At 42.0% G+C, this 144179-nt stretch overlaps 3 protein-coding genes across 5 annotated transcripts in view; 1 reads left to right on the forward strand and 2 right to left on the reverse strand.

The window, feature by feature from the left end:
• Positions 1-2473: 2473 nt before the first annotated feature.
• Positions 2474-103209, reverse strand: foxp2 (forkhead box P2). Of its 3 annotated transcripts, none has more exons than XM_030720267.1 (19): positions 102963-103209; positions 93691-93757; positions 92482-92548; positions 60340-60526; positions 41363-41452; positions 32434-32571; positions 30988-31077; positions 28855-29035; positions 27288-27573; positions 25421-25525; positions 19394-19481; positions 17652-17735; positions 13673-13883; positions 12676-12779; positions 12412-12513; positions 9907-10028; positions 9692-9761; positions 8534-8838; positions 2474-3986 (listed from the first exon to the last, which is right to left on the reverse strand). In XM_030720267.1, exons 4-19 carry the CDS (start codon positions 60514-60516, stop codon positions 3842-3844), a joined length of 2298 nt encoding a protein of 765 aa, XP_030576127.1. In that variant the 5' UTR covers positions 60517-60526; positions 92482-92548; positions 93691-93757; positions 102963-103209; the 3' UTR covers positions 2474-3841. The 3 variants fall into 3 exon arrangements, with proteins under 3 accessions (XP_030576127.1, XP_030576129.1, XP_030576128.1); XM_030720269.1 differs by having other exon boundaries at positions 12676-12752; positions 102963-103208; XM_030720268.1 differs by lacking the exons at positions 92482-92548; positions 93691-93757; positions 102963-103209 and adding an exon at positions 71095-71267.
• Positions 103210-106528: 3319 nt separating this feature from the next.
• Positions 106529-113775, forward strand: ppp1r3aa (protein phosphatase 1, regulatory subunit 3Aa). The gene is made up of 5 exons (XM_030720726.1): positions 106529-107387; positions 108196-108254; positions 108378-108475; positions 109225-111573; positions 113695-113775. Exons 1-5 carry the CDS (start codon positions 106612-106614, stop codon positions 113773-113775), a joined length of 3363 nt encoding a protein of 1120 aa, XP_030576586.1. The 5' UTR covers positions 106529-106611.
• A 26480-nt stretch (positions 113776-140255) lies between these two features.
• Positions 140256-144179, reverse strand: part of LOC115773811 (uncharacterized) — a 12930-nt gene continuing 9006 nt past the window's right edge. The window contains exon 5 of the mRNA XM_030720727.1: positions 140256-140288. Coding sequence (XP_030576587.1) covers positions 140256-140288 — 33 coding nt within the window. The remainder of the gene's footprint in view (positions 140289-144179) is intronic.

Genomic DNA, 144179 nt, shown 5'->3' on the forward strand with positions numbered 1-144179 from the left:
AAAAAAGGCTTGTAACACATACATTAAATTTTAATTGTTTTTCCACCCCCTTCCTTCACATCTCTGAAGTAGCAGCTCCTGAAACCTTAAAAGTGTAATGCCAGCTAGATTTTCATGGCTGTGCCTTTGTAGAATAAAAGATACAACAGTGGAGGGAAAATAATTTACTCTCTCATGCTGGAGGTAGACAGTTGCTTTTCAAATTCCAAGTTTTGGTCCTTTATTTTATTCAGCAGTGAAATGCCATGAATACAGAAAATAATGTCTGTTACAATTCTCAACCATGACCTTCTAATGTCAGAGAACTTTTAACGTATGGACACAGTACACAGTAATGAAAAGTATCAAAAAAAGTCATTGAATCGATCGATCAAAAGGAAATAAACAAACAAAAAAAAAGTTCTCACCAATTACATAAACATATGTTTGCTACAGTCCCAATTTACTGTATACATAGGGGGATCATATTCTCAATTATTAGAGAAGGATAGCAGTAGAAAGGATACATGACTCAACTGCCAGACATAATGCTTCATAAAGTATGCACAGAGGTACAAGCAATAAATACACACATTAGGTTAAGCCTTACAGCTACGCAAAGCAGATGCAGAAAAAGCAAGTTTGCTATTCTTAGCGAGCAATGAGAGAGAAACAGTAAAAATTCAGGTAAGTCAGAAAAGAAACACTGAGATTTTTTTTTTTCCTCTTAGAAAAAAGTCTGGTAAATTTATGGGTCCACCAACATTTTTTTTTTTTTTTTTTTTTACATAAGTATGCACAGTTATCAAAATACAGACAAAAATCAACCCAGAAAATCCAGACAATCCTAAAATCTAGTGGAGGAGCAGATCGCAGTTCTGGAGGTCTTTCTGGTATTATGTGCAAGCAACTATTTTAGACTTTTTTTACTTAATTTATACAAAACCCATGCAAATCTACAGGTAATATGCATTCTGTGGCTGACAGGTTTTATCCCTCCCAAAACAGTATATCTGAGGTAACGCACTCCTATGCATTGTACGTACAGTTAGGCCATCATCCCCGTGGTTTTTATTATATTCTTTTTATTAGTTCTTGTTTCCAGTCCACCAAATGATTTTTAGACATGCATTTTTTTAAAAACACAATATTCCCTTACAGATAATCTATACATTATCATTCTACAAATGTTTGAGGACAACCTATTACAATGCAAATCTTCCATATCTTGACGCAGGGAATGTAAACGTTGGGTTTGAGCCACGTCCTATGAGACAAGCGTAGTAAAGCGTAACAGCTCTTGTGGCATTCTCGTAACTCGTGCAATCCGTCGTTAATTGTTCTGAATTGGTTGTTGTGCAGAGGTAGGAGCTTTTAGAAAGCCTTTTTTGGGTAAGTGGGAGAACCCTTTTTTTCTTTTTTTTTTTTTTTTTTTTTTTTTTTTTTTGGAAAGACGCAGCGTCCTTTTTATTTGGTGTGATAAGATTATTAAGAACGTCGTCTTCAAGTCGTTTTGCTGACTCCAGCTAAGTATTGAAGGGATAAGCTTTGTTCCAGGGCCCAGTACCCTCTTGACGTGGAACTGGTACGTGTAAGTGTGTCTGAGCACTTTACAAGCTGTGTGTGTGTACAGTACTGCACGTGTCTTGTGTGTTAAGCTCTTACAGCCCTGTTCCTTGGCTTGGCACAACACTTGAAAACATACATATGCACAGTGTGTTTCCATTTTGGTCAAAACAGAGCAGACACGTAGCTCGTTGCAGCACGATACAAAGCCACGTCAGGTCTTCGACAGCATACGTTTTCTGCAGCTGGAGCTTTAACCAAAACAAGAAAGCTGGCAGACCACAAGCCTACGGTCTGTGTATGCTAGTCTCTGACAGGGTGCATGTGTGTGTGTGTGTGTGTGTGTGTGTGTGTGTGTGTGTGTGTGTAGTTTCAGGTTTTCTTTATCCCATACAAGAGGAGGCAGAATTTTGTGTAACTTTGGTTTACTGAAAACATAAATGACCATTAAAGCAACAACACTTTTCTAGATGACATTGGCTGTGAAATGATGGGACGTAGTTTCCACAGTAACTACTTCTCTTTAGTCACCATAAAGCGTGACGTAAAAAGCTGGCTAACCTACACAGAGCGTGACACCCGTCTGGAAGTGGCACAGACCCACACACAGATGAGGATTTGATAATGTTAAAGCAAATCTCACCTAGAAAAGGTAGACATCCTCTTCCGCAATGGCTATTACTATTTGTTTTTTCCATGGTAACCAAGCCACATCATTTCATATTCACTTGGAAATATGACTTATTTGGCTTCACTAGATATTTGTCATGTTTGGTTAGCGATGTTTTCAGTTTCGGTTTTGACGCGGCTCGGAACAAAGACCGCCACGGAATAAAGACATTATTTTGACAGTCCCACTTAGAACAACACATATTCACCAGGTTAGAAAAAAAAAAAAAAAAAAAAAACTATGTGTAATGCATAAGAAAAAGTTAAAAAAAAAAAAAAAAGGAAACAAAAACTTCACAACAACACAATGTTTCTGCACTTCCATTGAATACACAAATGTTTTGGTCATGATCCACTTTTACAGTTAGCTGCTCTCTACCAGTTACAGCACAAAATGCCTGCAGTTCAAACATCACATCACCTTCTACCTATAGTATGTCTGGCAGAAAATCTCCAAAGTGGACATTTTTTTTTTTTTGTTTTTTTTTTTTGTATGAGTTAGCAAATTTCACATCAAAACCAGCCTTTATTTTCCCTCTATCTTCCTCATGATCATCTTTGTATAGGGCTAAATGAAACAATCCCAGAGGTTATTCCAAGGTAGTTTGCGGAACAAAAGCTTCTCTTTGTACTAGTTTAAAGTCGCAGAAGGCGGACCAAGAGGAGTTTGGTGGCTTCTGTCTATAAGCTATTGGCCATTGCTAGTGTTGGCTTTGGTTTCTAGCTGTTGCCTGTGACTGTTTGAAGGTAGACAAAGCTTTCGAACGAGGAGGTAAAAGGAGAACAGCGAGAAGAAAATTATGCAGAAATGCATTTGTTTTGTAAATGGCGCTTTTAACAAACTTATTTCTTCCCCAACTTAATTTCCATTTTTTTTAATGTTTATTCACAAACAGATAACAGACTGGAAGCCAACTTTTTTCTTTTCTTTTTTTTTTCTCTCCTTTGTTTTTTCTGAACAGCTGCAACAACAGTCCTGGTACCGCAGTTCCGTTACTGGTGTGATTCGGGGAATGGCATTTACAGTTGGTGGTGTCTAAAAAAAATCATATTTGGAAATTAACAAATTAAAAAAAAGCTGAAATAATATACTGGGTTTCATAATAGTAGCAACATACAGGCAGTGACACAAATTTCTGAGACTACTCCTGTGCAAATGATAACAGAGCAACAACTTGAATTGAACCAGCAATTGTCTCTAGACATTAACAACTACTGTGGGTTGGATTATTCACAAACATAAAATGTCTTCCTTTTTGGCAGTATATGAGGCCGCTAGCTTTCAACGGAACATGTTTTTCCCCATCCATTAGTCTATCATCCTTATACGGTATGTGGCCACGCCATCCCTAATGAAACAGGTCTCAAAGAGTTCTTTTTTTTCCCCAAACAGACATCTCATGCCTGCTTGTGTTTAGGGGATGCCAAAGGGCTGCAACAAAGAGTTCCTTTGGACCAGTCTCTATCCGGATACATGCTCAATAAATAGTCCCAGTGGTGAGAGAGACAAAGAGAGTCAGCTGTGGTTGCTTGGACTGTGGAGTGGTATCTAGTCTTGCAGGAGGTCTGTGTGAGAAAAACAGTGCGGTTCGGTGAAGGGATACGTTAACCAAAAACTGTATCCTAGTCACTCCAGGTCTTCTGATAAGTTCCCTTCCTCCAGCTCCCGGTCCTCCTCCAGCTCTGGACTGTGATTGGCCGTCGTCACAAGCGACATCGGACAGTCGTCGTCGTCCATATTAAGTGGCTCCTCCTTTATGTGAATGGGTGGCCTATGACACAATCACACAGGCAACAAATGTTAGATTTGTTTGTTTTTTTAATAAGAAATTCCTGCAGCATCGCATTTAAAAGGACACTTTAACAGAAAAATAGATAGATAAATAGTGATACAGGCCAGAGGAAGAAATACATTTGATTCTAGGGCGAACTGTAAAGTGCAACATTTACAAGCAAAGAAAAAAGGTAACCTAATAATGTGACTTATTACTGCCATAAAGCAATATGTAAAAGAGGTGTGGAGGTGTAATTCCCGTCACTGCATGGACTGTTCAGCTAGCAGACAAATATTCAGTGGTATCAAAAAAGCAGGCATTACATGCATTATCTAGAAAGTAACATGTTGTTTGTGAGACACTAATTCGACATGATGCCTCACGTCAACTGTAAGTAAGTGCATGAAAATTGCATAAAAAACATGGCCTCTGTAAGGCCGATAAGCTGTGATGTTCCAGACATGTTTGGCATTTAAAAGTTTACTGATGACACCAGGTTGAAATACATGAAAAAGGGAAAAAGGAGGAGAAAAAAAAAAAAAAAAAAAAACAGGCCACATAATAAATAATGGAGAATTTCTCATCCCTGAGCCCCCTGGAGCAAAGGCAGAGGAGAGGCTTTTTTATCTAGTTAATAGAAAGCGCAGCCACTCGTTAATATGCAGGGGCTGTGCGTGTCGCTCCTCAAGAGGAAAAACCGGCAGCTAGGTTCTGCCATTAATCAACTTCAGCCCCGGCAGTTCGCTTGGACACCATGATACATGTTTTTAACTCTAAATGGATGAATATCTTTAGCCAGTGTCAATAAGCGCTGGGCAGGAAGCAGCAGCAGCAGCAGCGCTGCTCACAGGACGCCTTATGCTTCAGAACAACAGAGGAGTAGGCGGGGAAAAAAAGTGTTGGGCCACTAACAAGAATAATAATGCTGTCACACACAAACAAGGCATAACATGATCTGGGGCCCTAGTCAGGGAGAGGGGTTTGTGCCACGATGATAAATCTGACAAAAGCTAATTATTTTTGACACATCGGATGCATCAGAAAATCCCCCTAGACTTTGAAAGAGGAGAGCAGGGAGAGGGAGAGAGGGAGACTTATCAAGTGGTAGTATGTTAGGAAGCCTCTCTCCTGGGCTGCCTTCATCAGTGGATGAGGGGAGGGTGGGGTAAGGTGGGGGCTTTGAATCTGAAAAGAATTTTAAAAGGTACAGATGACTTTAATATTCAGATCCAAATACTGTAAATTAATATTCTGATGTGGTGGGATGAGAAAGGGAGGCTGATCTTAGCAGGATGCGAACAGGAGCGATGAATATTTCTCTTTCTGCCCCTCAGATTTATAGAGGGTGGGAGACGAGACAACAACGCCTCTGCCACATGTTACAGGACCAGGAACTACTTCCTCCTACCTGCCAATGCAGCAGCTAATGCAGGGAAAGACTGATTTCTGAAAAATTAAGACATTTATTCATGCTGCTGTTTTGTGAAATAAAGGAAAATCAGTGCTGAAAGGTGATAAACTGGCTCGCTGATAGACAGAAAATGAAAAAAAATTACTGCTGAAACATTTAATGTCCTACCAAAATGTCTGGACAAAAACACTTCCTTCTTTCTAATACACTAAACTGATACACCACTCTGCAGAATGTGCTGTAAACATTTAATACGTCCATTACTGCTGATCAGTGATTAATATTTGTATATTATCACCAGGTACAAACCATGTTTTAGTTGGTGCCCACAGAGAGGAAAGGAATGCATGCTTCATTTTGTCAAGCATTATAAAAAGTGTTTTAGAAAAAAAGATTTTCATTATCTTTTGAACGCCATTTCCCAAAAAATGACAATGAGTCTGTACTCGAATGCATCACGTGGATCACCTGGCAGACCGGAATGTGTTCTCATGCACCTCATTAGATGTTTGTGTGGCTCAGACGATAACATTCACAGGCTTTGTGACACTTTATTAAAATATGTGGATGAGCCATTTAGTACTTAACAGCTAGCTGCCATTATTGAGTCACTCAGCAGAACTTTTGCGGTGTAATAGATACGCGGTGCTCTGAGAGACTGTGTGTGTGTGTTCTCGAGATGCCTGGTTCTCACATCAATGGGAGATTAGCACCTGCAATCATGCAGAAGTATGTCGGGACAAATGCGGTCATTAGTACATGGGCCTAATGGTAGGTTGGGGGGGTGCAGGAGAAGTGGTGCAGTGAGGAAGACAGGATGAGAGGGGTGCTGGCAGGGAGGCATGTGGAGGGAGGAAGTGAGGGCAGAGGCAATAAAAGTTTGTAAAATCTCACAAAACACCAAAAAGAGTTGGACCTCAAACACCTGGATGTGATGACACAGCTCATAAAAATGGAATGAAATTAAATAGAATCAGTAGAGTGAACAATAACTAGATTACTCAGGTCTTATTGATCGTGTGCGAGGAAGTTTGCAGATGTTTGGACTGATATTAAAAGCACTACTTCTTTTTAGCCTGTGGCTACACTGAACATATGCAGAACACTTGGTAAAAGTTACAGTGGAACTGTAATCAATAGATTTGGTTACACCAAATTCATTTATACTTTGTGTGCAACATGTGCGCGGCTGTTTTGCACAGCAATAGCGGGAATGCAGAAACAACATAGATGCATCAATTCAAAGAACATGTGTTTACAGTCTTTAAACATTGCGCTGATAGTTGTTTTCATTATATACCTGCTCTGCCTGACTTGTTATCACTATTACTGCTAATAAATAAATATCTAACTCACTCAAAGTGAGATTCAAAGTGGACAGGCAACAGATGGTTACAACTTGAAATATTTTCTCAGAAATTAAATAATCAATAAAAAACGTGGGCCATACTTGTGTGAAGAGGCCAATAACTGACTTCAGGTGGTGTTCACGTACATTTCCTCAGAGAGAAAGCTGGTTTTTCCTATTTTTCTGACACTACATGAATGCACAATTAGTAACTGTATCCATTGCATATTCTATTATAATGTGTAGATGCTAAGCTAACCATATTACAAAAGCTGAAAAAGTCTCTGCTCTGCAAGCAAACTGCATACACGTTCAGAGCCAAAGCTACACAATATATACACACTCACACCAGTGCGCGCACAAACCCGGCATGGCCCTGGGCAACCTGCTTTGCGGTTAAGCAGATATCATTAACCTTTAGACATTTAGGAAAAGAAGAGGTTTGAATGGACTTGGTTGTGCTGAGGACTCCTCTCTTGAGAAAGGCCTTCAAGGTGATGTACTATTTAGTTTAGTGCTACAAGCCACTCTATTATTTAAACACATCTCGGAAAAGCCATTCATGAAAAACACATTTCTTCCATTTTGAGGTTGTTGTGGCTTTGTAAAGGCAGGCGGGATGGAGGGAGGAAGAGAGGGATGGATGGACGCATCTCATCTTCTCTAGCTACCCATGCAGTGTAGCCAGAGAGAAGAGAATGCAAGAAAATGGCAACGCTGTCCTGTTACTAAAAATTAAATGAGCTGAGGGAGTGGTAACACTGGATTCTGTCTGGAGCTGGGCAGATTTGCTCCACTTAATACCCCCTTTCAGTGAGGAGTAAATATGTCCAAACAGATTAATGTATTGATGTCTAATACTGAAGGACTAACCAAACACTCCTCTGTTCTCTCAGATACACTTAGACACATGAAGCAGAAGTGCATCCTTTATCCATTACAGAAGTGGCTAGCTGATAAGTTTCCAACATGGGCTTTGATGGACAGTGGATGAGAATCATTTAAGAATCCCTTCAGCCTGTTTGTTTCTGTGTGTGTTTCATTTCTCCACAGCGAGGGCCTACGCAGTTAGATCTGTGTGACATCAGCAGCCCAGACATTCCTGAAAGTCACATGAGATCAATTTTTAAAATCACTCTCGCTCTCTTTCTCTTAGCCACATTAAAACAGGGATGAGGACGGGAGAGATTTTGAAAGTAATTAATGCTACACTTGCTAAATATTAATAGGCACAGTCTTGCATAAAATATAGCAGCTAAACCCCTCTAATGCAGACAGTGGTGTAATTAAAGACAAATGTGTAATAGAGCCTATTTATAGATTAACTGTTGGCCAAACGTCAGGCTCACCTCAGGTATAAGCACAAAGACAATCAAATTACAAGAGAAGATAAAGGATGAGGAAAAAGTCTGCGTATGATATCATGCATACTGGAATCTGAACCCTGCCCTTGGGTCACAGCAAAGTGAAATAAATACTGATACCGAGGGTTAAATGTCAGGCGATTAAACTAACAAGGAATTCAACGCAGGTGTACAAAGGGGAGGGGTCAACATGTGCCTGCATACTTAGATAAGTACTCTTAAAAATGTGTGAGGTGTAATTTAGTGCGTTCCCACTGCATTTAACATTCTGAACATTAAGCACGCGTTAGCCATTCATATGAATGGGTGAGTGTGCAAATGCACAGATGAAAATTTTAACTCCTAGAAGTCTAAGTACTCCCAGCCCCACACAGTGTTAAATTACTTGCAGGAATATTTTCCTATATGTGCAGGAACTCACATGTGTACTGGAGGAGAGTATCTGGGGCTGCTGTGTCCGTTGGTGTCCAGGTGGTCGACTGAGCCGTTGAGTTCCTCATGGGCGGACTGCAACAGAGTGGGGGGGCTGCCACTCAGCGTAATTGGGGGGCTACCACCCAGCAACCCCGGTGGGCTCCCTCCCAATTGTCCAGGCGGGCTTCCCGCGGTCAGTCCGGATGGGTCTCCGCCGAGGAGGCCATGGCAGCCTACCATCGGGCCTGTGGCGCCGCTGCCCATGAGCCCGGGGGTTCCCAGCAAAGGCAAAGAGGTCTCTGCTAGGGCAGCCTGCAGGGGAAGGAGATAGGGAAAGGAATATTGGGAATTAGAACTTGAATAGATCAGGGAGAGACAGATCCAGGAACACTGAATATTAGTAGCGACTGGGTGCATAAGAGGGCATAATCATTTACTGTGACACAATTATTTGGTGGTTTAGAGGCAGAATGAAGAGTGAACAATATGATTTAACACAGTAATTATTTAAATACTGTGCCTTAGTGTTATTCTGCTGCAAACTATTTTTCCCCATGTGACACCTTGCTGACAACTAACTTCCCCTCACCTGCCATTCCTGTGCCCTTGTGTGGTGTGGCTATTAAAAAAAGTCCCCCAAAAACTTTACCGCCAAATAATAAAAACTCTTGACACTTTCGCCTGCTGCGCATTAAAGTTATATACAGTGATTAAATTTTTAAAGTTTTTGCCATGAGCACCTCGCCAGCGTACACTATGAAGGCAAATCATTTATGACAGCTTAGATAAATATTAATGCACATGCCCTTGCATTTGCACATGCCGCTATCAATCTAGGGTGGCTGCCACTGCTGAAAGCAGGAGAAAAAGAAGGGAAAGAAGGAGTGAGAGTCGCTCCTTGATTCAACCACAGGGTGGCCTTCTCAGTCTGATGGTGGACAGGAAGAGAGTAGGGTGAGAGGAGAGAAGCAGAAATTCACAAGCAAGGAACAAGGCAGTAATTCAAGTTAGAGAAGAAAAAAAAAACTTGCTCCCTCTTATGCAAAGTGGAAGAATGAATATGGGGCTCTATTGTGCACATTAGCTGCAATCATTCAGTCACTCAGGCAGCGGTCCTGTCTGTCAGTCAGCAACACAGCAGCCAGCTGAAGTTTTTGGTCCATACCTGTAAGCTGGCATTTAGTGCAGTTCCATATCCAAGACTGGAGGGCAGGTTCTTGACAAGTGATGGGCTCCTAGATAAGATGTAAGCAAAACACACAAACAAACAAAAAAGGGACAATCAATTCACAATACGACAGGGCAGAGAGTGTATTTAACGTTTTCTGGGATCCTTTCGATCTTTACAGAGCTTGATCTGTGAGACGGCAGAACACCTACCCTGTGATTTTCTGCGACCTGCGTTTCTGGTACTCCACCTCATCCACTGTCCACACTGCCCCCTTCACATTCTCCACGCGCACAAAGCACTTGTGCAGGCTGAGGTTGTGGCGAACAGCATTCTGCAGACAGAGAGCCATGACGCACGGGTCAGTGGGATGAGGTAAAAATGAGTCATAGTCATTCACTATCCATCAAGGAAAAAAAAAAAAAAGAGGAAGGCTTCGAAATTGATTTTTTTTCTTGCATTTTGAAGAAATTCTTAACATTCACGCACCATTGATTTAATTAGTAAAAAATTGAGTGAGAGCGAATGCTCTTACAAGTCCTGCACACAGTACATATCAATCAGAGTAAGTAGGCTAAAAGGAGGTAATCAGCATAGCGAATGGCTTATGGTGGTGACAGAAGTGGTAATGCCGGCCTTGATAATGTGATGTCAGTAACCCTTCCTGCTCCAGAAAAGCACTGCTCTTAATGGACACATCGCTTAAAAGATGACAGTACTGGCAGGAAAAAAAAAGTCAGTCATCAGGAGGCCCCTGTGTCTCTGTGTGTTGAGGAAGTGTGTTCATGCAGGAGTGTGGGGATTAAGCTGAACTGTATCTGACATCTATATGTCCAAATACTCTCTATATAGTGTTGAATACATGGTTAAATGATATGATCATCTTTTAGATATTATTATCAAAGCTGCTATTAAATTAAAACCCAAAAAGAAAACAGTAAGGTGATTTTATTAATTACTAAATAAGAAATACCTCCAGAAAGAAGCCCTCTTATATTAATATGACAATGCGTCCATAATTAAAACATGCATCAGACTCTACAAATAATAACCTTGGCTTTAATATCCCTGCCTCTCATATTTATCATCTCCCTTAGCTTGGTGTATACTGCTCAAGAAAAAGGGATTCAGAAAAAAAAAGAAGAAAAAAAAACTCATAAGCAGATCTCGCATCTGACCTGAAAATCCCAGGATTTGATTGATCTTAATGCCCATGGCTCTGAATATGATAATTTTAATATTAATGAGCAAATGAGCAGTTTTATTATGCATGCTATATAGTTAGAACTAATAAGCTTCTGGGTGAGAGAAAAGAGAGAGAAAGGAAAAGTGGGGTGTGGGGTGCAGATCCCTCTTTTGAGCTTATGAGACCAAGCTGAGATATTAAACTACCTTTCATTTCTCTCCTTTTCTTCTTTTTTTTTCCAAACAAATTCTCTTCGTTAATCAAATGACGGGCCCCATTGCTGATCATCTCCCTAATGCTTACAAAGGCAAACGCATGGCTGTGGATGTAAATAGATCACCTTGGCTTTTGTGCAGGGTGGGGACAGATTAGGATATTTCTAAAAGGGAACGGGAGAGATTTAAAACAGCTCCGACGCAGGTGGTCACGTTGTTTTGAGCCACCGAGAACGTATCACAACATCGCTGCACAGCAAAACACGGCACGTACTGTACAAACTGGAAAAGGACACCCATCTTACTGCGTGTCCTCTTGTATTGGTGATCACACACCCATGTGCTCATTTGCATCCCAAATCCAAATTAATTCACTTTGCTAAATCTAGTGCTGCGATGCGCCTTGCATGCTGATGAGCGGCTGGTCGGGTTTTCCCTCCAGTCCTCTGTGCAGCCACAAAGGCTAAAGGGAGCTAACAAATGACATGCAGGGGCCATGGATAAATATAAAAAAAGAAGCACTGAAGACACTGGTGCTCATGTGAGGCTTTCTTTATCAGCAGACGGGCATGCTTCTGGTTAAAACATGTGCTGCAGGAAAAACATTTTTTACCATCTTTGTGCAGCCAGACAGGACAATAAAGTTGTAGGGACAGATATACAAATGGGCCCTTTTGTGTGGGTAAATAAAGAGTGCTCTCTCCATGACAAGCCAATTCTCACTTTGCCCCCTTGCTTTAGTTCCACACTTTTAACCCCTCTCATGGGCACAATATATGTGCTTGTGCGTACATGTGAGTTCCTGTGTGCATGCATCTTTGGCCTCCACGCTGTGAAGAACTGGTTAACAGGCAAACAGCCATCTTTCTTCCTAATTAACCAATGATATGCGAGAGAAGGTGGTTTCAGGAATAGGAGGAGGGGTGTATCTCTTAACAAAAGGTGCTGATGATGGAGTGGCTGCTGTATAATTAGTGCGTCAGAACCCTCTCCTCTCCACGCCAAGCCTCCGCTATTAATTGCACCAAATTAGAAAACGATATCTGAGGGGAGAATAATTCTTTCAGCTGTCATTTCTAAACAGCAAAGGCAGAACGGTGGAAAAATAAATAAGAGGAAGAATGGGCTCTATTCAAGAGAGAGGTTGGAAGGAAAGGGGAGAGGAGTGCTAATCGCTCTGTGCTGAGTAAATATATGCTTTCTTAAGGTTTTGTGTTTGACTTGAGCGAGAAGGAAGGAACGGGCTTTGCTGTGAGGGGAGCGAGAGTGCACGGAAGGGTGAAGGGGGTTGCGTGGGGCGAGTTCATGAAGGTTACCTTCCAAGTTGCAGCATTGCGTCTGAAGTAGGCGAACGTGCGCGTGAACCAGCTGTAGATTTCATTAAGAGTTAACTGCATGTCAGCAGAGTCCATGATAGCCTGAAATGAGATGACATCAAATAATGGTTGACTAACGAGACCAGGTAACTGGCATTTATACAACAACAGACTGAGAGGAAGGAGAGAGCGAGAGAGCTGCTGCGATTCATGCAGCAATTAATTTTAATCTAATCAGGCAGAGTTAATTTATTTCCCACTCACCTGTCTTATGAGGGTTGCATAAGTAAATGGCGGTCTGACATCTGCGTTCTTATAAAACTCATAGTTTGGGGCAATCTCTGGAAAAATAAATACTGTGTCACCACCTGAAATAATTGGTACATTTTAATTCCTTTAGGTATTGAATTTACTCAAGGTTACATCAAATTAAAATGGGGTGGGGTAAGGGTGGGGGGGAGAGAGAGAGGTGACAGAAAAAGGGGGCACATCAAATCAGCATTTTCCATGTCTAACAAAATGCATTTTTAATTAATCTCTCTCATGAGAGATCTTAAACACTAATACATCCCATAAAATGAGATCCGTGTAGTTAGTTAGGCTCAAGTTGAATAATTTATGTTGCTCCACACTAAACACACAGAGAGTAAATATAAACATCAAAAGACACGTCCCATTTAAAATGCAAAGCTTAACACATGGAATGTCTTAATGTAATAAATATTGTATTTTTCCACCATTATTTGAACTTAATTAACATTCATGTAATATTTATGCACAGAGGAAGTTCTTGTCTATTTACATATAGACTGATTAAACTTGCTTTCATAAACCCACCACCAGACAGCTCACCATAGTAAGACCAACAAACTGCTGCGGTTTGTGTGAATGTGTTTATGTCAGTCACATGCGTGTGTGTTCACTTTCATGTCTGTGTGTGCGCTAAACTGCTAGAATGTGATTATGGGTTAAGGATATTATTAATTCTGAATACTATTAATAGCTCAGGGTTGGGCTATTTCAACGTTATTTTGCCATTACATTTAAACACAAGCGTACACTAAAAGAGACCAATGACTGGAGACTAATGCTATTCTATTTTATGTCAGATCACTTAAAAAAAAAAAAAATCTAAATCAGAATAAATCACAAACACAAACCATATTAAATTCAAACAATTCATAAAGTGAGTTTTCCTCAAAATCCACTGGAAATATTTTTGATGTCTGTGTTATGTGCTGTGCTGAGTAGTTGGTCCTACCTGACGACAAAGGCATGGAATATTTGTCCGAGTGGCGTCTGCGCATGGCTCCCATGCTGGGGACGTTTGCTCCTCCCAGCACCGATGGCACATGGGGCATGGCAGCCATGGGTGTGATAGGTGCTGTGGGTGTGGTCGGTGTCTGAGGTAAGTTGGGGGGCGACGCTGAGGGCAGGTTCTTGGACATGGTGACGCTGGACACCAAGTTGAGCTGTGGTGGAGGGAGACAGAGCGCAATTGGCAATTGGTGGAGAGCAGGAAGGAGAGAAATGAGTGGGGGGGCAGGAAGGAGGAGGAGGAGGAAGGCATTATTTTGTGGTTTCTCTGACAGAGCAGAGTGTCTGCTCTCTTCCTCTCTAACACAGCTGTGTTTCCACTAACAAGGCTCGTGGAGAGGAGCCAGCCCATCTCCACTAATTACAACCACCAAATTGTATCATAAGAATTCTAATTAGAGCACGCTGTTCAAGATTATCCAACGATCAGCCTCCGTGTTATCCTGGCCCCATCTCTCTTTATCTCTCTATTTATCACAGCCTCCCTCTCTCATTTCCTCCCTCCCTTTCCATCTACCCCACTGCAGCCACCCATAATTCTTATGCACTGAGGAAATGAGCATATCAAAACTCTTTTTATACACTGTTGGAGTGCTTTTGCCAACACGGGTTGTCTTGCCTCTCATCTCCAACCACAACTTTTCTTACAATATATTTGCACTATGTCACAAAAGGCTGAATTATTTAACCTTTAGTAGTGATAGTTGGGGGGGTGACAAGAAGCTACTATCAGCAAATCCAAGAGTGTCTGTGGACAAAGTACAGCATGCTGTGCACAGGGTCAAACTGCAAAGGACCATCCATTCAGCACCAGCTGATTATGTTGCCATTAACCAAAACTCTGTCTGCATTTGTGCACCTCAACACTGGGTGGTGCAGATGTGATTAACCAGCTGCTACAGTATAACTCATGGCATTATGTTTTCTTAAGATTGAACTAGTCAGCGTTTTGTTATTCAGGCCAGGAGTGCTCAAAGTCTGGAAAAACATACTGTAGCAGAGGAACTATATAGAACCTTCTTCATGACCAGGCTTGACACATTATGGTTGTGCCTTCGTTGTAAAAGCGGTATATGACACAGTATTCTGGAAACAACTACTCCTCTGGGAGAGATTACAAATGCAGTAGATTATTTGTCCCTAATTCAGTGTGACTTCCAGTGCACAAGGAAGTATAGAAAGTAGGAGTTTGAGTTCTTCTCTGGGTGACGATACAAAAGAGACTTAAATAAATGTGCATGGACAGTGATGGTCACTGCAGACACATGTGCGCTTGCCGTCTTTGTCTCCTTCACTCCTTTGACGTTAGAGACGAGGGAGCGCTGCTTACCTCTGGCTCCACTGCCAGCTCCGCTCGCTAATCGTCCAGTTTTTCCACCACTTTTGCATTTCCTTCCCAAATCTCATGTGAGAGGCTCTAACCGACTGGAAAATTCCTAACTGACCTTTTAGTCTCTGCTCTAATTTAGTCGGAATGGTAATGACATCGTTACATATTCAAACCAAATTGCCTTAATTGTGAGTCTACAAGTGGAATGCATCCGTTGCGAGAGTTTGAATTAAAAGCGACTTGAAAGATGGAAGGGAATGAGGGGCCAAAGGCATTGAGAGATGGAGGAAGGAAGGCTGAGGAGAAGGTACTGGCGGTCATTTGTGGAATGTGTTGATAAATATGATAAAATGTCAAGTTTGAGAGACTCCGGTGGATGTAGTGGTTTTCACATGATAATTATATGCCCACTTAGCTGTAATGAGCTGCTGCAGTGATGGGCTGGAACAAGGGCTGAGTACGGAGAATGAGAAGGAAACTTTAGAGGTTATGGAAGTAATGTACATATTAACCTGTTTTAATAGATGTGAGTACAGCTACTACTAATATTATCTACTTTAAAAAAATAAAGCATGTACTAGGTAATGTTCGAAGCATTACTTTATCTGAACACAAACCATTAATTACACTCCAAGTGCTCCCTGTTACATCTTCCTCTGTTAAACACTGTTTTACTATTTCTTTTGACAGACACACACTGCACAAACACACAACTGACGCCTTCAATAAAAACAGCAATTCATTTTTCCCTGCCGGCCGCGCAGTCATGAAAGTATGTAATGTGCAAATTTGTGTGTAATTCGAAATGTTGTTTATGATGTTCGCTCCCTGCATCCTATTCCATACGTGCTACCCAGACCCTGAACTGTGAAAAACTAAATGTATTATTTTAAAAAAAGAGCTTTTGATAAACACTCACGTTCTATACGGCAGAGAGAGACCACTAAACATGCAAACTAAATTCTAAATAAATGCCCTTGTATACGCATATGGGGATGTATTGTATATTTATAATGTTAAAACATAAACATCGCAGCCTCCTTGCCTCCAAGACTCAGGTGGCACAGAGTTCCATTTTTGCAAAGTGGAAGTGATTACAGCCAAACAGAAGGAGAAGTGAGCACTTTGTCACCTCTCACTCATTTGAATACACAAGGTTGGAGGAAGAGGAACACTAACTTTGATTCACATCCATCTATGGCATAGCCAAAAGGTAGCATTTAATGAAGTAGAATGGGGTCATATTGGAGACAGGGAACCAGTGTCTTGTATTCATCTGGCATTAGTTAGCCATGGGCTTCACTAATGAAAAAATAGGACTTATTTTCAGTCCTGATAGACCACCACGGACTGCTCATTTTTTTTATCCTGCATCTGCGGTTCTACTGGGTGCAAACTCAAGCTGCCATTTGAAACCCACCAATCAATCTCTCTTTTGTTCCATCTATTCGCATTTGCAGAGGAAACACGCCTGCGTGTGTTATTCCCCGCCAACAAACCTCCACATTACCTCCCCTTAAAAACCCGGGGAATCCTCAAAACTGAGGACTTAACTATTCGTTTAGGAATTCTGTCTGAATTGCCCCCACCATCAAATGCAATTAGCTGCTCTTTCATGTGTGCTTTATGTAATGCAATACTTCATTAGCATCATTCATTCATATTCAGGCATGGATTATAGGCTGCAAATTCTTTATTGGACAAGATGGAACCAAGCTGCTGGAGTTTTGAAGATTAAAAAAAAAAACTACAGAGAGGGAGAGGAAGAGAGACAGAGAGAGATTGAATAATAAAAAGGGAGTTTGATTCCTGATGGAATTATGGGATAATTATGCTATCTTGTGATTATCTACATTCTATGATGAGAGGTGATGAGGAAAATTATTCTATTGAAAATAGGCACTTACTAAGCAGCAGAAACACGCTAACAATGTTTTGCTCTGGAATATTTCAAAACGTCTGAAATTGGAAGGAAATAATGTTTGCAAAAAAATGTATCATCTTAATATCAAATTCAAACACTGGTTAGGAGAGATGCATTTATTACCATTCAATCGAAAAGTAAAAAGCGCGAGAAAGTAAATCTAGAATGGCACCATTTTCCTCCTTCAGTGACCCCGTTTACAATTTGGGATTTTCTCTTTCTGTAACCAATTTCAGCTTCGCTGTGGGTATTTATGTCAACATCGCATCATCTTCGGCACTCAGCTGTAATTTTCAGGTGTTTGTTGTTAAAATGACACGTCTTCTCCTCTCCCATTTCAGTTTTGAGTGCTACTGCAAGCCACTGAGCCAAACAGTCATCAGCAGCCAACAGGTTGTTTTGGCTATTATATCTATCACAAAGAAATGACCCTGCGTTTTAGCCAAGGACTCCACCGCTCCGCCATCTAATACACTTCCAAACTCCATTGTCCTCTCACGGTGCACAATAACCGATAAGAAGAAGATGTAACTCTGTATTACAAATCCCTCCACACCCCCCCTTTCATCTTCTGTCACTCACTCGCAACAACTGCCGCACGGTTAAACTGTTCATTTTCTGTGTCCATAGCCGAGCCTGTTTACACTATCCAGAGCAATATGCACTCACTGGTTTGGGAGATGACTTGGGTTCTGAGGGCCGCATGTGCAAGTGGGTCATCATCGCCTGAAGACGCTCACGTTCTTTAGAAAGCTGTTAAGAGAAGAAGAGAGTACATTAGAGGAGGGAATATACAGAAGAATGAAAATAAACAAAGGTGACTTGGCTGGTGGAGAGCAAAAGAATAGAAAAAATAAATAGAACGCAAGAAAGGTAAAAGAAGTAGGATATGAGAGGCTGAGGGAGACAGGGGGAGAAGGTGCAGACAGGTCAGGCAAAACAAATAGCATTTCATCTTTTTGTCAATAGCAGAATTTAGGTCAGAGAGGCTCTGACAGTAACAAGCTGGCGGGGCCATAAATTAGGTGGTCCTGAGTGTCTGCTCAAAGTCCTGTGGACACTGTTAGGGGGATGGAGCGCAGCCAGCAGCTGCTGAGAGGTGAAGGGGTCTTCCAAACAGGGTGCCAGGCGGCCCCGCCTCCCCAGTCCAGTTAGTGGCTCCAGCCATTGCCTATCATCAATCTAATTCACAGGGAGTGACAGGGACTGGACCATGTGAAAGGCTGAACCCCCTCACGCCCTTAATACACACACACACACGCGCGGATCAAATACACAGCAAGTAGGTGTGCACGCATACACAGAAGCCGGGCCTCATTACTAGTGACGGCTCTTGTGGAAAAAAAAGAGAAGTAGTGATGGTGGGAGTAAGGAATGAAAGAGAAGGCAAAGAAGACAAGAGACAGGCAACACAAGTGCATCACTGTAATTGGTCACACTGTAAAGAGCAAGCTTCAGTAGCTTTGTGGTACAATGAAAAACAAAAGACAGAAAATGAATAAAAATGTGATAAACAGCTTAGATCTTTTTTTTTTTATATTTTGCACAATTTATTTACTTCTCAGAAACTCCAAATACAGAACAACTACAGTAAAAACAGAATATTTATCAGACCAGAAAGAAAAGAACTGTGTGGGTGGAGAGATGCTTGTATTCAAAGCAGGCCCAGACTGGCTCAGGGGTTATAATTTGCACTGTACACCCTAAATCTTTTCCAACAAGGTCATAATCGTTTTTCCGAGCTGATTAATAAAACTAATGTTGTTTATTGAGGAGAACTGCTCAGCTCTTAACCAACCACTACAGGGAACTCGGGCCTGGTTGCACCTAGCAGCCTGAATGTTTCAGCTGGCACTGAGATCGTGCCCACTTTAAAATATTTGTTTCTAAAGGAGAAGCAACGCTTGTTGGCGGTGCTGAGTAATAACGTCGCTCAATCAGCACTCTCATTATCTAGCCAGCATGACTTCTTAATAAGGTCACGCTCCACCTACTGAAAATAGTTCCCTCCTTTTGAGCTTTCTTCAGGTGCAAAGTGCAGTTAATTAACACAGCAGACTAGGAGAGATGCGCTTGCTATTAATTGGAAAGAAAAAGAGGAGGAAAAAAAGAAAGGACGTGAAAATAAAGCATACGCTTAATTCAATTAAAACAGCCATAATGACTTTCGTTGTAAGGCCTGAGGATTCCTTTGTTTAGTGGCTTTGTTGAATTCAGCAGGTCCTGCTTGTCTGGAAGTATTAAGCAGACCACAGTATGGCCTTTCTCTTGCTCACGTAACTTTCAGAACATAAAGTTTTGAATGGCTGATTCATGAGTTAAATGTAAGTACAGTATTGTAAAATTTAACAATACGTGAGACTTTTTTTTCCTCCCCATTTCTGTGCTTTATTATCAGAAAGAAAAGGTACCTGTATTTCTAGCTGCTGTACGACCTGCATCTGGACTCGACACTGGGCCGTGCTCCGATCGTCGAGGGCGTGCTCGCTGTTTAGGTGCCTGGTGGCGGCAGGAGAGAGATGACACACCGACTTTAAAATCCATACAATATTTCAAGCTAGAAGAAGCAAGTGAAATTCATTTTTACCACGATCAGAATTTCAGAGGATGATAATTACAGTATCAACTTCAGCACTGTTTTATTTAGATGATAATATTTCTATACTGGGATAATTATCTATAGGATCCTGTACAGACCCATTGTTCCACTCTGAAATGAGGTAATTAGAAGTAACATGACAGTGTGCGGTGCCATGTTTAACATGACAATGGGCCTGCGCCAGTTTAGATGGCTAACTTCAGTGCCACCCCGAGCGCCGCTTTCTACAGAGAATAAAAGATGCTGGCCCAGCAGAATGGCTTTGTCTCCTTCGTTTACCGAAAACAATACTCACAATTTAACACCAGCAACATTTGACACACAAAAGCGGCTCTTTGCTTGAAGGTGCATTATCCAGCAGCAGACATATTAAATGTATCTGGTGTGTTCGCCTCATTAGAAGAAAAAGGCAGCCAGACAGCCATAACAGTCAATGAGGGTTTTTGTCTTGATTGGATTTCGTCTGTAGGACACAAAAGCTCCACCATTAGGATAGACCTTTATTCTTGGTAAAGCGCACATATGCAGACACACACACACACCCACAGAAACACCAATATGGGGCAAAACGGGGGTTTCTAAAGTGTTGTGATGCTGGGTAATGAGCCTCTATCTAAATGATCATTGGTGACAAACTCACAAAGCAAGCTTTGAGGAGACATGCTTATGAAATGCCAGAGCTGCCACTTTATCTCCAGTAATTATAGGTTAGCTTGCAGACCCTTCAATGATCATTTACAGCTCTGCCTCCAGTGCATTAGAGGGAGTACAAAATCTCTCTCGCCAGCTTTCACTTTATCTAAGAGCGCACACGCTTGCTTACATTATCATGAGCTTGCACAAACACTGATTAGCACGCGTAAAAAAATAAATAAAAAATAAAAAGATACACAAAAACATAGAAATACACACCCCCAACCCCATATTCCTTTATTCTCTCCCAAAACCCTCACTTCTTGTTTATCTGCCATGTGCAAAACAAGCCAACTCATTGAGCCGGTTTCTCCCGACCTGCCAATCAAAACCTGAATAGAACATTTGTAATCACAATAGCTCTGTACCTTTCAATTAGCCTGCGCACATTTAAAACCATTCCATCTTGTCCCTGCTTATACTTTTGTAACCGTTTCAGGTCTAATGCTCAGAAATTTTTCATTATAAATCAAGAATGAGGTAACATTAAAAAAGGGAGGGGTGGGGAGAGGGACGGATGAGGGATAGCAGCAGAAAGAGGAGGGATGAACTGGTGGATTTCTTCAGCCCTGTGCCTAATTGCTGTTTCAGAATGCGCATGCAAAAAGGGGGCATTTCATTAATCATTTAATCACGTCCCTCGCAGGATGAGGGAACTAATGTTGCAAATACCCTTTTCATTTCACTGCCCATAATGCTATCTTATGCACTTGATGTATGGCGTGTGTCATGAATTACAGCTGCTTCAAAAGCACGGAGCAGGCTGCTCGCTGTCCCTGAAGATACCGCCTTACAAAAAAAAAAAAAAAAAAAAAAAGAAAGAGAGCGAGAGGGGAAATCTTTATTAAGCTTGCCTCTCATCAACAAGAAGCTTGTTTATCATATGTTTCGCCGGTGTGCATGTGTTTGTGCTCGGGGGCCTTGTGAAAGTCCTCCAGACAGTTGCAGCTTGCTGCATATACTCCTCCTACTGCTGGCCAGTTAGCAAGACAATTACAGGAAGATTACTACATGCATTTATGAAATATTCAAATGGCTGTATGTCCTGCTGTGCATTAATAATGCCACACAAAGGCTGAGATGAAGGGAGGGGGCAGACACAGACGGGCAGACAGAAAACAATAATGAAAGAACACCTTATTTACTGAAATGTAGAAAAATAACAAGGCACCAGGTAAGTGTCTTTATCTCTCTGAACTATAAGCTCCTTTAATCTTATCTCTCATTTTATTTCCCTGTTGTTCATTTCCTTATTCCTTAGTTGTTAACTGATTTTGACTGCCTCGGTTATACCAGTATTACTGAAAGTATTTTGACGATGGAATTGTTCGTTTTGAGGCTAAACACGAGGAACTGTCTAAAATGTAGCATTCAGGTAGAACCATTCAAACTTTGAGATGAAGGATACAAGTCTCACTGTCAGGCCTGGCTATCTGCTGTTTTGCTTACTGAGCCCTTCTAGAAAAAAGAAAAAAAAAACCTGATTTCTCCTTTTGAAGAGATTAACCATATGATGAAAGATGTGAGGACAGTGAAGAGAACAGTGCTGGAGAGTGAAATATGTAACCAAGGTAGCGAAATCAAAGCAAATAAAGAGATAAAGAGACTGATAAACACAGGCTGTGGGAGGAGTGATGCACAACTGTTTTTATCTCTCACATAAAGCTTTATTTTTATTGCATTCTGCAGCTTCTCTTTTCTTTAAAAGAGAGGGGAACAAAACCTCTCAAAGGTTTTTCCCAGTAGCTGGTTGCATGAATATGTATAAGCCATCAGCGTCCACTAAGGGCCCGATAATAAATCTACTCAAGCCAGAATATATGGATGATCTGCTTTTGCTAATTGTCTGTGTGTATTATCAGGGGCTGTAAAGGCTCAGCAGAGAAAGTGTCCACAAATTCAGACAACCTGATATCCAGATTAACTCATAAGTATCACTATTGGATGGATATACACACACACACACACACACATTCTCTCACACTCTCATCTTGGTGTTGGTGCCCTCCGTTTTAAAGGTCTTGTCACAGTGCAGCAGACATGTGGAGTGGTAAAAGCGAGCTTAGCTATCCAAAGGGGCCGGGGGGCCTGCCTGACTGAGGTGGCTGCCTCTACAGGCTGTGTATGTGCACAATATATAGAGACAAAGACACTTGCCTGATGCCTTGTGGGTTTAATTAGTAGCAGGTTACAGACACTAGGTTAGCGGCTGAGCTTGCCATTTTAACATGGAGCCTGCCTTCCTGCCAGTAATAGGGAGAGCAGACTGGTGACAGAGTGTAACAGTTAAATGTGTGTGAGTGAGAGCAAGTATCCATTTGCAGGTATATTACTGAGGTGGAGAAAAAAGCCAAAGTAGGTGACATATGTGTACAGGAGAAGAAGCAAAACACTTAATGTGTTCAAGCTTTTAAAGCTCTACAAAAATCTGCAGTTAGCTAAGGGGATTTATTATATTGACACATTATACAAATAATGTATCTATATTTACAGGTATTAATTGCATTTTCTGTCTCTTCTGTTTACCAAAAAGGCTCCCACCAAGATAGCTCCAGCACATAACCTAAAAGCATTAATGTTTCTCCCTCTGTCTTTCTTGTGTAACTAACACAAACACACACACAAAGCAGCAACACCCACCACTCGGAGAAACATTCCCAGCAATATTATTTCATTTTGAACTTCACAGAGCTAATTCAGGGTGCCAGCCACCTCGCGGCTACCTTTTCCAGGTGAGAACACTTAAAAGCGCACAGAAGAGCTATTAAATGCTGATCTTGACAAGTTTCTTCATGGAACAAAACAATAGATGACTAAACGTGTCACCGCCGCTGAGCCGAGCTCCTACAGCGAGCTATGAGACGCCAGCTTGACTCGGGTCCCCCCCCCCACACACACACCCACCCCGCATATATATCCCACACCCAAGTACCAACATCTAAACTGTCATCTAAATCTGACACCCACTTTATGTAACCCCGTTTAAACTGCACTTGTGTGTGTGTGCATGTGTGTGTCGTCAACTGGCATCTCCGGAAACATAAAAGGACTCCCTCTGACACCTACAATCACTGCTCCGAGGCACGCCACCGAGCAGCCATCTTTGTTCTGATGACGAGTCTGCCTTCTTTGTTGGTGTCTGTTTTCATGTTCTGGCTGGGTTACAGTATAGAGCCAGCCTCTGACTTACAGGGATGCGTGTGTGTGTGTGTGTGTGTGTGTGTGTGTGTGTGTGTGTGTGTTCTGTCTTGTAGCAGCCAATGTTCTGGCAGTGTTCTTACAAAACCGTCTGCCAACCTGTGCACTCGCTTTCAAGTATGAAATCTACCCATTTCTCTCTCTGTCTGTCTGTCTCAGTTTATCTTTACAACCATGCATCCTTTTGCATTGGCTTACCAGCTTATTCGCAGGCACATGGCTGCATACACTGTATCTCTGCCCCTCACCTAAATAACCAGCTAAGCCACCTAGACACAGTATCCTTAGAGCACACAGACTTTTGTGTGTTTGAGTGTGAAAGGAGCATATAGTGCCAAGAAATAGGCTGATGTCTTCTTTAAGTAAGTGTACTAAGGTGATAGGACAAGATATCAGAAAACCTGCTAATCTGACAGAAGCTTGCCTTATCACGCACACATCAGTTCTCAAGCTGCAAGGCAAACTGCTCTACCTGGACTGGTGCACATGTATTCCATGGACAATGGATTGTACACATAAAACTGGCTTTTCATAAACATGACTAGATGACGCTCATAGCTATGCCATGCCTGCTCTAGAACACTGGTATTGGCATTGACATGTATGCGGCACATTTTCCACAGGGGATCAGCACACACACTTGTCAGACTATGATTCATTTAACTCCACTGCCGTCAATAATGAGGCCTTTAAGTGATTTTATACCTTGGCAGTGTGTGAAAATGCAGCCTAATGTACCGCCTGCCTGTATCTTTGAGAGACAAGTAAACACCATGTTTATTAGTGTCATTTCATTTCACTGATACACCTTTTACCTTTAATTCACAACCTGGCATAGAACTACCAAAGCCTGACCTAAATTCGACAGCCCCCCCCCCCCCCCCCCTTTTTTTTTCTTTATAGCCTTGTGCAACTTTACAGCCACCACAGTAGAAAAATGCATAATTTGGAAAATAAGCCAGAACAATGTCCTGATTTCAAGAGTTTGTGTGAATTCACATGGACATTTACAGCCCATGAAAAACACTCACCAGATCGTTATTTCACAGTTAATTACAAATCTAATTAGAATATTCAAATTAAAGCTTTCCCCTTTCTTTTCTTCTCTGTGTGAGAGCAGGGAGCTGGGGAAAGAGTGAGAGAGAGGGAGGCAGAGGGAGACTCTCAGTGAGTGGCAATGTGATAACCTGTAATCGGCAGTGCTGCAAACACCTTCTTCCTTTGATGTCCCCCCACTAACATCCTGGCAACAAAGCCGGCCAATTACAAATGAGCTAATTAACTAAATTGTTGATGGAGCATGAAGAGTCCATTCGCTCTGGCGCCTGCACCATGACAACAGTGAATGGGGGCCTTTGTTGTTGAGGTAAGTGTGCGGCCGTGCGAGTTGCCATTAGCTTTTGACGCTTTTTCACAAACCTATCAGGCCCCCCCACGCCAGGAAGGAAAATTTGTTATGGATCAGAGTTGGTTTGAATCCTGCACTGCTAGAGAAAAACCCTGTCAACTAGCTGTCTATAAGGTCAAAATAGGCTCTGTGAAAAGCAGTGATGTTTTCTTTGTTAGGCCCCCACAGAAAGAGGAGGTGCTGTACTGAAGGGGATGACTTTCAGAGATTGTTATTTCCATCTGCAGTCATTTTATGTGGTTTTATGACTCTGTTCTGGGACCTACCCACTCTTACTCATGCACATGTTGGAAAGTAGAAGGCAGGAAAAAGAAATAGCATTACCTCCTGGTATAAAGGTGGGTTGCAAAGCGACTTGCAGAGGGACAGCAGGCTAAAGGGAATTGTATCAACTGAATCATCGGCTGATGTGGGCTGGCACTGGGATTAGCTGATGATTTGCCCAAACTAATGCTATGCTCAATATATTAGTGGTGTTAACAGGGACACTTGAGCACGTTATTTCCCGTTTTACATATTTGACTTAGAACATGTCCTTACTTCAAAAACTGTCCAAAGTCTTCACAGATGTTCTCACAGCCGGGCCACTTGCACACACCGTGACCATACAGGGGGTGGGTCCCTCCACTTTCTTCATGTAGTGAACTAGAGGCAGACCCCCCACAAAAAAAAAAAAAAAAAAAGGCACAGAGAAGAAAAAAAACAAATGAGCAAACAAGAAACAGGAAATCAAAGGTTAAAGCCAAGCTGGAAGGGGTCAAAGCACTAATTCAGCAATTCAACTGGTGAATAACCAAGGCTAAAAGAAGAGACAGAGAGAAAGCGAGACATACGACAAAACGAGACAAAAGCTTTATGAGAGGGAAAACTGGGATGCTGATCACTGATAGCCATTCAATCTAAATAATCACTACACGATATCTACATTAAAATAGTAAAGACTAATGTGTGAGAAATATAGGTTGAACTACCATCCCCAGTGGAAATCTAGAGCGAGCTGTAGCTTTGTCTCCACCATATTCACCATTCCATATTGTAAAGCCATTATGGGGAGGAGGGGTGGAGGCTTTCAAGTAAACATTAAAAATCCAGACAGCCATATAATTTTCATCAGGAGATTAATACTCTGTGTAACTTATGTTCTTTGAGGACAAGGGGAGCAGGGGTGTTCTGGCGTTTTTCAAATGGCACCCAAATAAGTTACGACCCTTCCTAGACAGCACATCCTATTAAAGATGACAGTTTAACCTTTTAGGCCAGGCGCTAGTGTGTGTGTGTGTGTGTGTGTGTCTGTCTGTCTGTGTGAAAACGTGAATGAGAGTGTGTTGTGTACAGTCTGTGTCTCAGCGTGTGTTTGTCTGCCTATAGGTTACGCCTGTGCGTGTACGTGTGTGGTCGATGGCTACATGCATGCATGCCTGTGTGTGTTGGCCCTGGCAGAGCTCACACTGCGTTTTACAGAGGGGCTTTCCCCACATCGATCCACTGCATGTTAGTAAGCAGTGCTCCTGACAATACTCCTTGTTCGATCATTATGAGACACCACACACCCCTCGGGACACAAGCAGATAACGTCTTTTTTTCCCCTTCCTTCTCTTCCTTCTCTTCTCATTCATTCCCTACCTCTCTCTTTCCCTCTGTCTTCGTTCTAAAGATATCTTTTTCAAGCCTCCTTTTAGTGGTACTGGAGAGATACCATCTACTTTAAACCAATTACACAGCACTTCCACCTCCAGTGTGAGTCTGTACCGAGCATCTACACAGACACACACACACACACACTGCTACACCCTAAGTCCTTATTATAATATCGCCCAAGAAAAGCCTTTGAATAATGCATGGGCCAGATAGGCAGATATGTGAACAGTCAGTGTTTCTGTGCTGGGTGCATTTATAAAAGACGCCATCACAAGGATAAACATCCTGGAAACGCCACTCAAGGCATCACGTATTCTGTTTACATGACAAGCAAGCAAGGAAGGTAATTTTCAAAAGAGAAAAAAGAGAGAAAGCACTAAATACTTAATGTACAAGGGGGTTACCTTGTCTCCTCTGCCAGAGAGGCTTGTTGTAAGTGTGCCTGGCTGCATGGCGTCGTCTCCCTGCTTTTGATATGTGCGTGCAAGCTAAGTGTGTTCAATTGAACGCACGGTCCCGTGGGGGAACAAGGCTCTTATTTTTTTTAAAGACACTAATAAACTATTGAATAAATAAACAAAACACCCAGCTTCCCCTGAAGTAACGACACTGGAGATTGTTGTTGAGTGCGAGTTCTGATGTGTTCATTCGTGGCACGGCAACAAACAAGCTCGTGTGAAGAGTACGCTGCTGCAAACTTTTCATCTTCTCTTGCTTTTTCCTCAGTGATGCATCAAAAAGGTGGTGGATGACATTTCGGTTGTTTTACCTCTCTCGCTCCCGTTCCCGTTCCCTTTCCCTCTCTCTTCTGTGGTTGAGGGCGGGAGACTGTCCGTTGGCGATGGAATGGTGGGAGATGGGCGGCGATGCTTTGGCGGGATTGGAGGAGGAGGTAGTTGAAGAAGAGTTGTTAGTGGAGAGGTCTAAACCGCCGCCACCCACGCCGGTGCCGGCTCCGCCGCCGCTGTGTTTGATGCCGTTGTCCTCCATTCCGTGACCACCGCCTCCGGTAACGTCCTTCCACAACTGCTGGAGCTCAGCGGGGCTCAAGCCAGCTAGAGACATCAAGAGGATGACAGAGAGAGAAACAGATAAGGGAACAGAGAGGAGAGTATAAAGCATATTGCGTTAATAAAGCTGCTCAACTTAATACTTAATGCAAATACAAGACATTTTCTTAGTGACATTTTCTTAGCTCTTGCTTGCATATTGTGAGGCATCTGTTTTACCCTCAAGCAGTTGTGGTTTTCAGTTTATGAGGCACTGCACTCTGTGTCTGCAGGACAAAAGCTCAACTCTGTATGGATTATTCAACAGCCAGAGAGGTTCCATACAGCTGCATGACTGAAGGCCCAGCTCTCAGCAAGTGCACACTTGAATTTGAAATCACAGTTTCCTGTTTATTGAAGCCATGTGTGGTCTTCTCCGCCCAGTTAAATACCAGTTTTAACCTGGTTATGAATCACTTGTGTAGCTCTGATGCCCAACGACTCGTGTGCTTTCAATGAGTAAAATGAAAAAACAAAAACAAAAAAAAAAAACGCTGATTGTACTGAATGTGCGCATGTTCCACCTAAAAACAACAAGCTTTGTCAACTGCTTCTTTTGAGCTTGGCAATTTTCACTCCTTTTATTTCCTTCTAACGTCTCCCTGCCTGTTGTCTTCGTCTGCGCCATTTTGGTGGTAAACAACAAACATAGGTGTTTACTTGGCTCAGGAGGAAAAAAAAACAAACAAAAAATGGAGCCTGCTCTCCTCTCTCTCGCTTGTCTTTTTTATTCTTCTCTTTTGCCTCTCCCTGGTTCTCGGTAAAGGCAGTAAACAACAACAACAACAACAACCTCTGAAAGAAGGAGGGGGAGTTGGGGAGTGAGGGAATAGAAACAGAGATGGAAAAACAACAAACAGAGGCAGGGCACAGCTGAGGGAGGAACAGAGAAAGACAGAGAAAGCCATAATCAGATGAGAAAAGAGAGGAAGAGAAAGGAAGACTAAAAACAATCACGAGGAGAGTTAAGGACAAAGTGGATGGTAGAAGAGCATACCAATGAAGGGAAGGCAGACAGACAGACATACTTAAAGATAGCGTAAGAGGGACACAAAGGCAAACCAATTAGAATTAGAACAGATGAGTAGTTGGACACATATGCTTGGAGACACTAGACAGCAGGAAGGAACAATAAAATACATCCAGACAGTGACAAACACCAGCAGACAAAATACAGGAAGTATGTGACTACTGCTGCGAGTCACGTGCTTATTATCAATGCAACTACCTCCCCTGCTCCCTCTTCTTCCCGCTACTTCTCCTCTGTTCCCCTCCTCCTCCTCTTACCTTGTGGGGGTAGGGTCTGTCCGGGCAGGGCGGCTTGGCCTGGAGCGGGACCAGGCAGCGTGAGCAGGCCCTGCCGCTGCATGTTGAGCAGGTGCTGCTGCTGCTGGAGCTGCTGCATCTGCAGGAGCTGCTGCTGGAAGACGAGCTGCTGGGCGGCCAGCTGCTGCTGCTGCTGCTGTTGCTATAGAGAGAGAGAGGAGGAGGAAGAGGAGAGGAGCAAGAGAGGAGCGAAGAGGAGACGAGAGGAGAGGAGGGAGGGAAAAAAATTACAGACAGATTAACAACTGAGAGGAGAGAGAAGACGGAGCAGTGTTTGTGCATGAAGAGTGTGCACTCCGTCGCCTCAGCTGTGACCTTAGCTACACCTCTCTGCTTCTTCTTCTGCCTCTCTACACGCTCTCCCCCTCTCTGTCTATGCTCACTTAGTATTTTCTCTTGTTTTCTGGGCTGTACCACATTGCTGTTGTGCCTTCTCCTGTCTTTGTGTATGTTCATGTCTTTGAGCACACACACACACACAAACAATGCTATGCTGATATACCAGCTCTCAAGCCTGTCAGTGTATGTGGCTTGTGATTGTGTATGATACTAAGCCTCTGGTATAATCCCCCCTCCACCACCCCTGATAGTTAATTGTCTCGCCTTCACTGATGGTCTGTTACAGCTTATGTGACCAGAGGGAACTAGCAGAGAGAGATTTAAAGCTGCATGTGAATGCATAGACACAAACACACATACACACACACGTGCGCTGCACTACCCCCCCCCCCCCCCCCCCAGCCCTCCTTGTTGGCTCACAGAGTTGTTTATCGCTGGGCCAGACAGGCAATTGCGTAAGCCTCGTGCAAAAAAAAGAAAAACAACACAAAAACAACAAAATGAAAAACATCAAACTCGGCCACTGCTGCAAAAGGGTGTGAATTTTAGAAGGAGACAAAAGCAGTTGGCTCTGAGCTGTGAGACAGAAACAGCTATTAGGACAAACTCAGGTAATGATGGGTTGCGAGTGCACATTCAGTTACACTTAATGGGGTATACTTTTCTATATTTCTAGTTAGCTGCGCATATGTAATGTTGCAATTGTAAAGTCCAGTTTTTGTTGCCACACTTCTGTACGCCAGTTATGATGTACCTGGAATAGTATGGAGATTGAGGAAGGGAGAGTGGGTGGGTAGTTGGGTGGGTTGGAGTGGAGGGTGGGGTGGGGGCGGGTAGGGGGTAAAACCTGTGATGCGCTCACTGGAAAACAGGCTGCATAATGGAGTGGTGGAGGGAGGCGGTTTGTCCCCCCACAAACCTCTCCCCTGCCTCAAGAGAAATAAGGGAGCAATTTCTATTCCATATTTGATGGCGAGGCTCCTGAAAAACTCTATTCACAAATCCAAACAGAAACAAAGCCGCCGGGAGGTCAGTTGTGACTTCCTGTAGGGGCAGCGTAATGGGCTGCTTGAGGAGACACAGAGAGAGAGGGAGAGGGAGAAGAAAAAGAAAGACGGAACGTGTGTGTTTATGCGATACCCATTTCTGAATCAATTTAGCTGCTCCCAAAGAACTGTCCGACTGCGGCTCTAGACCTGGACCGACGCTGTTACGCAAACGTGGCTGAGGCTGTCACGCTCGTCTACTCTTCCGCGATAGCCAAAGAGAACAAGACAGAGCCATGTCTGTCGACGGGCCGCCTGTCACTGTGATTTATGAGCTTTGTACGTTGCAACTTTAGAGGTGCAGCATGTGTTTGTGTGCCTGCAGAAACACTTCATTAACGTGGTGGCTGTAGCACCCTTTGACTTGCATCTATATACATGCGAGCACGTGTGCATACAGAGAGCGCATGAAACAGTTTGTAAACGCAGTCACTATCCGGGTCTCCGTACTATATAATGCTAGCAGGAATCAGTTACCAGAGTATAGCCTTCACTGCATGCTTATGCTATGGGGTTATTCTAATATTACCCCTCTTGAATTAACCAGTTTAATTACTTTATTTCAAAACGAGAAATCTTTCTGTTTTCTCTTCTTCATTACATCCTTTTTCCGATTCATACTGAATCTACATGCGTACATTCAAATGGATTCACCTTCATTTCCTCATGAGTCCACATTTCTACATCTACAGTCTTGTGGTGCACCTACCTCTTTAGCTTGCTTGCCAGGGTGTTGCTGTTGGAGAAGTTGCAGATGAAGCTGTTCCTGTTGTTTCTTGTAAAACTCCTGCAAGTGTTGCTGTACATACACGCAGACACACACAAGGGAAGGTAGAAGTTCAGATTGAGTTAATACATAAAAATCCTGAGGTATTCTATTACATAGGCCTGGTGAGGCTGATCTATGACATCTTTTCAGTGTCAGACTCAGATCTTTGCTGTCTTTCACAATTTATATCCTATGGAATGTTAATGGTCCCACAGTGCTGCAGGGATAACAATCCATCATATTAACTATGCATCTAGCTGCCAGAAGGTACTGGCTTCCTTTGGAGTGGTTGAAATAAACAAAATAAGCTCTCTTAGGATCAAGCCATGTACTTTAAACTGATTCTATTAACACACGTATTCAGACCGCTATTTAAACTTTCATATTTTTTTTTCCATGTGGTTGTTTGGCCTAAAAAAGACAAGCCAATGAAGCAGGCCACTGGAATGCATGGTCCAATTCTGTGGACACTGCCATTGAAATATACATGATTTAACAGACTGTATGCCACAATCAATTGAAAAATACTTTTTAACTGCATAAATCAACAATAGAATGTAGTATTTGTGACCGATATTGCATATGATCAAATTTTCTACAAATTGTAACAAATCTCAAAAGAAACTAAAAATGCTGAGTCAGATTTTAAGAGGAACGCCTTTCCTTGCAGTGAGCAGGCAGTGTGAAGGCATGCGACCACACTGAGTTGGGGCGCTCTTAATGAAGAAGAATAATCAGAATGACTGACATTCTTAATTAAACTATTCTCTTTTCCTTAATCAAATCTATGAATGAGAAATGCATTTCAACTCCGCCGTGAAACTGTGCCGAGTGTGCTTTCTCTAGTTGACTCCAAATATTACATCATCCATCACCTATCATTCAGCCTCTGGTGTTCAGCCCAACTATGCCCTACTCTCATAGTCCCTGATGGATGCTTGTCAGGGAATTGAACCAGCGACACACTAGAGACGGTTAATTAGAGGTGACATGAAGGAGTACGTCAATTTCCGATTCCCCTTGGTAAGCGTGTCAAGGACACAGGGCTGTGGTGAGTTGGCGTGAGTGACTGGTGGCTCGGCACGCTGTTATGTGGAGGGGTTATGTGTGCATTTTTGTGTATGCCTGCAGAAACACAAGAATGCCATTCCAGATGAAAGTGTTTTGTAGCTAAAACGAACACAACCATCGATTTAGGTACGTGTTGTATATGGATTTGAATGCGTCTCTCAAGTTCAGTGTAATCATCTGGATGTGGGGGGAATACAGCAAACCAGCCTGCTGATGACAGGACACGGCTTGCATCAAAGCGCACGTGTCTCTGCATACGCCACAGCACGGGTGTCAGAATGTTTGCTCAGTGCATTCACTTGTTAGTGCGTGTACCTGCTGCAGCATTACAGCCTGCTGCTGCTGGAGCAGGGCCTGGAGCTGCTGGGGGGAAAGCACCTGCTGCTGGAGGATCTGCTGCATCTGCTGCGGCGTCATCACCTGGGGACTCATCATGGCCACTGACACTGGAACCTACACACAGAGGATAAGGAAGTAAAAACATTAAGAAGGGAGGAGTTGAAAAAGTTTGGAAAAATAGAGCACGGGGATGTGCATCAGGCATAGACTCATGGTTCTACTGGGAGTGTGGTAATTGGTGGTTGGAGAGAGCAGGCCTCTCATGGCCGTGATGCTTGGCAGCCTAGAGGAGATGCTGAAGGACAGATGGGTGCTGTGCCTTTGTGTTGCTCATCTTATTTTCCTTCCTTTACTCTGCTGGGAAAAGTAAAGGATTTAAATAGACACAGACCTTAATTAGCAGGACCCTTGAACTCCCCCACTTTAGCGTGCCTATCAGCACCGCTATTATGAAACAGCGTGAAAATGCACAACTCTAAAATTGATTGAAACTACGCCTGATGAAGTGGACACATGGCAGGCACAATCAGCATGATGTCATTGAAGTTTTGGGTTTACCTGAAGTATTGTTGGAATGCTGGGAAATATGGAAAAGCAACTCTTAAAGGCAGAAAGTCTAGATAGCTTTATAATTTTGAAAAATGTATTCTGTTTTTAGGTAATATTCACTGCAGTAGAAGAACTTCACCAAAACAAAACCGAGACACATATGCTGCTTATGCCACTTTCTTCTAACGAGGCAGCGGAGCCACTTCTGAGGCGGCAGATCAGTCGAATGATGATATTTTTCTCTTCAGTCTTTGATTGTGTGCACACGTTCTAACAGGGGAGTGCAGGCTTGCACTTATATTGTGGAATTTCTGCTCCTTGTAGCTGCTTAAATATTGAATGACTTTTGCGGGGATGGTTTTTTTTTTTTTTGTTTACTCCTCAGTTATGGAAAAAATAAGCCAACATGAGTGAATGATTTAGTGTTCAGTTCAACAACACAACAGCTCAACACTTCTTTACTGAATAAGAAGTTAAACTGTAACACAATTAAAATATCAACATGTAGTAACACCTTTACTGAACTGCGACAATGCTTAGCATAGAGGTGCCGTGACAGTAGCTAGCCTATATGGAGTGTCAAGGGGCCAATAAGACGTCCCTGTCCTCATCGCCAGCTAATCAAGCGGGCTTGATTACTTTCCATGTGCGTCTCTCCTCCCTCCCTCTTCCTCTCTCTCCCTCTCTCTCACTCTGTCAGGCCTTGACACGTCCTTGTTTAGCTCTCCTCTCCTCGACGCCTACCCCCCACCCCAGGTTTTCCCCCCTCTTTGATTAGCCGAGACATTTGCATGGTCACTACACATTTTTCATTTTAGAAGTCATTATGCATTAGTGGCTCCTGATCGCCCGCCTTGACTAATCCTGATGAACTGAAAATCACAGCTGAAGGTCAACTTCCAGCCGGCCCCGCTGCACATTCATATTCATATTCAAACAAATCCTGCCTCCATTGTTCATTAGGGTCTTAGAGAGAAGGGACTCCATCTAAGGTGGAAGAGATGGAGGAGGAGGAGGAGGAGGAGGATGCTGTTGTGGTACATCTCTTTTCTTCTCTGGACTCCTCGATGCAAGAGTACAAGAGAAATTGCATTCACAATACGCGAGGTGCGGAACAAAAGCCGTCAAAAGTTGCAAATTAAACAGTCCATGTGTAATTATGCAAATGCTGTGCTTACACCTTCAATGTTATTAACCCTTAAAGGTACATTTGCAAGGTAAGTAATTACCCCTGCAGTCACTCCTGTTTTTGTGTTGGATGCCATTACAATGGGATGTGTGCAGCTGAGAAACAACATGAGAGATGCACTCATTAAGACTATTAATTGGATGCTGGCTCAGAGATGTTTTAGTTCACAAAAAAAAAAAAAGAAAGAAAAAGAAAAGATATAGGTGTAGATATGCAGGATTTAACACAATGTGCAAACATACGTATCATTTCTGCATCCTATTTCTAACTCGTTTTTAGTTTATAAGTGATGAAATATAAGCATTTGGTCAGGGATTTTAGCAGCAATGAACAGGACCAAACAAAACACGAAAAACAAATGAATAAAAACAGAAAACAGTCAGATTACGACAAAAGGGAAGTTCTCTTTACACTTTCATTAACTTTTTAGAGACATAATGGGCGATAATCATCTTCATTTCACTGCTCCAAACAGAAAAAAAAAAAAAAAATAGGAAGGAGGACCAAAAAGAGAGAAAAGGCAGAAGGAAGAAAGAAAGGGGAGAAAAGGCACTGGCCCACGTCCATTGTGAAGTGCAGCACAATGCTAATTCCAGCATTTAACTGCATGCTTTTCTGCTTGACGTATCAGAGGCTCCAAGATGAAAGCAGATAAGTAATTGCTCTCCTGGTTCTTATTCTTCACTGACAACCCATAAATTTAATTTTACACACACGTTCATTTACATTTTCGAGTATATGACATGATAATTGTAGGAATATAACACCTCCATTCTGCAGGATACTGCAGGAGGGCTTGATTGACATGAGCGGTGAATTGAAAGGAACAGGAGGCTGAATTGCCTCTCCTTGAAATGATTTTGCCACGAAGGGATAAAATTAATGAGCATTTAGAAGACGCTGGCAGTGGCGTAAACATCCGTGCACTGTGAATAGACTCTCTTTCGTAGAAGCGGAGCCGTGATATCCAATTGGTTTGTGCCTCTGTTTCTCTGTAATCCAAAAGGATACATTTCCAGTACTGCTGCACCAAAAAAAAAGTATTAATGGGATTTATTAAATTGTCTCAAATTAGCTGCAGCTGATGTAGCCACTGGGGACCTTAAAAACAGAAAAGGTTAGGCTCCTGGTTTTAATAGTGCAAATTTAGATGGAGAGTAGCAAGCTAATGACTTTTTAAAAAGGCATTTGAATGTACGAGCAGCTTTATGGACATTTGTTTAAAAAAAAAAAAGACATGCTTGTTTAGAATTGCATATTTTGAAACATTTGAGCTGCTATGTATTTCCGTCCCGCATCTTAATAAGCATGATGAGCTACACTGACATGAACTTCATGGCTTCAAAAGGTGAAGAGCAAAACAAAAGCCATTTAAATTGGCTCATGATGAGAAAACGTTGGTGGGGCCCTCACCAGAACGAGCAGATCATTACACCACACTTGTCACACCTGCACCCTATATCCAGCCTCTCTAATGCTCTGCGAAAGGTCAAGCTCTTCCACAGAGAGCTCAGGTATCTCTCCCTGACATGGCTCACGCGGTTGTCTATCCTGACCAATGGACACTTGCAGCAATTACACCCACTCCACTGTGTGGCGCTTTATCTACGCAGATACGTTTTTACGAGAGAACTCAAATTAGCTAAAGCAGAGATAAAACGTATCAGAGTTCAAGCTCGAACAATTAGTCTAGCAGAGGGGAATTCCTTTTATTTGATTTCCTTCCATGCTTAGCACTAATAAGCTGGGGGAAGCAGCGAATAAATGGCAGTCAGAAACATTGAGGGGGTTGGAACATGTGGCAGTTATCAACGACATAAGTTGCTGTAGTACTGTAGCACGGGGAACTGTGTGGAGCTTCACACACAGCTGAGATAAACGCAGTGAGAAATGGAAGGGTCCTAGTCGGTAATTATTGTGGATCCTTGGCAGGAGAGTCAATGCTAATTAAGCCACTAGATTCATTTTACACACAGAAAAAAAAAGATTAAGAAATCTAGAGAGAAAAGAGACAACACCCCCTCCTTCACCACCACCACCACCACCACTTCCACCACCTCACATCCTTATTTCATCTCAATCTCCTGAGCATCCCAGGGGGCACGGGCCAAAATGCAGACCTCCACCATAGTTTGTGGACTTCTGACCTCTCGACTCCATTTCAGTTGACACTGCTCATTTACTAGCCAATTACTGCCAAATGTGGCCAGGCGATTATTGATAGCTGCGACTCTCCGCCAGAGGACCACCAAGGCAACAGGGCAAGCTGGTGTGTCTAGCACCTGACTGAGAAGTTTGTAGGAGGCACAGCTGTGTTTCCTATGCAAAATAACATGCGTGCATGTGACTGATTACACTCAAATGCATGACGTGTGTTCAGCTTAGGGAGATCAATACTGCAGATTGTCAGGACTGAAGCTAAGTAGATTACTGAATGTTTTCCTAAATCAATTTCCATAGCAGTTTGGCAGCAGTGCATGGGAAGTGCAATTTATCATAACATAAAGACCCATCATGTAAAAGCCTCTAATAAAAAAGCCCAAGGAGATTGGAATGGGCTTAGCACAATTTCCATATTGATTTATCTCTACACGTAGAAAGTCACTGATTAAGCTTCTGTAATGTAGCGACATTGCACACATTGTTTGTGTCACTATCGGTACAAATTGTCACACCTTTATCATTAAACTGGCACAATTCACTCCCGACTGATGCCTCCCTGCAGGTGCACACAGTTCAAGAGTAAATGGGAGCGACAGAAAGAGCGAGCGGGAGGGAATTATAAAAGAAAGTGCAGAGACAGAACTGAAATAGAAAGAAAGTGAGAGAGCACAAGTGAGAGCAGGTGGGGTGGGGAGGGGGTTAGTGGGGGGGGGGGGGGGTTACTTTCCTCTGATGTTGCAGGTAATATGGCCTCCACTGGATCAGCCTCTTCATCAGTGACACACAGTAAATTACAAGTGCTTCAAGCAGCTCAGTGAATTATAGTTCATCACTTGGAAAGGCTTTCCCCCTCACCACCAGGGCCCGGGCGTATCAGATCTGCCGGTTAGGATCCAATTAACACCCTGGCCAGAATCATCTGATTGCATGTGTAAGGGCTGGTATAACTCGTTTATTGCACCCATGTATCTTCTGTCACAAGGTAAATTTGTTGCTGCTACATCAAAGGTCTGAGCTACTTTTTTTTTTTTATCCCTCCCTCTCACTTTCTCTTGATCCCCCAAACTCAGCTACCTCGCCTTGGGGTTGCATTTCAACTTCTTTTGCATCACAATGATGAACCTGCTCTGTCCTCGCAATTTAGCAATCTTGTCCTGTAGGTGTTGTAAATGCAGGGGGAGGAAAAAAAAAAGGAGAAGTAGGGAGGGAGATGGGGAAAAAAAAAATCTTGTTTTCTGGTTACAAAAGCAGTAACCAAGGGTGTTTGACTTAAAATGTGCTGACATTTTTTTCTCTTTCTCTCTCAGAGTCAACAGAAGTTTTTCTCATGAATAACATAATGCCCCCACACACACACTTTTTTCCTTTTTGCTGTGATAATTTTACTCTATTTTGAGATCCAACCAGAGGGGATGCAGAGAGAAGATATATTCATAAATGTAAATGTGAACTAGCATCCTTTAGCCACGCACACTGGAGTCTGCTAACCTATGCTCGAGCCTAGCGTCACAGCCCTTTTCCTTGCGCGCGCGCGTGTGCGTGTGTGTGTGTGTGTGTGTGTGTGTGTGTTCCGGATGAAAGCCAATAAGCAGATGAGTGCTGCTATTGAAATGATATTGGTTCAGTGGTGAAATGTGTGGACCTGACCTTTAAAAAGTGTGACACTTCCTAGGATGGCCCAGTGCCCACAGCCGGTGTGACTGGTCTAGGCTGGAAGCTGCAAATTTTCAGAAAACACGGCTAAACCAACATCTCTCCCAATCCATAACCCAACCATAAAACCTTAAATATTTTCATTCATAGTTAGAGCTCAGCTTTGCAGAGATTAAACTGAGGTTATTAGTCTTGTAGAAAAAGGTATTCACAACTTGATAGCATGAAAGCTAGCAGAGCAGCAGTCTTTCAGGTTTTGCATGATTTAGAACTGGACATTAAGTAGAAGAAGAAGGCGGAAGCACCATCCAACAGGGTCAAAGTGCAAGGGTTGGGGGTCATTCTGGCTATTTTATATGTGCCCCCAGACGCAATCACAATAGGAGCCTTGGAGTGGCAAATAGGCTGTTGAATGCTGGTTCATTTATCTGGGATGTCTAGCGGATGGTGAGCCATTTCTCCAAACTTGGAGCACAAAACCTGCACCCAGCAGGTGTTACGTTAACAGAGCTGTTAGGTCCAGCTCTGCTCTGTTCCTTATCAATAACGATCAATAGGGCCACTAACAAACACGACTTGAACAAAGTCACTTTGAGCAATGTAAAACTTTAAGTAACTGTCACTGTGCTTGTGTTTGTGCAGGCTGTGTGTAGATGCATGGTGTGAGTGAAACAACTGTCAGATTCATAGGCCTCTGTAATCCTCTCCGCCTCTCCTTGTCCGCGTTTCTTTATTTGTATTCCAAATGTCAGTGTATGAATGCCTTTCGGGGGGGGGTATTGCCATAGAGAAGAGGAGAGCGAGGGGAGACAGAAGCAGAGACGAGAGGGTGTTGTGTGCCTTAGGAGAGCCGTGTAAGCAGAGGCAGGGGGATTTACAGGAAGAAATAGGTGTTTATTGAGTGCTCCCGTGGGCTTACTGTGTAATAATAGACCTGTCACATTACGCAAATGTGCAGAAGCAGCTTGTGCCGGCGTGTTTGTGTGTGTGCGTGTGTGTGGGGCTGACTTTTTTTTTATTATTATTATTATTTTTTTTTCCATACATGCGAATTTGTGTGCATGCAAGTGCTAGAGCTGCCTGCCTCCGCATCATCAACTCCTGAGAAGCAGCGACAAGGAAGCAGATAGAATTAGTCAGGCGAGAGCCTTTAGCCGCTAATACGAGTAATTAAAACTGCAAGCTGAGGCACTTAGATGCTTGTGTACTAAATAATTTACATGCCATGATCTATGGATCATTTCTCGCTCTTAAATACCAAAGATGGTGAACAAGAAGCAGAGGATTTACCAGTATCTCCGCCATAAGCAGGATGTCATGGTAATATTAATCCTTTTCCCACTTTCTGCTGTGCTAATCATACAAGGGGATCAATCTGCGTGATTCCTCTAGTGGAAAACATGTAGCTTGATTGCCATTGACTCTTATCTAGCTGCGAAGCTAATAAAATATTGCACTGTAACACCCGTTGTGGCCTCATAATCCAGGTAAATAATGCAGCTTTATTGCATAAACTCCCTCAAGATATGAACAAAAAAAATAAATGTGGTACGAGACATGAGACAGTAAAAGAAAAGAAGGAGAAAAAAAGCATTTTAATCAAGTAAATGTTTCTGCTGCTTTATACTGATATTTGCACAAAGGAGTATTACAGTTAAAATGTCATTTGAAATGACTGGATTCAAGGCGTGCACAACAAAAGCACATTCACCACTGTTAAAAAAAAAAAGAAAAAAAATCTAGGGCCAGAATGCGCTGAGCCCTGTTTGTGCATCACTGGGTGAGTTGGCAGCGGCGCCTCTCCTGTGACACTCTGCTGAATGGAAACTTTTCAGAACAAAGAGGTGAGGATGTTAATAAAAGCTGGATCAACAAATGGATTAGCCGAGAGCCGAGGACAGGCCGATCGGCAGGGCCCTCTGATTCATATTGATTCATATCGTCAACGAGTCAAGAATGGAGTAAGCAAATGTAAATATTCAATATTTACCATCTGCTGGTGTTATTAGAGGCAGGGGCTTGGACGTAGGCTGACGGTTATCATGCACCCACACAGCTCTCGTTCAATATTGTTCTTCATGCCATGTATTGTACTTGGTGACTACGCAGGCATTTGTAGATCAAGATCCCATTTGTTTCAGTCTATTCAGTTTGGCATACAGATGCTCAGAGAAACCCAACAATAAGCTTATTCTTGATTAACTTTGATTCCCTTCTCCACAGCTAAATATAGAAATATACAGTAGAATAAATAAACATGCCACTGCAGGAGAATATACTGATAATATTAACACTCTTGATGAGTCCCAGTCACATTATTTCAAGGAAAGGAAGACTTAGTCCTTGCCAACCTTATCTCTCAGCCAGTGCGTAATTAGGCACACAGGGGTGTGACTCCAATTGAAGGTGTTGCCATTGTTAGACTCTGTGAAAATATCAACGGGTGAGGTTAACGCCAATTTCCCTGTTATTAATGAAATGCACAGAGCTCCTAATGAGGTAAACCATTGCTCCTTGATAGTACTTATTAGCCGAGTAGAGGGCACAAACTCCCACACTTCAATTTCAAACGGCTAAAAATAAATTAAATAATAAAAAAAAAATCTTCTAATAAAAACACGGAGCAGATGTCAAGGGGCCTTACATAATTTCAAGCAGGAACTGTCTAGTTGACTGAATAAAACAAGTCACTGGTGTGAGAAAAATGTTAACAGCTAGAATACGGAGGATTGACGGGACTTTGTTAATGCGTATGTGTGAGGGTGGCGTCAGCCTTAAACTGCATGCACACGCGTGTGTGTGTGTGTGTGTGTGTGCATCTGTGTACACGTGTGACCTTTTTCAAATCACTGACAACAGATATAGACAGCTCTACAAATCAATAAGGTAAATTAGCGTTGAAAAGTGGATGAGAGGCAGTTAAAATTAGCTGTCTGTGTAACCCACCATTCAGGCTGACTTGTCTTTCAAATAATAACTAGCCTCTGGATTTTCTTGTGTCAACAACACTATGGATCCAATGTAGAAAAGCCAATTTGTCATTGTACCACATAACCTTTGGATATACTTGTGGCATTATTGTACAGTTTCATGCATCACATACTTGGAAACAGGCAAGTGGCCTACACATGAAACAATGCTCCTTGAGATCTGCCTCCGGTGTGTTTTTCCTCACGTCTATGTGACGCTTCAGCTTCCTGGGACCTGCTCGTCCAGACTTTAAGATTCCAATGACAAGTCCAAGGATTGCGTTGGCAAATCAAACACACTTTGTGCAACAGAGGAAATCTTCTTTTCGGGGGAGCATGTATTATGGATGGACTTAAGAGATTAGACAGGGAGCTGCTTTACCTGCAGTGGACGCTGCTTGTCCTGACTCTTTGGAGATTTCAGGCCACTGCCTGGTTGCTGCAAGAGTAATTGCCTTGCTGCTTGTAGGGCCTGGGAAGAAAAGAACACAAGACAAAAGACAGTGTTAAAAAAAAAGAGTGCGAGAAAGAATGAAGAAAATAAACTATTAGATTTCCTACAGTTGACAATAGAGATAATTCAAATTTTCGCGGACAAAAACAGTCATCTCTGAGTGAAGAGCCTGTCAAATATCACCTCTTTCATTGCGATGCGGTTAACACTACGCTGGAGATATGTTTTAGTAACAATTCACAGAGCTGTGAGCAAGGATAAACACAGTTTGTCTAAAGCACCCCTGAAGAAGAGGGTGGGGAAGAGGGTGAGGCAGTGGCCAGGAAAAAAAAAAGGCAGAGCAGAATTGACCTGTCTAGTGTGTGCTCAACTGAAATACCCACTTCTCTCTGCAAATTACTGCCACATTTGCATATTCATAATATCAATTTGAAGTAGAGGCAGCACCATGTGAAGTGTCCCTGGGAGCTGTAATTAAAGTTGACAAAATCAACATCAGATTACATTTAGAGTGAATTAACTAGCAGCCCAGGTTTTACACTATGCATTAAGGGTGCTTATGCGCAGCGGATGGGTGATAGATAGAAAGATGAATAGACCAGTAGAGGCCTTTCCCTGCCCGATGAAATGAGTTCCCAGCTGTTTACGCGTCACATGAAAAATGACAGAAATCTTATTTGTAAATTGCAAAATTTGTCATCAACACCCTTTGATGTGTTTGCCACATATCAATATGATAAGAATCAGAGAGGCTGGGATGTGGCGTAATTTATGTCTCTAGGGTTTGATGGGATTACAGACACCCCCCCCCCCCCCCCCCCTTGCCGCCTGCCTGTGTGCACTGAACGCATGTGACGAGCGAGCTCCAGCTTCACAGGTAACGGCAGCAGCTGGGCTAGCAGCTTCACTCAAATTCTTCAAGAGCAGATGGATGAAAGAGCCTAGCAGAAAAGAACATTGTGCACAGCTGCTGCTGCTACTACTGCCGCTGCTCCACACAGGCGTGTACCTTGTATTGTTGAGGCCCATGAGCATCAAGTGGGAACGGAGGAAGGGGGGAAAGAAAGGGGGGGGGGGGAAGCGCATGCACACAACACAACAACTTCACAGGTGTGTGGTTTTTTGATGAAAAAAGAAAGGGACGAGTAGGAGGAGAAGCAAGAAATGGGGGGGGGGGGGGGGGGGGATAATACTCAGATGGAGAGTGACACTTCCTCAGGAATCAGGGATGCTCATTTTATTTTCTGGTGCTTGCCAGTATCCATGACAACAGCTGCCTTGACAGGGCGTGCATATGGCGCCGCTCTGCCAGCTGGTGGGAACAATGTTTGAACTAGTACATTGAGATCCCAAGCAAACAAGAGGAGAAGGCAGGAGAGAGAGGAAGGGGAAAAAAAGTTGGCCTGTCTTAACCCCTCTGGGATTGCAGACCCCCCACCCCCACCCCCCTGATCAATTATGAAAAGACAGAACTGGGGGGGTGATTGTAAAGGCGGGGGTGGTGCTGGTGGTGGTGGTTGTGGGGGGGGTCTGTCTGGCTGCTCAGGAGGAGCCAGGCTTTCTGGACTGAAGTAAACAAACACATTACACTGGCACTGGGTCCTAACTGCATTGATCTGTCTCCTTGGTAAGAGGAGCCTAGTTGCCATTGGTTTGTGTGTGTGTGTGTGTGTGTGTGTGTGTGTGTGTGTGTGTGTGTGTGTGTGTGTGTGTGTGTGTGTGTGTGCGCGCGCGCATGTGACATCTCTGTGCTGAGCCTTGGTCTTTCTTCAGAGCACTAAAATACACATTACTGCAGCAGGCAGCCGCACACATAAAGTTTTGTTGACAAACTGGATGGGAAATCAAACATTGCTCGACTCCCTTTTAGTAAAAGACAACACAAATACTCTGAATGCAGCCAATCACGTCGCTAATTAAAAACACAGGGCCTAATTAATCTCGCCATGATTGGTGAATCAAAGTAATTATCAGGCTTATTGAGTCCTGCACACAGTAGTTAGAGGGAAGGCTGCTTGATGAGTGCAGCTCAAGGTATCTGTCAGGGGGAAATGTTTATCCGTGTGTGAATCAATAATGACTTGCTGTGTTATATCCAAAGTCAAGAGAGCCACTCAATATATTTCACACGGTCATGAGTACAAAGAAAGAGATGTTTTTAACTGCACTTCCAATATCCACGCCGAGTAAATACCGAGGGAGGTGCAGGCGTAAGAGGTGACGCGTTGGGGTGAAGCGGAGAGATCAACCACACCAGGCTTATTAAAAAAGAACTCTGCTCAGACTGCATAAAGCGTCCCTCTCCAAACATAACACAGACCTTATCAACACCGGCCAAACTTTTCCAGAGTGGTTTGTCATGTCTCAAACTGTCTGTCACCTCTTTCGTGGAAGTGGGGTTAGCTATTTTTCAGAGAGTCTGTGATGGTGTGGAAGGCAAGGGAGGAATAAAAGTCCTGTCCCCTCACTTTCACTGGCTCTGAGTATTCTGCCATTACAGTAAAAAGCACCAATTTGTGCCACCCACTTCCCACTCCACAGTGATGGTAAGCTGAAGCCCATCTCGAAGCACAAAAAAGCACCAAATGCCAAGGAAAGTCATCAAAAGTTTGCTGAAGAGCTGCTGGAGCGGACAAAAACACGGACGAGTGCAGACGCACCGTCTATTTAACCTGGGTTGCTATGCACAAAAAAATGGCATCCCCAGTCTATTAATGCACACATTGTATAAACAGCACAATGTGACACATTCTTCAGAATGAGAGCGCTAGCCAGACAGAGAGAGAGAGAGAGAGAGAGAGAGAGAGAGAGAGAGAGAGAGAGAGCCTGCTATATAAATAACAAGGCACTCAGAGGCATATTTGATGTTGATATCCATCACTGAGGTTGGAAAAAAAATAAGGAGGAGGGAAAATAACACAGAGCAACCGAGACCGCGACACGGGGATCCTTATGAAAATAAGATTCAGCCCAAATGGATCTGGTGTAATTGGTTTCAGATAGTGAGGTCAGGAGAAAGGCGATACAGGCAACTATTATGCGAAATGAACAGAGAAACAAGAATGTTTACACAGGCATTCCTCCTCTACATTAATAGGCATGCAGAGATCACCGGAGAGGAAGAAAAGGAGAGAGTGAGAAGGGGTTGACAGAAGGAGGGAGAGAGAGAGAGAACTGAAAAAAACCCCCACATCCATTCACCCCTCACCCACCACTATCCCCCCAGTCTCACAGCTCTATACAGAACTATAGTTCTATACAGAGCAGGGTAATAAGCTACACCCATCATAACACACCTTTGTAAGGACCATGCAAAGATCTCAAACAAGCATGAAATACATTAGGAGGCCCTGTAATACTGGGCCAAACCATTACGAATCTCCAGATTGCTTATTGCATGTGATGGTGGAGAAGGGTGGGCAGGGGGGAAAGAAATAAAGCATCCACTAAGAATGTCACTTTTTCAAATCCACCTGGAGACTGCATGATACACAGCCGTGACATTGGAATTGGATATATTTGAAGGGCTGTGACATTGTGTTTGGACAGTGTAGATCACTTTCTGGCTCGAGTCACATTGGGAGTTGTTGTTATTGGGAGGGGGGTGGATATAGCCGATATTGGAATGATGACACAGGGATGAAATAAGCTGCCCTCAACAGGTGCTTATTTACAGCACTTGTCAGGATGTTTGCATGTTCCAGAAAGTAGCTGTAAATATTGCGCATCAGTTGTTGATCAGTAAGAAAAAGGATTGCACCATAATAACACAGTCTTTCGGTGGTGTGCGGAACAGATGTTTCGTGTGTATGCATATGTGTGTGTGTGTGTGTGTGTGTGTGTGTGTGTGTGTGTGTGTGTGTGTGTGTGTGTGTGTGTGTGTGTGTGTGTGTTGTAGGGAGTAAAAGGGCTGCTGTTCAACACTAGACTGTCGGCCAGAACAACTCCAGTCACGCTGACAGCTTTGACAACTCTCACACATACACTGTTGATGCATACGAACACACAGAACTGCACCAGCACGCTTATCTATCTTTGCTTCCAGGAAACACAGACACAGAAGGAGGTGGGGGGTGGGAGTGGGTGTGGGTGTAGGGTTGGGGGTGTGTGCAGAAAAGAAAAAGTGTGACTCTTTATCAAGCGAGAGGGAGTCGCATGCCATGGAAAACAAGGCACAAACAGTTTAAGCTGAACAAACAAACATGGTTGATTGGACTGAGGCTGCTGGCCCGCTGGCAGCGAAGATATGCGCTGACACTCCATACCAAAATATTTACACCCTATCTCCTTATATAAGTGGATTCAGGGCAGATGGATGGATGGATATGGATTTGGAGGGGCTGGCTGGAGAGGATAGACAAATGAGAGGAGAAGGGAAGCAGGATAAGATGTCCCATGCAATGTCTGAATGCAAAAGTGGGGCCCAGAGTTTGTGAAAACAAGCGACCAGAGAACAGCATAGGGTTTTCATGCAAGAATAGGCATGGCTTTGAGATTACAGAAACCCTCTTGAAGCTGAAGCTGAATTAAACAAACTGAGCGTGAGTTTATTCAGGCAGGTCACAAAGTCAAGCTCAGCTGCAGCCCTGGCAGCTGATCGGCATGCAGGGATTGCTGAAGATCTCATCAGCTGATTTCAGTGCTACCCCAAATTGACTGACGCAGATGGATCAGCTGATGTTGTTTTGTGCATTCAAATGGCAAATCTTAAAAAGACGGGTGGGGGGTTCTAATTAGTTGATTTAGCCTGCATACAGCTGTTCCACATCTGCAGGCCACTTTGCAACTCACTTCCACCCAAACTCCTCCTTTTCATCATGTCTGTTGTCAATGATGCCTGTTCTCCTCTGCTACTTTCCACCTCTGTCTTTCCGTGCATGCATTTAGGGACAAGGACATCCCAGAACACATAACAAGAATCTTCTTTTGGAGGTATGCCCAAACCTATAATTGTGTTCACAACAGCAAAAAATCTGAGATTAGTGTTACTCCAAATCTCTGCTTATTTTGTATAAAGTGCTCCTGGTGGAGCACAAGGCAACAGCGATTCCTCAAGCAAGGGTGAGAATGCTGTAAAACTTTCACTCCTATATTAATGCATTTGCTATCAATTTTATGCCTGGTGCATGCAAGCGCACAGTACACAGATGCTACTGATACCACTCGCCTTAAGTAACTCAGCCACAGGAGTAGAAAGACTCTCTTCGTAAAAGGTCAGAATTGATGATGATGCTTCAGTGCCTCAACAATGGCCCCAGATTCTGCTCTCTTATCACCTCCACAAAAAGCCCAAACAGAGCAAAAAAAATACACAGCTGGTTTCAGTCAACTCTGCTTGGTTGAATGCTTTTATAGAAAATAAAAATGACTTCTTTTGACTGCAGATAGCAGCATGGGGAGTTAATGCAGGTGAGGGGGGGGGGGGGGGGGGGGGGGCAAAGAAAACAAAGCACGGTCAAAGCTTTTGCTCCCTTTCTACTGGATTTAATGTGTTTGGATCTGCAAACTGCTGGGTTCAAGGTAAATGTTTAATTAAAGTGCAATTTTCAGAAAGTTATAGAAATCTATGGGCACTTTCTTAGAAAGAAAGAAGGACAGAAAGAAAGAAACTAGAGGAAAAGGAAGAATGGAGAAAGTAAAAATTTGGAAAGTATGTAGGAGTAATGAGCATTTTAATGTATGACCCAATAAATCAACAGTCTGAAGTGAAAAAGGGACTGGGAGAGAGAAAGGGAGGGAGCGGTCCGTGGAGAATCTGCTTGGGCCTCAGGACAGAGGTAAAGCTATCCAACAGAACAATGGGCTTCTGTGTCCCACTCTGCTACTTCTATCTCCATATTTTCAGCTACTTCAGCTTCTTCTGTCTCCATACAGCGGCCTTTAGCCGAAAATCGAAATTAGATCCGTCTTATGCTCATTTGTTGTGTTACTTATGTCTAAAACTTCCATATTGATTGCTTGCTCTGTTCAACTCCTTACCACCTCTTTGCTGCACTTTGAATTCAACTCAAACTTCTTTCTCTCCCCTCCTCCCTCCCTCCCTCCCTCTCTCCACGCGCTCATATCACATTGTTCATTTCTTCCTCTCATCTTTTCCTTCTCCACCCTCTCTCACCTCTTGTTTATTGATTCTCTAGATTAAGAATTCTTAGGATGGAGGATTGTAACACACAAGCATCAAATTATTTTTGGGTGTGCTTATTTGCCTTTCCCTTGCATCTATTTGGCCTGTGTCTGTAGACAATTATGCCTACCCAGCCCCAGACTCAGGTGCTAATAATGAAGGACAAATAGAATCGTATGTGTAAACTTCTCCCACTGATGAAAATTTATATTAACTTTCTACCACAGTAAACAGAGCTGCATAGCTACACCGTCCCGAGAGGATTGACGAGATGAATTTGCTCGCTCCTACCCCAGCAAGGAGAGCTCGTATTGGAGAGAAGAGCGCAAGTGGTAGGAGGGGTGTGGGGGTGTCTAAAGCTCCATTGTGTAACCTTGCGCTTATTTTTCCACTAACAAAGACAAAATGCGGGTCTGTTTTGCCCATCACAGATAAAGTGTGCGTGTTTATGTCTGAGAGTTCAAGAGTGCATGTGCACCGATGTGTCTGCTGAGACACTCGGAGGCCGTGCCAGCAATAACAAGAGAGCGCAGCCTGCTGTCGCTCACTGCAACCGCTAACAGTCGCTAACGTCGTACCTCCTGCTGGTGTCACTGTAGATATTCTTTGCAAATACAGTTGTATATCTGTTCTAGCGAGGGATGCTGGTAGCTTTTTTTTTTTATACTATATTAATCTATTTTAAAACTTGGACCCTAAAAGCTGCCACAATAAGTGCAGATGTGCCACGACTTTCCTTACAACATAATTGCTTACTTCCTCCTAATCATACAGATATAATAACTGCTTCTCTCCATTGTCTCAGTACATCTCTTCCATGCTCCATCGCCATCGAAACACAATTTACCCACACAATGTACCTGCTTTCCTTGCGCTGTTTCTCTGCCGGTGGCTTGTCTTTAGTGTGACCTGTGTTGTACCGCTCCATTTAGATAAGATGACAGCAGGACCATTCAGCAAAGGTCTTTATCTACTGCTGTTCCAAGGGAAGTCCTTTAGAGCCTGACAACAGCAAACCTCCACAATACACTATCACAAAGAGGAAGAAAAATAGAGACAGACACAGAAGAGGAGAAACTGGGAAAGGTATTTGTGTGGCTTGAGCAAGACAGAGGTGTGTGTTTGTGTGTGTGTCTCTGTGTGTGTGTGTGTGTGTGTGTGTGTGTGTGTGTTTGAGAAAGACAGTGTTTGTGCGAGGTCAAATCTTCTCTTTGCAAACACTAACCTGGAATTAGGTTTAGCTCTTATCACCCCCCACATTAACATTACAAAACACCGCGTTTATATACTGTGAATATTTAAAGGTCAGGAACAAATTGGGGGTCACAGCAAATCAATATAAAGTTGTTCTGAGTGACCACTTTTTTCCTGTGATAAAACATTTCAATCCTGATGGGAGTGGCCTCGTCCTGGATGGTAATACCTCTATACAAGGGCACGAGGGATCACTCAGTGGTTTGAGGAGGATGAAAATAATATGAATCACAGGCTATGGCCTTTGTGGTCATTAAATCTTACTGTCACCATCATCAAAAACATCAAAACGAGGTCAAGATCATTTGGAAGAATGGTGTTCCAGTAATTCCTGCAACTCAGTGCATCAGTGCCAAGTTGCTTTGAAGCTGTTCTGGCATTATGATGATTTTTCCTTTAATTTGTCACCCGCCTGTACATGGAATACTTCTTTGCTCTTTTTTTGCGCCTGATTTCCTTTTCAGGTGATTATGGCTCATCTACTGTTCACAGTTCCCGGCAAGTAGAGTTCACGCAGCTGGATGAATAACTGATATGTAATGTGGCATTCAGGCCAGCCATAGTTCATTTGGAAAAGGTGCTGAGCCTGGTGAAAAAAACTGGAACTATGGGAAAAAAAAAAAAAAAAAAACCTCAATTGCTTAGACCCAGTTTCTTATAAGTAGTATGCTGATTATCTGGAACATGTTGTATATACACTATATTAAAAATAGAGTTATTTGCCTTTTGCTTACTGTATCTATTAAGGAAGCAAAGGCACCCGCCATCATATACAGTAAATAAATAAACAGCCAGAGGTGATCAGTAAATAATCAGTGCCCTGCAAAATGTGGACAAAAGAAAAGATCAATGTGTTGACACAAATGTGTGAGTCTGTGCACTGTACATAAGATGCATGCACACAAACAAAGTCCATGACCATAAGAGTGAACGAAAGGTTAGATAAACCTCAGCTGGAGCATCCCTGCTTGGTAAACTGCATTCACATCCCATTACATCACTGATAAAAACACCAACTCAGAGCTCGCACAAAACAATCGTTAGAGAAAACAGGAAAGCTGGGAAAGTATCCTTCACCCTTCATGCTGAGCAAAACTCATTTAAAAAGTAGGTGATCTCATTTAGAATCCTCAGTGTTTGTTTGTGAGTGTGCACAAGCAACTCAAGCCTTAAGTGCATCTGTATAAGACCCTGTCTTAGGGGCTCTGCTGTTGCAGGTCAATAGTATGAGTGTCTGCCTGTCCCATCCTGCAGAGCTCAGGTTAAGTGTTGAGTCTAAGTGTTACTCTCTCCTGGCGTCGTCAAGAGAGCGCCCCGACCTTAGTAAATGAACTCACCTCACCCACACGTACAGCAAATTTTCCAGGCAATTCAAGCTATTATTCTCCTTACAGATACCGATCACAAAACAGTTTATAAATTATAATGCATGTGTTGCTTTAGATAATCCGTTTCAATGATTGCTCTTTTTTCCTTCGCTATTCCTTATTCAATCCAATTTTCCTTCCACTAAAGCAAAGCAGGACAGACTTTTAATAGCCATTTGTACATGTTTATGTGACTACTTGGTCTTGCCATTAGCCCCCAGTCTCCTCAGTGAGGCTTGCTGTCCACTGAGGACGATGTATCTTTTACTTAATACCTCGCTTCCCCTAAAGATCAGCTCAATAAATAGCCACTGCATCTGCCTGTGGAAGGGCAATGGATCACCTTCACTCCCCCTGTTCTTTCTCTCAATCTCTTTTCTTATGTAACACCTATCTTGTCCTGTGCTCCTCCTCCTCCTCTCTTTCTTCCCCCAGATCTGCATTGTACCTCGCTCGTTGTCTTGTGAATATTCCAATTACAGCAATGTGTGTTTGACCTTTAAGTGAGCAGCAGAAGATATAGTTATCTGCCTTCCACTCAGACACCCAGCGTCTATCAATCAGTAATCCACCCTCCAGCCCCCACCACCCTCACTAGAACAGGCTACTAGACTCAGCTGGGTCTGGAGAAATGTGTGTGCACTCATGGGTGTGTGCGTCTGTGTGTGTGTGCGTCTGTGTGTGAAAACTGAGAAAGAGATGGAGAGAGGGAGCTATCATGGGCACAAACTGTGACCGGGGTGAGGTAGACAAAGAGGCTTGGAGAGTTTTACAGATTAAAAAAAAAAGAAATGCACAAGGTTTGTGCTTGAGTACATAAATGTATACCACACAAACAGACTCACACAAGAAAGAAAGAAAAAGAAAGAGATGTTAAACACTTTTTTTTCCCCCCTTTAATCTGCCAAAAGCCTGACTGGGCCTTACTTCCATAAACAAAGACTTTTCCTGCATCCTATATCACGCTTCTAAGAACAAGCAAGCGTGAGCAGAATCATACTTCTTTAGTTTTATTCTTGTGCCCACCCTTTTTTCCAAAGGGCTAATCTACATCTTTCATTGAATCAAGAATGGAAATTCACAAGAAATGCTTCTTTTTCAATTTCATGCTGAAGTAGCTCAAGTTAGTGGATGTAATTTCTCCTAACAAGAAAATTTATCACTCTGTCGCACACTTAGTCTGGCTATGTGAGAACAGGGCCTCAGTTTTGCTTTTTTTTTTCTTCCCTGAGCTTTTGATAAATGTGCCAAAAGCATGATCATTCCCTTCATAGCACTCCATACAAGGACAGAACAATTACAGTGGGTATTAAATAAATAAAACCTATGGCTGAAATTTGTATGAAAGATAAATGACATAATTTAAGACTTTGATAAAAACATTACAAAATTAAGTAAGGATGGAGCCAATGGGCAGATGGGGGTTATTTTATACAAATGGCAGAGACCTCAACTTCTGAGTCTAAATTATGCAGGGAAAAAAAAAAGAAGAAGAAAAAGACGAAGAAAAAAGAAAGTTGCAGTTATTTTCAGAGGAATTTTCTCCTCACACATTTAAAACCTGTGCCAACAAAGAAGTATTTCCTTGCTGCAGGACTAACGATGCAAGAAGACTCCTACAAATCCATTTGTAGTTTTTGTGCAAATTAGGATTATCTGGTTCACACCGAATTGGATGATGAAGTCCAAACAGGTGAAAAGGAATGCACGAAGAATAGTATCGCAGAAACAATACCACGCATGGCCAAGCCACCAGGCTAATGTATATTTATCATGTAAACTTCTGATAAATGCATATGCAGAAACAATCAAATCTCTGGCTTTCCATTGGAAGATTTTGCACTACAGACTCAAGCGTGAAACCAATATCAGCTTAGTGTCTACTCAAGCTTGAAGTGCTGCGCCTAGCCCACAAAGCATGTTCTGCATATGCTCATGGGCGTCATTTTTATTAGGGTGGAACAAGCAGCTTTCCACTGCTATCACTGATCAATTCGTGTGAGTTAAGTCCCCAGTGTGGGTAAATAAGCAGTGGTTAGGTCTTGATGAGGAATGGCAGGCTGTTTGAGCATGAACACAGGCTGGAGAAAGGTGGGCCTGTCTATCTCTGCTGCAGTGGATCCCCAGTGTGACTTTCATTATTATCCTCTGTACATCCTATTCATTGTATTTATGCAAAAATGATACATTTCAACTAGTCTTTGTCTCATAAATGACCTGTTCTGACTGAATTTATAATTGTTATATTTGTCCTAATTTAAAAATACAGCAAGTACTATTAAGCGGTAAATGATACAGATGACACTCCACCTTGACTGCAAAGTAAGGCCCTGACCTTGGCTGATACACTTTAAAACCCACCAGCTTCAGTGCTAAAGCCCGCAGTGAAGAGAGCCAAAGCCAGCGCTAAGTGACATGTCAGTTTGTCTGTTTGGAGCTTTCAGATTCCCCACGGCCTGAGCTTATTTACTGCATTTGTATGAAAAGCTGTGAAGAGGAGAGGGCTGAGAGCCCGGCTGGCTCTCTTACATATGTATACAGTGTTTGGAGGCAATGTGTAAAGAGCATCCCCCCCCCTCCCACCCCGCCGCCTCCCCTGGCAGGCTGGTGGTGTTACGACTACAAACAACTTGGGAGAAGCATAGAGCCATTTATATATTCAAAAATGGGTCAGGGATGAAGGTAATCGGAGTAGCAGAGAGTGTTAACAAGTGCAACAAAAAAAAAAAAGAAAGAAAGAAAAAAAAACTGACGATACCTGGAATCTGTGCAGATTGGGGCGCTTTAGCGAATGAGAGCACCAGTGACATTAAAGATGCTGCTTCTTCTTACTAGTCATCGTCTTAACCAGATTTGAAGTCATTTTAATATTAGTTAGAGGAGGGGAGGGGGTGATACACAACAAACCATCGGGCATGCGTTTCAGAGTCTGATTTGTTACTATTCATGACTAAAGCAGAGAGGAACTGTAATACTAGACATGCTTGTTAAATTCACAACACTCCAAAGCTGCCTTCTAGCAAATCCTGTCTTTTGGTTGTCAGCTTAAGACACCCCGGCATATGCATATGTAGGATTTTTAAGCTCTGTTAAATGGATAGCGGTGTCGTGGCCTATCAAATGACTATAAGCCACTTGCCTTTTTTTTTTTTTGAGGGGGGGGGGCATTTAAAGAAAATGCAGTCAGCAATGCGATACGTTGTATGCATCAGAAAGCACCCCCCAACACACACACACACACACACACACACACACACACACACTTGCACATGTTTTCTTCATCCTCCCGTTAACTCCGCATTAGGAAAAAACAGAGGCATTTAAATGTATGTATTCAGGCTGCGCATGACACTAACACTCCACCCCACCATATTAATGACTGGTACGCTGTTTAAGCCGACGACAGGGGAGTGGCAATAAACAATGACAGAATGCCCGTTTTCAATTGTGAGGCTACAAAAGATGATACACTATTCAACACCGAGCCAGTTTGCAAATAAATTATTGTGAAGGGTATTGAGCTGAAGGAATTGCTCAGTCCCCTCAGAGTATGTGAAAGTGGGTGTGTGTGTTTGTATGTGTGTATGTGGGGCTGTATATGTTTGTGCCTGCGTGAGTGGACTTATAGATCCAGTGCCATTTATTTCCCTGAGTTGGACCAGGGCAGTTAGGGAGGCGTAAAAGGAAATGAGTTGTGAAGTGGCCATTGATCCTGGCCTGCACGAGGTTAGCTAGAGACAGGAGGACTATTGGCCACAGTGTGTGCTGCTGAATGACTGCCTCTTATTTACACGAAGGAGGTTAACCCTGGCTCAGTCATTTATCACTGGGCTACTGCACTATATAAGAAAAAAGGAAAAGACAAAAGTGTGTCAGGTCAAACATAAGGTTTAATTTAAACTGAATGAACTAGATTCCATTTAATGTACTTCTATATAATTGCATGGTAACATGTTTTCTCTTTCCTTTTATATTTCAAGACCATTATAGTCAAAAGGGCATCATTATTTACACTGTAGTTATCTGGACTAAGAGAGCTGGGCTTGATTCAGGGCATGCACACACATGGAAACCATAAGGTGGGGAGAGCAGCAGCAAGGCATCAATGACAACAGACATGAAATTAAGTCACACACAGCATGGAAGGAGTTAGAGTGGAAGTGGGTTGCGAAGTGGCTTGCAGATGTGCAACAACTTTAGGCAGGTTAAAAGCAACTTAACGAGGGATTGTGGGATCTGCCAGTTGGATGTGTTAAAGGGTATCATCAGATATGACCTGGCACTGAAATCAGATGATCTGACATGAATGCTGCTGAACTGGAAGTAAAAATGAACTGTTAGACTAAAGTAAACTTTTAGTGGTGAAGGGTAACACACACACACACACACACACACACACACACACACACATACACACACACACACACACACACACACACACACACACACACACACACACACACACACGGGGAATGATCTGCTTCCTTCTGCTTGTGCCACCTTTAACCTGTATACTCAACTGACCTCACCGCAACTGCTTGAGGATAAGATGCCCATAAGTGTTTATTTCCAGCAGATTGCCACTATCTCTCTCATCCTCTCTTCTCAATTCCTCCATCGCTTGCTCTCCCACTCTCTTACTGTCCCTTTCTCCTTGTCTCTCTTTCAAGCTTTGCAGCTTGACATTTCGCCATGCTCTCAAGGGACACCCGGACGAAATGGAGTTACTGGGAGAGCGCCACTGTAAATTCCAGAAGGCCACATGTAATGTGTCTTAAACATAGATGGACAGGCCAGGTTTCTGGGAGCTGAAGAATAGGGAGGAAGGGGGGGGAAGGCAGAGAACGGGAGACACAGGGAGTGTTGGAGGAAGAGGTGGTGTCTAGATAGATAATAGAATAATACTGTGTTTTGTCTGGGGAAGGGTGAGCAAACAGCAGCTATGCTGTCATTCACATCCTATATCTTTAGTGTCATCGCAAAGGGGGAAACTACAGGCCTATATGTCACAGGCCTGTATGTACTATTCTGTGGGGACTGTCTGCTGATAGCCAGGCTTGAAATAAAAAGAAGGATGACTTTCATTGTAAATAAGTCAGACACAAGGGTTGCCAAAGAGGAAGCGCCTTTTCGCTGAAAGGGGAAATAATTTTACAAAGACATATAGTACACGCTGCTTTCCTAATGCTCCTCCTGGCTTTACAGAAAAACCTTATCTTCGCACAGATGATGATGGTTAACAAAAGGCTCCTTTATGAAATCGTTCATATTTCAGTGGAGGTCTTTCTCCTGTCCTGAGAGGTGATTGATGCGTCAGGCCAGGACCGGTGTCTTATTTACACAGTTGAGTGGGGCAATCTCAGGCCTGAAAGATAAACCTAATGAGCTTCTTTGTGTAAGGGTGCAAATGAGAGACACCATCCTCCCCTCCCTCCTTCCCTGTTCCATCCAAAGGGACAGTCTGGGTGATTAGGCCTTTAAATTATGCTCAAGGGCAAAGCCCAGATTTGCATCTTCGGTATGTGCGTGTTTGTGTGTGTGTGTGTGTGTGTGGTTTCTCAAATACAGTACAAGGAGACAGACAGAGAGGCAGGTGAAGGGCACAGAGAGAAAGATGCTTGAGGCTTGTTTGTGGGAAGTGATGGTAGGTGAAGACTGTGTGTCAGTACCTAGTTTATACTAAACAACAAACTTGAGTTGTTATAAGAGGAAGATGAGCTCACACGTCTGTCAAATGAGAGCGCACACACGCGCGCGCGCACACACACACACACACACACACACTGTCATTTTGTCCTTTGTCTGTGGGGTAACTTTCTCCCTAATGACTTTCATTTTGGGGAGAATTTAATTTGCCCCTAAACCCTAAATACTACCCATCACTTGCTGTCAGATTTCTCATCCCTTCCATTTCCTCCAGCTAAACAGCTAGGAAGGCAGGTTAATTGCTGTCACTCTCAAGTTGGACCACTGCCTAGCTCTCGTGTAGCGACAGGGGTAGCCTAGAAGTAAGATGGCACCTTGGCGCACTTATTGTAATTTATGTCAAAATGCTGCACTCATTTAAATGGGGTTGGATAGTTTGCATTTTGCTGCATCATGTGCCTCAAGAAAACAGTAAAACGCATACCTAACCAGTTTACCAACATGTAGAACTCTGCCTCTGTCAGCCAAAAGTGCCACCTTTTGCACAAAATAAATATTTGGCCAGCAAGCAAGCAGAGAGCACATTTCAGGAAAAAAAAAAAAAAAGTTTTATGAAAATATAAGAATACGAAGCCAGCATTTCCTAATTATGTTCAAGTTTAAGGAGTGAAGTCTTTAGACTAGCAGCAGGTTCTACTGGTTGTTCACACAGCTGTCTTTGGTTAAAGCAGCTGACCCAAGCATAATACATTAGCCTCCCAGGCCTCCATCTTGCTCTGAATATCAATATACTTCCTACTGTAGGGAGCCCATTTAGAGGAGGGCAGTGGTTCTGAGTATTGGCTCATCAATCCCACTGATAACCCTGGCAGGATTAAGTCTACAGACCACTGTAATCAACTAACAGGCTCATTATAGGGCATTATGTTATGGACCCAAAGATCGATGCGCAGCTTCCATGTACATACTTAGCGGCATATAGTATTAAAACATAATGCTAACTCTGGTCAATGACAAATAGATTGCTACTATGAGCTCAGCACATTTTTTTTTTTTTTTGCTATACAAGAGAGCTTTTATAGTGATCATTTCACATAGCAATTAGAGCTGTGTAACATTCATCATTTGCTCTGATACATATCTGCAGCTGGCAAATTGCAATCAGATACAGTGGGTATCTAATCTGTGATCTCAAATCAAATTAGGTCTATTTAGACAACCTTGGGAACGGGGTGATGAAACCCCGACAGAAATTGGGGACTGGAAATTTAATTGTGACAATGGTTATTATTCAGATAGCTGGATAACAGAGTGCATGGCTTTAACACTGAACACAGTGACCTGCATAAAAAAGAAAGACACTTAAATTAGTAAAAGATATATACTATACCTGAACCAAATAAAAAAAAAGTGTATTATTATTAGAGACAAACCTCAACTATTGATAGCTGGATGAGGAAAAACTGCGTGCTTAACTTCATCTTGATCTTGAAGACTTTGGCCGAATCTAAGGCGACGAGACCTTAAGATGCTGCTTTTCTAATTATAGCTGCAGGTGGTATTTTGGAGCAGCTAGGTAATGGCAGAACCCATAGGAACAGTGGAGAATTCATCAGTGCTTATTATTAATCATCCCCCCAGCAGCGTGATGAGAGGCTGCAGCTTCTATACCCACCGGACCACTCAATGTCATTCCAAATGTGGGTGGAAAATTACATTCAACTGCATTCCTTCAAAATGGACTCAGAGCAAATGTGGATAGATTTTTTTTTTTAATGCTGTAGTAAAGTGTAAAAAAAGTGCAAGCATAGATGGATGCATGCATATATGACCACACAAGGTCCATGCTTCATATATGCCCGACATATATGCTCAACAATCTTCAGATTAACATATTTAAAACAGCACTAATACATTTATTTTAAAAAATCTAACCTAATCCCTTTTTGTTGATCTGTGCTTGCCGTGTGAGCACACCACAGGAAGTGTGTGAAGTTAACAGCACAGGGCCCCTGTTTTAAAAAGCCTCCAGAGACCTGTTAGCCGGACCGCTCATTTCAATGTGTCTATCTCTGAGTTGGGAGAAGGCTTTGGCTGGCCTCTTTACGAGGCACATACTGTCATAGCCCCCCCACCCCCACCCCCACATCATCACGGCTCTCAGCCGTATGTCCATCTCACAGACTTCACTAGACACTTTATGCTTATATTGCTTTTTTCCCCACCTCTCAGTGCTGTGGCCTTTTTAAACATTTTAACAGTCCATTTTTTTTTCTATTTTCACTTACAGACACACTTTTCATCCACTCTTTTCAATTACAGTTTGAGTACAAAGTCTTATGTCTCTAAATCTACTGCTCAGATCCACAGATCTTAATAAAATAGAACATATAATATGAAATGTATAGCAATTCAAAGTTTTCCCAGGGATCAGCTTTATCTTATGATTTCTCTCCTGATGGGAACGGTCTCCTCCAGTGCCCCGCTCCAAAGGATGCTAGGAGTCAGTGAATGATTTGAGTATGAAGCTGAAGTGAATCACATGGTACAGCCTTCAAAGCCACTAGATCTCAACCCGATTAAACACCTATGAGAGATTTGGGACGGACATGTTAGACAGTGTTCTCCACCGCAGTCATCAAAACACAAAAAAGGAGAATATCTTTTCAAAAAACGGTGTTCCATCACTCCACTAGAGTTTCAGAAATTTGAAGGATCAGTGTCAAGGTGCCTTAGAGGTGTTCTGGTCACACATGGGAGCTCAACGCCTTACTAAGACAGTGTATTGCTTTTCACATTAATATGTCAGCGGTCCTGGAATGCCTGTTTTTTTTTTTGTTTGTTTCTTTTAAGGAAAAAAAAAAAAAGAATTACACCAAAACCTACACAACATCTTCAAATGCACGAGCGATGCCTGAGAGAAGGAGAGGTCTGACCCCAATCACACACATGTGTGTGTAGGAAGAGTGGCGGAGTGGTGATAAAGCGGGGGGGGGGGATGAGGCACAGTGCTATATTGCCGCTGAAGCCACCGGCAGGGGTGACTGAGGTTGTGGAAGACGGGTGTTTGGATGGGATGGGCTTATGGGGAACAGAAGAGGTGATGGTGGACGGGGTGCTCCGGGGCAAGCTTTATTTTGCTACACTGAATAGCCCATATACACACACGGATGCGGAAAAACTCATCGGCATCTATTGTACTGCCCTTGCCAAATTGACCACAGGGCTTCAGCTGCCACAAAAAAGAAAAAAAAATTACATAAATACAAATACACACTTGCATGAAAATTTCTCGTTACCCCAAAGGATAGCACACATCATTACAAAACCCGCAGTGCTATCCTCCATCTACCCCAAAGCATGGCCCTCTGACCTAATCTCCCACTGCTCTTTTGGCAAACTGTCAAAGCCATCATTCACCGTGAAAAGACACGGGAGACACTTGACTCCTTTACTCTGCTGGCGACTGACTTTCACAACTCCTGCCCCCCCCCCTTGCACCCTGCAGTTAATTCACCCTCAACTTGCTGTGACTGAGATGAATACCAGCAGTACAATGAAACATGTGTTAGAGGGAAAAAAGTGAAGGGATCAAATATTTGTGATCAGTAGTGCTTCAATAAAATCAATACAATAAATAACCAAAGGAGGAAAGCTGTCAAATTAAATGGAATGGAATGATCTTAAGGTGTGGTTCAAAAATATCTAAAGTATTTCTTAGTTGAAGGGAAGTGAAGATGGGAAACTGCGAGTTAAAAAATCAAAAGTATCCCGGTCAAAGGTTCCTCTCCCGCTGGTTGGTCTGTGGTTAGAGTTTCTGCATCTGTGTGAGAGCCTCCAACTAGTGGCGAGTTAGGAGGCCCTCTGGTGGATACAGCGCTGCCATGACATACACACCCATGCACACGCACGCACACACACACACACACACACACACCCTGTCCAAACCAGTCCGTATGATGCTCCAACACATATTCTCTCTCTTTCTGTCATGCACTTTCTCTCTCTCTCTCTCACACACACACACACACACACACACACACACACACACACACACACACACACACACACACACTGCATTTCTCACATGGCCTCACGTGGCTGCAACAACCCCAATATATTCACAAATTCAAATGCCAGTGCAATAAATAAATAAATAGATACATAACAGCAAAATTTCTAAAGTAAAGCAGTCACAGCAAAACACTCCGAGCATCATCTGGAGGCAGCAGCTTTAAGCACAGCACGCCGACAGCACAACAAACTGCTGAGAACATTTACCAACAACTTGAACAGCCTCTTATATAAACAATGTGTTTTCTACATGCCTAAAAAAAACACACACACACACATGCAAAACAACACAATTCATTGTGCCTCCTGCCTATGTAGAACACCCCAGCGCTGCCAGAGAGGAGAGCACAGCAGAGCAGTGAGGGAGAGCGAGGGGAAAACAGAGTGTGTGAGAGAGAGAGCGGCAGAGAGAGACGAGACGGGGGAGAAACACAACTTACCTGCTGTTGTTGCAGATGCAGCAGCTCGACTGTGCTTACTTCGCTGCTTGTGTCACCAGCGCTTGATCTCCCATCTCTACTGCCAGCCTCTAATTGGCTGCTGCTTAGGGTGCTCATTCCATTTTGACTCATTGAACTGTTGCTTATTGTCTCTGTGGCCGACTCCTGCATCATCATGATTTAAAACCTAGAAGTGATTAAGAGGCACCGGTTAGGGCTCTTCTTGTTACAATTCCCCCCTTTTTTCCCTCCTTTTTTTTTTTTTTTTACGCTTCCATTATCAAGCCCTCAGTCCCCCTCTGCAAATTAAAGCATTTAAAGAAGAGGGAGGGGGAAAAGGAGAAGGGGGGATGCAGGAGGTGCAATTATGCATTCATTGTGTAAATGAAGCAATACAAAGAGATGCATGTCCTGGTGCTTTCTGAAATGGGAAGAATATCTAAATCTGGTTTTATGCCACTAAAATCTGCTTATAAATTAGAGCACCTGTATTGTTTTATTAGTATTTTCATTATTAAAGCACATAATACATTGCATGGAATTAAAGGCAAAAAAAAAATGGGATTTTTAAATAACATATGCTTAATTCTTAATATCTCCATTGCACGTTAAGGACGGCCAGGCACCACAGATGGAAAACACAGAAGCGAGGGCACTCTTAAAATATTTGCCGTCTGGAAGCTGTCCAATTTTTCGTGTGTTTCGCATCTGAATGAAGTTGCCTAATGACGCAAGGCTAATCATGCAAAATTAAAATTTGGTGGCAGGGAAGAGGAGGAGGAGGAGGAGGCACCAAATCACATGGTGCAGGGCTGGTGATGAACACTATAATGGGTTTGTCATCCTTGCTGTGGCTAAAGAAAATCTGCCTTGCAGGCTTCCATAGAGTAAGAATGCTCATATGTCATTTTATTGGTTTGAATTCTGCTTTTCCCCACTCTCTTCTTTAATCAAACCTTATATATTCATTTATTTTACCACATTAAAAAAAAAATCTGCTATGGATGAAATGCAATTAAACCAAATGTCGGGCTACAATCAAAGTTTCTGGAGGGAGATTTACAAGTCAAAATAAAAATTTTAACAAGTGTAAATAAATATAGGAAATTGAATTAATTCTGCCAGCATCTTTAGATATGGAAAAACTTGGTGAAGGATTGAGGGGGGAAAAAAAGGAAAGAAGAAAGAATTCTATCATGAATATCACTAATGATTGTGCTAAAAACAGCATAAATTATGCATATTACCTCCTCTCTTTCCAGTAATAAATGTTTTATCATTATCCCCTGCATTTAATGCTCTGTACCTTTGCTGGGGCAAAGAGGAGCAGCGCCAACATCAGTTCTCACAATAAATAAAAGACACTCCAAACCACAAAAAAAAAAGACAACTCAAAATGAACTCCACACTCATGAATTCTGCACTGGAGAAAGACATTTTTGAATGGTTAAAATTATAATGTGAAAAAAAAAAACAATATTTTGAATTTTTTTTTTAATATAGCGAATCTCCTATGGAGGAACTTTGCTTCAAAAAGCTGTCAATATTTTGAATCCTATTTCAACAGCAGTTTCGCTGTTTTCACATTTAAAAACAAATATTTTTACGGCTTTTTTTTTTTCCTCCCACCACCACTGAATCCATGTACATGCAACCAGAGAGGCACAAACAACCATAATGATTGTGTGTGAATGTGTTTTTGTGTGCATTTGTGCCCAGCCCACATGGGTATTGTGTGTATTCTTTGGCCTGTAAATACCATTTTAATAGAAATGTGTACACATCCTTCACTGTGTTTGTGTGCGTGCTTGTGTGTGTGAGTGTGAGTGTTTGACGAGGGGCAGATACAGGACAGGCCTTAAAGGATGTCCACAGCCAGGATAAACAGGATCTAGGCAGGGAGAACAAATAGGGCTGAGCTATTACACAGAGCAGGGCGACAGCTGCCCGGGACACAAGTAAATAGGGAAGAGGCCAGGACAAGGCGTGCTTGTGAACAAACAGGCCCCTGTTTAACACCGCAGCGCTCACTACTGATGGAGAGAGATGCAGTGAAAGAAGGCAGAAAGAGAGAGAGAGACAGAGGGGCAGAAAAGGGTGGGAGATGACGAAGAAAGGCAGAGGAGAAGAATGAAAGTGAAAGAGAGAGAGAGAGAGACGAAGAGAATGAGTGGGAGGGAGAGAGAGAGAGAAAGAAGGAGGAAGGTGGTGATGGTTTTCAGGGGGGAGGCAGAGAGAGACTGGCACAATGTGACATCCAATCCGGTGATGAATCTCAGCATAAGAAACTCAAGGCTGCAGCCGAGATCAGCCGGCTAATAAGTATTCAAATTAGGCATAAATTTTACATGCCCAATGTTTAAAATATTCAGAGAAAGACTGTCTGATTGCCTTTACTATGATTTTATGAACATTCTAATGGAGCTTGGATCTCTCTTTTTTTTCCTGCTTTCTTTCTTGGACCGGCGATAGATGTTCGGAAAACTTGAAGATATACGAGACAAGGAAATAAGGATTTTTAATAACATCAGAATGCAATGCAAACTGGGGTGAAAATCCAAGAAAAAATTGCTACTTTGATATTAACAAAGCAATGCCAGTTTTTTTTTTAAAAAAAGGTGTTTACATCAGATTACTATTTATAAAAAGTTAATATCAAAGAAAGAAAAATCATGAAAAAAAGGACAACAATCAGTTAGAAAAATCTGAATCTGAATATATAAATAATAAGATGCCCAGCTTAATCTCAAAGCTATAATCTTTCTTACCTCCTCAAAAATAAAATCTGCGCAATATGTCTAGCTGCAACATAATGATAATGCAGATATATGCAAAGTATATTCGCAGAGATCAGATGGTGCTTTAACCTTAATGACAGCAGTGAGATAAATTAATTAGCCATCTAAAGGCGGCATTCAAATCTGCCAATTAGAATGTCAATTAGAAACACAGCCAGGCTGCAATGATGAGCGGGCTACCGAGCTGTGGATCTGACTGTGGGGGTGATGGAACTGTCACAGATAGAGACACACACACACACACACACACATATATATATATATATATATATATATACACACACACACACACACACACACGCACATGCACACATGCACAATGCTCAAGAGTGACAATGCTCTGCACCTGGGGGCGTGACTGTATGAAGCACGCATCTGCAATTGTGTCTGTATATGTGTACGAGCCCACCACAGGTCCTCCCCTCTCCCCGAGGGGTACCAGCCCTGACCCCGGCTCAGCCTGTCCTGAACCAACTGGGTTGGAAGGAGCCACGCCACCTCCAGCTACAATATCCACCAAGGCCCTCGTACTGATGTGGTTTAATGCTGCATGAGTGAGGTTGCCGGCTTGCCTGCACGTGTGTTTGACATCCATAAATTGCCGATGTCCTGCATTTCAACACACCCGCTATTTGATGCCATTTCCTCAAGCCATAATCTTCCAATGAGGGAGAACCTAGACCACTTATTATCATGATCGGAAGCAAAGAGGAAGGCTGTTATTACCTGGTAATATGCTGGTAATTCTGCAGACATATAGCTTTGGGAAGGAAGATGACAGTGATACTCGGCATTTGGGTTATAAGAGATGAAGACAGCTTTGAGCTCTCTAAATTTACTGTCGCTGAAGGCACCAACATTTCTATTAAGATGGAGGTTCAACGGAAAGAAAAGACACTTCATTTGCAAAGCTTCAGACCAACTCCAGCTTTTGTCTCATTTCTTGTGCAGCTGTACAGTCACTCGATTGCTTGCTTCCTCTTCAGCTTGAGCAAATATTTACTCTTCAATCTTGAATCATCGGGAATCTGAGAAAGCGTCCTGACGGTGCATTTGGCCCGGACATTTGGAGAAATTCTCCCATTTCTTCTGAGAAGTGACACAACAAAGGTGTAAGGAAAATTGAGCCTTTCATTGCCTCATTCTCACACACACACACACACACACACACACACACACACACACACACACACACACACACACACACACACACAGGTGCACTCCCAGTTTTGCACGTACACAACAAACACACACCTATCATTAAAGGGGAAAGAAGCAGCCCTCCATCTTTGTTTGCGAGCTCTAAAAGCCCTTAATGTAGCCTCATTACCTGGCCTGTCTCCCGCTCTATCATGTGCAGTAAACACACACTATGACACTGGCAATCCATCTAGTGGGAATACACAGCTGTCTCCTGTGCTCCAACACAGTCTGGGAAACACTGAGGAATTTTTGTTCGGAGTCTCTAGGCTATCCATTCCCAGCGTGAGGATGTTCTCCCTCTGAGCGTCTATCTAAAACACTGATCCATTTTCACATTTTATATGCATGAGTTGCAAAAAATATTTTCATTAGGACGACACAAAAGAAAAGTAGGGGGGAAAAAAAAGTGACCGGCAAATCTGTGATCCCAGACGTCCGTTCATTATCAGTTCACATTTCAGGTGGCTGGATGGAATTCTCTTGGTTTGTGATTTTAGAATAAAAAAAATAATAATAATAGAAATTACATTTCACAGTCTGCTGACTCCTCACAGCTCTCTGATCAAGTCTAGATATGGTTACCATTTAAAATAATCACAGATTCTGTGCTTGAGTGAAATTAATTCATCATTGCCATAAGTTACTATGCATACAAAATAAAGAAGTAACTGGGCAAGGGCAAGAGCTCACATATTCAATACTTCAGATTGCTTAATAAATCAAAATGCCATGTATGTGCTGACTACAAAAAAAAAAAAATCGCAGAATTTTAAATAATGAATGGCAAAAAAGTTTAATAACTTAATCCACAAATTTATGCCTTGAACAAATCTTTGATTATGATCATATAACTGTTTGTACCTTTTTTTTTTTTTCTGGCAGTGAGCTGTCACAGCACGGGGGGGGGGGGGCATCACAAGCAATTCATTACAGCCCACAGCTTCTTGCAGCGAGTCTGGAGTTTGAGATGGAAAAACGACCACTTGGAAAGCTACGTTCGACACAACCCAGTCCTCCGGATTAAGTAAGGAGAGCCAGGCTGCCGTGCCTCAGAATTAAAAGCTTCCTTTTTGGCACTAAAAGGCCACCATAAAAGAGCATTAATGACTACTTCTTATAAACCTGTGTATGGTAATGGTTTCTGCTCTCAGATAGAGGAATTTCAAAAGTGCTTCACTGGTGAATAAAGATTGCTTTGGCAAAAAAAAGAAAAAAAAAAGGGCGGGGGGGGGGGGTAGCTGAAGAAATCATATTTACAAAATCAGGAGTGGGGCCAAATGAAAAGAGATGAATATGAATAATGGACTTTGCTTTTTTCCGGATTAACATTATTCAAAGCAACAGAATCAAATGTGGTTATCTCCTGTCCAATGAGCCTACACTGAGAAAACCTCAGTCATATTTCAATTCTTCATTTGAGCTGACAATAAATTGTAGTTCTGTGATAGGAGACATTCAGTCAAGAATGTTCAGAACTTAATTCTCTTCTATTTACAATAAAGAGATGAGAAAGAATAAGATAAAAGCCAGACTATTTGCCACAGTATGCAAGTGTCCTTGAATGGATGTGTGAGTGTGTGTCAGAGTGGAGAACAGAAAAAGGGGGGGGGGGGGGGGGGGTGACAAAGAAAACTGTAGGAAAGAGTGTAAAGTGCATGTTCAATTGTACAATCTGCACAATGTCTCTTTAGAATCAAACGCAGAAGGCACTCATGAATAGTGGGAATGATACTACGTTAATACAAATTAATGTTTTGTGAATGCAACCAGCTCTGAAATATAACAATAGAAAAATAGTTATTGTACATGAGCTATCCAGTTACTAATAAAAATGGATATTACAGAGAAGCTTCAATATTACTCAAAAGAAAATCCACTAGTAGCTCATTAAAAATTTTGGAAGAAAAAAAAAACAGAATACACTAAATATTTGATTATTAATCATTTTATGTGATAAAGTAATAAATGTGCACTTCTTTAATATATTGGTACAGAACAGCTTATCCACTCAGAAAAAAGAGGAGGAGAGAAACTAGTCCTCTCCTGCATTTGGGCTCGACCCATATCATTTACATGTTACCTATCAGACACCTCGTTCTGCTGAGGCTGTAGACAGCCCCGCTGCTGTGGGCGAGCGAGACAGTGACGAAAGCCCGATCAGTCCACTCTCATTTGCATATTTGCCAATTTCATTAATTAACTCAGCCCACCTAATCAGGGCTAATTGACCTATAAAGAGGGGAGGCCTCATTGTCTCGTCCAATCATCTTTACCACGAGGAGAGGAGGTGTGCAGTGAATACAGGGTACTCCCGACTTAACTGTATTTATAGACCTCGTGCCTGGAAGTGTTTCACTCAGAAAATTCTGTAAGTGATCAAAACTGAGCCGCTGTGACACGCGGCAAGAGCTGGATAACAAAAAGAAGTAAATGGACAAAATTCTTCACGCTGGTCTGGTGTTCTTATTGAGGAAAAATCAGAGGGGTTAATGACAGTTGGATGGCTCTGACTCTCCACTCCTCTCCACAGATCCAGCGGACGGGCGCAGGGAGCCGGCCGCGTCCGACACAGCCACAGAGACACAGCTACAGAGACATAGCTCATTGTGACGTTTCCAGTTATTTCTGGTTGATTAGGGCCATTATGTCTCAAGCTCTGATTTATGTTGTCATTCCCGCTCAGCAGTCCTGCATCGATAGATCTTAATGAATTGGTAAATAAGGGTGAAGATTGCAGTTGACAACACCGCAACATTCCTCATTCATACCAAGACAAGATTTATGTAACCAATTAGAAGCATAAAAAGGTGGGTTTGGTAAGGAGGGAAAAAAAAAATCATCTCTTCAGAGGAAAATTACTAAAGTCTAGCCAACAACAAAATAGATAATGAGAAGTCCTTAACTTTGGCTTAGTTGTACTTTCTCCACTGAAGGTTGTGGGCGAAGAAAAAAAGAAATGATCATGTTCCTCTTGGGATTAAAAATAATAATATATACTGAGACCGTCTGAGTGCGTGTGTGTGTGTGTGTGTGTATTGTCTGACTGCTTGACTGCACCTCTGCTTTTTAAAAAAAACAAAAAAACACACACACCCGAGTGTCCAAATCACATCAGAATAATGCCCAATCCAAAAAAAATCCTGATGGAATCAACAGATTAAAAATTAAGCCAGAGCACCAACAAAGAACCACTTTGATATGGAAATGTTAAATTTCAAGAAGCACCCCCCTCACACACCTCCTACGCCCCCAACAGCCAAAACAGAGACACTGAAAATGAAAAGTACGGCATCCATGCAGGTGTGTGAACACAAATCAACTGTTACTTTAATGTTTAATACAATCAGCAGCAAAATTTGCATCCGCGTTTTGTAAACGCTCATATTTCGATGGCTTAATTTCCCCAGATTGTAGTTATAGAAGTCTGTTAGCAGGCAAATAAAAGGCCACTTTGTCATTAAAAAAAAAAAAAAAAAAAAATCATCAGATAAAAGTGCTGATCATCAATAGCCAGTGACAGGCCAGGAAGACCCAAAAGGCAGGAGTGAACAGAGGTGGAAAATTAAAGCAGCGCGATACGGGAGCCGGCTCCTTTCAGCCTCTCTCCCTTCAAGCACATGCAAATGAGCCCGTGCTGCTTAACTGCATCATTTATGTGGATAATAGCAGCATCATCATTACGGGAACTCAAATTAAATTACATCACAATTAGCATAACAAAGTGATTGGTTAAACTTTCAAAACAAATAACGCAGCTCTGCTAATGAACAGTGTTAATTGGCAAGTGTGCATTCTAAATAAAAAATGTAGGTAAACATGTGTTTCAGTTTAGCCATTTCAAAATTTACTTCCCCCACTTTTTTTTTTTTTTTTGGATAGGAGAAAACAGAAAAAGAAGACTTAAAACTGAATACTGCCAGGGGGATTTGTAAGCTGAAATATAAAATGTATAGCATTTAATTTTATTGCGCTAAAGAACCTATTATATTGGCAGACTCTGGAGAACAATGTAAATTATCTGCCTTCAAAATGGAGTTTGGCCAATTCTACATGTGAGCTAATCACATAGCTCATTATGCATTAGGGTATTAAATTATGAAGAAGAGTCCCTTTCACATTCCTGCACAAAGCCCTATAAAATGTTAATAATATGCCCACAATAGCCCAATACCATGCCTTGCTCACCCTCATCAATATTTAAGTAAACAAATGATCCCACTCGCCTTTGATAAAGATAATTAGTGCTTCACCAATTATCAGTCTTGTGACCTCTCTCCTCTTCAAACTAAACATCTGCTCCAAAGAGTTTGGGATTTTTTTTTTTCTCCACATGCAAAGAGAAGGAAGAAAAACAAATAAGTCAAACTTCAAGTAAAATCTTTGCCCTCTCAGAACACATATCTGCAGCTGATTAATATTTGATTGTTATTAGCTTATGAAAGGTTATTGAGTGGCTGTGCCCTTTTATTCAGTTTAATCATAGTGGTGCATCACTGTCCTCTTGATTTTAATGATCAATGATTAGCTTAGCAAGCGAGTAGCAACATCTGAAACACACACACACATGCACGCACACACACACACACACACATACACACGCACACACACATGCACACGCACACACACATGCACACGCACACACACATGAACACGCACGCTATCCAAATAGCACAAGAGCAGAAAATACCACAGTAAGTTCATGCACACACACACACACACACACACTGATTCACACAAAGCCACACCAGTACACACGCGCTCACTTGTACGCACGCACACACACACACACGCAGACATACACACTGAGCCATTCATCAACACTAATTAAGCAGCAGATTAACAGAGCCCGCAGACCAAGGCTGAACGGTTACACAGTGGGACGACCAACGGGGAAGGCAGGAGACACAGCCCGGCAATAAAATACAACCATTAAACACAGCCAAGAGCCTGGACTCGACTATGGGTGACAGAGGATTGATGGGTGGATGGATGATGGATGGCTGGATTGATGGATACATAGATGGATGGATGGACAAAGTCTGTCTGACTTTTCATTCTTTTTTTTTTTTTTACCTGAAGGTGAGAAGTGCCAGAGAGCTTGACCAGGGAACAGAGTGCTTGGCTCTGCCACCGCCGAGGGTGTCTAGCAGCAACGGCCCCAAGTCGACTGGTGTCACCGTGTGAAGAGGCAACACTATCTGTGTCATCACTTCAGCCGTGTTTATGGGGGATGGCATCATAAACAAGCCACCCCCCCCCCTTGCCACCCGCCACACAGCCCCCGCCCCAGTTCCCCCCTGCTCCCTTCCTCTCCTCTCCCTCTCTCGCCACCTCACCACCACTGTACCATTCATGCATACTTAAATCACACTCGCCCCATTAAAAAAAAAAAAAAGAAAAAAGAAAAAAAAAAAAGAAAGCCCAGACGCCTCTCCTGACAATTATTCTATCATTTCCAGTTGTCACCGGGGCAATTACCGATCGGGGGCCCTTGTGCAGGTCGGACATGCAGGCCCGAAAGAGGAGGCTTGAGTTGGGGGAGAGAAGGAAAAGAATGGGAGAGGCACAGCAGAGGGTGTGTGTGTGTGTGTGTGTGTGTGTGTGTGAGTGCGTGTGTATGTGAGAGAGAGAGAGAGAGAGAGAGAGAGAGAGAGAGAGAGAGAGAGAGAGAGAGAGCATGTATGTGTATGGAAGGAGGGAGGTGTGGGGGGGAAAGGGGGTAGTGTACAAAATGGAAATTTATGACAGAGAGACGGTAGCTTCATTCTCTCTCCGCACTGGATATAATTAGACCATCATTTCTTATGTCTAAAGCTGATGAAATTTCACAATTACAGGAAAACACTACTTATCATTTCATTCAGCAGTTTACTGGAAATGAGAGGTGCTGCAATTACTGCTTAATTCTCCACTTCTGGTGCATTTTTAGAAAATAAACCTCAGATAAGATTTTATTTATTTATCTCAGCTACTTCTAAAAAGTACTTATAAAGCATGTGTATCCATGCATTTGCTTGCAAACGTGTGTGTGTGTGTGTGTGTGTGTGTGTGTGGGTGTGTGTGTGTGCAGGTACTCTGCGTGTGGGTGGGTCCTGTATGAGACTGCGAGAGTGTGTGTATCTGAGAGTGTGTGGGGATCTTCACACTGCTGTGACTCGTCACAGGATGCTCGCCGGCTCTCCCCTTGCATCTCGCCTGCATGCTTACCAGGGAGGCTTGCGCTGCTCTCGCTCTAATCGCACATCTGCTTCTCTGAGCACTCTCTCTCTCTCTTTCTCTCTCTCGTGCAAGTGCACACGCACACACACACACACACACACACACACACACACACACACACACACACACACACACACACACACATTCACTCTTCCACACAACCTGCCGGACCTGCTCTCTACTTTGCTCTGTGTAGTCGGCATTGCTGAGACGAGAGGGAGACAGAGGTCCGCCGCTAAAGAGATGTGCACTCGCCGCAAAGGTATGTGTGTCTGGCTTTATACAAGTGCTTTTCCTTTCAGCTCCGATTGTGTGCATGTCAAAGTGTGTGTGTGTAGATGCAAAGAGTCTGAATGGGATTAGCGAAGGGCTGAGCGGCAGTCGGTAGCCTCCATACCGTGCATGGGGCACTTAAAAACAATTAAGCCGTAACACATCCACGCATCACCAAGTTACACGCTATCACCAAGCACTGCTATGTTATCACAAAACTAAGTCATAAATAGTCCAAAAGAGCCAGATAAAAATGACCTACCTTTTAAACAATGACTGCGAAATCCACTCTCCCTGGTAAGAAGCATTTGAAGAAGTATTCTCAGAAACCTGAAAGCATTACGGTGCATCAAAAATGAAGAGAAGGGGAAAATGCCACGGGCAGAAAAGTGGAGGCAAAAAAGGAAGAAAAAAAAAAAGTAGAGTAACTAGCTGACGCTTACTGTCAAAGACATCACCAGAGAAGTATTTACAGCGGTATTTACAGTAGTGCGAGGGGAGAGCACCTCTGCCTGGTCACGTCTGAGAGACAGTTGCCGTTTCAGTGCTGCCTAATTAAAACAAGTCAGGCAGCCCCGCTGGATTGTTTTGACGCCTGAGGACCAATAGTACACAAAAACCAGTGGCTTGATCGGCGGGGTAGGGGGGCTGGTCGTGGGGAGCAGAGAGGAGGGGGCGGAGGGTGGCGAGAGTTGGCAAAGAAATGCGGGGGGGGGGGGGGGGGGGGGGTACTGGAGGAATCTGAGATGGGAGGGAGACGACAAAAGGTTGAAAACTGGCGAGACCACCACATGCCGAATGCTTGCTTACTTTTTTAAAAAAAGATGATTATTAAAACTCTTATAAATACCTTTATAAAAGGTAAGTTTAAACATAAATGGCTGGTTAAACTAAAACTTAGTCTCAACACAGTTTAGGGAAAAGAAAGGATGAAATATAAAAACATATATAGGAGCAAAAAAAAAATAAAAATTTTAACACAAGCTGACAAACATTTCACAGCTTTTCTCCATCAGCCAGAATGTTTAAAGGCTTACTTTACCACTTGATAAAAGGGGAAAATGTGCTTGTATAAATGTTACATTCAGATATTTGAAGTCTAATGAATTAGGTCAGTATCTATTACTAGAAGTGCAAAAGCTGCCAATCCTTATCGCCTGCTGAAGAAGCTGGCAAAAGCTGAAACGAGCTGAACGAACCTCGGCTGGGATCAGATGTGCCGCATGTGATGCATTGACACGTCCCCCCCCCCCCCACACCCCATTGTAAACAATGCACAACAGGCAATGAGACGGAACATTTAGGGCTAATGGTGTTTGCCAATCTTTTTGTCAATTTTTTTTCCTCTCTCTCCCTTTTTCTCCCTCCCTCTCCCTTGCATGCCACAGATGTTTTTCTTAGTCGCTCCAACAGACAGGAATCTACTGGCAAGAAGAAAGGCTCGGTCTTCCCCAGGAGAGAGGAGTACAAAGCCCCCAGTCTGCACACAACAGATGCGGAAAGCTAGTCCATCTGCCACCAGCTTGCAGTGCCACATGGGCCTGAGAGATTTAATACAGGAGGGGACTTTTATTCATTTCGCTGCCTGTGTAAGTTTGTGCCACATAATCAAATACAAATACACATCTAAATCTGGCAGAGATGCAACTTTAAAATTAAATTCACACTAACGGACGCACACATGCGCAAGCATACAGACAGCCGCAAGAGGTTATAGGGAGTGCAAGATTCTTCTGTTTTAAAGAGAGGCACCCAGGGCAGCTATGACAGATTTATTTAGGAAAAGATGTAGCCCCCGACGCGGGGTAAAAGACCACTTGAACTCACAGCTCTGAGCAGCACACTGGTATAATTTAACAGCCTCTGAATAGCGCATTATCTCCCCGGTTCTACTGGAGCATATTTTAGCTGTATGATATCATTATTAAGAGACAAACACAGACCAAAAAAATGTAGCATTTTCATTAGTGTCAACTGTCTGAGCTCCGAGGCAGGGAAGGTAAACACCAAACATTCATGACAAGCTGAAAGAGACCGTGGGAGCTGAAGCAGGCGAGAGAAAGAGAGATGACAAGAGTGTAAAAGCAAGCAAGAGAGGGGAAAAAAAGAGACAGCGACGGAGAGAGTCAAAAGGGGCTAACATTAAACAACTGCTGTTAATTGCTCTAAGCATCCACATTACGCCAGTAATTTCTCCCATTTCTCTTTCAGCGGTAAGGGCTTCAGGCTAGAAAGCTCCTTCAGCCCCTTTAATAAACTACTCAGAGTGCCCCACTGGAAAAGACAAACACGAGGCCCCTGGCCTTAGAAACATTTGCCTCACTAGGGGGAATGCTATGCCTGTTTCTACACTTCTGTGACAATTGTGTGCCTTCTCCCTTCAGGTATTTGTTCCCCACATCTCTTCTTCCAGTGCTTTCTGCTGCCAAGGTCAACAGAGACAAACAGGCCCACCAGCGTCTTGATGTAGTGGCAGCAGAACAGTGAGAGGAGAAAGAGGGAGAAAATGGGGGAGATAGACATGTGTAGTGGGTACAGTGGGGAGGGGTGATGATGGCAGCAGCTGGTTACCAACCTCGACAAAAGCGACAGCAGTGGAGGAGCAGTGGATCTGAAATGCAGTCAAACTGCATGTTGATGATGGCAATGGATGCTTTCCATCTCCCAGCACTGCTATAATTTCCATAGGTTATACACACACAAACACACCACTACTATTTCAATTAAAGCCACACCGCCTCTGGGGAATTAGACAAAGTCAAGTTTCCTTCATTTCTGCCTTGACAAGTACATGCACTGCTGTAAGGTCAGGCAGCGGTAGCCGAGCTTCAGCTGTGTTTTTTAATAACACATTTTAGCCTAAATGTCTGGAATAAAATAATGCATGTGCCTTTAAAGAAAATTTGAATCTTCTCAGGGATTACAGGTGTAACATATTTATAATCCCCCCGCCCCTTTGAGTACATCTGTTGTCGTCTTATTTACTAAATGTTCAGCACCACTTGGAACATTTGGCAGAGCACCCGTCATTGTTCATCATCTTAACATGCTAGCACAGCTACCCTTACCACTGCACAAATTGGTGGCTAAAAAAAACAACTTTTGAGTTCTGCAAAAACCCAATATTAAATAAAAACCAAGGTCATCACATGTTAGGGGACGAGACAATTCAGTGTTCTGAAAAGGTTTCTAAATAGAGAGTTAACCTGACTTGTTTGTTTTAAATACTAGCTGTTCATTTTGGTCTTTTTATAGCAGATTCTTTCAACTTAATCAACACTCAAAGTGTTTGGCCATCCAAGAATGACAAGCAGGGATGAGCTGTGTCCTCAGTGTTGACAAAAGGAGGGAAAGGCCCAGATTCCCTCATTTCTGGCTTTATGGTTAATTCAAGTAAATTATACATTATACTTTTCTTGAAAAAACATATATATATATATATGAAACATCAATAATGTTGACTTTTCATGGTAAGGTTTGAAACTGCCTCTGCTATTCTCACATTTAAAAGCTATTTCTACAAAATATGTTACACATGAAAAAGAGTGCACACACACACACACACGTGCACACACACCATCACCTTTCACAAGTTGTCATACAAATGTTCCACAAGCACAATTCCTGTTCCACTAAGTCCTGCCTGCAAAGAATAAATGAATAAGCCAAATAAGGCATAATGAGGGGGTAGGGCTCTTTCTAGTCCTGGTCAATGCTGATCACACGATATGTTGCTTACGGCCACAGACCAAAGACTATTACGGCCCGGTGATTATATAAGTGGTTGGAAGGCAGCACCATTTTAATATACTGTACTTAAGTACTGGGGTATCCATGGCAACTTGCCCAGCACCATGCATTCAGAAAATCCCTCATGAAATGCCTATTAAGTGAATGATAATGACAGTTTCCAAATATATTTGCATATGTATTTGACAGCCAAAAAAAAAAAAAAAAAAAAAACAGAAGTCAATGGGGGTAGAGGGGTGCCTGATTGTTTCAATCATAGTAATAATTATAATCAATATGTTGACTTTATTTTGTTTGCTGCTATTGTGGGAAATATAACATTTTTAAATGAGCGATTAATGAAAGGCTTTGTCATCTGCACTGCTTTCAGTAAAACCAATGCTGGTACAGTTGATTATTATTGGTAATGTGTGTGAATTTAGGCCTCCTTGCCGTCCTCTGGGAGTCTCCACATGTGACTTTCATTTGCAACTCTGGCTGAGTGCCCAACAGGACATCCCTGAGAGAGTGTTTGCTTGACTCAATATCAACAGCCCGAATAAGCAGCTGGAGGGGACACTTCGGCCAAAACCATCCATCGGCTCTATTGAAAATAAACTAGGCTGTGCATTCACTGAGCCCAAAAATATCAACACACGCTGCAAGGAGCCACGTATAGCACTCCGCACTGTTCCGCTGGTGCCTCTCAAAGGCTTAATGATACCTGCGCCTCCCCTCCAGCTGCTTCTGCCGACGCCGTAGCTGCACACAGACGGCAGGTGGGCGGGAATTAAAGTATACATTACAGCAGAAAAATAAAAAGAGATCAAAATGACAGAAGTCAGACAGTTCAAGCTAACCGGGCCTCTTGAAGCGAAGGAGCTGGTAAACTAGCGACAGACACTCCAGGTTAAATTGGCCCTCCAGTGCCTCCTCTTATTTTCCCCACCACCCCAGCTGCCTCCAATGCCCACCCCCCAGTCCTAAAAAAAAAAAAAAAGCTTTTCTTCAAAAGCGTATTTGAATTAAACGAGTTGCTGAAATCAAAGGTTCGGCTGAGATGGATAAATTTAAACAAGCAAGTGCAGCTCACAGCAGTTTACCTGTTATACAGCAGATTGGAATGAGATGAAAGAATAGAGCATGGAAGACAACTTGCCTTTTTTCACAGTAGTAGATATTATCATATAGTAAAGGCAGCTCCACTTTAATTAGATTCTTACTAGGAGAAAAGTACATGCTACTGAGTTGTTGTGTTTTTTTTTTAATGTTCTTGGCCACTGAGATGTCATCGAGACGAAGAAGCAGCCAAAAAAAAAAAAAAAAGAGAGAGATTCAATAGTCGTCTCATGCATTCAGATTTCCTGTTGGGGGATGAATCTGAAACCCATTTATGACAGTGATCTGTAGTGTCTGAGGATCCCACAGGTCCAGCTCTGCCAAAGAGATTATCATTCCCAGAACCACGGCTACACAGTTGAATGGCAAAGAGACAAGCTTCACTGGCAGTCAAAAGAGCACAACACCTGTATATGCTATGCAACAACTGCTATCTAACATCCAAGGAATCCCATCAATGCACTCACAAGCAGCAATAAAAAGTGCTTTTACGGTGGATGAAAATTTAGACGCTGACCATGAATTAGATAATAGGGAAAGTTTGGGAATATTCCCCAGAAGCTGTTGTGACGTGGAGCTTTTAGTGGACTTCGCAGACCTCCCGATTACCTCAGCCTTCTGGCTCAATGCTGACATCGTGGCTATCCATTCATGACTAAAACACCATTCGACTTGATACCAATTACACCTTTAAAAAAAAGACCTGATCAAATTAATTGAGGAAAATGGCATTCTAGCAAAGAATAATAAACTCATTATATGGAAAATTCAAACTCACATATTCTCCACACCACAGCTAATTCAAACCTAATTTTTACTAGCCACTAATTTGAGAGTGAAGGGTTGGGGTGGGGTGGAGGGTCGGTGGTGTAGGAATTACATCTGGAGGTAATTCAATGTGTGGAACTGAGCCCAGTGGAGGCTGCAATACCCCCCCCGGTCCCACTCGCCCACACAGCACCAACAGGAAAAAAAAAAAAAGTCAGACAAGACATAGAGAAGGAACTATTTAGGTGAGTGGGACTTCCGGAGCACTGAAACGACACTTCTCACAAAAATGTTTTCATTATGCTGTCACCAGACACAGGCTGGAGAGGATATAGGTGCTGCAGGCACACACAGAGAGACAGACTGAAACACTGATAAATGAGGGGGGGGGGGGGGGGGGGGGTAGTTTTTTTTTTAGGAAATATGTGTATAAGGTGCAGGCTTCTCCAGACAGCTGCAATGGCTCAGGATTTAGCCAAGTATGTGGAGTTGAGGGAAGGTTGTGGGTTAATTTTTGACTCCACTGTTGGGTGTTGTGCCCACTGTAAAGGCTCAAGGTTTATGAGGAAGTCTCCCTCTCAAGTGACCAGCTACATCTGGGCTGCCTAAGTGGGCTGCCTAATAAATGGCACACTTTTTCAATGATCTGCCATTTCAAAGCTCTGAGTAAAGGGTATCCAGCTGTATCAATTTCACTGTATGGATGCAAACCTAACAGCTATTTGCGGGGAAGTATTTGTGTGGAGACTAGAAGTGGTAATGTTTGAAAGATTGTGCTTGATGACGCTGAAAGCAGTCACACTGACAGAAACGGTGGGGAACAAAATATAAAGTTTGGCTCCCAACAATCCCTGCAGGAGAACATTAACATGTGATAGAGAAACTCGCCTCAGTCCCTTCCACACCAGAACCCCCTGCTCTTCACTTAAATCCTTTGCCATCCCTTCAACGCTAAATGTGTTTTCCAAATGAAAATAAACGGAGTCCGACTGGTTTGAGGCAGTCATACTCTGGAATATGAGATCAAATAAAGGCTTCTGTGGAGGCTGAAAGGAGAAATGAAATGGCTTCTGAGGGGGAGATGTACCGAGTAATAAAATTACTCCTTTATATCTTCCTAAACAGCACATGTTCCCCCTGGAGTGGGTGAGGGCTTCACTTCGGTCAAAGACAAGTATGCAAGTGGTAATTTTTCCTTCAGGAAGATTCCCTGATACACTTCTGGAGACTTGGCGCACTGCAATTTTCTTGAAAACGAGAAACTATTTCAGCAACAAGTTAAGCGGAACTTTGGAAGTTTCACTTTGATGATGTGCCGGTACACGCTGTCATTGAAAGGTATGTTCCATTAAATTGGAACAGCAAGATGATTCATAAGCCTATTGCTTTTCAATGTGTTCAAACTAGGCCGAAATGTTCAACTGTATTTTATACTAACACATACAGTTGACTTAGTGCTGACCATGATGTACCACAAACACAGTAAATCATTTTTGGGATGAAAAATGTCTCTGCTTGGAAATTGGTTAGCTATTCCAATTATACAAGCACCACTCCATTTGGCATTGGGGGGAAATTTACAACAAAAGTATGAGTCTAACTACTTAAAATCATGCAATTGATTTGTATTATTAAAAAGCTGGTCACAATAATATTCAGATGGACTTTTTCCTCTACAGCAGAAGGGCTATATTAGAGGAAATTTGCAATCGGAGAGAATACATTATAATTCATTATACAGTAGCTATTAAACCTTCAGTAAAAATGCTTTAGTACAAGGATTGAGCCACTTATCAGACCTACTCACTACCTTTAAAAGCCGTCCATGTTCAGTGCTCTGAGTGGCAAAAACGCAATCGCTGATGACTTTGAAAATAGGACGAGATGTACAATTTATCAAAACAGAAACCGATGGCAGGGATTTCAAAGAATCAAAAGGTTGTAACTGTTTGTTCAAAAATCACAAGAGAAAGGAAGACTGCAATTTATGGAATTAGAAAAAGAAATTCAGAAAACCATTTTTAGAAGTTATCAACAGAGTACCTTGGATTATGCCATCTGCAAAAAAAAATGACTAAAAAAGGAATAAGTGTAAATAAGAAAAGTGTATTGTTTGCTGGATGCTTTTCATCTTGTGAGGCATTCACGGAGGGATGCACGGATGAAAACGTTTCATCTAAAAATCTCTTCATCTTTCCAGCATCATACATACTGTGTTCTTTTAATGAGATTAATCCAAGAAAGTTACGCATCAAATTACTATAGAGTTTCAGTTTGGCATGTAATTAAGTGGTTTACTGTAATAAATGTTAGTGCTGTGACTATGAATGAACTTCTTCTTTATACCCAGTGACAACCAGCAAACCTGTACTGGTTACAAACATATACGAGGAGACGGCAGACTGATTAGAAATCTCATGACACCAGGCTCCAAAAATAGTGAGCAGATCATGCACGAGTGGCTTATAACACTTGTCAAGCTATCATTGTGCACGACTCTTAATTTACACAAAGACACCCAATTATACTTGCAGGCAACATTCTCAACACTGTGCAAACTTAGGAGACAATAACTTTCTCTCTTTATTGTCATTTGCCCCTGTCGAAGCCTGCTGCCATCTATTCAAGAAGACAAATGGCAAATGGGATGTTTCTGACAACTTAAAAGTACCCATCAGCTGCCTGTTAGACATCTCCCTGCACATCCATCTCCTGAACCTCCCCCAAACAAACAGCAGGCTCCACTTCAAATACATAGCAGGACTATTAGGTAATCTTCTCCTTTGTTCATTCTCCCTGAGACTTGGTGACTAACCTCAATCTCTCCCTTTTCCACCTCCTGCCTTCGAGCTGACAGAACTAGAGGAGTGCACCGCAGTGAATGCCTTGAAATTATCTTATATTTTCAGAGACATTTTATTTATTGTTGTGATGATGATGGTATGGTTATAAAGGGAGAGGGGGGAGAGAAGAGCATGGCGGGAGCACAGGGGCTCTTTGTTTTAGGAGAGGACAAGGAGGTTTCCTTTGGATTTTCAATATCCTGCAAGGTACCAAACAGTTACAGTAGTCTAGTGTCTGAACTTTTTTTTTTTTTCATGGAGGGGAGGGGGGTACAGAGGCTTGCTACGTGTGTCTGTGAATTGTTGCATGCTTCTTAGTAAAATGCCGTGTGGCTTCCAACAAAGCCTGGGAAATCAATCAATCTGCAAAGAAATACTCCATACGCCAGATGTGGCACTTGGAAAAAATAAAGACTTAAAAAAAAGGCTCGCCTGTCCAAAATCATGTTGAAATCAAATATTTATTACAGATGAATCGAGCTGTCAAAGTGCTACCTATTCCACTTTGAATTTCTGCTTGTTATTTTAGGTGGCTTCACGAAGGCATAGCCTGTCACATCTTTAAGTGTGTAAACATCTCACTCTGAAATATATTGCCACTATTTACAAGTTGCCGAGCAGAATGAAAGACAAATGTTTCATTAGCAGGTGACTTTTTTTTTTTTCTTGGTTTCTTTTACAAGTCTTCAGTAGTCCCGCTTCTTGACACACATACATGCCTACACTGAGCATAATTATAAATGCAAGGCTTGCTATAGGGAGCTGAACTTTTCACACCTTTCAAAGCCACAAAATTGGATGGTTTTGTGGTTGTGCAGCTGCCGCTTCGCGCTAATGCAAGGCGGTGTCATATGAAAAATATTCCTCTCCCCAAACCACAGGGCTGGTCATTAATGAAACACAGGCCACGCAGTGAGGTCATACAGAGTCTAGATTTCAGCAGCCACACTTAAAAACCGCTCAGAGAGAATAGAGAAACATGAACACAAATCAGATTCCAGCTCCAAGGACGGGAAAAATAAATAAATAGAGAAAGGCACTGGCCCCTCTCACATTTTCCCCCAGCGCTCTGCAAACAACCGTCAACTGCAGCTCAGAAACAGCTCACAATGAGAGCAGACTAAACAATCTGGTCCCGGCCAAGGAAAATGCTAAGCAACTCTGCACACAGGATGTCTCACCCTAATTGCCAACTATCAAATCTCACAATGGAATCTATCCATTTGGCAAAATCTTTACAGCAAACTTGGCAATATGGCTTTGCTTTTAAAAGTGTCAACTTTTTTGATGAAAAGGCTGGACACATAAAGATGGGGAAATACTGCTGTCAAGAATTTCATTTCCATCTTGGATTCGACCGGGTTTGTAGAGCTTACAGGAAAACTACCAATAATGTGTACTGAGAGGGAGAAAAACCTTTTATTGGACAAAGGTGCTAGGGGTCTTGTTAACGAGTGATTAAAATCCTCAGTATTAAGATAAACAGACTAAATGGGTCCCCAAAGACGTGCAGACTCAGGAAGGAGAGGGAGCGAGGGCAAGCCCGAGTCAGCAAGAGGGTCTGACAGACTGTGTAAGGGAGTTGGGCATGCATGGGAGCGTAACTGGATCCTTGGGACTGGTATAAGGCACAGTGTGACCAGGAGGGACAGCGCTCTAAACAGGAAGCTAATGGGACGGTCTCCACCATCTACCATGTGGCATTGAATTTTCCAGCCAGTCAAAGCCACACTCACAGAGACCCCATGACTTCAAACAGCCAAAATAGCAGCACATTCATGAAACAGAACAGAACTACTGGGAATTAAAGAAGGCAGGAAAAAAGAAAACACACACACACACACACACACACACACACACACACACACACACACACACACACACACACACACACACACACACACACACACACACACACACACACACAAAGGTAGCAGACCTCAACAGCAGATGGTAAAATTAACATTTCAACAGTTCCTTCCTTTCATGTAGGTCTCAGCAGAACTTTTTCTTAAAAAAAAACAAAAAAAAAAAACAATAATAATAATCCAAAAGTAAGAGGGGCTTGGGTTTTTGGTAAGATACAGTGGTGTAGAAGGCATCTGGAAAAGGTGAAGAGGAATATTGGCTTATTGCTCCTGATGGTCCACCTCTATGAAAAATTAAATAGGTCTGTTTTGCAGGTTTCCCCTCTCTAGAGTGCCCTAAGCTGTGTTATGGAAACATCATCTTGGTAATTTATACGCCAAAGAACACCTGTGATGAAAGAAAATAAACTATTCCTCCCTTTCTTTCTCCATTTAAAACCTAACACTTTGACTTTGCGTTCTCCTCCTTTGATGTTTCCCTTTTTCCACCTTTTTAATGTCCATGCAGTTGGCTTATTTTGCAAGAAGTTGGCATCTATTGTCGAGTTAAGTCCTTCACAAAATGCTTGTCAGATTTCATTTTGAAGTCTTGATATAAACTTCAAAAGGTGCTGTAAAGATGTTATCATGGAGAGACGGAAAGACGGAGGCATCTCTAATAAAGACCCAAACAATGGACAGCCTCTCTCATTTCCAACCCTGTCCAATGGAGCGTCTCAGTAGTACCCATTAATTTGGACACAGTTCTGGCTAAATTACATGTGTTCCACCTCTGTGACATTTTAAATGCAATTAAAAGCTGGTTATGGAAGTGTGCACGGACTTCCCTGTGATGAAGGGAAATCACTGACGTGATTAACATGCAAACGAGCTCATGCTGGCAGACTAGATTGGGGTTTGAAAACCTCAATTACTTTTGTGTGATTATCTATTTACCAGTACACAGATTTCCATTTCTCATCTCCAGCCGAGTTCCCCATGCACGAGCTTCAATTATACGTGGCACACCTTTATTTATGATGCGCACGATGCTGAAATACAAGCTGTAGTTATTTTTTACTGTGATATATTGCGTCTTTACAGGCTGCTCATGAAGCAGGACCACCGGTTCAAGACTTCTTAATGTTGAGCCATTTGCTTTGTGAGCACTTTACATGATCTTGACCCCCACCGACCTCCACACCTCCAATCCATCCACCCAAGCCCTATTTAAACTCAGTTTAAGTCTCACTCTGTTACACAACAGGAAAACTAATTGACAAATGGTGGCCATAGTGGAGGACTTAGCTACATTTTTAGACTTGAATACTTTCTGTTTATTTCAACTCATAACTACAGTGTAAGAAATATCCCCGTTAAATAACAGTAAAGAAATGGAAGCTAGATGTGCCAGCATTTAAATCTTGTTTACAATTCACAGTAAAATCTAAAATTTACAATCTAATACTGAGAGATATTTGGTTGCCAACACACTGTGATATCTTCTCTTACTGTTATCTCTTTAAAAATTACTCTAAAATATATTTAAATACTGTAGATCCATATGCATAAACACATCAATCAGCATGCAAAAGAGGTTCTCGGTTTGCATGACCTTACACATGAACCCTAAACTCAGCGTCTTGTCACTCTTGAACTGTGACAGTCTTGCTCCACCTCTACTGCTCCTCACACCGCAGTTACAGGAGTGCTGCTGTTATCAACGTTATAACAACCTCAAATAGTGGAAACCACATCACACATCCAAAATATTAATAACAGAAAGTCTAAACACTAAATAACTAAAACGGCCACAATAACATTGGAAAATTATTGATTTTTGACTTAAATATTTACATTCCCACAGGTGAACTGTCTCCGGACCCATTTAAAACTTACTTATTAATTTCTTTCTGCTGAGATTGTGACAAATGACGCAGCAGAATTTGATGCAACATGATTTTGCTTTTACGACTTTTGGGCAGACTCTAGCAATAGACTGAGAAAAGTGCTTGAGTGGTCAGTGAGACTAGAAAAGCGCTATATAAATATTAGTATATTATATGAAAAAAAGGAAAAAAATATATTGTATTAGTCCATAAGATTGTAAGTAGCTTGTTAATAATAATTTTTTGGCATTTTCTGTAATAAACCACAGTCAAGAAGAACTGTAGATTATCATAAAAATTTTCCATTTTTTTTAAATCAGCAGTTTCATGCAGTAAATCACACTGCCTAAAATGAAAGTCTTAAAAAGAGTGTCTATTAGTAAAATGGTCTAATATGCAGTCTAGGAGAGTGTGTGGTGACTAATTGCAGATAAAGATAAAACTACATCAAGGAAGGAAATTAACTGAAGGAATATCTAACAGTGTGCATCCTCTTCCTTGGAATGAGGAGAAGAATTCCTAGCAAAACAAGAGGAATACACGCGGATTCGTTTAAACAGTCAAACAATCACAGAAACTCTACATATTCAACTTGTTTTGCAACTTTAAGAAAAACAAGCATGAAACGAAACAACAATAACAGAAAATGAGAACTTTAATGAACTCTCTTAGTAACTGTATCAATGTGTACTTACATTCAAACCATTTTATCTGTAGGATATTTTTCTTTTAAAATAATATAGTGCACTTTTTTTTTTTGCCAGTCTTCTGCCGGTTTCTCTGTGCCCAGGGACAGAAGGAGAGAGGAAGACACACATATCTGTGGCACAGCCAGGCTTTTCACATTGTGCCCAGCATACATAAAACATGCCCTGTTGCTTCAGCTGGAGCAAAAAGGAAAACAGTGCCATCAAGTGAAATATTTGAGGATTCCTCAAACACCTTTGCAGATAGATCTATCATGTCATCAAAGAGAAACCAGTAGAAGAAGCTGGTTTCCTTTGATAAACCTTAATTAAATGGATTTATTTATCCAGAATAAGAGATTGTTTCTCTTGTCAAAACGATGGCTCGTCACTGTTAATCACACTGAACTTATGTATTAATTTTATACTTTAAAAAAGAAGTATAATTCAAATGTATTCCATTCCTCTATATGTTGTTAAGAATAAATAATCCACACATCTGTACTCTGAATGAGAATGTTCAGCACCTCCCACTCAACTAGTGAGATGATAAGACAAGGATTAAACATGGTTCTTTGCTGACTTCATGTTCAGAATCCTGTTCAAGGTACCTCAGGAACAAAGGGAATCATTATTGCTATTTGAACTCAGTTGCCAGGACTTGGCTACACCATTGGTATAAGGTTGCTAGAGCAGCGAGGAAAAAAAAGAAGCAGTGGATATAGCATGTTGAGTGAGTGAAACTGGTGGTGATGGCTAGAATCATGAGTGAGAGAAAATAAAAGAGAAAGGGAGAGGGAGAGCTTAGATAATAGCAGATAATGGACAATTAACTCAGGCTAGTAGTGCTTGCTGCAGTGAATAGCAGCTTCTGGTGCAGCAAGTCCCCGATCACCACTCAGCCATATTCACACTGGGAATACAGGCAGTATCAAGCTGCAGGCTACTGGGCCTCAGAGGTGTACACGCTGCATTAGCAATCTCCACAATGCCTTCAAACAAAGCACGATACCAACAAAGTGTCCCAAAGTGCAAACGCAAGCACTCTGCTGATGGGAAGTCTGTGGTGCCATAACCTTATTCATTGTTTCTTGTCCTTTCACCACCAAATAAACCCAGGAGCTGTAAATCCATTTAAAAAAAAAGTGACATACCATTCCTGTCTGCAGACATGGAAATTAGCATAATTAAGCCTATATAAAAGCTAATTGCATAAATAAATGAGTGAATGTCACCACTGTGCATCACAGGAACAATGCATGTGTTCATATCAGGGGCCTCAGAAGTGTTTTAACTTCCCAATCAGCCCCCTACTCCCTTCAAACTCCATCTAAATCTATTGATCTGTGAAACACAGGGACTCAGGGGAGGCAATTCACTTAATATCATACATCTAATGATGAGATGAATAACGATTATACCATTTGGTAATTAAACGTCTTACAAACCATTTAACTGACTGTGTGTCTGCAGGGGTCGCTGGAGGTCATAACGATTGTTTTTCATTTCTTGCTTGGTACGAAAGCAGGAGACACACGGGAGGTAGGGCTGGGGGTCGATGGTGGTGGAAAACAGTGCATGACACAATGGTGAAAACACACTAATGATTGTTAGCAGCTATGGCACTAATCTCTAAAGCTGTCAAGCCTCCAAAAGGCAAGTAGTATGGCAGAGCAAAGGAAATGAGGAAAATAAAAACAGTAAAAGGTCTGGCTTTCCATTATTTGATGTTTTTTATATTTTTAGAAATATTATTACCTTTCTTGCTTTTTTTTTTTTTTTAGAAAACAAGAGATATTTACAATATTTATGGCCAATCCTTAAATAAGGGTGATCTAAAAAGGAAAAAAAAAAGTTCCTCCTTCTATTTTTGCAAGAAAATAGGAGGTGTCTGTACATAAAGGTGTGTTTAACACATGCTCTGAGAGCCAATTTACTGTCAACATCCACAACCCTAATCCCTACTTACAGGCAATAATTACCCATCATTGCTATCTCTGTGTGTTGTTGTATGGTTAAGCCCTGTACTGAGCTTATATTTTCAAATGTACTCCAAGTCCAAAGATGACAAGAGGGTCAAATAAAAGAAAAGTTCTCAAATGGTTTTTAAAGGCTGTACAAACCTGCACAGAAAATGTCTAATCACTTTGTAGAGTCAGCCTCTCATTTATCCTCAGGGGGGCTCACAATATGTTCCTGTAGCTGGCTGAAGTACATTCGCACAGCATTTAGTCATAGAGGGATGTGTCTCGTGCTCCTGGCTCCTTATTGAATGATAGCTAGTAAACATTGTCATTCCAAAGAGAGACAGGATTAAAGCCTGCTTTGCCCATTGAGGGGAACAGTATGCGGAAAAAGAGAAAGGGAACAATAGCCAAATGGAGGACGGTATCACAAGGGTCCAATGTCTGCTGTGATGAATATGTGGGAGATTATAACCCATTCCATCATTTCCATAATGTAAAATTCTTTCTTTTTCACCCGCCAACTATTCACTAAATAAATGAGAAAACTATCACCCGCACAGCAATATTTGACAAAAGGCAGAAGGGAGGGAGACTGAGTTTTGAATGACCCCCGTGCCTTTGACAATATAGGCGCTGTCCGGACACATTCGGAAGCAGCGGAGTGAGTAAGACCTGGTAGAGTATTTATCATTGGGCACAATGCAAATGTATTACCATGTCACCAATACCACTTTACAGCATAGAATGGAACTATACTGAATACAGGAGAGTTTTAAATAATACCAGGCGAAAATATGAATGGAGGGCTTTATTGGTGTGTGGCTTTAATACCTCACAAGTATTCTAAACTGAGGGATCATTCAGTGGGCATTGGTTTAAAACCCTGCAGCCACAAAGAGTCAGCCCTCACTTTTAACCAATATGCTAACTAGCCTAGCTATTAAGTCTATCCAACAAAAATAATTTGAATTGGACTGACTGAAGTCAGAAGTGTCTTTCAAAAGGCTAGATTAAAAAAAAAAAAAAAACTTCTGGAAAGAAAAGTATAATTACAAAGTTCAGACTAAAGAGAGTGCTAATAAATGAAGCTGAAATGTAACTTTTAGCCAAGCAGCAACCTCCAGGGCTAAAAAAGAAAGTCAAAACCTGCAGTTCCTCAGAAAGGCATTTGAGACTGGCTCCAAAGGTAAAAGAATGAACATAGACTCCCACATGAAAATGCCACGCTTTAAATGTTTTAATGGTTAAAGTTGTGCTTTATAAGCGGTTAGACAGCTTTGACTGGTAGGTGAATTCACACAGATAGCTGTAGGTGCTAGTAGCATCATCTCTGCTGGTTTGAATCACTGAAACTCTTGATTGTGTTTGTGATGTGGGGACTTTTGGGAGAATTTCTAATGCAGTTAAAAAATACTATGCTTTCTTTGTGGTACAACCCATATAACAAATCTATGCTATTTTACTTTGCATTAAATAAGCATAATTTATGTCTGTATAATGCAACTACTCTATTCATGGCTGCACCTCGCTAACCAAACTTACTAAAATTAGCTGATAACTTCACCTTAAACCTTCTCTCTAATACAGTCACTTCTAGCCCCCCAAAAAAACAAATACAGTGATGGCTAAAAGCTAAATTTGAGACTTCAAAACTGGGCATCACGAACTCCATGGATGACAACATAGTAGCTACATCCATCTTTTATATACAGTCTAAGCGTTTGGCTGTGAGTAAGCTGTGAAATATGTGAAAGCTATCTGGTTAAGCATGACTTACTTACCTGCTAGGAAATTCAACAAGCAAAGAATAAAATGTCTTTTTTATTAGATCTTAAAATAGATACTAACAATACATTCTGTGCTTGCTATATAATCGACCACTTGACTGCAGATCCTTGAGTCCAACTGTTATTTTTCTAGAGAGCTCCTCAAAAAACATTAAACTTGTGAAATTCCTGAGCCATAGAAAATATCTCCCCACCCTAGCTCTGCTCACACCTCAACCTCGCTGACATCTCTTCAGCCATTCACTTCATATGTGTGTGTGTCTGTGTGTGTGTGTCTTTGTGTATGTGAAAGAAAGAAAGACTCTGCAAGGTTACATGCATGCGAATGGGTGTGTGTCATCTGCAAGATCTCAGCAGCCTATTCCAGAGATTTCTCCCATGGTAACCCAGTTTATTTACTTTATCTGCAATATAATGCTTCAGTGAACATTAGCAACTTTGAGACACAAGTTTCAATCAGTCATCCAGCGGTGGTGCAAGCAGGCTCGTGCGTGTGTTCATCCAGGTGCGGAGAAAAGATGAACACCACCTCTTTGGCTTTAAACTCAAAGGACTGACAAAAGAGGTCCCGAAATAATACAAAATCAAAATGGACAGCGGGAAAGGAGAGAGAAGGGAAACAAAAGAATAGTAGAAAAGCAAAAACAGAGAAGAAAGCCAGAAAAATATACTGTGCAGGACAGTGGGTAGAAGAGCTGGGGAGGGGAGGTAGAGGTGAATTTTTAAAAAATGACAGCGAGAGAAGCTAAATAAAAATGATACTGTGTTGAGAAATGGGGGGAGAGAGAAAGAAGGACAGACAAAGGGAATGATAAAAAGAGAAAATGAAAGAGAAGGCCTGGGAAAGAGGAAGAGAAAAAGAAAAGGAAGGGAGACAAGATGTTCTCTCTGGGTAATGTGGAGAGGGTCTTGTCCAATAAACACAGGTGAGCGGCTCGACAGGCCAGGACCACCAAGCTGACTGACAGCTGAGAGCTCTCACTGACCGCCAGCTTTATGTTACATGACACGAGGAGTGCAACTCATCAGACAAAGAGAAACTGCCTGCACCTCTCAGAGTGTGGGAGGGAGCGGGTGGAAAGCACACACGTACGCCCACATGTGCTTTTGCACGGCTGTTTAAAGCGGCATCCACGTACCGTGGCTGCAAAGTTGCAAACACAAGAATATCCGCTCTCTCATACGGCCAGACAGGAGGAAAGCCCTGCCATTTTCCTTCACAGGTGAGCAGGCGAAGGAAACACCCCGGTGCTCCAGTTACTTAGCGGGAGAAAGTGAGAAGTCGTAGGGTGGGGGGTAGGATGTATGCTGTGTGCCGACTGAATCTTTTCCACATGACGGGCCTCGGGCTGTTTTTGTCAACTGCACTCTTGAGCAGCAAGGAGTCAGGTAGTGTGACCACATGATTGCCAAAGAGGCACTGCGGTGAGAGGGGGAGAAATGGGGAGAGAGAGGGAGTGGAAGGGAAGAGAAAAGCAGAGAGACAGAGAGAGAGAGAGAGAGAGGGGGAGAGAGACAGAGGGAGGGAGAAGGATTCGGGGGCCGGAGACAGGACCGATGCAACACGCATGATGAGGTGTAATCACAAACCCCATTCAGAGTGCAGTGGAGTTTGTCAACATACACACATTCACATTCCACTGTCTGTCAGTTCTATGACCCAAATCGAGCATGCTGTGTGAGTGTTTTTCCACACACATGAATACTTTTTGCCCATTTCGCCTCCAACCAGGTAGTAGCGGCTGCACTGTCTAGGCTTGTGGTTTGTGGTGAGGAAGTCAGATTCCAAGCTCTTGTAGGATTTCACTGCCGCCTGTATCCCTTTTCAAGCTGCGATCAAATGATCATTACGAACAAAGGACTTGGCTTGTTGCCTCTGGAGTAAAAGCTTTTTCAGTGGCTGTGACCGTGCGGTTTGATTGGAAACTTTTACTTTAAGAGAAAATGAGGGAGGAAAATAAAAAAGAAGAAGGTCCTATCACAGAGAATCCATGTAGTTATGACAGACTTATGTTAACAAAACGTGCAAAAAGTTAATTCTGTTGTAATTACATTTAAAATAATGTTTGATTTTTATTATCTCCTAAGAATTCAGCAACAGCTTCTTGGCACCTCAGGTATTTCCATGTGCTCCACCGTAGCATGCGGACCCTTACATAAACAGAGCTCATCAGCAGGTTAAAACACTGTAGGATTTAGTTTATGTCATGATGGTGATATCCCTATAAAACACTGTGCTGGGAAGGGCTAACATAAACTTTGGACTATTTGTGCAGGCTGAAAAATGAGGCTGCGTGACAGCTTGGTGATAACACACGAGTTCAATCTGTCAAGACAATCAGCATTCAGACCTTGGGAGAAGAATGCGCGACTGTGTGCGACCGACTCACTGGACACGATCACCTGCGAGCGAAGCCCACTCATAATTCGTCCCACCTGAAATAAGGAGTTCAAACTAAAGTCAGGCCTCTCTGATGTCATGCCTGCCTCAGGTTGGGTTTCACAATAATCTCAGGCTCTTGGAGAGATGCCATCAGGCCCAGCTTCCACGCCCCAAGATTTTCTTGAATTAAATTGCAGGGAAAGAATAACACTTGAAACAGTAGATCCTTGCTCCCTTTACTTCAGAAATTAAGCTAGCGCATGCGGTATTTCCAATAAGTAATTTCTAATATGAGTCACACACATCCAGAACTATTGGAGGGGCCCCAAAGTATGCTGAGGCAAGCCACCTTTGCTGAGGGAAATTAACCTTTTTTTCCTGCATGATTTTCTCTAAATACATTTTCTAGATTCAGAATAATTCATACATATTAGAATAAATATTTGGTAATTTATAATCCGCTGGATAACAGCATGAAAGAGAAAGAGAGGGGAATACCACAGAGGATCAATACACCCATCCAGTAATGATGGCAATACTCACTCTGAACCTTCTTGCCAACTTCATTCTCATAGCAACTGTGCGCTCAGGATAAACACTCGCCATGCAATTTCTTTTCTTTACTTCTCACCCAGCATCCTCCATCTCCCCATCCTCTCTTGTTTTTCTGCTCTGACCCTCAGTTATTTCTCTTTTAGATAGATGTGAGTGAGATAAAAGCCTGATAGTTGCTAGGAAAAAGGTATAGCGTGGAAAAAGAGGCAGAATCTGAAGTGTTTATACTGAGAAGGAGACCTGGACTGGATTCAATCTTCTTCTTAAATTGGGTTTTATATGGAGCATTCACACCAGTTAAATGAAAAGGAAAAAAAAAATCTGGAACTATAAATGTCAGGTATGCAAAAATAATTCCTTCATGGAAGTAATATAAGAACAGGACATCTCCTAATCAGAGAGCTCAGCAAAGGGCAAGATGTCATTGGCTTTTCCTCCAATTTGCTCACAGCATGACATAATCAGACCCTAAACTAAACTTCATTAAATCGAAAAATGGAAACTGGTGAACTTCCAAAACTTTCACCCCCCCCCTTAAGTGTGAAGACAAAACAGTGGACCGTAGAGAGAAGGGTGCATGAAGAACAGCAGCAGATTCTTGGGAAAAAGTAAGGAGGGGGGTGAGACAGAAGGGAAAGTAAACCTTTGATGAGTAAGACTTTTTTTGTTAAGCGATGGAGCTTAACTTTAAAATATTCTGGGTGGCAGTGAATGGGGGATTGACCAATGGCCCTGATCTCAGCCACACACGGGGGCACTGGGGTTAATGGTGGATAAAGATTAGAAAAAAAAAGGGGGTTGCTTTGCCTGATCTCCATCCACCCCCACACCCCGACCCTGCAGTTTTCACCTTCTCCACCAATCCCAAATCAGCTAGACAATGGAGACTGCCAATGGGGAATGATCCGAGTCCCTTTGATTTCTGCCTCTACCCCCTCGACTGCTCCGAGTGCCCAGGGTAAAGACCCATGGAGGTTCGCCTGTTTGCCCACTCACAGGGACGACAGTGAGCAGGCTCAGAGAAACCATCTGAGGATTGAAAATGGAATGACAAGAGGTCTCTGATCTATGACAAGAAATCAATTTCAAACTGGAAATGTGCACAGAGAGCTGTTCAGACTGAGCTGCAGCTTCTTTAAAGTAGCCAAAGATATGCTTAATTGCTGTAGATTTTTTTTTTTTATGTGTATCTACAGTGGAAGTGCAGCTTCCAGTGTTGGGGCATCTACACTTTTTTTTTTTTGCAATGATTAGAGGGACATTTTTAGGCTAGCAGATATGCAGTAAGAGTTCATCTTTGAAGATTTAACTGAATTCTTGACAAATTAAGAACTAATATTTAAATCTCTTTTAGGTGGGAAAAAGAAATCTGGACTGGAAAGAAAGCAGCGTTGGGAAGGTGGAACTGGGTCTGCACCCAAGTTGCTGAGCATCTTTGCTTATGCGCACACACGTGAATCATATTTTAACCTCAAAGGCTCCACTTCAAGATAGTGTTTTAAGATAAATAGATTTTCCCTTTCAGGTTGTGTGCCAAATATATTAAAACTGGATTCAAAGCAAACAGACAATTTCAAGCTTCAAACAATAAATCCCTCACAGAAATAAGTTGTTTTAATTCTTTTGTTAATAACCCAGATAGGCACCAAAATTTAATGGCACCACCTCACCAACAAGTTTATGCATTGTCTTGCAAAAATGGCATTCCCCCATCTATCACCTTGACAGAGGAATGATGACATTTAATAAACTGCCGTAAATAAATCCCTATAACATTATGTAAAAGGCCGATAATCACGTGCAACCTTTATGAACATTTCTGCTTTTGATTTTTAATAAGGCCACAATAATACCATCCAGACCATATGACCAATATCCATAAGAAAATGATACCCTGATAGGTGTCCTTTTCTCATACCCCACTGCCGATTTGTCATTTCAGCACCCAGGACTGTTTCTCTAAAGCCAAAGCCCATCAACAGTCATGACTGATGGGCCTCATTACAGTGGACACATTAATCTGAAAGAAAACACAACACCAGGCATGCAGGGACAATGAAAACTGCTTTCACTTACCACTTTGCACTTTATAGTGTTTGTCGTCTGCTTTTTTCTACGGGTGCAGTGTATACATATTTCATCCCTAAAAAGAAAAAGAAGAAAGATGTCTGACCCAAAACATGAGAAGTATACTGGAAAAAAAACACAAAAAACAGCTTTTGCTCAGGCATGCATTGAGCCGATACTTTCCAACTGAATCAAATAGCTGGATTTGGAATCTGAGACTACAGGTGGATCTTTGGGGTCCGTTTAATTCAATGCAACACACCTTTAGAGCTAATAACAAAGGGTCTGATGCATGCAGGTATTTCCCATTTCCTATCTTAATAAGTTTTGTTTGGTTGTTGTTGTAGTTTTTGACTTCATTGTGATTTCAATGTGAACAAACATTGTTCAAGTGAACTCCTGATGACAGAAAAACACTGTCGGCTTCACTCTCATTAGCTCTGCTCTGTGTGTGAAGAGAGGCTAACAAAAATGCAAATAAACTAGGTATGCATCATAAATGTATTATTATTTTTTTTTTTTTACTTTTTATTTTTATATAATTTTGTTCCTGGTCTGTTACTCATCACACATCACTTGCAATTCACAAAATTAAATGAAGTCTGATTTGATGCATTCCCACTTTTGCCACCTGCCACGTTTGCCAGTATAGAGTGATACATACAGGGTACAAAAATTTAGAACTAATATAACCCCTCTTCATTTTTTCCTTTCAGTTCTGCTGCAAATCTCGATCAAGACATCAACTGTATTAAAAAAAAAATAAAAAAATCCAAGCGTGCCCACATTTGTCAGCCATAGTGCATATCATAACTTCTAAGTAAGAGTAGATTGAAAATCCTTGGGGTGTGAAAACCAAACAGGCACAACTGAAAGGTTGCCCAGTGGAGGGGCAATCCCATCAAGGTAGACAAGATGAAGATTTGTTACATTTGAGGAGGAATGGGGCCCCTCTGACCTCCTCCAGTCTTACAATCACCTTAACACAGGAGGGCTAACAATACTGTAACACTATCAAGCACAGACTAAAGACAAAGCTACAGTCGCTGCATTCAACCTCACAACCATTTAACTCTGAAAGATTAAGTGATCGTAGGAATGCACAGTGTACTTTTAATTTTAACAACCCAGCTTTGAAAATACACGCTGCTCTAATCGTTCCCATGATCCAGGATGCTTTGACAGATGGACATGAAGGGACTGTGTTCAAATACTCACCCTCAGGGAGAGAACTTGCTGTTGTTGTCCGTCACAGGTGGGGTAGCAGTCCAACAATGTCGGCTCTCTGAGATAAGAGAAAACAAAAGTATACTGTTAGTCCAAACCTACCTCATGACACACTGATTTTTTTTTCTCCTAGGAACATTCGTTGCTGGGACTAACAAGTGTGGACTAGATGGTGTATTGCATAACTATTTTCTGTAAGGTTTTGTTGGTGAAGGCAGTAAACTTTGTGACAACAAAGTGCACCTGGATTTTTGCTGTGAAGCCTGAGAGCATATGTGTGTGAGTATATATGTGTGTGTGTGTGTGTAAATGCATGCACCGACAGGCAATGCATGATACAGTACACTCCCCTGCCCCCAAACTGCTCAATCTCTGCAAAGTTAAAAGGTGCAGTGCCTGGAAGGCTCTAGCTCTCAACGCCAAGTAAATCACACTGTTAACCTGACACGATTGATTTCTCATATACTTCCATTCAGCTGTCTGCATCTAAGTACACATGCTACGGTATCCATATAATTTAAAGACCATTAGCATTGATGATTTTTTGTGTTAATCACACAAGGACAGTGAGAGTGTACAAAGCCACATCTGCAGCTACTGATTGATCTGGACACTTTTATTGCACATGTACTACATTTAGAGAACCAGGGGGTAACAATAAGTCCCCAGGAGCACCGGGGAGGCCAGTTTCTGCTGCCGGGGGCATGAGGGGCAGAAAATGGCCTGGATGTTCCTCTCTGAGATGTTTTTTTTTTTCCTCTCTCTCTCTCTCTCGCTTTTATTCTCCCAGAATTCCAATGACCCCTACAGGCAACCAGCGACTGCTGAATCCTAAGGAATGTGCTCTCTGAACTGTGCAAAAAGCCTGGAGCTCAAAGAGCACAGCTGAAAACAAAAACATGCCAAATGCAATAATTTCTCACTGTTTTGAGTTTGTGGAAAATGTTGCACATATTGCTGCACAATATTTACAAAGAATGGGGTAAGAAGGTTTGAAGTTGGGGGGTGTGTGCATTAACCAGTGAACTGGATATTGTGAAAACTGACGTGAAAAGTTTCAGAATTGCATTAATAATTTTATTAAATTAGAAGATGTCTTTTTAATGAGAGTGACACTGAAAATATTCTATTTGAATGGGAAGACTACATCTGAAAAACAAATATTACATTTTAGATATAACATAGGTCCTCCTGGGATCAAACCAGGGATCTTTGCCTTGTTAGGCAAATGTGTAAACCACTATACTAAGGAGCCACTTTAGCTATAATAAAGATATAAAATATAATTTTAAGTTAATGCACCCCCTTCTTAAATCATTTGCTCCTGGGTAGACTTCAACATCACAGCACCCCTTGGCTGTGCAGATGTTATATTTTATTCACTGGAAGAGCATTTGGAATGCTATTAGTCTGTATGACCTCCAATTCGTGGGGATTTACAAATAACACGCATGTCTTTATGCCAAGTATAAAACCATTGGTAAATTCTATCAACTTATAAATATGGCAAAAGCATTCAAGTATTCATGAAGGTCTAATAATGCTATAGGCTGATATTTACATAAAGTGCTTGTGCGCTAAGTCAAGATAAACTATTTAAGACCCGGACCACAAATACCTCCACACTGCAGAAAAAGGAGGGTCCTGTGATGAAAGGGGACATTATGCTAACAAGTCAGATTACTGTACACAATAACTTTATCTTAAAAGTAAATACCATCCTTGGTGTTGGAAAGAGGGAGGGGGGGGGGGGGGTGTTATGGAAAGTCACTGGCAATATTTCTGTGGGGACCAAATGCTCCTTATCTGTGTTAGTCGAGCAATTCAGGCCTGCCCGAAGAAAGATGAGTCTTCAAACTCATTCTATTCATGGTCAGACGTGTAATTACCCTCAGCTCACAGTCTAGACGTAACCGCTTTCACAGTATTTAAGACCCCCCTATGCAACACACGGACGCCGGCTCCTACCACCAAGCCCTGCACGTTAAATCTGTGGGCAGATAAATTAGCGAAGAATGCAATAAAATAGACACAATGAGAGGAACTTTATCCTCCCTGCTGCTAAATGAGATTTCTTTGAAATGCAGATCAGTGGCTCTAGATTAGTGAATTTTAGCTGCTGTCAACATCATAACAAAATACAAATGCGATTGTTCGCTGGCGCCTTATCTCCTTGCTTCCATCTGCTGGCTGGTTATTTACTCCCCCCTGATTTACTATGCAGATCTAAATAAGTCGCATCAAAAGGAGGGCTTACTGCACAATGGCTTCTTAAGCTTCTACATCAAGGTATTTGAAAAACCGGTAGTCACATGAAAAGGCTGCCCATCAAAGGCACATCTCTAATGAACTCTCCCATATCAGAGGGGGCTTGTGGGGCCTGGCTTTAATGCCTTCTGTGTGGTGAGAGAGGAGCAGGAACTGCAAATCAGACCCACCAAGCCACGGCAGAGGAAGGAGGAGGACAGAGAGTGGGAGAAAAGAAAGGAGGAGAAGGAAGAGGAAGACAGCAGTTATCAGATGAGATTAACTCAGCAAAGGCACTAGTTCTGGGTCTGTCCATCCATCTCTTAAGCGTAGGCTGATGAAGGGACTTGTGAAAAAGTTCAAGGGAACAAGTTTCGCTGGATTCAGTGGAAACAGACACAGGTTAGTTATATTAAAAAAACAATTGACAGAGCAAGAATTTAACCTGTAATCTCAACTCTTGGTAAATACATTCAGCGTTAGTCTAAATGTCTTAAACTGTGAGTGTGAGTAATACAAGCATCTGTTTTAAAATGACCTATCAATCCAGTGATCAAAGGAAGATCTAAGCTGTCAAACACAGGAAAGGAAAACATGCTGTCTTTCCCCCCTTCTCATCCTCCACAAGTCTGCAAACAGCTTTAGTAATCTCAACAGAGCTTTTGCATTACGCTCCTGCAATAACCTTTAATTTCATGGTGTATTTGTTGCATTCAGCACACAGGCAGGATTACAACTGGCAATCTTCAGACTTATATGGGAAAAATAAACTGCATGGCGAGATCATGATCTGCCCCCCCCCAAACACAGCACCACCCTACTTTGTATCCTTGTGTCTGGATGAAGGGGAGACCCCCACCAACAAGCATGCAGTTTTTACCAGTGAACAATTAGCCCTGGAGCAAGAGCAGGCCCTGCACTGGCACATGTGGTTAAGAGACGAGCGCTGCGGGTGAGCGCCAGATGATGAAGGGATGAGGCTGGGAGGGAGGAAGGGAGGGGAGGGCAGAGGAGAGGAGAGGATACTGAGGGGGTGCCCCCGCCCCATCCTGGTACAAAGAGCCAAGTGGCGCGTGCCAGCCACACGTGTGCCAATTTTTGGCTTCCTTCGTCATTCACTTACGGATCCTCTTTGCAGAGAAGATATACATATAAAAGGGAGAGAGGGAGCTTCCCCTCTCCTCGAGTCCATTGCAACTTTGTCCCCAAATTTTAGGGGCCCACCCCAAATTGAGCTGTGATGTGAAGGCACCCAATGGTTGAGTCGCTTTGCTACAGAAACCAAACTTCCCTCCCCTCACCCTGCCTCGAGCGCCTTTCTACAGTGCAGCGTGCCAACTGGGCCCAGCGCCAGTCGCATTTGCAACCACAAGGGACCCCCGTCTTTTCGCCTTGCCTAATGAAATGACAAAACAACAGATTTGCATATGCAGAAACAGGTGTTGTAACAGGTTTGACTCCTCTTGACCCGAGCCATGTTAAAGAGAGAAAATGCAAGAGAAAAAAAGTTTATGACCAACAGCTGCCTGGAGGTATTTAGGCTCTGATGGGCACTCAAGTCTGCACCATCTGCCCTGCTGCTTGCCAGTAGTGACAATCTAAATTAAAAACCACTCATCAAAAAATCGTAAAAATAAACCATTGTTTTGTTGGGTCCATATGTTGTGGGCATCCTACTTCATTCTCAGAGAGCTGCATTTGAGGCTGAGCTTCATAGCCTATAGCAGTGATCCAGGGAAAATCCAAAGAGCCACACAGTAGCCTGTAATTACCCTCCTACCGAACTGTTGCCTTCAAACCAAAGCCCTGCGTCATCCTCCATATTATTCAAGTCCATCCTCTCCACATTACAGAGGAGAAAACCTAGAAGAGCCCGTGCGGTGAAAACATGGCCATTGTTTAGAGTAGGATTAGGGATTGCCATCCAGGAGCACGAGTCGAGTGTTCAGATGGTGAAAGAAGAGAAAATCACTACACTATATTTGCTCTGAACTTGATAACTGCTATTATGTTTTATGCAGATTTACATTTGCATTGCCAGAAATAAAAAACTGCGGTGGAGAGTGTGCGGTGGGCAAAACAATCCAAAGTTAAAGTGATGCATTTCTGAAAATGTCAAATGTCTCTCTTCCACGTTTTGACCAAATTATGTCCTGACTCAAAAGGCCTGAGTGGGAACATTCACTTTGTCCTTTTACTGAAAAACACGGCTAGTGTACAACACCGAAGCTATGCCCGACATACTCAACACCGCCACAACCCAACCCCCCACTACCATTTTTCCCCCTGTTTTTATTTAGACAAGTGAGACAGAAGGAACAAACCTGAGACAGTCGTGACCCTGCACGAGTGCTGTAACTTGTTCTAGAGCTATGCCAGCAGAAGGCAGCACCATATGCCCTCAGCCCCAAGCTGGATGCTCTTTCTGCAGCCTAATGTGCCTGTCAAAAACTGTTACTGTCACGACCCCCCCCCCCCCCCTTCGTGCCCCCCCCCCCCCCCCCCCCCCCCCCCCCCCCTCCCCACACACACACACACACACAACATGTTTGAAATAAACATTTTTTCTCTTTTTTCCTCTGTGTCTCTTAGGGAAAAGAGGAAAGGTCCTTCGGGACGTGTGGCACAGTGTGTTTTTTTTTTTCTGAATAGGATCAAATTCATCAATACAAAACCATTATTTACAGCCATGCATACATTAAACTCTAATACTAATGGTTGTCAATTTAAGATACAAGTCAACTTAGAAATAATTAAAGCTAACTTCCTTTTCCTTTTTGCACATTTCTATTGCCAGATTAATAAAAATTAATCATTCATCAATGAACAGATAATATATAACCTAACAAAAAAAAACTCCTCTTAAATAATGGTTGAGTTAGCTGCCACTGCTAGCCTCAGTCCTGACTGTTTACAAGTGACAAGCTGAAGGCTGAATGCAGTCTGAGTAACGGTGACCTTGCCTTTTACCATGAGTGACCTTCTGTCTTTAATTCAGGGCAAGACCCCAAAACCAACACTTTTTTTTCTTTTTTTTTTTTTCACATGAGGACACCATCCATCTGACCGTGACTTGAATAAAAGCTGCCTTGCCCTCACACCACACCGACCAGCAAGTAAACATGCAACTGCTAACTCAAAGAGAAAGAAAAAAAAACAGGGAATTTAAAAATATGTAAGGTCTGTGGCTGCTATCAAACGCTCACAAGCAACATCACCCATTGCTTTGTGGGCTCCACATTTTGAATCCTGTACCTCCATCTTTTTTTTTGGAACCAGAAGTGAACACATCTGGATGATATGGTGGAGTGCTAAGTTACAGTTAAGCTTTGGTTGTTGAGGTGCATCACACAGACACATATGTCTGCTAATTAGTGAAAACCAACATACAAATAAAATGCTGGAACCTCACTCAGCAAGGTTGAAAGAGACTTCGTGGAAAGTCATTTAACAGCACAGCAATCCACCTGTGTCAGCATCCAACTTGGAGTGGTAGGTCTAGAAAAGTGCAATACTTGTCCAATTACCTGGCAGTTCAAATTAAAACAAAAAAATCTTCCCAAGAAGCTGGAAATGAGCTTTATAGAATGAATAAAAATACTTTTGTACCAGGCTGTAGATTTCAGCAATTTAACACTGGAGTCTATGGAGATTGACTCGCTTTTGGAGTCGGCCTCAAGTGGCTATTACAGGAACTGCAGTTTCTGGCAATCCGTGCTGGCTTCCTTTTTCACCCCTGAAGGTTGCTGTTGGAGTCCGCTCAAAGAAAGACTACAGTACATGAGGTCACGCTCAAGGCTAGAACAGCCAAGAGGAGGAATTTAAACTTTATGAAAAGCATGAATTATTTTTGCATAACTATAAGAAACATTGTTTACACAAAACTAATGTTTTATAACTCTACATGCATGCTCCTTTGCATTTTGAGTCAGACACACTGTGATACACATCAGCCAAAAGCTACACATCCCAGCTTGTGGAGTGTGGTCATCTGTTTGTAAGTTTTACAATCCTTGGAGGGCTACATAATGATGTAAGATGTAGTAATATTTGCAAAACAGTCTTTATTATTTTGACACTTGACTGTTTTGATTAAAGTCAATATAAAGCATGGACACACAATCTTTTTAACTTGGGCAAGCATACATAAAAATCAAATGGTCAACGAGTATGTTACCAACTTTTCCCTTATGTGAGGAGCCTGCAATCTCTCTATAATCCACATCCCCTGACCCCACCCTGCACGGCTTTCTCCAGCCAAAGAGTCACAACGTTCTTCGTCAACAACAGTGTCTAGCTGGGCTTAAGAAGTGACCCAGAGCGTAACTAAAAAAGTCTGAGCTGTCTCAAGACTCTTAGTAACTGGGACACACAAAACATCATTACTGAGATGTGGATAATTACAGTGCAAAAGGGTGGCCTCCTAAGCATGTAATGCACTCTTTTATCTTAATAAGTCAATCTCTCCAAAGCTGACAGCTTGCAGCATATGATCCTGGTAAACAAATACTTCTGCACGGCACAAAAGTGCCATTAAAGGCCAAAACTGTCAACACAAATTCCATTCTTAACTGGGGGGTGGGGGGCAAAGCACAGGGGAGGGAGGGAGAGGGGTGGACTCGACTTCACTTCTGGTTGCTTTAACTTGCACAGAGGTTGTCATAGAAACATTTCTATGAAGGGACATAACCTGAATACATGCCCATGCCATTTAATTGCCTTTAAGTTTATGTAAGGGGGGGGGGGCTGAGTGAAAACACACTGGATAGGCTCAATGACACCATTACAGAAGTGATGCTGCTGGTACACCACTCCCTCAAATGTCTTAACCATGCCCCCCCACCTCACCAGTGCGCCCCAGTCTGTTTCATTACTGTGGGATTGGGGGGGGGGTGGGTGATGGTGTGATTCAAAAGCTAATCCAAAAATGAGTGTTTCATTATCTAAAGAGCCAAAACAACACTGATGCGATCTGTGCATAAAAGCCACTTTCTTCTAATCAAAACCCCCCCCATTTTTTTTTATTGTGCACATAGCCCACGCTGTCAGTTTGAGTAGTTTCTGCATTGTTTTTTGTTTTTTTGTTTAAATGCACAGTGCAAAGTTTTTACAGGAGTGGTAAGAGGGGGGGGAAAAAGCATAACTACAAAGCATTTTCTACTTCAGTTCAGCTAGCAGCAACAATTCTCATATCTAAGATAAAATCATGCATCATCCAGCGTTCACTGAGCTGAAAGCCGAATCTTAATTTTGATAAATGATTGAAACATATGACAGGGTATACACATTAATCCTGTGGAGGACATTCATTTTCCTATTACCATAATGTAGAGCACGACCACCCAATGATGAATGCCGCAATCAAAAAATGGACGCAGAGTGGGGAGAGCCGGGGTAATAAGTGCGCTGCTCCCAACAACGGTCAGTCTTGAAGGGAGACTAATGGCAGGTCTCTCTGCATCTCTCCCATCGCCTTAAGGGGGGGAGAAAAAAAAAAACGCATCCTGTTTTACAAATTCAAGTGACCTCACTTGCCACATGCACACACACGCACACACACCTAACAACAAGTAAACAAGAGACTGTTTTAAACACACTTTGAGAAATGATTACAGGGGCACTTCAACAAAGGGGCTGATTGTGCGCTGTTGCTGACATATTTCACAAGGGGCATTTATTGCTGCCTGGCCTTTGAAGAGTAAGAGCTGCTGAGTGAGGGGGGGAACTGGCCCACACCTGCATAACTCAGGAGGGAACACCTGTGCACCCTGCGGCTTGAACAAGCAAGGTCGATCCAGCTAATCCAGGGGTGAAAGCTGATCAGAGGACAGGCCTGAAGAGTTCTGCAGCTCCCAGTGCCTTGTTAGCCTTTCTTTACCAAAAGAGAGGGAGAAAAAAAGAAAAGTTACATCTATTGATTTTTGGGCCACACTGATTGCAAGACAGGAGGCACAGGGAGTGTGAAAAAGAGGAGGCCAGCAGAAGATTTTAGGTGCTTTTAATGTTTAGATAAATGAGTCTGAATTGGAGGTCAATCATGATGAAAAGCAATACACTCCCAACATCTCTGTCTGTTTCTGGACAACGAAAAAAGATGGAACATAAAAATGGAGCATGCAACTACGGTAAGCTGATAATCGTAGATATTGATGATGCAGGCAGCAGCCATGCAGGTAAAGCATCATTAAATCTAAGTGCACTTTCTGAGCTTAAGAAGCTGTGGATTTTTTTTTTTTTTTTTAATATGAGCACTGATGGAACACGCTTTTAAAAACTACAACATGATATGGCTAGAACACTAAAGGATGTACTGAAAAATAATTAAACTGACTTATCTTACATGAATTAGCTATAACAAGATGCAAATTAAATCAATGTTACTTCTTTTATATTAATTACTACACCGTGGCAGCTGCCTATAAATAAAATCAGCTGTGGAGTAAAATAACTTTCAATTACTTGAATGCAGATACTTGCCCGTTATGGGTTTTTAAATTCATGCAAATAAAAATGCAACAAAACCGAGCTCATTTCGAAGCAAATTTTCAAAATTAATTTTCAAATACTTAATTTATGATAGAGCAGTGAATAAAAATCGTTCAGGGGCCACATTCTGTTATCCATGTGTCATAAAGCACTCAAAAAAGAACAACTTATTTGTTTTATATCTGCGTTTTTTGTTGTTTTTTTTTTTTCTTTTTTTTTTTTTAAGTCAGCGTTCAGCTTTCAGAGCAGGCAAAGCCTGGTCAGTGCTCTCTAAAGGTCCTAACAGTTTTTTTTTTAAAAAAGCGAATACCGAGCTAGGGGGAAATCTGTCAAAGCAGCTCGCTAACTCCAAAGCGCGACAAAACCGCGCACAACCTGGAAATAATAACGCAGCAAAGCGCTCGACAACACAGGACAAAACTTGAGACCGGCGGTCCACTTCCTAATTCAAGCGCAGTGGACAGAGAGCTTAAAAAAAAAAAAGTCAAAGGGCTGCGGAGAGAAATAAGCTCCTGGGCAGGAAAACTTACCACGAGAAACGGCAGGTATATTTCCCTAAAGTCAAAGGGGGGGACACGCCAGGTGAGAAGCCGTCGTCCTCTATACTTGCAGCGGTCTTCGCACGTGACTGTCCAAGTTCACCATAACGCAGAGAAAATGAACAACAAGCTGCAGAGTAAATAAAAAAAGCTCAAATATTCCTCCGCTGGGCACCGCTGTCGGAGACGCACACACACACACACACACTCTCTCTCTCCTGCGGTCTCCCGTCAACGCCGCTGTTATTACTAATGCAACAGAGAGAAAAGCAATATACCGAGTCCTGTTTGAATGACGCGCAATGCGAGGAAGAAGCGGCTTGTTTTTTTTTTTTCTTTCTTTCTTTCGTTACGATTCAAACACACATCAAGCTGTATCCCAGCAAGCAAGCAGTATATTTGGGACTAGAACCCCCCCAGGGGAGGCACTTGCTTGTTCGCGGAGGTGTGTTTTTTTTTTTTTTTTGGGCGTACTGCGACCCCGTGCGACGTCAGGGCCACCTGCTAAGTAACAAAAAAGTATTTTTAAAAGTTTGCTCCCCCCCCCTTTTCTCCCCCTAACGTTTTACCGGCTATTATTAAGTATCCTGCGAGAACAGCATCCCCGTGTTAGGAAACGTTCACGATAGTCATGCAGTATTGTTGGGGATTTGAACCGGTAACCTTCCAGTAATGGGACATTCCCTCCGACCAAAAAGAAAGCCTGAGCAGGCGTTTTCTTACTTTCGAAAAACTTGGCTTCGTGTGCTAAAACTCGCTAAGACGTAGTGCGAAACCATCCGCAGCTGGGAACTATATTAAAATAAATTAAATAAATATCCCCTTAATGTTCCTGTAATATTTCATCTACTTTTATGTAGCAGCTTACTCTGACACACATCAAACGGTACTGTTTTCATTTTGAATCTTTTTAAGGAATATGCCGTTGTCTCTCAGATTTTGCGTAATCAACCGATTTTCATAAATCTGCACGGCACACACACACAAAAAAATACATATATAATAATATTACAAATAAAAGCATCGGTGTAAACTAATAGACTACAGTTTGAATGTAAACTCTGTCTCTCTTGTCTGTACTGGCATTTTTAAAGCTCGCATTTGACATGCACATCATTAAACTGAAGGTTTGCACACAGAAACGTTCATGGTCGTCTACGAGTGTTTACATTCAGAGAATGATTGGAAACCAGTGCGTAAAAAAATATCCTAAACGCTGTTATCATCATTATCAGTGTTATTAGAACTGTGCTTTAGTGTAAGGCAGTTAAAATAAACACTTGATTATAAAAAAAGAAGAAGAAGAAAAGGAAGATATGACAAGATGTACAGTTTCTTGACTTGAGGAATTTTTTATTACTCATTATGTCATTCCTTTACAACGTAATTTACTGTATTTATTCATCTAATAGTAGATCCGAAGCCAGTCAAACACTGAGCAGTAGTTAAAATGATTTGCTTTCTTCTGTCTCGTCTTTCCTCTCATTTCTTTTTTCTTCCTTTTTTTTCAAACGCTGCGACGTCCATGGCTAAGAAATGAATATTCTGAATATTATCAAGTGAAAAGGAAAGGGTAGGAGCTAAGTATTTTCTGTTAGAAAGGCGATGAGTGCATCTTTCTCTGTTGTCAGCGTTTCAAGATAATACATATGGTGTTATTTTTAATATAAATAATTGAGAGAAACACAATTGTATGCGTGGATGTACACAAGTTGCAGCCGCTAATTATGCCAATGAGAATTTAAAATACATTAAAAAATACGATTTATGAAATATTATTGACTAAATACATAAATAATCGACATTATCTTTTTAGCAATAATTATTCTTATTATTAGTGCTCTGAAAACTGCTCCCTACTGGCGTGCAGGCACGAGATATCCTATACCAGCGTCTTATGTTATATGCTAAAATCTACTAAAATTGGCCTCCTTTTATTAAAAAACAATTCATACTACATTATAGTTTTCTTTCTGATGCAATAAAAACGTGGATTGTTCCAATAATTATGTGGGATACAGACATCATCTTTACTAACTTGTAATAATCTCGGTCTGTTTTGTGTTTTCGTTTGTGTTACAAATCCTTATTGCCACTAAATATTCCGTCAAATTTGAATAAAAGAAAGCAGCATGTGGAAAATGAGGAGGACACGAAGGGAAAAACCAGCGTCGTGGAATTGTGGTGGTTATATGCTGCCACCTACTGGCCGCATTTTGTAATAGTCGGTCAAGGTAACTGGCACAGTAAAATCTTAGGCACACATGAGAAATATTAATATTACCTTTTCCTTCTGTAATGATCTTGTTTTCGGACAAGACTAACTGTTCACCTGGAACTCATTATCACAAAAGACGCCTAAAGTGGAAATGCAAATGAATATGAACTTGGGCTGACATTAATTTTATCGTGATCACATAGTGCCATCTACTGATACAACTTAGCCATACAGTGTGTCTTGTATTTAGACATTTAGAACATTGCTTTTACAGACTGCATGCATTTGGCTCTGAGTATTTTATATGGCTGTACTTAACTGTAGCAAACTGTCACTAGTTCATGTGTCTGCCTTTTCAAAACCAGGAAATGATGCAACGTAGTCACTAAAACTCCAGTTGAAAAGTCCAAAGAGGGCATCTTGGACTTCAGTGTGTAGAACAAACGGTTCTTTAAGGACAAAAAAACTGCAACAACAACAAAAACCCAGAGAAAACACTCAGATAATTTGTAAAAGATTATATAATGAGCATCCAAGTCTATTTACAAGATATACAAGATTTGGGGAGTATACTTATTCTGCATATCAAGGATTAGATGAATTAAACTTCCTATCTGGGATCATTTTGCGCCATCTCTCTCACACACATAGACACACACACACACACAGCCATAGAAAGAGTCCAATGTTCTGGTCCAAGATCCAGTGAACCAAAAAAAATGAAGCCTGCCTCTAATGGAAATGATATGTGAGGCCTTTCAAGAACTGCAACAGAACTAATACTAATTTGATACATTATTGATGACAACGTGGACATCCTTTTATTTCCTCTCTCCACGTGGAGATCAGTGGTCAGCATCAGCTCCCCTGCAGTGGGTAGGATGATACTTTTCTCCCTAGAGGACACTTCAGTGGGGGAGACGCACAGAAATTTCAGATCAACTCACTGTAGCATCCTAATGTACTTCATCAGATCAGTGTCAGTTAACTATTCAAAAAACAGCATCATTAAGAATTACTTTGCCACAAAGCTAGTAAAGTTCAAACAATATCAAAATATACACATTCAGTCAAATAACTTCAAATATGTACTTTTTCTGTGCTGGTTTTCCTTTATAGTGCTCTGTAAATGCTTTACTTTCATGTAGTTATGATGTTACTAACCAACATATTATGAGAGGATAACTGAGAGGATAACAGGCCAGCTTTGGTCTAGTTATATGTGTCCTATTAATAGGCCTGGCTCAGACTCACAAGCTTCAGCTGTAACCGAACTCCATCTGTCAAGTCACGTCCTCTCCCTGCTCTCCCCTCTACAGTATCACTGCAGCCAGGGCTAAGGGCACTCTGGTCTGTGCCACCTTCCTCGCCAGACAGACGGCAGGACAGGCAGACAGCTGCCTCTCAAGACCGTAACATATTATGGAGGCTCTGTACGTACAACCCTTGGAACAGGATGGGGTCATGATGAAGGAGGAGGAACGAGGGAAAAGTCGTGATCAGGACGAAGGGGGAATGGAGGCCTCGTCTCCCACGGGCTCCACCACAGATGAGGAAACAGATGAAGACTCGGAACCAGAACCCCCACCAGTTATTCGCAGGAAGGTGTCGTTTGCGGATGCATTTGGCCTCAACCTGGTTTCCGTTAAGGAGTTTGACAGCGCTGAAACGACAGAATCGGAAGTCAGTCAGGCTGCCGAGAAGGAAGCAACTCATTCAGCAGAGGAGTTCTATATGTGTTGTCTGTTTACAGTCCCATCATCCCCAAAGGAGTTGGAACAGAGGCTGCAGGCGCAGATGATGGAGCTGGAGAGCATTGAGCTTCTCCCAGGGACCACCACCCTTCGAGGGATCATCAGGGTGGTCAACCTCTGCTACAGTAAGTCTGTCTTTGCCCGGATCACCCTCGACCGCTGGAACAGCTGCTTTGACCTCCCGGCAGAGTATGTGCCCGGATCCAGTGATAGAAAAACAGACAGATTTACCTTCAAGTATACTCTGGTTCCTCCTTTTGAGAGAGAAGGGACCAGAGTGGAGTTCTGTCTCTGTTATGAATCATCAGCGGGCACATTCTGGGCTAACAACAAAGAACTGAACTATGTGCTGTTCTGCCACCAAAAGGAACAGATGAAGGAGCACGGGCCTCAAGTGCAAGAGGAGAGCTACAAGAGCAAGAGGAGTTGTCTCAAAGCTAACAGGTGTGAAAGTGTGACTCAGTCTTTTTTTAAACATTCCTCTGCAATATTGTGCGCAATTGAGAGAAAAGCCCTGCAGCTACATTTACCGTGGCAGGAAAGTTTTAAATTTGACACAGTGAGAGTGTACCTACACGGTGCTGCTCTTCTCATTAGGAGAAGTCATTAAGAGCAATATACTCTGCTAAGTGGGCCATTGTGTGTTTACAGTAAGGTGTTGTGTAACTATTCACTGGCCTGTAGAGCACATATTGCCCATTTATGGTCAGATGTGTGTACAGGTTTCCATGACGTCTCCACTGTAGCAAGACATGCTCATTTGATCCTCTTTGACCCCATCTGCAAAATCTTTCTTTTTTATGCCCCAAGAATTATAGCTCCTTATTATGTGCATGCTCTGGCTCTGAGGTGCTGCAGCACAAAAGCTAGATAGCACAGCAGACAAACGTATATCAAAGGCCCCTGGCACAGATACATGCTGTCTGGACATGCATAATGTGTATTCTGTGCACTGTGTTTCATAATTATAGAGCAGGGCCAGTTGTTGTTCAGGGCGTGTCTTTAATAAAAGAATGAAACCTGCTTTTTATTATGCCATTTGACTGAACCCTAGTGCTCGGAGTGTTTACGAGGAGTGTTTATGCTCTGTTTGAAATAATGAAGCACAACATCTGGAGGATAGAGAGCAACAATAACCCCCTTTTACCACATAAAGATCTGATGAATAAATGCTAGATTGTTAAATGAGTTATCTGGTACTGTCTGTAAAACATCTTATGTCACGCTAGCCATGTCTGATTTTGAACACCAGGAATGGAAGTGCAACAGGAAGGACCTGGGAGACTGTCAACACAGCAACAGTTGCTGCAGGTGTGTATACTTAACATTTATATGTGCATGCATGTGTGCAAAAGACACACTGATTTATGTATTAATGTGCATAAATGTGCAACAAAACTTTCTCCCTTGCCCCGTTTTTTTGGTCTTTTGCAGAAATAGCGGTAACGCAGAGAGCAGAAAAAGCCCACAGGTGGACGCTGGACAGTGAAGAGGTGCAATCATTACTACATAGCGAGGAGCACAAACCTTTGGTGAGGTTCTTTTAAGATTATTTTACGTGCACAGACCCCAACAATGAGAGTGGAAAACATTTATTGATAATGAAGTGAACAGCAAGGCCAGAAAGTGCAGTTTAAGGATCAGCAGTGGCTCCCAGGCTTGGCCGATCCCTCTGATACCTTTGAGAGATGACGACAAACAGAAAAAAAGGGGATAGAGGGTGGTACAAGTAGACATTTATAGATATATGACCAGAAGGGGAATGTTTGGGGTGTGGTCCCAATAAAGATTCATCTTCAATTTTTAAGAAATTATAAAACACCAGCTTCACTAAAAAGCAAACTCTAGCAATAAAATACATGTTGTGTGACCATAAAAGTGCAGTTGTTCTTTGGCTTTGAATAAACTGCCGCAAAGTACGTGTTCTTTCTGCTAAGGTATGAAGGGCAGCTGAGTAAGAGATGCATAAACTGCACAGTGAGTACCAGAAGGGTATGGGAAGTCAGCTAACCTGATACTTGAGACCACATCTGAAGTCATTCACGCGTGGTCCATTAATAAGACGTGCAACCTGCTTGTAAACATGTGGGAAAATTGATGAGGCAAACAAAAATAGGCCTATATGTGCTGAGGCTGCAGCAGTATTGCATTGCTTTGCATGTTAGATATCAAAAATACTCAAATGAAAGGCAAATTTTTTAATCAGCAAGTAAATATCAAGGTTTCACAAATACTTTGACTTGACAAAACTCACTGCTTTGACTTTTGGCCTTTTTGACAGGTGGAAAGCGTAAAAAGCAGACGCAAAGCGGCGCGTTTGGCACGCGTGCAGGATTTCTTCTCTCAGAGAACACAGCAAAACTCAAAGGACCTTGCACATGACTCAGCCAATGGCCAGAAAGACTCTCAGCCTATGTCGGCTCCATGGGGTGACTCTGCCAGCTTGCTCTATAAATGCCAAAAGGCACAACCAAACGATTGCCCACAAGTCCTCACCTACCATCAAATCCCTCTCCTTACACTGGACTGGAGCAATGATAAACCCCAGCAGTGGGAGACAGCTGATGTGGATGACATTTGGAGTGGAAGAGCTAAAATGACCTTGTCAAAAGAAGAAAATGCACCATCTGCTGATGACATGTGGGAGACCTTCCTTAACGGTACGGATGATACCGACCATAAAGAAGCCTCTGTGTGTGATGTGTGGCAGGCTTTTCTTAATGGGCCCAACCATTCTGATGTTCCAGAGTCAGAGTGGCTGCAGGCAGCAGCATCAGTGTCTCCTTCAAATGATAAGCGGCCCCAACCCCAATACTCAGCATACAGTCAAGAGTTTGGAGAATTTCAGCTGGCCACAGATACTCCTACCCCCGTACGGGCACACACCTTAGCTGCACATCAGCCTCTGTCACACACATGGGAAGAACTGTTGCCTGATGTTGCCTCGAACACCAAAGGCCACCAGCCAGCAGAGGCATGTGTCACCAGCCCAAGAGATGACAACACAGCAACACAAGACACATCCCAAAGGTCACAGACAAGCTCTGTAACAGACACTCCACAGAAATTTTCCCTCGAGGGGGCACCGCCTGTGTCCGAGGACTCTATTGACAGTTCAACCGAGTGTCACAAGCATGTGGTCGGGGAGCGAGAAACAGAAGGAATAATAGGAGGAGCGAAAGGAGTAGAAGAGGAACCCATCACATCGCACACAGCTGACTTAATAACAAGCTCAGGGGAGTCTGAGACAACAGACATGACAGCAATGCCAGAGTTTCAGAATGCCAGCGCTGTTGATAGTATCTCACAAGGAGCAAGGCTGGATGAGGGTCTTTCTTCTAGCGAGGAAGGAGAGGTTACAGGTACTGCACACAATGCGATAGATGACATGCTGGCATTTAGGGAGACAATCAGACAGGGGACAAAGGATGGGGCGAGGTATGCTTCTTCCACATTCAGAAAAGGAGTGAAGGAGGAAGACATCATGATGAACTATACAGAAAATAAAGCATCTGCAGAAGAGGATATATTTAGGCCACAGGGAACAGAAAAGAGTGAAATCTCCCCGAGGTTTGGCGATGAAACGCAGTGTGAGAAATTTGGGCTGAACCGAAACAGTGGAAATCTAGAGGCAAGTGATAAAAATGAAACGAGACCTCAACATTTACACGCAGGCGGCTTTGATTCGAAGCAGGAAAACAAAATAGTGGCAGTTGAATTGAATGACGATGTTTCACTGAAAACCAAAGACGTGACAGTACTCAAAACGATGGAGGAGGAAACGTCCTTTTCAACAACAAGCGTGGAAACAAAAGAACTAATTAGTACAGAAGTGGAAAGGTTCCAGGCAATAAGCGAGCCAGCACGGCAACATAATGACAAAGCTTTAGATCTGAACTCATCACAGCGGAAGAGAAACACATCAATAATTTTGGATGTAAATGACAAACAGTCACGGCCAATCCAAGTAGGCGAGGAGCCAAATTTCCAGCGGGACTCACAAACAGAGCAAAGTGCACTGAAATCTGAAGCAGGTGAACGTGGATTAAATATAAATGTGACAGAGGTGGGAAAACACTTGAGTTGTGATGGAATAATAGCAAACCGATCAGCGCAGACAAGATCTACAGAGAAATCAAGTGAAATGAACCAGGCTTTTCAAAGTGACTGTGATACATTCAGACCTTTTCCAGCAAATAAATGCACCCCAAAGCCATCGGAAGTGGCTGGAGTGAGATGGACCTCCTCGCAGGAAGACACGGAGGATCGAAATGAGAACGTATGTGGTGAAACGAGACAAGAAGAAATCAAGGCAAAGGAGAATGTCGCGAAGAAAGACACTTCAGCAGAACACCAATCTGAGATGTTACAAAGACTAGAAGGAGATATGAGTCACGAAGACAGAGATGAGATGATGAGTACTGGGGAGCTGAAAATGGAAGCAGTGAGGGAGTTGATGGGTAATGTGGAGAGCCCTCGGGGGGAGAGGAAGAATGCACCAGCAGAATTGAAAGAAGAAGAGTTGTCAGCAGAAGTTGAGAGCTCTCCATGTGTTGCATATAAAAAGCTGTCAGATGGAACAAAAGAACCTATTACGGGAGAAAATACTGCATCACTTGAGGTGATGGAGGTGAGATTGGAGGAGATCTTCATAGAAAGATTTGTAGAAGATTTGGTCAGGGGGATTTGGGAAGAGGTCTTTGGTCGAGAAGTGCAGGCATCAAACAGACACACTGATATTGTTGATGGAATGGGGTGCAGGCTGAGAGGTACTACACAAGACTGCCATCTGCTTTTTGACAAAGACTGCAATGACACTTTTGATTCAGGCGTATTTTCCTTGACGGAATTACCAACAGAGTCAAATTCAAGTCTCTGTCAAGGCCCAGAGCAAACCTTACACACTAATGGCAATGAACGCTCTCTGCCACAAAGAAGTAAGTCACTTAGCACAGCAGAACAAACCCACTTTCTCTCTGAATCACAGACAGATTTGATTCGGAGTGCCAATCTCAGCCACGATCTCACTGCCACCTTAGCTGCACGTAGTTGGCAGTCATTGCCTGAAACGACCCAAACTCCGAAAGAAGCTCCAACACATCAGGAAAGCCACTGTCACATAAAAGATGAGACAGGCAGACAAACAGAAGACTGCGTCATCGCCCACAGAGAAGGTTTTAATCAATCAGCCCACCCATCTCACAAACATCCGAGTTCTTCCTCAGAGAATTTAAAGGAGGCTGATGGTCTTGTATGGTGGAGTATATTATACATCCTCAGTCACATCACCAGACTTCTAATCTGCATCCTCTTAATTGGTGGATTCTTCGTCATTGTTTTCCTCTATGATTTCCCAGCAGTCTTTGCTCTCTACATAGGTTCTTTATCATGGTGGTTTTACAAGTGGAAGAGACACCAGGTGACGACAGAAAAGGGGATGGTGGGATAGCCTGGGATTTAAGAAAAAGCAAGGTGCTGAAGAGTGTCATGTGTGGCATTTTAATACATAAGTACACTATTTTAAGCTGTAATGTTCACTACCATGCACAGTGCTAGTAGTGTGTGTGTGCGTGCGTACGTGTGTGTTTGTGTGTTTTTATGTTTGGCTGATTTTCCCATCTCTCAGTTGAATTAATGGACTGATTCTTGAACTTTTGGGGGCAACAACTCATTAAAATTGAACAAAATCTATTTTGGAACTGTCTTTGCCTACATTTTTAAATATTCATCATTTAAGTACAGCAAAGAGGCAAAAAAAAAAAAAAAGGACTACGTTACAAAATGAAAAACAGGATTTGGTGCACAAATGTGTTTTTCTTTGCATGTTGTGTAACCCTTTAAATCTGTCTTACAACTCTGAGGAGTCGATCGAACAGGCGTTACCAATCTTCCGTGTCGAAAAAGACAGAATAAAGGAATCAAATCAATAAGGTTTGCAATAAAGGTCAAATTTAAAACATCTTTTGAAAATCATATGAATTCTCACCTTTTGTTGAATGTTTTAGTCAACAGAAATTTAGTGTAAATGTTTGCGTGTATGATGTGTGTATGTTTGCTGTGTTTTACGGGCCCAATACCACTTTATTATGTACCAAATGGAACAAAGTTCATTTCCTTGATTTTCTTCAATAAAAGAAATTCATGCAACTAAGAACAAAAAGTGTCTTTTACAAAGACACAACATTTTAATATTTCACAATATTGTTCAACTTCAGAAGAGTCAAAGGTTTTATGAAACTACACATACATGGTTTGGTCAGTATTTTCTAGAATTTGATTGTAAGAAGAAGTCATAATACTTAGTGTAATAATTCACTGACAGAAGGAACTTAGGTAAGTCTTTAGAGTATTCATATTGCTTTTTTGTTTTATAATTCAAGTCATTTGTTAATTAGTTAATATTTCAACTAAAGCCCCAGTCACATAGGCTTAGAAACCAGTCCGCCTGGCAACCTCTAGTCGATAGAAAAAAGTCTGTATTCTGTGACTGGTTGGCAAGTGGTTGCTGGCTCTCATTAGGTCAGTTGCAAAGAGGGCACACCAATGAAAACCTCTTTGTGATTGCTTTGGTTTCTAGCAGGCAGCAACAATCACCTGGAAAACGTCGACTTTTCTGCAAACACTCGCAAAGTAGTAGCGCAACAGCGAAAAGTGTGGCACAAACTGGAAATGGAGACTGTTTGGAAATGTGTTGGTTGTAGTGGTAATGCTTGTTTTATGCTACTGTGGTTGTGTCCATTTGTGGAGCTAGTTGCCTATGGAGAGCATACAGAGACACCAATCACAAGGAGGTTTCTGGTCCAACGCCCTCTTTGTGACCGATTTCACCTAGCGACAGCGATCAGTGTCCACCAATCTGTCGAGGCCTGTGTGACTGAGGCCTGAGCAATCTGTTGCTTTTAAAATGTGAGCACATTTTCCATTTGCTTTGGTTGTGACAACAGAAGAAAAAAGGAAAATCTCGGAAGCAGCCGGAATGTTTCTGTCTCCTTCGTGTCAGTGCCCATTGTTAAGGTAACCAAGCAAGATGGCCCGCAGGATAGCCTTTGCATTATGGAAATATTCACATTATATTGTATCAGATTAACCTGCTAAGGAGCTCAGCTTCACATTTTGAAGTAGCACGTAGCTAAGTAAAGCTCCACAAACACTCATGGCGAGGGTCATCGAAGAAGAGGCCGGAGCCGGTGCTACAGCTCCACAGCAACTAGCTTTTGGCTAAGTTTTCACCTAGAGGGACGTTAACCAGCTTGTTGCTGGTTAGGTTGTGGAAGAGATGCTCAGGGTAAAGTCAATGCATTCAGAGGTAAATGGGCTACATACATCCACTGAGCAGCATAACAAACGTACCCACGCTACCTGCAAAGAAGCATTTATATTTGAGAACCCAAAGTACTCCAACAAGTTACTTTTCTCAGGTGGTAACAAGCTAGCAGCTTTTTATTATTGGATTCACAGATGACTGTAAAGATTGAGTCTTTTAGAGACTGTAGGTTTATAGATATAGATTATGGTTTGAAGGAAATAAAGGAATTAAGTATCAAACAATCTTGTCAGTCCTGTTTTTTTCTGTTCGTTTGTTTTCCAGAAGAATCCCATTTTAATCATCAGATAAGTCAGCTCTAAACCTTGGCACCTGCTGATTCAGTTTTCTGATTATGCTGTTTTGACATAATGCAATGAATACAATAACTCCATCTGCTAATACACAAATGAACAGATTGTCAAGGTAGGTGGTGGTGGAGAGAGGACCCAAAGGCAGGATATGGAGGGAAACTGAATGCACAATAAAATGAGCCTTTATTGGCTGATAGAAGCACAACAAAAACAAGAAACAGTGGAACACAAAGAGCACAGAGAGAAAAACTGCCAAAGACAAAGAGGAAGCACTGGTTCAATTTCCATACATACACAGCACCATGAATTTTTAGTAATATTTCATACTGAACTACAATTTTGGCCAGTTACAACCCTGCAGAAGGGATAGAAAAAGAAATTCAGTGATCTGGATCTGGCAACACAATGCACTTCATAGCTAGAATTTATCTTGGCACCATATTCACTATGATGCTTGGATGCCTGTAAGGTTCTTGTATGACTCAATATGTTATCTGTTAGTCTACCACAAGCAGAGAGTTTCTCACTGTGAGACAATGTGTGCAATAAAGCGGCAGCTTGAGTGACACTGCACTCCAGTAGAAGTCACTTGATCCTGTCTGGGGTATGTTGACCTTTTGTAAGCTGGCTCCAATCCTATGCTGGCACCTTTAGAAAACTGGCCAAAAGCCAGTGTTGGCACAGCAGAGGTCTACTTTTTTTTGTAGGGCCCTGTACTGACGAGGCATAGTGCAAATCTGGCACAAAGACTGCGGTGCGCCCTGACAAAAAGCAGCAGTGACGGGAAGAATCTGAGAAACAAGGACAGAATCTTGATTAACTGGGGTTACCCAGAGGTGTAAGGCTGCTTGTTATTTTCCCGACTAGCTCGCATGCCAACGTGTAAGGATTATAAATTAATCAGTGCTGCACTAGGCAGAGGGATAGGGCTGCACATTTACACATCTAGATAGCAGCGAGAGGTGCCGAGGCTGTTAGAAACCACATCAAATTGTAATCCACTTTTTAATTTTGTCCATTTAGCAGTAACACAAAAATCATGAAAAAAAATGACAATGCATTTAAAAACATCAAAACTACTTCCCTATATCAACTTATAGCACTTGTAGCAGACTGTTTAAAATAAATTTTTGATCACTTTTACCCAGGTTCACACTGGGCCACACAGGGGTAGCACAAGATAACTGACTCTCTGGAACGTGCCCAGCACCTTGTGATACAAGACTAAAATGAGAGCCTGTCATCAGATGTTAATGCTCTCGTCATTCCTCCTCTCACATTGCAGTGTGGATTGTGTGTTAGTATTTGTACGTATGGGCATGTGGCTATATGGGGATAAGGTGGCTATCATGTGAGAGTTTTCCTCTATCCTATATAAGCCACTGAGACTTAAAAAGAAAAAGAGGTATTGACTGTTTTCTTGTACTGCTGTCTTGTGTTAATTTTGTGAAACCCTGGTACATAACAAAGAGAAACTGAGGAAGAAAAGGAATATATGGCTTTAAAATGTGTCTGTATCCTGTTTGTTGATCCTCCACGTGCACAGACTGACACTACTGCTGCCGAGACTGATTAAACAAATTCAGCTTGCAATATACTCTGACACACAAATGTACACCAGCAGCTCACAATGGAAAAGAAACATGAATTTATGTGAAGAATGTGGTGTAATACCACATTTCTTCCAGCAGATGTCAATGCAACTCCACTTTTCCGAGACCCATTATTGAGGATTTGAACTCCAAATTACCAAAACCAAAACCAAATTAAGGTTTTGGTAGCACACACACACACACACACACACACACACACACACACACACACACACACACACACACACACACACACACACACACACACACACACACACACACACACACACATATATAGACCTTAAATTTAACATGATGATTAGAACAGGCCAATTCAGTGACAAATTCAACAGTCCTGTGGCAAAATCACTGTGGTAAAAATCACTGCACAGTGAAGTGCACTGCCTGGGACAAGAGGGTGTATGAGGACAGGATATGTGAGTGGAAGAGAGGGCAAAATGTGGCGGGGCCGTGTTGTTCGGCCTGAGGGGACCAGAGGCACTCTGCTGACAGATTGGAGACCTGACAGACTGCATCGTCCACACTGTCCCCGGTCTGTGGAACAACTTTTTATTCATCCATCTCTCCGCTCCGCCTTCCTTTGCAGCCTCCCAGTTGGCACCCTGTGCTCTGCTCCCTCAACCAGCATCATCTGTCCGGGACTCCACACCAGCCAACCAATGCAGTCTCAACCTCTCCCTTTCTCACCAAATCTACATGCCAACCCCCCCCCCCCCCCCCCCCCCCCCCCCCCCCACACACACACACACACACACACACACCCCACCCCCCACTCCTCGCCTCAGCCTGGCCTCCTTCTCTATGCTTAGTGACTCGACATTCCCAGATGTCCGCTGGCTCTTACTTCACTGAGACAACAAGGCTTTCTGCTGTTGCCACTTGGCATTTGAAAGTAGTACATGGGTGGGACACCATCACCCACTGAGCGCAGTATAGTATAGAGGATACTTCTAAGAATAAAGCAATGACATGCTATCATAAGAGAGCACGCTTTATGTGCTTGTTGTCAAATTGAAGATACGATGTAAAACTGATTGATGGCAGTTAATGAACTGGTGCTTCTGCTACTGTATATTTCATAAATTTCACATGTAATTTTTAAAATCAGAATGAATGCTTTTTTGTATTCTAACACACACACACGCACGCACGCGCGCGCGCACACACACACACATGTATTTCACTTTTAGAGTACACACCACACAGTGTATCTTACACTTAGTACTCATTACATAGCTCCTACGTCCTTTGCTTTCACTTGCAGCATTACGGTGATGACAAAGTGGTTTGTCATCTTTAGTGTTGAGGTTCTTTTTTTTTTTTTTTCCACACAACGAGGAGGTGTGAGAAAAGAATGAGGAAGATGAGCAGAAGAGGAGGAGGAGGAGGTGGAGATATATCACTCACACGGTATGCTGTATTAGACTTTTAGACATGAGACTATTTGATTTAAGCAAAAACTGTGGAACAGCAAGAGGAGGATGACAAGGAAGAAAAGATAATGTGATATCAAACCCTGTGTAACACTTCTCATAACAAGATTTCAAAGTGTATCCCGCTGAGGGAGATAAAGGTTGATGATGAGTACTCCATGAGATCCTGGATAGCGGCAGTGGATTACAAATACTCTTGTTAAACAGATTGCATTTTGCCCTAAATAATAACCCAATTTCACTTAAAAAAAAAAAAAAAAAAAAGCACAAAGCATATGCACAGAGTTTCTTAGGTTGGACATTTTTTGTAGTGCTGAGTGACTCACAATGAGCTGTTTTTTTTTTTTCTTTTTTGCTGTCTTGTGACTCAGCCAGCTAATACAAGGAGACATGCCATTCCTGAAAAAGTCTCCCCTCAGCGTCCTTATATGAACCCGAGCAAAAAACAATGGTGGTTCTTTGTTTTTGCAGGGTGCAGTAAATTATAGCTCCTTTATGTTTTTTTTTTGTTTTGTTTTGTTTTGTTTTTTTTAAGATTTTTATGTATTTAGTGTTTCTTGTCAAAAACTCCACCTCGGATTTTAGGCCCTTATGTGTCTCCTTAACTGGGCTGAGTAGTAGGACATCTTGAATTCAATAAAATCCAATGAGGTAAAACACAGAACTGCCAGAAAGAAGCATAAAACTAGGCTTTTCCCTCCTAGGTCCCCACCTTTCGTTGTGGTCAGTATTTTTTTGGACTTGATGAAGCCTTCACTGTACTCTGTTGCAGACACGGCGCGCTGGAGACACTACAGCAGAGGAGTCATTCCTGTTACACTTCTCTGGAATCCACCACCTTGGGTCCATGTGCAGTTGGTGCACTGTAACTTAAATTCTCCACGCTGTCACAAAAAAAATTGGCGGGCATGTGGATGTCCACACCGACGACCCAAGTGGTCTCTAGCAGACTCACAGATGTGGAAAGTGTAATTAAGGCTTAACAGGAATGACTGCTCAGCCGCGGTGTCTCCAGCTGTCCGTGCCTATGTCCACAAACGAGTATAATCAAGGCTTTAAGCAGTGTTGAGGTAATGACAGTATACAAAACTAGTAATGTATTACAAAATATTTACTTTCTTTTTAACCTATTAAATTGTAATGCTTACTTACCTGCTGAAAACGATTCTTTAACATAAATGCTGTTAGCTCTGTGCTAAATGATGCTTGCAAAGGGTTGGTGCCATGTTAGCAGAAGGTGGATAGCTGTTGGCCTGGGCGCAGCTTGCACTTTACTGTATCATCACACTCTGCTCTGCTCAAATAGATATTGAAATGTTAGCTGTAGCAAGAATAAGCCATAAATTCAGTATGTCCCTTTTTAACTGACCAACCACCAAGAGCTAAAGTGGGTCCCATACAGTAGAGTAGGTTTGTATATCTCAGGATAGGAATTCTTATTAGCAGCAGAAAATGGTTTCATTGGTGCCAAATGGAAGTGTGAATCTGTATTTTCTAAACAATAACATTTATCATTTAAAAAGGCTGTGAAGAAGATGATGCAAAACAAAATTACACAGAAAGTGCTATTTGTAAGTTATGCACCCAAATGAATTAAAGACCAAAAAGTGCCTTTAAAACTTATGTTGAGATATAGACACGAAGGGTCAAGAGAAGCTTTAGTGAAGACCAGAAAGGTCTTGGGTGTGTGACAGTCAGAAGACAAATAGCGGACCTCTCTGAAAGCCCCCAGTAAATCTGTCTGCATGCCATTTAGAGTGCTGGCCTGACCTAAATGTCAGAGCAACATTTAACCATGTAACTCTCTCTGTCCCGCTCTCTCCCTCATTCTCCCTGTGATTTTGGTTGCATAAATCATTCAGATTCAGCTTACACTGAGTCTGTTTGTTTCAGAGGCCCTCACACTCTCGAAAGAAAAAGAGGAGCTGAATGGAAAAGGGCCGCAAACCAACACACATTCTTTTGTATGCTGGTGAACCTCTTGAGAGCATTTTCAAGCCTAAAGGCAGACAATGCTGCGACGCCTTTTAAAACACCAAACACATTTGAGTCCATATTTCACAGAGAAATTTGTCACTTAAAGAGAAAAAAAAATTGTATCCACGTTATTTGCCGTAATGCCATTGTCCTTTTAATGACATGTCACAGAGACATAAAAGCAACATTATCCACTGATTTTATTGCCTGTTCTTTGGAGCAGAAGAGACTTTTGAGGCTAAGAGTTTAGGACAGAAGGGACAGATTTCTCTGTGATTCATTCAATGAGTCCAAAGCCAAGGTAAGCCATGTCATGTTTTGTGTGTGTGCGTATCTCTTTATAGTGCATGACTAAGTCCTCAAATTCACATGTATCTGTGTTTAGAACAATGGTTTTGCACGAGTGGGTGTGTGTGGGGTACGGGTGTGTGAAATGCTGCAAAATTAGAATGCATGTAATTCTAAGATGCACATGAACATGTGCTTGTATGCTGTATTATATAGCCATGTGTGGGCAGTTGGGACTACACAGTGTGCGCACCATATTGAGAAACAATATATTGTTGGCAGTCAGGCTCACATAAATTGGTTTCATCTGAGAGCTTCCCTTTCTCGCTGTCTTTTGGAGGAAAAGGTCACACATTGAGCACGATCATTCTTTTCATTACATTTTAATCTTTGTGCCTCATTTCAGCTTTTCCTTGTTTTATCTCTCTGAACCTAGTGCTTTTCTTCTGACCAATTTTGCCCAGGTATTTCACCCTGTAACCATCTCCAGGAGCTATTTTTTGAAAATTAAATCACAGTCTTTGATAACATTGAGTCGGACTAACCCCCAAACCAAACCAAATGCCTTCCTTATGGACCAGTAGTAATCAAATTAATCTACACTGTAGATTTCCTACTTAACATTTTAATGATTAGCCAACCAGTTGTTCACTGCTGACAATGTCAACAAATCAAAACACATATTTATTTAAAATGTAAGTGAACACAGGCAGCAGCTTCCTGTCAACCATATTTACTCCAATTAGAAAGAAAGAAACAATCAGGAACTGCAACCCATGTGCAAACATGAAGGTTTGAAAAAGGAATAAAAATAAAAACAAACAAGAAAGCAATTGGAAAGACAAAAGGGACTGCACAAAATCACAGGAAAAAATGCGGGGCAGTGAAGTATTGTGGTGTGATGGATCAAAGGAAAGAGGGATTCTAAAGGATGTAAAGAAAAGAGGAGAGGGCAGACAGAGGGATGAGAGGTATACTATTGCCGCTGTGCACGAGGTGACCCTGAAGCCAATCGATTTTTACAGCTCTGTTATCGTAAATCATCAGTGTAACTGGGTGTCTATTAGTTTCTTTTGTGTATATTTTTGTGTGACAGTGTGTTTAGTGCATGTGAGCGTGTGTTGCCTAAATCAGCTGACCACTGTGACACAATGTTAAAAGTCACTGCAAGTTGCTGTTTAACAGCCTCGTTAGTGATGCATGGACTCTAGTTTGCATCACGTCTGTCCTGTTTTTGCCTGTCTGGCCGTGGGTCTCCTGCTTTTCTGTCAAGAGCAGTCATTTGAACATTGCCTCCCATCCTGCATCCCACACACACACAAACACACACACACACACACACACACACACACACACACACACACACACACACACACACACACACACACACACACACACACACACACACACACACACACACATCTTGCCGAATGCCCAGTCTGTGCCCGGGTTCCCCTGGGTCTGATTAATGCTCTCTCTGCAAGACTCCCAATTGCAGTTCACTCACACAGCACACACTCATGTTCACACTATTCTGCTTTGGTTTATACAGACACACTGCCATATATTGAGTGTAGCATAGGCACTGGTAACAATGTATTTTGCACTTGAGGCGATAGGAGAGGACATTTTCCATATGTTATATGTTATTCCATCAGCAAGTGTCAGAGAGGGATTGCACCTTACTTTCACACCATATAAATATGATGTTCAATTTATTGTATTCTTCAAAAAAAAGCAATTTTTTAAAAGCTCTTCTAACAATAGTTCAGCTCACAAAGTGAGGTATAATTATCTCATCCAGAGACAATCCTGGTTAAAATGAAATTCTCTCAGTGTCTGTATAATCAAAGCTGTTCAGTGCTGTTTTTTTTTTTTTCCTGTGCACTTTGGCTCAATGTTATGCATTTGTTTTCATTTCCCTTTCCTCAGAAGCAAATATTTGCTTCAGTGGCATTTTAAATGGTCTCAGATTGTTGCAACATCAGCCTGAGGGCAAGTAAATCTCTCCTTCAGAAGACTCACATGTGCACACTACAGAAACACGTATTCATTACACTCTATATGAAAGTACTGGACATAATAAAAAACTCAGGTTGAGTGGTTTGAAGACAAAATGAGGGAGGTAAAGCTAAGATGGCTTGGACATGTGCAGTGAAGGGATAGTGGATATGTTGGACAAAGAATTTTGATGGAGCTGTCAGGCAGGAGGAAAAGAGGAAGACCGCAGAGAAGGTTCAAGGGTGCAGTGAAGGAGAGAGTTGGTGTAACAGAAGAAGATGCTGGGGACAGAGTGAGATGGAGGCAGATGAGCCACTGTGGCGACCCCTAAAGGGAGCAGCCAAAAGAAGAAGTAGCAAGAATAAGTATTTAGTATGTGTATTTGTATTTTATAGCATATTTAAAAATCTTTCTACTGTCCAGGAACTGCAGATGGTAATAAGCTAGGAGCTTAATCTGGTACATCTTTTTTCATATGAGATAAATGTTTGTGTGAATGGAATTAAAAGCCTGCACTGATCTATCATAATAATAACTGCAGTTTATGGCTCTCTAATGAGATAATACATAGCCATAAGATGGTGCCTCCTTTCTTTTGTCATAGGCTTGGCTACGGCGGGCAGTGGCGTCGGCTTCTGTTCTGCAGAAACTTTAACGTTGGCCACAACTTGAGAACGATGTGACCGCGTATAGTCACAAAAAAAAAATAGGTATAGCAAATATTGCTTATATGTATGGTTGATTTTAAGTACTGTAGAGGAATGCACCAGTGTGGAAGTCTCCATTTCTAACTTGAAACAAATTTCTGTGCTAAAAAGACACCATGCTGGGTAAGCTAGATGCATGTTGCTAACTCTTCACAGACGCCACCACAAGTTACAGGTTGTTCAGCTGGAACATTTAACAGCATTTCATTCCCATATAAATACTTATTTAGATGTTGCAATATACACTTCATTGGCTTGCTGCTTTTGTCAGGTTTAAAAGCCCAAATCATCCCAGATAGTTGAGTTTGCTGTAATGAAAAGGTGTGTGTTGGCAGGCAGTGGGGTTGGTGAGTGGATATTGGGATTGTTGGACGTTGCACTCACACACACACACACACACACACCATGTATATATATATATATATATATATATATATATATATATATATATATATATATATATATATATATAATGATGAACTCAGCCCTGTATGCTAAATTTCACTTCTTTCTTTGCAACAAAGGGGTTTTTGAATTCTGCACAACCTGATAACTTCTGCTGAATTTATACTCTCACTTCATGAAATATTCAACTTCACAGTTATAATCTGACATTTATCTATAGCCTATAGAGTTAATGCAGCCCTATGGTTACCATAGTAACACATGCTGCAAGTACAAAGTTGAGGTTTAGTAAAGAAAAGAAAATAATTCTGGTTTCTCTGATCGGTGATTTATTCTAATCACTGATCATCATATAAAGTACATCCAGTCACTCTTCACTGAGCTGAAATCACATCACAAAGACGAAGCTGTTGTTTTTCTCTTCGAGCTGCAAGAACTCACATGCAGATGTAAGACACTTTCTGCATTTTCCTCTTTTAAAAATGTACAGGAAGCCTCCTTCCGCCTTCTCTCGAACTCCCTCTTTTCTTCCCCCTGCTAACAAGGAAAGCGTTAAGGGAGACAGCCCTGTTATGGTTCACTAGCAGCGAGGCTTGTGAAATGTGAGTGGATGGGTGTGTGTGTGTGTGTGGTTTACTGTAAGTAGGAGTGTGTAAGTACAATAAAAGAAGGCAAAAAGGGGACAAGAAAGCTGGAAGAACTTGGCATGGGTGTGTATTTGTGTAGGTGCAGGGGGCAGAGACAGAGAGAGCGAGAGAGTGAGGGTGCCTAAGTCCAGTTTTCTTCATCTCTTTTTTACATCAATTGATTTTAGTTTGAGTGACAGGCGAAAGGAAACAGCACCTCACCCTGCCGCTGTCAGCTTATGTGAATAACTGCCTCCCCTCTCTCTCTCTCTCTCTCTCTCTCTCTCTCTCTGTCTCTCTCTGTCTCTCTGACATCTCTTCCTTTCTTTCCCGCCACCACACACTACGTCTTCCACACCGGCACCAACACTGCAAACACATAACCGAATTCCAGTCATATTTCAGCTGGTCATCACCTTTCATGAACTTTTACTGCTCTCACATCAGGTGAAAATTTTATTAAGAAGACAGGCTCTTCTGACCTGAAAAGTGCTGTATATTAAAAAAAAAAAAAAATTTTGGGAAATGACTGGAAAGCTGTGGATCCTGCCTGTCAACATTCAGGAAAAAAAAAACATATCATAATCGTTTGCTGTCGGCGGGTGCCGGTATACCTCGACGGTGAGCGTAACGAGAAGGGTCCAAGAGCGAAAGGCGCTTACAGTGGGACTGCTGTGTTGCCATGGCGACTGTCTTTGCATTGAATCGTTAGAAGGGAGATGCTTGGATTTCACACGCTTCCTTGCCTTTTTATTTCTTCGAGTCCGACTTTATTTTTTTTCTTCCCAAGGGTTTTGTTGCTTTCGGTCTCGCTGTCTGTGATGTGTACGCTTTCAGACACACACACACACACATAGACATAAATAGACACATTTTTTGAGCAATTAATCGAGGTCTTGTTCTTTTCCCTCCAACTTTCACCATTTCGTTTTTCCCTTGGGGCTGAAAACAGTTGTAGAATTGTACCAACATTTCTAGTATGAAGAATGGTGAGGTGCAACCTTCCTACATAAGGATGGGCAAGCTTAGTCTCATAGCCATGCATCAAAACCAGTGAAGATCTTAGATTCTCTTCTGTTTGACATACCACAAGCTTTTTGATCAGTGTGGTAAAAATGAATGGTCCTGGATGATACGTCATCTGAATTTTTCTGTGATCAAAGATGCATTTGATACAGAATAAGGTGGCTAGCTAAAATTAGATGGTTTATGTCAGAGATGGAAAGGAAGGAACACTGCATGATTGTGATAATAAATCTGCAGCTTGATCACCGGGAATGATCTCAGTGAATAGTGCACGTGAATAGTGATGCAAGACATGCATTTCAGAGTGATTAACACAACTGTGACCAGAATGATGGGCTAAATGAAGCCTTTGCCATGGAAACACATCAGCTGTAGAGGCTCATGTACTTATGCCTACTTCCCTGACAACATTGTGTAACATTCAACAGGCACTACATGATCAAGCAACAGTATGCTTTCTGTAACATGCATAGGATTTTTGTTTAGAGATGTAGTTTTTTCACATAAGACCACCTTTATTCTTCAACACAGCCTGAACTCTCTGAGGCAGCCTTCTTGTCATTTCTTTAAGTAGTCAGGAATAGTTCTCCAGGCTTCTTGAAGGGCATTTCAAAGTTTTTGGGAGGTTTTTTGTTCTGTTCTCTGTCAAGATGATCCCACACTGCTTCAATAATGTTCAGGTCCGGGCTCTGGGGAGGCCGATCCATGTTCAATTGTGTGTTTTTCTATCCATGGTATGTTTTTACTGTATTGACATTGTGTTTGGGATCATTGTCACGCTCACTGTCATGTCATCAGCTGCTTTCCAGATCGTATTGCATAGTGGATCAAGATCTGACTCCACTTACTGTACCTGCATTCATAACTCCGTCAGTTTTGACAAGATCGCCAACACTTCTGGCTGAAATGCAGCCAAAAACATGACAGAGCCTCTACCGTGTTTTACAAATGGTAAATGGACACACTCACACACGCACACTTACAGTCTGACAGAGTCAGCTCAGGATTCAGTATTTTGCTCAAGGATACTTCAACGTGTCAGGAGTAGCCGGGGAATCGATCGTCCAACTTTCCTATTGGTAGACAACCTGATCTACCTATTGAGACACATCCACCCTGTAGACACTCAGTGTTGTACCCCTGTCTTAGCCTCTTCTGTACATATTCTAGATGACTTGAACCAAAACGTTCAAATTTGGATTCATCACTCCATCAGACCTGTTTACACTGATTTTCAGTCTGGTTATTGTGTAATTTGGCATCACTCAGCCTCTTTTCCCTGTTTCCCTTCCTTAAGAACGGCTTCTTGACAGCCGTCCACTGAGACCATTTGCAGATGCACTGGGCTGATGCATTTCTGATGCATGTTACCCAAATTTAGAGCAAAGATAGAAGGGTTTAAAGCCTGGTACAAATATGGTTCAGATCTCTTTTGATTGTTTCCCTAGAGGGCAAGACTTCATTATACATAAAATATTCACTCATTTAAATGTTATTAAGGCTTAAAACTATGGATTAGTCAGCGCGTGGCTGATGGGAGTGACAGATGGGTGCTGACACAGTGGGCAATAGTCTGATAAGCTTTACCTCTGGTATTTAAACTCACTGAACTGGACCTCTCAGACGCTTTTATGCTGTTAGTATCTTTCAGAACGTTTTTTTTATTGCCATTACTGGACAAACGATATCGCATTCTGTGTGGTTAATTGTCCATCCAATAAATGTGTGCTCCAGTTTTGGTGAGTAAAATTCCAGTATTTTACTTTTATTTTGCTTGTCTTTGTTACGCACACCACCCTCTCCGCTGATTATGGTATGCCTTGACTCCAAATCACCAAGATGGTTAAGACTGTATGGTTGGAACTTGTCATGTCCCCAAATCAGTGGTAGATGAAGTAGCTATATGCCCATCTTATATATGCAGTCTAAGCTTACTCAGCAGCATCTGTGACTCTGGAGGATGATGAAAGGTGAACACATGAAGCTGATGTGAGATATAAGTGTGGGAGTGACACTAACAGAACACTCATTTACCTCTATAATGGGCCCACAAACCCAGACTGGTGAGTGAGAGAGTCAGAAAATAAATGCATCTGTATGACTTCTGTTCTCAAATCTGTCTTCTGCCCTCCCTTCCATTTTTGCTCTTTCATTCTGCCCTCATTTTGAAAATTGGGGGGATGGGGATTCCATCTGAACAGGCAAGCCTCTGCATCGCTTGTGGGAGACAGCTTGACTCAGAGAGTGAAAAAAGAGAGAGAGAGAGAAGGAGAGAACGGAGGGAGAGAACGTGAGAGGTGTCTTCCATGCGACCAGACGATGCAATTCTTAGCAGGAACACGATGAGCGTTCCGCCAATGGCAGCTCACGCACGGGCCGACGCATGGAGGGTTTCCACGGCTACCCCCAATCTTCCTTCCTATCTCCCTCCCTCCCTCTTTCTCCCTCTCTCTCTGTCTGTTTCTTCCCTTCTATTTCCCCTCTCCTCTGCTTTGGAATAAATGTCAAATGCTTAATAAACCCAGCAGCATCTGCAGCTGTTCCAAATGACCACCATAGTGGGTCAACTTGTCAAGATTCACTCATGCAAACACGCATGCACAAAAACACACAGACGTGCTCAAAAGGGCATATTGCACTGTGCTTTCCTCACACATGAGTACCCTCCCCTCCCAGCTTCAACATTTCAAAGGAAATACATGCAACAGTGCTATTAACTGCTGTCGATAGGATTATGCAATATGGTTTTCAGCTTCTTTCTAAAATTTTCATTCATTAATTGACAAAGTGGAGTAAGTAGGAAGAAAAAAAAAAGTCCTTTAAATGTCATTCTACTCAGTTACGCAGTGTCATGCACACTAGTCCAACGCACAGTTGCCACCCCCTCACTCTCCAGCTGCATCCATTCTGCATGCCAAACCTCATGAATCATCTGAGATTAAATGCTCACTGTGTTTATATAAAATGGCACGTTGGCTACAGGCTTCTGTCCAGTATATACAATATGTTCACCCCAGTCCTGTACTGGATCTGAGGTTGTGATGCTCCTCATCTCAAATGTGCAAAAACTTTCTCGCTATTTGTTTAATTATTGTACTCAAAAAAAAAAAAAAAATGAAAGCAATTCCAATTCAGAAGCTTTGATACAGAAAGCTGTGTAATTATCATTGCATTTTAGATGTTGGAGGTGTTGCATGGGATTGCATCTACTCAGCCAAGGTATCTTTGAATGACTTATGTGGTCATATTTAAAATATGGCCTAGGGCAGCCCTTTATTTTAATGCACATGAATTTAAGCACAGACGTGAGCATGCATAGCTTTAGCACCGCTTCAGATATCCTGCTTGCATGCATGAGGGCTAGCATATGTTTTTGTTTTTGTTGCGGCAAATTGAAATTCAGAATTTTTGCCTGCATTTGGATGTTTGATGCGAGCACAGGCGGGCGGCCTGCTCGGCTGCTGTGAGAAGTGGCACACTCAGATCATTAATCAGACTCGACGGCACAGTGGGTAGCAGTCAAGCCACAGGAGATTGCTAATGCATGCAAATGTATACTCGTTTTCGGGGCAGGTTGAGCCAAGGACAGAACCTAGCCAGCAACAGAGCTGGAGAAATCCTGTAGTAGAGAGAGTGAGATTAACATATCACAGCTCAGGTGATGGCCTTTTTGTTGTGCTGTAATCTGCTACAACTGAGTTATGTGTTACTAAGTCAACAGTACAGTGGATAATAGGTAAAATACAAAAAACTTTATTTTGATTTATAATCCTCATAATTTATCTTATGCCATATGTGATAGTGGCCAGATTTCATACTGGTATCTATGTTACCTCCACACAAACCTGGTTTCATGATATGGGGACTGTCAAACGAGCTTCTTAACCACTTGATCTGGGACGTGTCAGAGTAAGAGCTGATTTGCTGCCAACTGAGGGCATAGCTCTGTATTCCACACCTTATTATTCTGCACAGTGCTTGAGCCTCATTATGGCCAGGATTGTACCTTGGTGGAGATAACCTTACATGACTTTTTGAGATGAACCTTTTACAAAGAAGCTTAGGAATGTGAATAGAATGATATCATTGCCGGTGGGCATCGCATCATCTAAAGTAACAGAGGTGCAGTAAATCCGCCTCAGTTTTCCCCCCTTGCCAGGTTAGGTAAGTCAGTGTATTTTTCAGTCACTTTGTAAAGCCTGTAAATCACGTATATCAGCATATAATTTTCACTTGAAAAGGTTATTATAACTGCTCTCTTCCTTTAGATGCAGGAGTGATTTTTCATGTAACGGATTATTTGCACTAAATACCAGTAAATAACAGGTTATATTTAAGCTACATGAGCACAGTAATTGTGGACTGTATGTAAAAAAAAAAAAAAAAAAAAAAAAAGCTCATTTGTTCTGGGTGTGAAAAGCAAGGCCAAGTCTCTACAGCCTGCAACCTTTTTCATGGACAGCAGGGGGCGACTCCTCTGGTTGCATGAATGTCTGTGGCTCCCTTGCACTATGTTTCATGGTAATAATGGTAGTATAGTCATTGAATCTAATAATAACCCATATAGTGCTTTTGGTAGCACACTATATGCATGCTAGTTCAAAATGATAGAGCTACTAGCTGGAAAAAAAAAAAAAAAATCTGTAGCTTCCAACAGACACTGGCTCTTGATCAGACCAAGACAAGTGGGAGAGCCACACTGTGTTTGCAGCTGCCAACAGTCCATCAGCTACAATATGTATGGACACATAATTCTCAAAGTGAAAGTGAGCAGGGGTGAAACAGTTGACTGGCAGTGTTACAAGATGGCTGGATGAGAAGCTCGTGAGGGATCATACACTCTGTGGACAGAGGTATTGGGCCACTCCTCTAAGGTGTTTTCAGTACCATTGCCACAGGTATATACAATCAAACATCTATGCAGTCTGCCTTTACAAACATTTGTGAAAGAATGGTTTGCTCTAAAGAGCTCAGTGAATTTGAGTGTGGTACTATAATACAATGCTACCACTGGAACAAGTCAATTCATGAAATTTCTCCACTCCTACATATTCTGTGAGTGCTGAGGCGCATAGTGTATACAAGTCTCATACAAGTTTCAGCCTTCAGGACTTGGGACACTATGCACACTCATACAATACGACGAGTCAATCATAAGTAAGCCATGCCCTAAAACCTGCTTTATTGTTTATTTGACTTTAAACAGGACAATAAATCACAAAATGAACATCATTAATCGAGGAGAAAAACTTGAAATTAACAAAATGGTTACAGAAGCAGGGGATCAAGTAAGCAGCACTCTCATTTTCTCACAGATTTCTATGCATGCAGGCTTCTTTTGGCTTTTGCCGTTAGGAAAAAAAAATGCACATTTAAGACACTTCCAGCTCTTAAAGTCAGTCTGTGGTGTTGAGTTTGCCACGTGTTCAAAAAAAATATGAGGAAAATCAGTCCCAGCTTTATGCTTCCCTTCCAGATCTCCATGTTTGTCAAATATTACATGCTTCAGTGTCCCAGGAAAACACTGTTCTGTTGAAGGCACTGCTCCTGAATCAAGGTGTCACCTTTTTCTCTTTCTTGGATACATGGACGGATGGAAGGCGGGATGAAAAGATCGAATGAATGAACAATTGTTCTGCTCTTGCAAACAGGCCATTCAGGGAAATTCCTCAGGGACCAGAGCCTTTTCAAGGTTGTGTCCTACACCACTAGCTACCTCTATGTGTGTGTGTGTGTGTGTGTGTGTGTGTGTGTGTGTCTGTGTGTGCATGCCTGCATGCATGTAGTCCTCTGGGTCTCAATAAGGTTCAGTCAGGCTGATATCTCACTACACACACACACACACACACACACACACAAAGTGCAAACAGTGGATGTCTGTAGGAGTGTGTGAGGGTGTGCTGACTCAACCAACTGCCAGAGGTTCCCACAAGTCTCCCAGGTCAGATGGAGGGTCGGCAGCTGATGGCTACGGACGTTCTCTGTGTTCAGATTGCCTGGCCATGCAAGCGAGGCTCAGACATGTGAGAAGAATGAAATGCACGACAGCGTTATTGTTCTATGCAAAATGGATGACTCTTGGAAGGAAAAATGCCACTCGGTGAATGCATTGTGATTTTAAATAACACAAACACTTGCCATCAAATGCCTGCAGGCATTCAGGCTGTATAATGGCTTAGAGGATGTGATAAGCCTGTGTTGCCTGAATAATTTACCAAAGCCTGACTGTTAAATAAGGTATACTGTCAATTCTAATCATAGCATTCCAATTTTAAATCTTAGCAGCTCTGTACCGTGTGACTGAAAAGTCACAGCAGACAAACAACAACACCCTTTTCAGTGCAGCTGTGCAGACATAAAACTGTAAAAGCGGCACTACAGCAGCTTTGCCGTGGCCCTTAATTTAAGAGGAGGTTAATGCAATAGACTTTGCATCCACAAGCTGCTCTATTCTGCTCTGCATTGTTAAATTATTCCCCTCCCTGCTTGTTTGCATTGTTTGATATGTAAGCAAGAAGTATGTGGAAATTGTACTGAAGAATTTCAAAGGTTCGCAAATTGCATCTCTAATCAATTCCAGCACCCAAAAAAAAAAAAAACATTTATGCAAGCCTTCTATACAAAATCATGTTTTTATAGACTTGCGCAAAGGTGCTTACAAATAAAATAGACAAAGCAAAGTAAGAGCTGTTATTTCTTTGCATTGTAAATTTTTCCTCCAGGCAGAGATGGAAACACCACACAAATGAAGGCCCTGTAGAGGCAGACAAAAAATAATTAACTGAAGACTCTGTGTGGTGTGTGTGTGTGTGTGTGTGTGTGTGTGTGTGTGTGTGTTGGGGGGTGGGGGGGAAGCTTGTTTGGATTCATTTTTATGTGGTTTATAAATTAAACTCCAAAGACACGTCCCCTGCTGTTATAGTGAGGTTGTTGGGGTTATATAATAAAATCCCTAACACTCCTCTCCTTGTGTTCCTGGCACCAGCTTTGGGAACCTTAAGTAGCCTTGCTGGACACATAAGCATGCACACATACCCAAACAAGCAGAGTAGCAAGCACAGGGCTGCAAATGCACATAAACAGCTGAGTGACCATGGCACATGCTGGCTAATTGGTTGTGATTTATAAATGTGACCTAAAGTGATTTTACTATTGTACTAGTCTCTTTTTCTGAATGTCACTATGGTGATTGGGTATTGAGCTATGAATACTTCCAAAACACAGGTGACATACAGCTTAAAGTGTTATATTATATTATACCTATTATACTACTTACCAGCCATATTTTAATTCTTAGACTCAATGAATGTAGCTCTGCATGATTCACAGTTCAACTTTACTACTAGGACAGCAGCTTCTTTTGTTTGGAATCTAGAAAATGAGCATGCATGTCCTTGTGTGTAGCGTTTACTGTTTATTATAAGACTACATTGCAAATAATGTATTATCGAGCATTCCAGACAGATGTCTCTTTGCCTTTTTTTTTTTTTTTGCATCTCTCAGGTCTTGTGTCAGGTCATTGCTGGACGAACTACAAGTTGTCACTGAGTTATTGCGGGTCTGTTTCTAAAGCTTGCTTTCCCCAGAGTGCTATTAGCTATGAGGGCACAGGTAGTCCTTCATTATAGCATAGTAATATGTGGGATAATATATAATGAATCTCAAGAAAAAAGTAAATTAAATGCATGGTATTTTCTCAGTTTGTGTTGCGAGAATTTCAGACTGACAAATTATGCTAGATCAGTTTAGGCACTTGCTTGCGAAATGTTGTCACATCCTTGTAAGCAAACACAAAGCATCCAGACACACTAACACACACAATGTCTACACTTCTTACTTTTCACTAGTCGTGCATCAAGGTAATATAAATGTTTCTTATGAGCCAAAATCCCAAATTCCCAGTGTTAATTAATGTAATCTGCAAAAGAAAAACTGACTTTTATTTGCCAATAAAAGACAAGAAGCACTGAACAGCTTCTTAAAATGTTGCTTCTTTAAATGTTGTCTACCGAGCCTCGATTAAATTCACTGCAAGTTTAAAGGAAAGATCTAACCTTGATATTGCACGTTTAATCTTTGCCTGCCTTTATTTAGCTAGACCTCATTCACTCTGAGTACTTAGTTCACTTTGAGTACTAAAGTGCCACAAAGAAAAAAGCTTTCTAAACAGACTAAACAGACTTAGATAATGTGCTGACTACAGGATCAAATGGGGTGATTCACTACTTTGTAAAACTACACTCTTAATGGACAAACTCAAGAGACAAAGCTCTAAGCACAGGGACGAATGTGTTTGTGCATCTAGCTGGCTTATTTTTTCTGAGTCAGTCTGGTTCCCCTCTCACTGATGTTATGTTGCTCTGGGTTTTATTATGGTATGTGAAATGTTATTGAAGGCATACTGTGGAACTGTTTCTCCTCAAAAAAAACAAAATACACCTGTACATTACTAAATCAATTAATCACATCCCATGCATGCTTTTGGAAGGACGCCTGAGTACCTGTAGAAAACCCACAGAGAGATGGGAGAGCATGCAAACTCCACACAGAAAGGCCCCAAACTGGATTTGAACCCAGCACCTTCTTCCTGTCAGGTGACAGGGCCAACCACTGTTAAACCAGATCATATATTTTCCAATCACAAGTCCTTAAAGTGTTTAAATATAAACAAGCAAGTTAAATATTACTTTAATGGTCACAGTCCCCCTTGTCCTCCAGGTGCTGATCTTTCTTTCTTTCTTTCTTTGGTGTCTTCTTCTCTTCCTTAGCTGCATGAATGTGTGTGGCGGGTGTTACTAACCACTCTTTTTAGTGGTGGACATGATCTCAGGAAGTCTCTGGCAGGGACACGTATTCTCCATCTACAGTCACTGGCTGTACTTACCTTTCACCTCAACTTGTAGCATAGCTCAGGCCTGCTGTAACTCTGCATTTATGTGCCTGCTTGTCTGGGTTTAAACTGGCCTTGTACTTACCCATCTGTCCTCTCTCTCCTCCCATGGACTTAGAAAGCCTGCTTAATAGTTTCCTGAATATCACTCTCAGTCAGCCCGCAACTGGAAACTTGCCTGCCTTGGATATCTTATTTAGTTACTTACCTGAGTGTAATCCCGGCCTGAATGCCTCTGAACATTCAGTGCTATTGATCCTTCCTGAACACCATTCATTAAAACTTAAACTTTTGACTGTGAGTCTTTCATGTAAAACCTTAAGAATAGTCACTACAAGAAGATGTTATTATAGAAAATCACATATTTGGGTGGTGAATGAATACAGTGCCGTGAACATTTTACTGATATTTTTATTTAGGTTTAGGAAGAAAATGTGGCTTGTGATAAAATATACCCCTTCACATTAACCCTGCATGCTGAAAACTGGTACACCAGCAGCTTTGCCAGTGCAGCAGTTTTTGACTCTGGAAATGAGAACAGGATAGAGACTACCTCATGTAACAGATAATGAAAAACTAATTTTTCCCAAAAATATAAAAGTCTTCTCTTACAAAATGGGTTAAGCAATGAGTAAGCAGTCAGGACAAAGAATTGTGTACTTCCAGGGATGCAGATGTTTTGGAAATTAGACCCATTTCCACTTTAAGCATACACCTCATGACCAGTAATGACATACTTAAAATTCCCCCTGGACAGTCAGTATTTGTAAAAAAAAAAAACCAAAACCCTACGACAGCAAATGCAGCTTCACAGGCTTTTGGCCAGTGTGTATCAGGGCTGTGGAAAATCCATGTGTGTTGACTAATAAATGGACCTGCTGAGGACAGTGTCCCCTCTGGTGGTTTCTCTGGCAGAAAGTCTTGTTCAAAGCCACAGTGGCAATGTCATTCACCACACACACACAGCTTTACTCACTGCTGTGCAAACATTTAAATCTTAGTCCGTTAATGAGATCAGCGAGTCATTGTAGAAATCCTGGTATTGATAAAGAAAAGAACGATTACTATGCCCACAGTAGCAACTATGTAATCTTATGTAATGTCTTATGTGAATGATGTAACCCACCGTATTATATATTACTAAGAAAATACTGTGAAAAGCTGGCAAAAATCAAAATACTGTCTATACTTCCATCATGCTGAGCATTACATTCAGCACTGGGGACACAACTAACCCATCTGTATACAGTCTGAGTAGGAGAGATAAGAAAAAAGAGGTTCACTTAAGGGATTAATAAACTGCACACCAGAATTAGCTATACATTAATAGAAAAATTGATCTAAAAAAGTATGGGCAATCGGGTAATCCTACTTAAGGACACAGATAAGCACAGTGGCTACTGCTGGAAATGAACCTGTGTCTCTCTGGTTATGGTGTCTGAACATCTGCAGAATTTTTCAGTGGTCATTTTAGAGCCCTTCACTGATCCTCCGTAGAGTATTACTTGACCTGGCTGTTGGGAGAAAGGACAGACGTAAGCTTAAAATACCTCCCAGGCTTGACACAGCACTGCGCCAGCTGCACTCTGTAATTACCAGCAGTGCAATCAGCAGACTCGTTAATTTCCCCTGACTGACAGCCGCTGACGGCTCAATTGCAGAAAATGCACTGGTACAACTTCATAAGAAAATGGAACCGACATGCTGCAGGACTCTAAAAGCTGGAAGGCTGCACTCAGAAAAGTGCATTTTATGATTATGAGCACATGAAGATGTACTGTTATAGGCAAGGTTCTGGTACATCTGGCAGCAATGCCTCATTTATTAAAAAAAAAAAAAAAAAAAAAAGGAATGGAATGGAATGGAAAAAAAAGGGAATCTGAATTACTCTTCCTCCCCTTTTAGAATAGCAGATGTGCTGCTACATGCTCCCCCTTGCAAAGCACTCATCTTATGTAACATGTTTAGGGAACTATGAGAAGTACTGCAGAGAGAGAATGTTAGCACATGGAACAGCTTTCTGGTTCTGCAGAAATATTGATTTGAGCGTAAAAGAATGTGAGGCGGTCCAAAATAGACTTTCCACCAGCAAAGTAATTGGGGTGAGGGAGCCAGCGGAATTGGCCCAGATAAATATGTCACTTAATGGGTTGTTTATGGTTGCAATTTGACATGATCCATGAGAGAACAGGCAGGAAGGGGGTCTGGTTTATGCTACTGAGTGACTCTGCTGCAACCACTAAAACAGAGAATAAAAATAGACATTCAAGAAATAGAATCTTTAATCAGCAAACATGTGCGCCCGCCTGTTTCCAATGTTAGAATTCTCTTTCCCTGATTATAATTTAATCATATTGGTGCTGTGGCTTAATTGTTTATTTTCTCTGCCCATCTAATGTCTTGCAAGCAGCTATTTGTGTCCCACCCTATTGAATCCATATGGAAAAGGAATTGTTTAATGTGACATCACAATGGCAATGCTAACATGCTGATGATGCTGTAGTACCTGGTTCACCAGTATAGCATGCTCTAAGGTTGGTATGACCTCAAATTAAAATAAAATCACAATTAATTCAACATTTTACCTCAATTTTGTTTAATAAACATTCATCTGAAACACATGTTTCAGATCATCAAACAAAATTTTTTATTAGACAAAGATAACCAGAGTAAATACAAACTGCAGTTTTAAATGATCATGTATTTAAATGATCATGTATCAGGGAAAAAAGCTATCCAAACCTACCTGTGTGAAAAAGTAATCTGTCATGGTTTGAGGCCACATTTCAGCCAGTGGGATCTTGTCAAAATTGATGTAATTATGAACGCAGATGAGTACTGTCAGTATTTGATCCACCATGCACTACCATCTGGAAAGTATCTGATTCACAACAGCTTCATTTTTCAGCATGGCAGGGGTCCCAAACACACTGCAAATACAGTGGAAGCATACCTGGATAGAAAAACACATAGTGGGACACAATCAGTCATGGATTGGCCTCCCCAGGTCCCAGAGCTCAATGTTATTGAAGCAGTATGGGATCATCTTGATAGATGAACAAAAGGCAATCAACATGCAAAGTTTAGCTTTGGAATGCATTTCAAGAATCCTGGAAAACTATTTCTGAAGCTTACTAGAAATGATAAGAAAGCTGCCTAAGAGAGTTCAGACTGAGTTGAAGAATAGAGGTGGTCATACCAAATTTTGACTTCCAAGCTTGTTAGAATTGAACTTTTTTTGCCTTATATACTGAATTTCCATGAATCTTTGTGGTGGAAATGAGCTTTCTCCGATGGATGGCTGGGCTCAGCCTTAGAGATAGGGTGAGAAGTTCAGTCATTCGAGAGGGACTCAGAGTAGAGCCGAAAGTCCTCCACATCAAAAGGAGCCAGCTGAGGTGGTTCGGTCATCTGATTAGGATGCTTCCTGGGTGCCTCCCAGGTGAGGTGTTCAGGATATGTCTTACCAGGGGTGGGCCCAGGACATGCTAGAGAAATGACATCTTTCATGTCTTTAGAATAAATAATTAATTATCCATAATTAAAAAGAAAATTCATATTAGTGCTCAGCCAAATGGGATCCACAATTTTAATACATTTCTTTATGGTGACAGCATCAGTCATTCATTTGAAATGCTAAATATGTTAGAACTGCCAGATGAATCAAGTCAAATAAGACACTTCGATGTGACTTTTAGTCACATTTTTATCTCACTGAAGCAACAGCCTTAACTTTGTTCCTCAGGCACAGTCACACCTTCTACCTCCTGGAATTTTCAAGGACTCTTTTCCAGAGGCAATTAACAGTCAGGCTCCCAACAAATGAGTGTAAGCTTGCTAATTAGGGAAGAAATACCAAGAGTTTACACTGCACCGTGTGAAAGATTGTACTAATAATGATGGTATGCTTTTTCTATCTTTGTCTTCTTGCCTTGTGTTGCCTTTTTTCTGTAACAAGTTGCGGTCTGCTTGTTTATTAAAGCAGACCAGTATTTTTTGTTCTGTTTTTTTTGCTTTAAGGACTCATTATGAAGTAAATATTCTCACAATTTAATGGCTGGAGAATAACGCCACCATTTCTATTTTTTGATGGGTTGCCTTTATGCCTCACTTTCACAGTCCTATTCTGTCTGCCACAGAGTACAATAGAATGAAGGCTTGAAACACAAAAGCAAGAGGATAGTATTTTTGTTTGTTTGTTTTTCCCCTCCGGCAGGCATCAGTAGCTTTCCCCAGGCAACTAAAATGGAACTGAAGCAATGTCGGAAAGTGTATCCAACAAAAGAAAAAGAGCCCAATGTAGGAGGAAGCGTAGAAGCCAAAAACGTTCAAAGACATGCAGTTGGTCAATTCAGAATCAGTAAATTATAGCAGGAATGTAGTCTTGTAGGCTAGATTTACTAAGGTGGGCAAACAGCATGCCTGAAGTTGTTAAGTTATTAATGTTTAAAAAAAAAAAATCTGCTAGCATTTTTAAAGGTCACCAATTATAACAGAAATTCTTTCAAAAATTGACCACAGCACTAGCTCAGAAAGACTATAAAGTCTTTCCATATGACAGCTGGGATAGGTTCCAGCCCCTCTTTACCCTAAACTAGACAAGAAAATGGATGGAGGAGATATAGGGCATGCTATGTTAGCCTGCAAGCCACATTGCAACCCAGATTCATCCCAAGTATTTCTTTTATACATTTTATGACTTAATCAATGTCAAGTCTGTTTTAATTGATGCCTGCTCTGCTCCATGAGCAATTAAGAGGGTAAGTATCGGTCAGGTGCTGCTAATCAAATGCGCACGATTAACTGATCATCCGCAAGTGTGAGCACCGCTATGAAAGCAGATGTTCTGGCAGTTTGCTGGTCTGGATAATTCAGGTGTGCGTTTACACAATGCCAAAATTTTCCATGAGTGGACATCCCAGCAAATTCACCCCAAGGTCAGACCGTGCAGTCTGGCTTATTTGGAAGAGTTGCCTAGAAAAAGGCTGTTGTTAAAGGCTGTGTTTTCTTTAGGAACGTAGCCTGATGGGTAATGTTTGTGTGACGTAGGTCCAATGTTGTGGACAAGTGAGGGACTGCCCCCTCTGCTCAGTGCGTGTGCAAGTGAAAAAAACAAAAACAAAAAAACACAGTATATCAGCACAAATACTTCATATCAACTGTCAAGCATGGTGGTGGAGGGGTGATGATTCGGGCTTGTTTTGCAGCCACAGGACCTCGGCACCTTGCAGTCACTGAGTCAACCATGAACTCCTTTGTGTGCCAGAGAATTCTTTAGCCAAATGTGAGGCCATCTGTTTGTCAGCTAAAGCTAGACCCAAGGTGTTGCAGTGGTCTAGTCACAGGATTAAACCATAGGATTTTTTTTCTAAAGTAAGGGTGCAAACACTTTGACAAACATTTACATGGAAATGAACACAGCACATGATGAACCAGCGACATGACTGCATTCATCACCGCAAGCTGCAGAAGTGACATTTACGCTATGACAGGAAATGTGATGAGTTATCAATCTTGCATACATATACATACATACATACCCGCTCACACATGCTATGAATAACTGTGATGCACCCAGCTGTCATCCATATTTGACACAGGCAACACATTAGTGTGCATCCAAAGGAAAACTTGATCACCTTGAATAAATCAGCACGGCGCTGTTCTCCATCCATTCCACAAGTATCTATTTTATTTCAGAGATACTCATCTGTAAAGCAGACACTAATGAAAGGAGTTTTATTGAACACTTCTCAGAACCACTAGCCTTTAAATCTATTACAAAAAAGAAAAAAAAAGAAAACACATTACTTAAGATTAATCACAAGATAGATGAAAAATGCAAACAGCACTGCCTGCTAGTTTTATCATTTTGCAAATTACAATGAGGTTTCTTATTTTCAAATGTTGCATAATAAATCATAGGCATCTCAGTTGCTATATATCTCTATTAGGCTTCAGGCATACACCCTTGCCCTCTGCTATAAATGTCTGAGACCAGTGCTGCCGCTACTCATTTTCTTAAGAAACTATGGGGAAAATATGCTGAGAAACAACCACTGTTATGACAAACCATTAAATACGCTAACCATTTTGATGATCTGCAGTAATATGGTAATGCTCACTTGTGCTTCCTTTGATTGCATTGTACAAATGTGCCATGCCAAACTAATCTAAAAGCTACACCAGGAACTAAGTGAAATTTCAACTGCGGTAGAGAGAAATGGTGCATTTTGAAGTCAGAAGTAAACCCACTGGGAGGAGACCTTGGGGCATGCTGTCATGATTTACTGAATTTAATGGACTCAAATACAGACTGGGAGATGAGCAAAGGTTAAGGATGTTTATTGCAAACAGGCTGGGATTAAAAAATAAACTTTTCTTAGTGATACTGCTCAGTATGAATGTGAGAGTGTGCGGCTGTGAGCAATGGAGAGTGGGCAGGTAGGTAAGTGTCTGTGGGAATCCGTCTCTCTCTCTTAGAAGGAAATGCAAAATCCAATACACAAGTCCAGTGCAAAGAGAGATGAGATATCAAGAGAAGTATGTGATCAAACACACAAAAAGAAGTCTCTAAAACCGAGCCTCACCACAATGTAGCTGTTTGATCTCGCATTGAATGAGCTGAAGAACCAGTACTTAAATATGAGAAGATGAGATTGATGAGAAAAAAGGGAACAGGTGTGTGCAGCTGAAGGCTCAGCTCAAGGTTGATCAGGGGAACCACCTCTAGGCGGTCTCAGGAGCAAAGGACTCGCCTACCTGAGAAAGGTAAGAGAGAGGAGGAGAGAAAGCCAGAGTGAGAAAAAGGAAAAGGGAAAAAAAGGTGGAGGAGGGCAGATGCTGCTATGACACTGACCCACAACATGGTGGAGAGATAATATCTTTCAGCTGGAATAGGAAAACCTCAGTGTCCACCTGGAAGAGTTGGCTAGGGAGAGGGAGGTCTGGGCATTTATGATTAGACTGGCGAACGAGTGAACCAGCTGCTACCAGTGTGGCAATGACCATAATTCTAAATTTAAATGTTCAAAATGTCTGTGTATAAAATACAATAAGTGTGGCTGCATCCACCTTTCGTATGCAATCATTACAAGTGATGAAACCATCACAAATCATTGCCCAAATATACAGCCACTTGAGTTTTACAGAATATGTTAAAACAGACAGAGCTTTTAAATGGCCAGTGAAGTTACTGAAATCCATTAAATGCTGTAGAGATTTTGCAAAACACTTCTTACATTTACACTTACTTCCTGATGACTGTCAAAAGAATGCCAGTTATTTTTCAAGCTGAAGGTCATTGTTCAAAATTTTCAGTAATTTAATTACACATAGATCCAGATTCAGCTACTCAAGCGAGCCCTAATTTGGTGCACTTTTATAGCCATTCATTTCCATCCACTTCAGTAAATTAACTTGCAGAAACAGAAAATTTTATGAGATAGGAAATCAACCACAGCAGTGTTTTTTGTTGTTGTTTTTTTTTTTTGCTACATACCTACAGTGCTGTGAAAAAGTCTTTGTCCCCTTCCTGATTTGTTTGTTTTGTTTTTACATCTTTGTCACTCTTACATGTTTCAGATCACCAAGAGAATTTTAATGAAAAAATAATTGCCCTCTAACCCTAATAACAGGTTGTGCCAGCCTTCGCAGCAAGAAGGTCTGGACTTGGACTAGGCCCCTCCAAAACCTTCATTTTGTTTTGTTTTTTAGTTATTCAGAGCTGGACTTGCTGGTGTGTTTTGGACCACTATTCTGTTGCGCAACCCAAGTGTGCTTTACCGGACATTCTCCTTCAGGATTTTCTGGTAGAGAGCAGAACTCATGGTTCCATCAAGTATGGCAAGTCGTCCAGGTCCTGAACCAGCAAAGCAGCCCCAGACCATCACACTACCACCACCAAGCTTGACTGTTGATATGAAGTTCTTTTTATGGAATGCTGCATTAGTTTTACACCGGATGCACAGTAACGAGACTCAGATTTTCCAAAAAGTTCAACGTTGTCTCATCAGTCCACAGAATATTTTCCCAAGTATTGGACGTCAAGATGTTTTTTTTTTTTTCAAATATGAGACGAGCCTTTGTGTTCTTTTTGGTCAGTAGTGGTTTTAGAACTGTCCCATGGATGCCATTTTTGCCCAGTCTCTTTCTTATTGATGAATCATGAACTCTGGCCTTAACTGAGGCAAGTGAGGCCTTTAGATGTTGTTCTGGGTTCTTTTGTGACCTCCTGGATGAGTTGTTGATGAGCTCTTGGAGTAATTTTGGTTGGACAGCCACTCCTGGGGAGGATCACCACTGTTCCAAGTTTTCTCCATTTGTGGATAATGGTTCTCGCTGTAGTTCGCTGGAGCCCCAAAGCCTTAGAAATGACTTTGGAACCCTTTCCATTCTGACAGATGTCAGTGACTTTGTTTCCCATCTGTTCTTGAGTTTCTTTAGATTGTAACATGATATCTGAGATCTTTAAGCTTTCTTCACTTTTTCAGACAGGTTCTGTTTAAGCGACTTCTTGATTCAATATAAAAATTTGTTTGAAGACCAGAAATAAGGAAGGGAGCAAATACTTTTTAACAGGACTGCATGTTATTTGTTGCTGGTTGCAGGTGCTGCTTTGTTCCTTTCCTCAGCCATTGCTTGTTGGTAAAACCAAGACTTTGTATTCAGTTGCTCACAGCGACAGGTTCTAGGCCAAAAACATCTGATTTAATACAATTTCTTGCAGCACTGTATTTTTTTAGTTTAGAATGTGTTTCTGGCAGCTTTCCAATATCTCTTGAGAAGGAAAATTACAACTGTGTATTATGTGATGGCATTACTGTAAAGATGTCTTAATATTCACTATGATGAATGATCTCAATCAAGTTTGGCGTAACTGCTAAAACAAAGCAACAATGCTAGGATGAATTGATTACCCTTTCAAGCATTATACAACTGTCAGCGTAACACTGGGATGCATGATTGCCAAACATCCACCCTCAGACTCCCTCTCAGCCTCCAATATGAATAGATAATTACACTGCGTCATTCTTCTTTTTGCAGGTCTGCGATGTGTTTCAGCTCATCCCACGCCCCTAGCAGTGTGTGAGTCATTTTGGTTCAACACTATGTTATGCAGAACCAAGCTGCCCTTTCTTTCTTTTTCGGGTGTTGATTCAAGCCCTCTTACACATTTCAACATGTCGAACACTACCACAAAAGACACAGGAAAATCCATTTGTCATGTCCCTCACAGTACAATCCATTATGGATGGTGCACTGAACCACTTCAAAAGCAGCAATTGCTTTAAAGGGTCAGCTTTTCTTCGTGTTTTTCCGAGAAGCCCATTTCTGAGCATAATTAATCTTCAGGGTGAGATGTTTTGTGCTGTTCGGTAAAGGTGGAGCTCTGTCTTCATTGTTGTGGAAAGTAATTGAGAATGGATGACGCTTTACAAAACCCAAGGACTCTAAAATCTGTCCTTTTCAGCATAGCGGTCAAATTAAAGACGTGAGACATAACTGAGGTAATCGGTTAAATTGGAATGTGGTGAAGAATAAATACTGACAAAGAGAAACATTTTTGATTAGAAAAATATGAAAAGAAAATACAAATAGTTAACAATATACTACAGATGGAAATGAAAGGCAAATCCTGCTGTGAGATGCACATGGTGTACACAGTGCTTCAACATGCACAAGGTTCTTTATCATAATCACCATTAATCTGAAACATGAGCTCATGCATCCTGCCAGAAATGACATTTTAACTCAGTTGAGGAGTGGAAAAGGGTAAGAACAAATGAAAGTATCAAAAGTGACAAAATGCACAAATAAAAAGCCTAATTGATTGCTTTAAGGCAGAAAATCTGAATATATGCATCATTACTGTTTCCTTTGACTTGTTGGTCATTTGGTCACAAATAACCAACTTGCCTTTAAAGCCGCAAGCGGCGTTAAAGGCCCTCGCCGCCTGTGAGCCCCTGTGAACCCCCCAGCAAGCCACATGCGAACCCTGCAAACCCCCAGTGAGCCGCCTGCGAGCCCCGCAAACCCCCAGTGAGCTGCTTCTCCTGCCGAATGTAAAACCCGAGTTAGAGATGTTATTGTACGTGTTTCCAGTAGGTGGCGCTGCACCAGGCATTAAATGTCATATGGATGTGTTCAGGGGTGGGTCCATATCACAAATGTGAATTTTGGTGCAGATTGGACAATGTGTCATTGAGATGCTGTTTCCACTAGGTGGCGCTGTGACTGTCATTCATTGTCATGTGCATGTGTTCAGAAGTGGGTCCTTATTAGTGTTGTGAAGTTTGGTGTCGTTTGGACAATGAGTGTTTGAATTAGGGCAACTTCCTCTTTCCAGTAGGTGGCACTGCAGCTGTCAGTCAAAGTCATATGGATGTGTGCAGGGGTGAGTCCTTTTCACACTTGTTAAGTGTGGTGCAGATTGGACAATTAGTGTCTGAATTAGAGCACGTTAGTTGTTCCACTAGGGGCGCTAGACCAGCATTCAATAATGTTACGTGGATGTGTTGAGGGGTCAGTTCTTATCACACTTATAAAGTTTGAGGGCAATCGGACAAAGTATATGAGACTGAGAGGCAATCGAAATGTCACGGCGAACGATCAAAGCTCACCAGGGCCACACCCCTCTGCAATATACAGCTA

This window comes from Archocentrus centrarchus, chromosome 23 (assembly GCF_007364275.1).
Source record: "Archocentrus centrarchus isolate MPI-CPG fArcCen1 chromosome 23, fArcCen1, whole genome shotgun sequence".
Lineage (NCBI taxonomy): Eukaryota > Metazoa > Chordata > Actinopteri > Cichliformes > Cichlidae > Archocentrus > Archocentrus centrarchus.

Coding starts and splice junctions, on each gene's coding strand:
- foxp2 (XM_030720267.1), bottom strand. CDS start 60,516: ATGATGATGCAGGAGTCGGCCACAGAGACAATAAGCAACAGTTCAATG. Junction 29,036..30,987: donor CTGGCAAGCAAGCTAAAGAG/GTAGGTGCACCA, acceptor CTCTCTCTATAG/CAACAGCAGCAGCAGCAGCA. Junction 10,029..12,411: donor GCAATGCTGCAACTTGGAAG/GTAACCTTCATG, acceptor CTCTGTCTGCAG/AATGCTGTTCGCCACAACCT.
- ppp1r3aa (XM_030720726.1), top strand. CDS start 106,612: ATGGAGGCTCTGTACGTACAACCCTTGGAACAGGATGGGGTCATGATG. Junction 108,255..108,377: donor CACAGCAACAGTTGCTGCAG/GTGTGTATACTT, acceptor GGTCTTTTGCAG/AAATAGCGGTAACGCAGAGA. Junction 111,574..113,694: donor CATCACTTGAGGTGATGGAG/GTGAGATTGGAG, acceptor TTGTGGAGCTAG/TTGCCTATGGAGAGCATACA.